This window comes from Meles meles, chromosome 3, assembly GCF_922984935.1.
Source record: "Meles meles chromosome 3, mMelMel3.1 paternal haplotype, whole genome shotgun sequence".
NCBI classification, from domain to species: Eukaryota; Metazoa; Chordata; class Mammalia; order Carnivora; family Mustelidae; genus Meles; species Meles meles.
Window position 1 is genome coordinate 133,728,477 of NC_060068.1, and position 126,414 is coordinate 133,854,890.

The following is a 126,414-nucleotide window of genomic DNA, read 5'->3' on the forward strand; positions in this document are numbered from 1 at the left end:
TCCTAACATTCATGCCTTGTGACTCCACAACCCTTACCTAACGAAGCAGGTAAGTAGCAAATATGATCGGGGGCTTCGGGAAGGTGACTGGAGGCAGAGAATTAAGATGTTCTCTGTCCCCAGCCCCTGCCCTGGGGGCAGGACTGCCATGGCAGTCACCCATTTGCCCAGCCAATATCAACGCAGGAGCTGTGTCACCAACTCTACCCGGGAGCTGAGAACTGTGTGGTGTTGATGCTGCTGGTACTGGCAACTGATTCCGCACAGGTGGGCCAAACGATGGCAAAGACCCATCACTCCGAACAAGCCAAGAGCTTTCTAACGGTATCTTTCCTCTGCTTTATTCTTTGGGAGAACACTATACCCCACAGCCGATTCTTGGCTTCTGGGTTGGTTCACCGTTGGCCCATGGACTCCAATCCAGTCAACCATCTCACCAACCTAGCTGAATGGGGGCAAATTAATTATTGGAAGTCATGGAAATCCATCATCTAAGGGCAGCACGCCGTGTAGTCTCATGAGCTGGGTGCCCAAAAAGACTGTCCAGCTCCAGTTATCTGGTCTACCTGTGAGATTCCCTGTGAACTGGGCCAGGCTTCTGTGCTGATCTGCAATACTGAACATCAACCCAGTTTTAAATGACTAAGCAATCTGACTGAAATCTTGGCATTTCTGTCACTAGTAAGCAGTGACCTTACATCGGAGCCCCTCTCTTCTTTCACTCTCTCCTCACGGTATTATTTCTCTGGATTTTCCATGGAGTTTCCTTTCTTAGCAGCTGCTTCCTTGGGTTTTTATCATTTTACACTAATTTCCTCTTTATCACTAGCCTAAGTCTTATTCTTCCCTCTGCCTCCTCCACGTTACTTTCTTCCTCCTGTCCTCCTCCTCCCTGTCTCCTTTCTGTAAACATTCCTTCAAATGTTTTTGCTCTTGATGGGAAGTGAAGAAATCAGTCCAACCGAGAGGGGAGAGAAAGTAAAATTTATTGGTTAAAAGCAGAAGCTTTGGTGTCAGCTCTGAGTCTGAAGCCAAGATTTGCCACTTAGTAACCAAGTGACTTTGGGCACATGATCTAGCCGCTCTGAGCCTTAATTTCCTCATCTTAACAACAGATGAACCAATACTCATTCCATGGATCAAGAGTAATGCTGTATATGTAAATGAGTTTGTTTGCAAAGTGGCTAGTGTATGATATACTCTAAATCAAATTCAACTTGGGGCGGGGGGGGCGGTGCTTTTAGAGAACAATCTTTGTTCTCTAGCATGGTTTAAATCAACAGGGTTCCAACTGGGTTTCTTGAAGGACTAAGTCTCCAAGGCTTGACAGGGATGGGAAGGCATGGGGTAGGTGGCAATAGGCTGAGCTTACTTATCCTTCCACCCTGAGAAAAGATTCTATTTTCTCTTTTTTGTATATTGAGTCTCTGAGTAACATTCTGAAATAACGATCTCATGGAAAAATCTTTCTGGAACTGGTTCAAACTGATTTTTCATCTGTCCTTTTGCCAGAATCCTCCTATCTTTGTTCACTTCAAATGAGTAGGTCCTTGCCACGTAGAACCTACTAGATTGTTGCTGCACTCCCTATTGCTTCCTTGCAATTTGAAGCCTCTCTCTGTCCATTAAAAAGTGTACCCGAGGGGCGCCTGGGTGGCTCAGTGGGTTAAAGCCTCTGCCTTCGGCTCATGTCATGATCCTGGGGTCCTGGGATCGAGCCCCACATTGGGGCTCTCTGCTCCACGGGGAGCCTGCTTCCTCCTCTCTCTCTGCCTGCCTAGTTGTGATTTCTCTCTGTCAAATAAATAAAATATTTTAAAAAAAAAAAGTGTACCCGACATTTCATAGTCTATGAAGAAGACGTAGAGGAGTTTCACCCACCCAGCAGACTTTGCTGGGAGTTGGTTTCATAGGCTTTGACCATTATGTAGTGAAAGATGGTGTCTTAGATCCTTGGCTGCATTTGCAGAAAGCTGACTGCCCACTTTCTTTACCATTTGAGAAATGTGGTTACACCCAGAATTCCACACAAGACCCTGTGGTTACAAACTGAATCTGAGAAAGTGTTGTCCCTACTAAACAATATTGTTTCACTACCTTAAAATTTTTTATCTTAAAAAATTAAAAAAGCCTGACCTTTTTGAAAACAGACCACAAACAAAGATCATTTTTATAACCTATAATTCCTTCAATGATCCCCAGGAGGGAAAGACTTCTAGAACCTGATGCTCACAAACACGTGTATAGTCTTCAGTCAGGTTCGAGGCTAGGGGCAGGTAAATTCAAATGCCCCCCCCCCCCGCCCCCAGTTGGCATTCCCACATTTACATCCCTGTATTCTGCTGAAGGGCATAGGAAGTTGCAGAGAAGGTGCCTAGAAAGGAGAATCCTACATGGTTAGCTGTCCCCGTGGTGACCCGGCATGAAAGTGCTGGCGGTTCAGGTGAGCCCCTGTAGGACTGATGTTCGTGAAAGACCATGTGTACAGCCACCACTGCTTGAGGACTCAGGAAACCGAGAGGGACGTTTGACTGAAAGCTCGGTGGTAGCATAGCTCATGACAATAAATCAGCATAGATCCCGTACTACGTAGTGCTGACGCACAACGGGTCCTCAAGAAAGAGCCACTGAATGAATGAGCAAATCAAGAGTTGGGGAAAGAGCCATTCTCCCTGCCTCCCCTACCTATTCCACGGTAATCCATAGTGGGGTAATGACCTTTCTGCTTCCCCTCCTATTTCCCTCCAATCCATGCTCCATGCTGCCCCAAGAGTGATCCATGTGAAACATAAATCAGGTCTTGCCCCTCCCTTTATTTAAACCCTCCACTGAGGACTTAATATAACGAAAATCTTTGTCTTGGTCTCCCGAGTGTCTGTGGTGTCATCCCTGGCTAACTTTAGTGACCTCATTGCTTCCTCTTATTCCCTTATTCTCCATACTCCACCCACTCTGATCATTTGCCTGGTTCCTGGATAAGCCGAACTTAGCCCTGTTTCAGGGCCTTTGCATTTGCTGTTCCATTAGCTTGAAACAATCTTCATCCAGATTTTTTTCAAAGATTTTTTATTTATGTATTTGAGAGAGAGAGAGAGAGAGAGCAGAGTGGGGGAGTGGGGGGGAGGAGGTGCAGAGGGAGAGGGAGAAGTAGGCTCAGGGCAGAGCAGGGAGCCCAGCATCGGGCTTGATTCCAGGACTCTGGGATCATGAACTAAGCCAAAGGCCTAGGCTTAACTGACTGAGCCACCCGGGTGTCCCTTCCTCCAGATTTTTTAAAAAATATTTTATTTATCTCTTAGAGCAAGAAAGCGAGCATAAGCGGGGTGAGGGGCAGAAGGAGAAGCAGACTCTCTGCTGAGCAGGGAGAGTGATGCAGGGCTCTATCCTGGGACTCCAGGATCATGACCTGAGCTGAAGGCAGACGCTTACTGGACTGAGGCACCCAGGTGCTCCCCTCCAGATTTTTAAATAAAAAATTACTTTTTTTGTCATTCAAACCTCGGGTCAAATGACACCTTCTCAGAGTGGCCTTTCTTGCACAGCCAACCTTAAGTACCCAACTACTCGTCCTCTACTACCACATCACCATTCTCTTCTTCACCATCATAAGCATTTGGGAATGTTTTGTTCATTTAATTTTTTTCACAGTTGTCAGGCTTGTGCACTACAATGCAAACTCTCTCTCTGTTGTGTTCACAATTGATAATTCTCCAATGCCTGCAACAGAACTTGGCACATAGAGGATCCTCCATAAGTATTTTTTTGAATTAATGAATAAATGCAGCCTTGACATCCTGAGGGCTCTCAGCAATAGGAAGTGAATTCTTCCAGGGGCCAGTGCATTAGAAGCAGCACACAGATGCCCCAAATGAAAGGGCCGGGAAGAAAGAAATATGAATGACAATAGCAACTGAATGACATCAAGAAAATCCTCAAATATTTGGATAATAAACAACACACATGTGAATAACCCACAGGTCAAAGAAGAAATAACAAGGGGAATTAGACAATATTTTGATTATTGAATTAAATTAAATTAAAATGATAACAAACCTTAGAAACTTGTAGGATCCAGTTAAAGCAGTGTTTAAAGGGAAATTAATAGCATTAAATGTTCATATTAGAAAAGAAAGGTCTAAAATCAATTATTTAAGTTTCCATTTTATGGAACTAGAAAATCAAGAGCAAATTAAACCCAAAGTAAATAAAAGGAAGGAAATAAAAAGATAAGGGCAAAAAAAATTGAAAGAGAAAATAAATATAGTAAGCAAAGTCAAGGAAACCAACAGCTGGTGCTTTGGAAAGAACAATGAAACTGGTAAATCTCTTGGGATACTGACGAAGAGAAAGGCTAAAGACCCAAATTACCAATTTTGTGAAAAAAAGAGGGATTATCATCCTGAATAAAGGACAGGTGGAGCTAGGTAGGGAGAGAGAGGGGGCTCTGTTATGGGGCTCACAGAAATCCCAAAAATGTGGAGGTGTGGGGAAACCAGAGGTAAGGGAACAAACCAGATCACTGTGCTCTAAGCTTGTGGGGTGGGTGTCTTTTTTATGATAATGATCAACGAAGAATAAGGAGACTCTGAAAAGGAAGTAAGCCATTGAAGGTGTTATCACTAGTCCTTGCTCAATAGTGATACCTGTTAAAAGGATTTCGGTTCCCCGGGTTAGCTTTCTACAAGAGACCAACCCAAAAGCCCTCATTAGTGAACTCTGTCAAGACCCCTCTCATTATTGAGGGCTTCTTCTGTATCTTCAGTTAATCAATTTCTATCACTTTACTCATTCTCCTTTGTCTGCGAGATTCTTTCTTCGACTCCGGGAGACCAGAACCTAGCTCTCCCGCTTCAACTGCAGATCTGTTACTCATTAAAAAGGATAACGTAATATTAAGAACAAGTTTCTGGCAATATATTTGACAACTTAGATGAAATAGACAAATTTCTTGCTAACACTGAAGAGAAAAAGGAAAACTTGGTCTTTCATCTACTAGAGAGATAGTATTCATTGTTAAAATCCTTCCCATAAAGAAACTCAGGCCCAGATGACTTTCCTAGGGGATTATACCAAACATTTAAAGAAGATACGGAAGGGGTTCAGGACAGCCCCTCCTCGCTCCCCCAACATGCCACTTTGGTATGTAGATTATTTTGAGCTGAAGGTGTTTTAGACCTTGCAGGCTCAAGAGAAACTTTTACTCCTCCCATAATTACATTAGAAGAATCTCAATTAGGGGGCAGCTGGCTGACTCAGTTGGTGGAGCATGTAACTCGTGATCTTGCAGTCATGAGTTCAAGCCATGTGTTGGCCATAGAGATTACTTAAAAATAAAGTCAGAAGGAGGGAGGTGGAGAAGGACGGGGAGGGGGAAGAGAACCACAAGCTGCTCAAAATCACCTACAGGAGTTCCTATAATGGCTAATACCCTTCAGGGGAGAGGTCCATATGCAGATGTAGGACAACCTCCTACGGGTCCTCAAGTCTTAGAACAATGCTCTCTTTGTGCAAAATGAACTTGGGAACAGATTCCTGATCAGGGCACTCCTCAAGGCTCTTTTGCCTGTATTAAGCAGGATTCTTGCCTGTATTAAGTAGGGCCTCCAAGAACCCTTTATCGAATTCATCAATAAATTACAGCAAGCTCTTTGGAGGCTAAATCAGTCATAACTGAGAGAGCACATTTTACCCTTAAACACATGATACAAAACAAAACAAAACAAAAACCAAAATCCATATGGATGTCAATAGATGGGGTGGTGGATTTGATTAAAGTAAATATTCACGCATGATAAAATTTGCAACTGATTAGGATTGTAAAGGAACTTTCCCAATCTGATAAAGGGCATCTACAAGAGTCCTACAGCTAACATCATTCTCAATGATAAAGGACTAAACACTTTTCTGCTAAGGTTGGTAATGAGGCTATGGTGTCTGCTTTCACCACTTCTATTCTATACCATATTACAGGTCTTAGCCTGTGTGTTAAGGGAAATAAAAGAAACAAAAAGGCATCAAAATTCCAAGAAGAACTACCTTTATTTGCTGATGATATGATGATCTACAAACAAAATCTAAGGAATCTACCAAAGGGGGAAAAAAAAATCAGAACTCATAAATTAGCTTAGCATGACTGCAAGATACAGAGCCAATATACAAATTAATAAATATTACAAAATATGTGCAAGATTTTTATACTGAAAGCTACAAGATACAGCTTAGAAAAATAGCTAAATAAAGAAATTAAACCATGTTCATGGTTCAGAATATTCAATATTATTAAGAAGTCAAAAAAAAAGAAGTCATTTCTCCCCAAATTAATCTATAGACTTAATACAATCTCAATCAAAATCCCACCAAGCTTATTTTTTGTAGAAATTGACATAACCGCTTTAAATTTTATATTAAAATCATAAATCTAATGAAAAACTTATATCTAGAAAATATTAAAAAATTCTTTCAAGTCATTAACTTGAAGACAAGTGACTCATCAGAAAATAGCCAAAAGATTCAAAGACACATCTACCAAAGTAGATATACAAATGGGAAAGAAAAAAAAGTGCATTAATAAGATACCGCTAGAATGACTAAATTTTCCAAATAACTGACAATACCAGGTGTTGACCAGGATGTAGAGGAAATGAAGTTCTTATCTATTGCTGATGGAAATGCAAAACTGTACCAACCACTTTGGAAAATATTTGGTGGTTTCTTATTAAGTTAAACATACTTTTACCGTAAAACCTAGCAATCCTACTCTAAGGAGTTTACACAAGAGAAATGAAAACAGATGTCCACCCAAAGATTTATACAAGAATGTTTATAACATCTTTATTTCTAGTAGCCAGAAGCTGTAAATGATGCAAATTTTCATCAATTTGTGAATGAATTAGCAAGTTGTGGCATATAAAGGAATACTACTCAGCAATAAAAAGGGACAAACTAGTCATTCATGGATGAATCTCAAAAGCATTATGCTAAATGAAAAGACTACATACTGTGGGGCGCCTATGACTCAGTTGGTTAAGCTTCTATTCTTGATTTCAGCTCATTTCATGATCTCAGGGTCATGAGATTGAGCCCTACATCGGGCTCTGAGCTCATGGGGAGTCTCCTTGACTCTCCCTCTCCTTCTGCGCCTCCCTGCCCCTGCTTGCATTCATGTGTGCTCTAAAATGAATAAATAAATCTTAAAAAAAAAAAAAAGACTACATACCGTATGATTCCATTTAAAGATAGTCCAGGAAAGACAAAAATATAGGGACAGAGAAGAGATGAGTGGCTTCTCGGGGAATGGGGAGAGGTGATTAACTACAAAGGGGCATGAAGGAACTTTTGGGGATGATGGAGATGTTCTGTATTTTGTGATAGCAATTACACAGCTGTATATATTAGTGAAAGCTCATGAAATTGTGTATTTTATTACACGTGCTGCCAAAGTGAGCACTGAAATTGTATATTTTAAAAGAGTGAGTTTTATTATATACGAAATTGTATCTCAGTAATTCTAAAATTTCTTTTAGAATATTATCATTAGGAAAAACTGGGTAAAAGGTACACAGGATTTTTCCATAGCATTTTGTAAAAATGCATATGAATCTACAATTATCTCAAAATAAAAAGGCTTTAAATAATAATTTAACGATGAGACTTAAAAATCTATTTTAGAGAAAGATGCAGACATGAACATTACTTGTATTCATAAAAGAAGTAGTAAGAGGAGGAGGAGAAAAAGCCTCACATTGCAAATCAGAGCTAGTGGGAGTATATCACACCCACGGGTCCAGAGTTCAAAGTGATTTACCCAAAGTCATATTCCCGTGAGAGATAGAGATGGCTTTTCCTCTGAGCTTGCTGGAGTTGTCATCAAAAAGCTGCTGCCAGTTATGACTCAAAATGTCCCCCGAGATTAGGAGGCATCCTGCAATCCTCAACAACAAAATTTAGTTCAAGGTCTCACCAAAAAACTTCAGAGTGACAGTGAGCTGCCAAGAGTCAAAGTCAAACTGTAACCATTCCAAATCTCCCAGCTGTACTTTCCACCAGCGGATAAGGTCAACCCAGGACAATGGCCCTGCCTAGTGAGAGACTGGTAAACCACAAAAATACTTCCCAAAAAATCCATGGGGGCATGAGGTGGTAGAGCTGTTGATAGCAGTGGATGGAGGTCCTCTTTTGGATTTCACATTTGCCTGGCAGACTTCCTTTCTTTGGTCCAGCAGACTGGGTTCCAATAACCACAGGTAGGTATTACCGCAGACCACGCTACGGGTGAGGCGTTCTGGCAGGAAGCAAAAGGGCCAACAGTCAAAAAGGGCTTGAACTTCTGTTTGGGAAAAGGCCCTCCACGCATTCAGCTAGAAGCTAGAATCTGACTTTGCTCAGAAAACTTGAGTTTCATCCCAGCGTGGTTTTTGTGGAACCTTGCACAAGTCCTAACCTCGGTTTACTCATCTCTGATGGTGCTCATAATGCTTCATGAGAGAAGATGCAATGAGGTCATAGTTCTTCAAATGTGGGGGTTTTTCTTTTTCCCTGAGCCAGGGTTTCTCAAAATGTGGCCCACATATCACTAGGGATATATAAGAAAATTTTAGGTCATAATAGACTTTTTTAATTTTAATACTTATAAACTTAATTTGAGGAGTCTGAAAAAAATGGAACTAGCCCATCTATCTTGCTAAAACGAAATTAAGTTTAAAATTGAGTCCAAGTAAAAACTACATTAAAAATATATTTAGGTTAATAATTTTTTAAATGTAGTAAGGAGATACAGTATAAATCATAAAGATGATTAAAATTTGAGAAATAATACTCCCAGCCATGAGAACCAGGGTTGTGACTCTCATCCCTCTCATCCCTGGGTCTCCGGGAATGGGCCCCTGAGACCGTTTATATTTTCTAGCACAGCTCTCTCTTTGTAAGAACCCAGGGCGCATTATTTTTGTCATAGGATTTATATTTCTCCTAAGTTCCTAAGTTCCTCTTGTCTTCCTTTTTTTTTTTTGGAAGACAACATAAGCAAAATTTGTCCTTAAACTCAAGAGATTGTTCTTTCTGCATCTTTCTATATCTTATTATAGGTTAATAAGAATTTCAACATCCTCCGGTAAGAGTGAGACAATCAGTCATTTCATATCATTTTGAAATCAGTCCTTGTCAAAAGCCATTCTTACGGTGTTACATCACTACAGTACAAACAGATGGCTATGACTGATTTCAGGCCTGGCTAACCCCATGGGCCTAAAGTAAAATGGAAAGTGGGTGCTGTGGTGGAACCAGGCTTTCTTTGTTTCCTCAAAAGCCAAAGCTTGCTGACACGGGGGGGGTGGGGGGGAGAGCTAAAATGATACAAAAATTTGGTGTCAGATCATTCAGAAGTCCCACAGCAATGGGAAACTATCCTAGTCATGGTTAATATACTGAGTCTCCTAAGCCAGAAGACTTTTCCTGTCCTTATCTCCTTGTACTTATCAATGTTTTCTCCAGGGAGAGAAGACTGGACTCTTGTTTTAGATCAGCTCTTCATCTTTTTTAGCATCTTGGTTCCATTCTTTTTTTCTGAGCCTCATTTTTTTCTCTGTAAAATAAAGATAATCCCTATTCTACCTAAAGTCACAATGAGATAATCATGAGAGCTCTTAGATGTATGTGACAGAATAAAGTCACAATGAGAAAATCATGAGAGCTCTTAGATGTATGTGACAGAAATTCACCTCAGACTATGTACAGGCAAAAAATAGGGCAAACTAGCTAAGGGCAAAAAATAGTGGTGGCTGTGGAGATTATGAGAAGCTAACATATATGAAGACTGATCAACCAAAGCAAGGTGTAAATGTGGATCTCAGAAGCCCCGGGAATCAGATAATTAAATGCCACCAAGAAACTCTTTGTGCCCTCATTTCTGTTTCATTCTGCAGGTCAACCTCATTCTTTCTTAAAATAGAACAGCTAGGAAGATGCTCACTGTAGCTCCATATCTCAGAACTCAACAAAGCACAAACCATAGAAGAACCGAGATTCATTCTCTCTAGTACCAAACTCAAAATTCCAACAAACAGAACTAATTAGCTAATTTTGGGTCAGGTAAACATCACTGAACTCATCGACTGGGGCCACAAATTTGGGTATTATGATTGGCCCAAATTAGATGAAGTGATTATTTCAAGCCAGTTAATGCTGTCTGGGAGAGAGACTTTTTAAAAGATGGCCGCTCCCACCCAAGTCACATGGAGGAGAGGAAGAAGCATTTCCCTGAAACTTCCCTGAAAGAAGATGGAGAAAGGTAACAGCTATGGGCAGAAGAAAACACTAGAGAATATTATAAAAGATTTTGGGAAACCTGGATTGTTAGACAAATAAATGTTTTTCAAACCAGTCACAACTTCTAGACTTGTATCAAGTACTACTCCAGGAAGACTTCATTGATAGTTGTTCCCAGTTATGAAACCCTTCCCTCACTGACCTACCAACTATGTTCATGTGAAATATACCTTCCACTCAATTGTATTTAATTTCTCATTTGAGTATGTGCTACATTAAATTACTTCCTAGCAAAATATTTTAAATTTTGTCTTCTCCACTTGATTGTTTCCCTGATGTTAGAAATTGGCTGATGTTGCCATAATGATTGGTGTTAATTGCTCCCAGGAAAGAATTTGCATTTTAACTGGGGTCTACCACCAGCGAAGTCTTAGCCCAAAGGAATGATGATAATGTTGGGAATGTAAAACATATACAACAGGACATTTTTGGCAGCCCAAACCAGGGCCCAAATGCTATGAAATCAAATACAGCCCTCACCTTGTTACTATTCTTGTTATCATCATCATTGTCATCATCAATTCTGGTCTGGTGACAGGCTGGTGAGAGTTATTCATTTGGGATGTATTACTTGGAGGTAGGGAAGGGTGGGCAGCATTCCATTCATAAGACCATGAACTCTAGAGCCAAGCAGACCTGAATTTTGTCTAAGTTCTGCCACTTAGTTATATGACTGAAGTCAAATTACTTCATACCTCTGAAAATGTTTCCTCACTATAAAGTGCATAGAATAATAATACCTACCTAAGGGAGTTGTTTTGAGGATTAAGTGAGATAGAATGTCTGAAACCCTTAGCTTTGTACCTGTTACACAGGAAGTGCTCAATAAATAGCAACATTTTGTTGAAGTTGTAAGTCAAATAATATGTCCCATTCCCCCATAAACACATAGATTCGTAAAGCCACATGACAACTTTCAGTTGCAGAATGCATCAATTATGTGTAAACTCTGTGTGGAAAGGGCTATAAAGTCACACGAGACTATTGAAGCATATTCCCACATAAACTCTCTGAAATCTTCTGTTAACACATAGGACTGTAATACTCATACAAAAATGTTACTAAATTTATTATTAAATTATTAAAGTTCTTTAATCAAGACTTCCTACAAAATCCCACACATAAACACATATCAAAAGGTACCCCTGGTAGGTAGCATGAACCCATGGCAGATTCTATATGGACAAAAAACTAACCTTTCCTTGGTTGCACTACTGAAAATTTGAGGTGGTTTTCTACTGCAGCATAACATAGTCTAACCTGAGCAATAAAGGACTTCTTAATTTTTTCCCCAGTGCCTTGAAACTGCCCTTCCAGAACTTCCTCTCCCTCATGCTCTAGACCTTTACTGCTGCTTTATCCATCAAAACATGCCTCTCCTATATCCTGTACCTTTTGTGACGAAGAATCCTATACCCATTCATACTGACTTGCTAGTGGCTACAGAAGTGTGAAAATGTTGTCCTTTCCAGTAAACATACCTATGTATCTATGTAGAGTCAAATATAACAAAATGCCTTATCCCAAAGGAGTGAATTTTTTAACGCTATGAAAATCCAAAGAAAAAGAAACTGGGACATGTAAGACATTTTCTGACCATAATAGTAAAAATGTCTTAATATAATTTTTTATACTTCATAAAGAACTTTTCAGTTCAGTATCTGAATGGGCAACAATTGTTATTATATAAACAAAGAAACTGGGGATTAGAAAGTTAAATTTGCTCAAGGTCATGGGGCTGATAGATGACAGATTCAGAAATATTTAATCCAGATCTCCTTACTCCAAGCACAGAGTCCATTCATTCAATTAATATTTGCAGATTCCTGGGGCACCTGGGTGGCTCAGTGGGTTAAAGCCTCTGCTTTCAGCTCAGGTCATGATCCCAGAGTCCTGGAATCGAGCCCCACATCAGGTTCTCTGCTAAGCAAGGAGCCTGCTTCCCACCCCCCCTTTCTGCCTGCCTTTCTGACTATTTGTGATCTCTGTCTGTCAAATAAATAAATAAATAAAAATCTTTAAAAAAAATTTGCAGATTACTTACTATATGCCAGACGCTATTCTAGGCTTTGGAGATATAGTAGTAAATGAAACAGAAAAGAAAAAAAATTCTTGCTTTCATGGAGCTTACATTCTAGAGAGGCAAAAAGGGAGGAACCAATAAATTTAAATTTATTTTGGGTCAGTTGGCCAGAGGCATAATAAAAAAGAAAAATAAATCACGGCAAAGGGGACAGAGTGTGCTAAGTGGTGTTATTTTATATTGGGTGGTCATAAAAGGCCTTTAAGGAAAGGTACATCCTAAGAGAGACTTGAATAGAGAAAGGTATCAAGTCATGTGTTTTTCTGAAGTATAAAGTTTCTAGAGAGGGGTGGCAGCAAGTGCAAAGGCCCTGAGACAGGAATATGTCTGATGCTTCTAAGGAACATCAGGGGGGCCAATGTGGCTGGAGCAAGCTGGATACGGGAGTGAGCAGTAGCAGATGAAACCAGTGAGGAAGCTGGGGCAAATCATGGTGGGACAAGTGTGCCAGTGTAAGCATCTGGGCTTTATCCTACATGAAGTAAGAAGCCTTTAGGACACTTTGAGCATAGGAGGGACTGAGCACTCTGATCAGAGCTGGTGATGTAACAGCCGGTAACCAAAATAACAAATTAATTTGGAAGCTCTAAGATCATACATATAGAAAAATTTACAATCTTAAAACTCATATATTAAAAAGAAAGACAGCATGAAAAAACAATGATATATGCTTCTATCTCAAGAAGCCAAGCATGAAATCACAAAGTAAACCTAAAGAAAGTAGAAGAAAGAAAATAAGAACAGAAAATAATTAAATAGAAAATTAACCTCTACTGAGGTAAGTCAAGATCAAAAAGAAGGAACAACCAATACCAGAAATGGAAAGGGGCATTATTATAGCATTTTAAACATTGGAAAGATCATAAGGTATAATTTTGTACTTCAAAATTTCAAATTTTAGAGGAAATAGACAAAGTCCTAGAACAATATAACTTAACAGAAATGACACAAGAAGAAATAGAAAATTGAAACAATACTATAAATATTAAATAAATGGAATACATAATTAAAAATCTTTCCCTAAAGAAAACCACAGATATAGCATTACTGGTGAGTTTTATCAATTATTTAAAGAAGAAATAATGTCAGCTTCTACAATAAATGAAATGGAGCACTCACTAACTGGTTTTAAGGCCACCATGGTCTTGATGTCAAAAATTGACAAGGGTATTCTGAGGAAGGAAAATTACAGACTAATTTCACTCATGAACATTGATGCATTAAAGCCAGCAGTATATAAAGGACAATGTATTACAACTAAGTAGTAGTTTATTATAGAAATGTAAGTCTGAGTTAATATTTAGAAAACGATACCTACAATTTACCACATTGAATGAATAAAGAGAAATATCATATCATTGTCTAGAAATGAAGAAAAAACAAATTGAGACTTTGAAGCGTAGATAATTGTTCATTCATCACATTTTTCATGTGTTATCAGTTGTAATGTCTCCTCTTTCATTTCTAATTTTATTTATTTGAGACCTCTCATTGTTTTTCTTGGTAAATCTAGCTAATGGTTTGTCTATTTTTATCTTCTCAAAAAAAAAAGTTCACTGACCTTTTTCTATTGTCTCTTTACTCTGTATTTCATTTATTTCCACTGAGATCTTTTTTATTTCCTTCTTTCTGTTAACTTTAGACTTCCGTTGTTCTTCCTCTTCTAGTTTCTTGGGGTATAAAGTAAGGTTCTGTATTTGAGATCCTTCTTTTTTTTTAACTTAATGTAGGCATTTATTGCTATAAACTTTTCTCTTCGGACTGCTTTTGCTTCATGAGCAACAAAAGAAAAAAATACATAAATGAGATCTCAAAATTTAAAACTTGCTTACTTCAAAGGACACCATCAAGAAAGTGAAATGACAACCCACAGAATGAGAAAAATATTGGCAAATTATATACCTGATAAGGGACTTATATCTAGAATATATAAGGAACTCTTACAGCTCAATAATAGAAAGACAAATAACCTAATTAAAAACGGGCAAAGGATCTGAATAGATATTTCTCCAAGAAAGATATTAAATGGCCAATAAATACATGAAAAGACACTCTATACCATTAGTTATCAGGGAAATGCAAATCAAAACCACAATGAGATATCACCTTCTACCCACTCAGATGGTTAGAATCAAAAAGGTGACAATAGATGTTGGTAAGAATATAGAGAAATATAGAGAAATCGGAACCCTCATGCACTACTGATGGGAATGTAAAATGTGGAGCCACTTTGGAAAACAGTCTTGCAGTTCCTTGAATGATTAAGCATAGATTTACAATATGACCCAGCAATTCCAATCCTAGGTAACTACTCAAGAAAAATGAAAACGTGTGTCCACACAGGAGCTTGAACATGAATGTCATAGTAGGATTATTCATAGCAGTCAAAAGCTGGAAACAATCCAAAAGTCCATCAAAGGACAAATGGGTAAACAAAATGTGACACATCCATACAACGTAATGTTATCTGTCCATGAGAAGGAATGAAGCACTGATGCATGCTTCAACATAGATGAAGCTTGAAATCACGCTCAGTAAAACAAACCAGTCATAAGAGACTATATATTGCATGATTCCATTTATATGAAATATAAATATATATTAATATATTTTAATATATATTATATTTATAATATATTTATATATATTTAATAAATATATATTTTATATATTTATAATAAATATAAATATAAATCTATTTCCAGAATATGGAAATCTATAGAGACAGAAAGTGGATGAATGATTGCCTAGGACAGGGAGGGTGGCTGGGGTGGTAGCAGAGTGATAAGGCAAGGGTTTGGGGCTTCATCCCAAGATGATGAAAGGTTCTAAAACTGTGGAAACAGTTGCACATACGCGAATGTACTAAAAAACACTGAATTGTACATTTTAAATGGGAGAATTATTTGGTTTATGAATTATAGATTACTAAAGCTATTTTTTATAAAGAGGAAAAAATCAGATTTCAGACTGAGAACAGAAAAAGAATATAAGGCATCTCACTAATTAATTTATGCACTGATTACAGCTGGAGATGATAATATTTTGGAAGATGCTGACTGAGAGGGTGGGAATACAGGATGTCCAGCTTCCATTCCAACATGCAACCCTGGGTGGCTCAGTCGGTTAAGCGTCTGCCTTCAGCTCATGTTGTGATTCCAGGGTCCCGGGAGGAAGCCCTGCATCAGGCTTCCCACTCAGTGGGGGAGCTGCTTCCCCCTCTCTGTCTGCTGCTCCCCCTGCTCTCTCTCTGTCAAATAAATAAATAAAATCTTTTAAAAAACAAACAAAAAGCAATTATGCAACCATTGGAGACCTTAGTGGGACTTTGAGCTGTTCTTTAGTTTACCACCACTGAAATAAATCACTCACTGGAGGTGATGAGACATTTCATGGAGACCAGTGGGTCATCTTGGCAGGAAGAAAGAGAAGTTCCAAATAGCCTGGTCTAAGACACCCCAGATCCAGCTCACTAGAAATCTGCTATCAGCCCCTCCCTGTAGCATGGGTCATCTCCTGCCTCACATTTGTCTAGCAAGTCAAACTTGAAGGTCAGTAATTGGATTCCTGCAGTAAACGCACTGAGAAAAAAGGTGACCTGGGATCATTGTTTCCATTTTGTCATTGAGAGGAAGACTGGACCCACAGGAGGTCAGAAATGGTAGAGCTGAGCAAAGATCCAAGGCAGAGCTTTGCAAAGTTCACTCAATGTGTATTTTGTTTTTGCCACAGCTAAATACCACTGGCACAATTCTGTAGTGGTTTGTTTTAATTTTTCCTTAACGGGTACTTGCTATTTTAACGTAAGTCATTGATATTGAAAGGAAATTTTACTTCATTACCTAAATAGAAAAGCAGTATAACTTGCCATGACTAGATGCATAAATATAATATAAAATGATTTTTAATTTGAAACCATTGCCTGGAGAGCTTTTGAAAGTCCCAACTCGCAGGCCTTCCCCCAGATCTATTAAACTACAACTCCTCAAGGGACAGAGAAGAGCAGCCCTAAGTAATTTTCTAAAGTTCTCCTGAGAAAATAGGAGGGTGAACCAAGGCTGGACTGGTGGGATCGCCTGCTACAGCCTCTGTCCCTGAGGCCTGCGCCCTGTTCAAAGGACATCCACAAGTGATGGGAAGGTCTTGAAGACACCCTAGACCCAAACTGACGCTTCCTCCCTGATGGCATCTGAGGAACTGGAAAGTGACTCTGAAATGGGGGAAGTTCTCCTTTGGGATTTGTAGCTATTTTATTTTATTTTTTTTAAGATTTTATTTATTTATTTGTCAGAGAGAGAGAAAGGTAGCACAAGCAGGAGGAATGGCAGGCAGAGGGAGAAGCAGTCTCCTCACAGAGCAGGGAGCCCGTTGTGAGACTCGATCCCAGGACCCTAAGATCATGACCTGAGCTGAAGCCAGACGCTTAACCAACTGAGCCACCCAGGTATCCCAATTTGTGACTTTTTAATAAGTTGCTCATTTGCAATCTAAAATCACCTCGCAGGACACTTGCCCTTCAGAAAACACTGAACCAGAAGACCCCGAGTGGTCTGGTTTCTGTTTCTGTGTCCTTTCCACTTCAACAGCCTGCTTCCCAGCCGAAGACTCCACCCCAAGATGATTCTGGAGAATTCCTCCCCTCTGTGTGTCTCCAGCAGGAGCTCCAAACACCTGCGTTTGAGTCACGCTTTCGGACCCATCTTTCTATTTCAACATGAATCTGTCCAGGGGATCACAGCAGAAAACTCTTAAGGTCACTACATTTCTGTCTTCTTTCATTTCCTCTCAAGAAGCCCCTCATTTTCACCCAGGAATGTTTGGCCCTGGAGATGGTTTAAGTCAGCTTTTGCTTTTTTGGATCTTAAAAGGAAGTGTCACCAGGGGAGGGAGAAACAGGAGAGATGGTGCAGAAAGCCACATGACTCACGGGGGCGCTTCTCCTCTTGAGTTTCTCTTTCCCCTCCACACACACAAGTACCCGGAGATGGCCTGTCCCCACTGAGGGAGGAGTCTTGAGTGAAAGCTGGACTCCTGAATGGAGATTCCTATTGCTGTTGTTTCCTCTTCTGGCCCGGGGCATCACCCCCAGAAGTGGGCACTTCCCAGCCAGGACTCAGGGTTGGAGAGCTGCCCTGGAGGGCAGCAGGGCCTCAGGCACAGGCAGTTTAGCTCACAAAACAGAAAGTTAAGCAAAGCTCTGATCTCTTCACTTCCTATATTTAAAACCTCGAATGCTGACACACTGTCTACCGCTAGACAGTCAGGCCATTGCATTGCCTTGTCAGCTGAACCCTTCTCTCCTGCTTCCCTTGGAACCTTGCATCCAGTCTCAGGGGATCCTGTCCCCACTCTCTGTGGCAAGGCTACTCAGCTCCTACTGTGCCCATGCTCTAGAATGCCCTTCTCAAGGCTGATTGCAAATATCACCCCCTCCACGAAACCTAAGGTGATTCTTCCGGTCAAGTAACAATGGTAATAGAATGAATAACGATAAGTATCATGTACTGAGTGAGTGCTATGGACAGGTGCCAAGAGCTCCCGTGCACGATCTCGACCAAATCATACATTATATAGGCTCTCATGATCCCTGCCCTGCCATTCCCTAGCTCTGTGACACACGTTGAGTTACTTTTCCTCTCTGTGCTTCACTTTCCTCAGACGTCACTGGGGATTATAAAGTACTTCTTCATAAGGTGGTTATGAGGATAAAATCAGTGAAAGCCTATAACGCATATGGCATAGAATCAGACCCATGGCTTTTGCTCAATAAGTAGTAGTATTTCTTGTAAGAACTTTACAAAGTCATTAATAATGTGCTGATATTATCCTCATTTTACAGAAGAAGTAACCAAAGCATAGGGAGTTTGGGGAAAAGAGCCCACGTTCAGTGAAGAGCTCTAATCTCTCTCTAATCTTAACTGGGCTTTGCTCATAAGGCTCAACCCAGGAGCGATTGTTTGTGCATCTGTTTGCCGTCACCTTCCCAGCTTCCTTGTCTACTTTTTCTTCAGTGGACGCTAAACTCAAGGGAAGAACTATTTGGCATCTCTTCAACATTCGGGCCCTGCATATTCTTACCTCATTGCCCCCTCCCCCTCCCTCTTCTCCTTATCACAAGGTAGCCCCTTCCTTCCAGTCTACCATGATAGTCTCCTGCTTCATGTCATCTGCCCTCACCCTCTCCATTGGGCACGCTCTCTCTGTCCCTTAAGTTCCCCTTGCACTTTCTGCAGTCTCAGAGCACGTCTCTCATCCTGTCCTGTTTAACAGCCAGCCGAGCACTTGATTTACTGCCCCTGCTAAACTGTAAACTCCTTAGGAAAACGGATCCTCTCTCAACCAAACGATATGTTACGCATTCAATGAAAGTGTCATGGATGAATGAATGAATGAATGAAGGCACTTGTTTCAGTGCTTCCTGGGAGGGGATCTCTGTCTTCCTGGATGTGTTTGGTGCCTGCACTACACTGAAAGCACTTTTGTCCTGAGCAGTTTGAAGAGGAGATTATTGTTCATTCATCCCATTTTTCACATAGACCAAGGAGATATCAAAAGAAGTCATATTCACTAGGAGTCTTAGTGCAGAATTCTGAGCTCTGTTATATCTGGGCGAGTTTTATGCACCCTTTCCAAAGCTGCAATCCGTCAGTACAGTCTAATTCAACCCACAGACATGTTTGTTGTAGTGATTTAAAAAATTTTGTTTGTTTGTAGTGACAAAAAAAAATATTGTTTTTTAGAAATGAATTGGAGTCATAGCCACTTTGGAAGGGGCTTGACGGATTTTTACAAGACTACACGTACTTTGACCATACAATCTAGCAATCACACTCCTTGGTATTTACCCAAAGGAGGTGAAAACTGTGTGCACACAAGAACCTACACATGGAAATTGACGGCAGCTTTACTGAGAACTGCCAAAACCTGGAAACAACAAAGATGTCTTACATGAATGAATGAATGAATAACCTGCAGGACATCCAGACAATGGGTATTAAGTCATGAAAAGACATAAAGGAAACTTAAATGCATATTACCAAGTGAAAGAAGCCAATCTGAAAAGACTACATACTGTATGATTTTAACACTATGACATGCTGGACAAGGGAAAATGATGAAGACAATAAAAAGATCAGAGGTTGCCAGGAACTGGCGAGAAGAGGGATAGAAAGGCAGACAGAGGATTTTTAAGACAGGGAAAATAATCTGCAAAATATCATAATGGTGGACACATGTCACCATACATTTGTCCAAACCCATACAGTAGACAACACCAAGAGTGAACCGCAATGCAAGCTGTGGACTTTGGGTGACAATGATATGTCAGTGTACGTTCATCCACTGTCACCAAAGTACCATTCTGGTGATAATGGGGAGGCTGTGCATGGGGGGGCGGGGCAGATGGTACATGGGAATTCTCTGTACCTTCCCCTCAATTTTGCTGGGAAACTTAAACCGCTCTAAAAAGTAAAGGTCTTAATGAATGCATTTAGATAGGGTGTGAGCGGGCACCCTGGTATTTTGATGTCTCCAGTGACATCCTGAATCACACACGTGGCACCCTTCACTTGTTTACTTTTCCTACCTGGCTCCTACAAGCCTCAGATTTTGTCAGAATAGGGGGCCTTGACTTCAAGCCTTAGATCCAAAAATTTCCAATAGAACAATGAGAGAATCTGAATAAAGATATATTCCATTCAAATTCAATAATTTTGAGTAGATATAGGAGAAAAGGAGATAGGAGCCTCTGGAACTGTAATTGTGGACTATCTCGTTGCACTGGTTTCATGACCAAGGGCCCTGTGAGTTCTCGTAGCCTTCAGCAGTGCCTGAGTATCCACTGGGGAATATTTCTTTTTTATTTTATTTTATTTTATTTTTTCAGTGTTCCAAGATTCATTGCTTATGCACCACACCCAGTGCTCCATGTAATACGTGCCCTCCATAATGCCCACCACCAGGCTCACCCATCCAAAACCCTCCCTCCAAAACCCTCAGTTTGTTTCTCAGAGTCCACAGTATCTCATGCTTCATCTCCCCCTCCAATTTCCCCCAACTCACTTCTCCTCTTCATCTCCTCATGTTCTCTGTGTTATTCCTATGCTCCACAAGTAAGTGAAACCATATGATTGATAATTGACTCTCTCTGCTTGACTTATTTCACTCAGCACAATCTCCTCCAGTCCCGTCTATGTTGATACAAAAGTTGGGTATTCATCCTTTCTGATGGAGGAGTAATATTCCATTGAATATATGGACCATATCTTCTTTATACATTCGTCCATTGAAGGGCATCTTGGCTCTTTCCACAGTTTGGCATTTGTGGCCATTGCTGCTGTGAACATTGGGGTACAGATGGCCCTTCTGTTCATTACATCTGTATCTTTGGGGTAAATACCCAGTAGTATAATTGCAGGGTCATAGGGTAGCTCTATTTTTAATTTTTTGAGGAATCTCCACACTGTTTTCCAAAGTGGCTGCACCAACTTGCATTCCCACCAACAGTGTAAGAGTGTTCACTGGGGAATATTTCTATAATCTGTTCATCAACAACATCAATTCTGTGCCCAATTTTATTCTAAAGACTCAAAGACATAGAAGAGAATGAGGCATCTTGACTCGAAGAACTTCATAATCTATGTCTTTATCCCCGGAGGAAAGCAGTCTTAAAATAATAAAAATAACTTCTTAATAGGTACCGAGTTTCTGATAGAAGCCAGGTTCTGTTACGAACTCATATGAGTCCTCATATGCAGTGCATACTTCCATCTTCACGTGATGGTCCTCTGTGATGAGTACTAGAAAAGGAACCCACATTTTAACATGAGGAAGGTACAGCACAGAAAAACTGAGTACCTCTCTCTCTCTCTCTCTCTGTGTCAAATGAATAAATAAAATTAAAAAAAAAAATTTAGGGTGGCTCAATAGGTTAAGCCTCTGCCTTCAGCTCAGGTCATGATCCCAGGGATCTAGCCCTGCATCGGGCTCTTTGCTCAGTGGAGAGCCTGCTTCTTCCTCTCCCTCTCCCCCTGTTTGTGAGCTCTCTCTCTCTCTCTCTGTCAAGTGAATAAATAAAATCTTTTTAAAAATTTTTTAATAAAAAAATAAAAACATATGGACATTGGGGGAGGGTATGTGCTGGTGCGTTCTGTGAAGTGTGCAAACCTGGTGATTCACAGACCTGTACCCCTGGGGCTAATAATACATTATATGTTAATAAAAAATTTAAAAAATGATAAAATAAAATAAAACAAACAGAAAAACTGAGTACCTTCCCCAGTGCCATATAAACAATAAATCTGAGTTTAAGCATCTGGGCTCTTGGAGACCATTACATTTAACTATGCCCTATACTCCACCTCAAAAGGTAGCATGAGTTTATTTAAATGAAACATGTAGAGAGAAAAGGTGGCTTCAGATCAGGTCATCCAAGCTTAAAAGGATATATCACTGTCTCCCACCCCCGCCCCCAAGGAAGTCATGCTTTTTCTGCATAAATTTACTGCTGGACCCACTCTCCCAGTGGCATGCCATGACCAAAGTCAGCGGACCCAGAAGGAAACTCTGATGGCTACACCATGCAAATAGGACTTGGACCATTCAACAGGATGACACGGCTAGGATTCCCCCCGCCCCCCCAGGAAGTGTCTCTCTGGGCAACTGCCAGGTAGAATGGAATGGCCTAAAGCCAACTGAAGAGCACTTCTTCATTACACGCATGATGTCACATGCAACGAGAGAGTTAAGCTGCCTTAAAGTCAACCGGTTCTCCTGACTCCTGTTCTTTGAGATAGCCTGGTATTGATATTGCAGCCAGGTTCTGGAGCATTCCTAAGACAAGTGTGCTCATAGGCTCACTCACTAATCCTCACACTTCCTCTCACTCACCAAGAATGGCATCCAGCTTAGATGACAGCAACCCAAGAAATACGCTGGTGGTGCCAGGTGTTGACTTCTCCTCATGTTCTACAGTGGCCTTCTGGAAGGATGTTCCTGATTACAAAGGGCAAAGCCCCAAGTTTTAGCCAGCTTAACTGCAGGTTCTGACAACAATCAACCCTTCAGAATCTGAGCATTTATTTCTTCATAAGGGCTATTGTATCGTATACTATTATTACTATTGTATATCGCACACCGATGTCCTCTTTATTCCACGGCGCACGCTTTCACGCTATTGCCCTCTTTCCCTCCTCTCTCCTCTATCCAAAGTAGTCAGACTAGGTTAGCACTCTGGGGCATCCCTATGGACTTAAGGGCAAATAAGAGAGTTTTCAGAAAGACTGGCACCATTGTTTCCTGGAATCCTCGCACAGAATGCTACTATGTACTCAAATGTGGCTTTGGATTTAGCACCAAAGGATGATCTCGGTTCCATAATCAGAAACTAATATGTCTAGTTCTGCGATCCCCACACTGTCCACCAATCACCCCCAGGGTACCAGGTAAATTCACAGAAGCGCTGTGAGATATTGAAATTCTGCAAAGAAAACCCAGAGTGTTCAGCACCTGTTGGACACTGTCCGACTCAGGGCTGTTCCCCATGTCAATGTTAGACACTCCTCGCCACCTTCCTTTCAATGCCAGCCTATCTTGGCCAAGCCGTGTCTCCCGCAGTCACTATACAGTGACATAAGGAAATCAGTGTGGAATAGGACGAAGGCAGCAGCATCCAGTCTGATCCCCCACACAGCCCATTAGTAATTGGGCAACTTGAGAAGCAACAGAAATACCATTTTCTTCTTTCCATTTGTGTTACCACTTGTTTCAAACAACTACTAAAAAGTTGTTAGGACATACAGATTTAGGAAGTTGTCTGGACCCAACTATTTCATAAATGAAACCATTAGCTATCTCTTTCAGCCTTAGGGTGCCTTGAAAAAGCATCACTGAGGCCCTCAGGGCTCTGTCAGCTGAGAAGGTTCGGAAACCTCCGGTCCAGTCAGTGATGTTTCACAGCTGGCAGGGACCTCCTCTGCCCTGCTCTTGCTACAAAGCATACCTGCCTGTTGGTGTGGGTGTTGTGGCTGCTTCAGCTCAGTGACTTTTCCACCTGTCAGTGCTAGAGGCGCCCACTCCACAGGCCATCCCAACTGCAGCACGCAGGCTGGGGCCTGGCGAGCCTTGCTGGGCATCTCCCACAGTCCTTTGCTCTACCCACACCGCCTGCCTTAGCCCCTCAGACATACCCAGCGCTCTAATCATGGGGACTTCTTGCTTGCTCTTATCCTGCTTCACTTTCAGGTCCCATCTTAAATGCTACTTCCTCAGACAGACCTCCCCCGACCTACCACAGCACGGCCGCCATGTTCTTCCACCCTGTCCACCGTTCATTTCCTTCAGAGTGTTTCTGTCCTCTGCACGTACATATTTACCGCCACGGGGCAGAGTCTGTCTATTTGCTTCCAGCTGTGTCCACAGCACTTAGCACAGTGCCTCGTACCTAACTGTCATTCGAGAAATAACTGTGAGGTAAACAAATGCCAGAATTTTAACTGTGGCCCCGTGAAGCCCAAAGCATTCAAAAGGCTTTTCTGGAAAATAGCCCGTTCACACAGAAACATGGGCCAGCTGTATCAGCAGGCCTGGCCAGAGGTCTCTGGTCCAAGGTGGTCGTTGAGATCATGAATCCCAGACACTCAATCCGTCTCCACCTCCCGTGTCTTTGCCTAAAAAAGGGTTGTTATGAAGACCAGTGGGTCCAAATGACTCTTGCTCATTTTGGAATACACGGATCACTGCAAAAAAGTCATACATGGGCAATTAAGTCCCAGACCCATCAGTATCCCTTGCTCAACTCATGACTGGAACCATAGGTAATCTGTATAGAACTTGGACTATCCAGTTGGATAACAAAAATGGAGAGTATTAGCTGGATGGCTGCTAATTTGTCTATATATAGTCTGCGCTATGGCCCCAAATACCAAGTGTGTCTGCTTGGTCCTCTCAGTCCTTTGCTTTCTTCCTCTTAACCAGCCCTTTTCATCTGCCAGGCTTACATGAAAGGGCAGTGCACCCTGATATCTGTCCAGTAGTACCTGGGGAGCTCATACTCACAGAGCAGAAGGCCGTGTGGCTCACCCCAGCCTGCCCTTTGCAGTGGGAGGACACATGAGGGCCATCTCCGTCCATTCATACTGGATTGCTGTTGCACTCTCCTTTCTGAGCCTTCTGTTCCCACTCCCTCCGAACCCAGCCTCATATCTGGACACATCATTCTCGAAAACCACTGGAATCACACCTTCACCTCCTCTCCTATTTCCCACATATCAGAAAACCATTTATTCCTTTGGCCTCCTATATAGCCATATATAGGGAAAGCTTTTCCTGCTAACCTGAGTTGCCCTCACTTTATAAGCACAACATGCAGGCTGGCCTCACATGGCAGATGGACTCGAACACGTGCCATGTCTCAGTCTCAGCTCCTCTACTTACTAGCTAGATTTTTTTTTTTTAGCAAGTTAACTTCACATCTATGAGCCTCAGTTTTCTCATCTGTAAAGGGAGCAGGACAGTACCTACCTCATAGTTTCATTGTGAGTCCTAGATGGGAAAACACATGTGAAACACAGCATGGTACCTGGCAGACAGAAGCATGGTAGCTCTTTATTATTTCTCATACAAACTCCTTGTTCTTCAGGTCTCAGCTTAGACATCACCTCTGCCGGGAAGCCTTCCGTGACTACCACCCCCAAAGACAACTATACTTCTAAAGCATCCTGCGATGATCATCATTGTGAGATGTGCCACACTGCAGCGTCATGGCCTCTGGGCTCTTTGGGATCCCCAGGATACATGAGGGCGTCAAGGCAGGGGAACATGTTCCTACTACGCCACTATGGCATCTGGCATGGAGGGCGTTCCGTAACATGTGGTCAAAGGAAAAGTAATTAGACAAACAAATAAATGAAGACAAAATCATTAAACCTTTGCTGTTATGTGACCTGATAATTGCTCCATTGTAAGACCAGAAACTCGCTTGGCAACCAACCACATTCCTTTTTCATATTATTTAATTTAATAAGAGTTGCCATCTAGTGATCCAACTTCTATGCAAAACGTAATCTAATCCTTCTATCTGCTCTCTGAGGTGGGTACTACCACTGGTCCCCCTTCCTCAGATGAGGACACTGGGGTTCAGAAAGTTGAAGGAATTTGCCTAAGATCATCCATCTGGCAGAACAGAACGGAGATGGAAACGAACACCAGTCAACGACCGGGTCTGTTTGCGGTGCTGCTTCTTGCTTGCCAGGACCGAGGATGCTGCTTTTCCCTTTGGCTGAATTTCTCTGGCCTCCCAGAGACTACAGGGTGGCATTTCATCACCACTGGTGCTTACGCCACAAACATGACAATGCCTTAGGCATAAATCAGCTTGATGACTAACCACTCAGGACCTCGCCTCGCTTTTACCTTGGCATTATTTAACTTTATGCCTCTCTCCTCAAAATGAGTGGAGCCTGTTGGAGGCCGTGCCGAAGTCATACAGTTCTATCTCCCACGGTCTCTTACGGTCTAAAGGAACATTTCTCACCTGTTCAAAAACATAAATAAAATTGTTTCTATTTGGTTGTTACATATTCAGGTAAAAAGACTGAAAGATCATCACCAAATGTGATGGGTAAGTTTGGACAGTCCGCCTGGGATCCGTGGTATAAACAATTTTCACACTGGGGAGTCCTGAAGGCACCTAAAGAAGACGGACTTAATAACACTCAATGACCTTTGTCCTATTTGATTTCTTTTTACAAGGGGCATGAGTTATTTTTTAAAGCACCATCAAAAATAAATAAAGGTAGATCGATAAGTAGATAGGATTTTTAAAGTCAAAACTTGGAGAGAGAATGACAGGACATCAGACCAGGGTCAATAAATACCTTCCAGGGCAGATTTCCAGAGCAAGAAACAATAAAAGCCCAGATGAATGTAAGTTCCTAATGAAAGGAGGAATGAACATAGACTCACATGAGTCCCAAATCAACAGCCACAGTGGACCCTGATTTTTGGTCAATCGACTTCCTGTCTAGAGAATTCCATGCTGCAAGGAATTCCAGCAGCAGAAACATGCTTTACTGAATGATGATTTAACAATTTACCCTACATATGGGGCGGGGGGGGGAGGTAATACATAATAATCATCTTTTGGTTTGAGCTGGTGTGGAAGGGGGCCATGAGTCAGTAGATGATAGTACTTTACTCCAGAAGCTTGCTCTCTCTACCTTGGACCCCGCCCTCCTGGTTCTTCTTGTCTCAATTGACAGCAACACCAGACCAACGGTTCCCACCTCTTTCTAACAGAAGCATTTAAACAGGTCAGCAATCCTACAGCCCAGGACACACCCACTTCCTTCGGGTTGTCTGCACACCCATTCCTTTCACTGGGATTAACATAAAATTGCACTTAAAAAGGAAGAGAAAAGATTTGCATATGCAAATGAAAACACCAGTGACAAAGGGGAGTGGCGTGGAGTTAGTCCCGTCTAGCAGGCAAAGAAGCCCAAGGGGGTGAAGAACTTCCGCCGTGATGACATCTGACCCACTGCCTTCAGAGCAGGCCCAGATGGAAGCATGACTTTCTAGAAATGTGACCAGACTCACTGTTGAAGGGGGAGAGGGTGGCGAAAACATCTCAGCTCCTCTAAAAAAAGAAGCTGACAATAGGGGTCTTTTACAAAGCATTAAAATGAAAACGTATATTTGAAGGACACTTGAGAAATTCAATGAGATTACTTCAGGCTCTTTTTCCCTGCCTCCAGGAAACACCTCACAAGACTGAGGTCCCTCCGTCACCCCTCGGAAAAGTCTAGCCCTTTGGAAGTGATGCAGCAACTTTCATCCCAGGAACACCTTCAATTATATGAAATAAATGTGGATCAGGAGCTAACCTAGGGCTGTCTGGTTCTAGAATGCAAATTCCAAACCACTGCATATTCGCCTGTTTCATGTGCTTCATTTGTGTCTTTTCTCAATGACATTTTTCCTGAATAGAAAAGTAATCCAAGTTCATGATAGGCATTTTGGAAAATTTAGGAAATCATAAGAAAGAAAATAAAAATCACCTACAATCATGCCACTCAGTAAAGTCACTTTTAAAATTTTGACCATAGAACCCGAGTCTTTTCTCTTTTTGTCTCTTTCTTCCCCTCCCCAAACCCCCTACCAGTCTTTTTTCTTAAAAGCGCACGTCTTCCACACAAGTGGGAGCTACTTCCCATGCCCCTGAACTAGAAGTGTCCCTTTAAAAACAAGTAATCATTTGGGAGAAGAAAGTTTGGACTTGAGTGAAAGCTCCATAACTGTATTTCTTCACTTTGAAGACAGCCCTAACTACTTGGGCTCACCTAACAGATATATTTGACTATCTGGTTTCTGATGTAGGAAAGACGTTAGGGTTTGAAGCCGACAGCTGAGAAAGAATCCTTGAGACAACTTTGGTGCAAAAAAGTGGTTTTATTAAAGCATGAGGACAAGTCACTCAGGCAGAGAGAGCTGCACTGGGCTCATGACTCGAGTGGCCCATTATGTACTTTCGAGTGGGGGGGGGTGGTTAGGGAGAGTCTAAGCTTCTAAGGAATTTTGGAAGCAAGTTTTCTAGGACCTTGAGGGAGCTAGCTATTGTTGGGAAAATATCATTTATTACTGTCTAATAAAGCCTTAGTCATGAGACCCTTCAGAAGTATATCACTGGGTCATATGCTTGGGGTGATTGCCAACATGTATCTTAGGTGGGGAGAGGGTAGAGATAAAAGAAGTTTCCAAAGGAATTTTTGTATTTTTTTTAAACATTTTTAAAGATTTTATTTATTTGAGAGAGAGCAAGAGATTGAGAGAGCACAAACAGAGGGAGTGGCAGGCAGAGGGAGAGGGAGAAGCAGGCTCCCTGCTGAACAAGGAGACCCAATGCAGGGCTTGATCCCAGGACCCCAGGATCATACATTAAAGTATACTTACAGGATCCTGGGGGTTGGGCTAAGATTGCGTCTTGCCCTTAGTGAAGTCGTTAACATCGAGGCAGCTGAGTTCCTTGAGGTATGTCATTCTGCCCATTTCAAGGATTTCTCAATGGGCTATAGGTAGTAAGGAAACTCAGTAATTTTTCTTCTGCCTTTGTTTCCCACATCAGTTTCCACCTAGTTCAATATCCATTCCTCAGGGATACTGATCCTCTCCACAGCTCAGGGCAAACTCAACTTATCTAAAACCTGACTTTCATTGTAAGCCCACTCTCCTTCTCAATGATCAGTTTATAGGTGACCAGGGAGATGAGAAGAATATGGGTCTTCTGGGACAAATTCTTTACTCCTAAGAGAGACACACAAGACAAAAATGGTCTCTTATCTATCATCTTAAATGCTATTCTATGTGGATTAATGCCTGGAATTGCAAAGCTATTTTAGGAGATTGAGAGAAGCTAGCTGGATAGTAAAGTCCAAATCACCTTCACTGATCCAGACAGAATATTCTAGAAGACCTCTAGCAAGACACAAGAAACCAAGAGACATAAAATACACTGTTGTAAGAGCAATTTAAAGAAAAATATGTATCGTATGATCCCATTTCTATAGTCAGATAGATATATATACATAGAAAAGGGTCAGGAGTAGACTCTAGAAGGATATACACCAAAATATTGGCAATGGTGACCTCTGACAGCCATGTGAACGAGGGTTTCAACATTTTATTCTATATATATTTGTACTGCTTGAAGTTTTTATAGTAGTGCATATATGTCTTGCTTATGTAATTTTTTTAACATTTTAATTTTAAGAAGCATATGTGGCTTCCCTTTATTTGAAACTTGCATTAGAAGCTTAGAGCTTTCTTCTTTAAAAAAAAAAATTGTGGTCAAAAATTCTTCAAGTTATTTTCGGTTTCTAGGGGGATCCTCTTCATCTTAGAGCTCAGCGTGCCTGCTATTAGTCAGTGGACCTTACTTTCCCACAGGAAGAACCACAGGGAGATCATAGCTGTGATCTCTGGGTTCCCTTTGCTTGGGACCAGGGTGTGGATTGTAAAGCAGGACAAGGTGACAAACCCCTTCTGTGAAATCAGAAATCAGGACAAACCAAGTCTGGCTGATTACAAGGGTGTTACAAGGGTGCTGGCGGGCCTTGGGAGTATCCGGAGATAGAACAGCCAACACTGTGTCTGGAGTTGGGCAGAGTGTCTCAAAGTGCGGGCCACAGTCCCCACGTCAGAATCACCTGCAAGCTTGCTAAAGGGCTGGTTCCTGAGCCCCACCCCTGATCTACTGATAATCTCTGAAGGTAGGGCCTGAGAACCTGAATTCTTTATTGCCTGAAAGAACGACTTTCTCCGTAGATAAACTGGAATCATCAAAATCCTCCTATGGGGCCCTATGTGGGGCTCTGTGCTCGGCAGGGAGTCTGCTTCTCCCCCTCTCTCTGCCTGCCGCTCCCGGGGCTTGTGCTCTCTCTCTCTGTATCAAATAAATAAATAAAATCTTAAATTAAAAAATTGGTCCTGTGGGGCAAGTGTGGGTTCTTGTTTCTCCTCCTGGCTATCTGGATGGTCAGAGCCAAATGAGGGGCTCAGCTGGAGCCTCCGGGTTTCCCGGCTCGAGGACCATCAGGAGCTCTATTTCTGGCTCCTCGCATTAATTCTGTCACTCAACTTTTATGTCCCCTAGCAAGCTACCAGAAGTCTTCCTGGGACAGGCAGGATAAATAAATCAGTCGCTAAAGCAGCCATTTATCAAGCACTTAGCCAGGATGCTGTGTTAAGCGCATCATATCTTACCTCATTTAATCTCACAACAAACCGAAGATCAGGTACTATGATTAAACCCATTTTACAGGTGTGGGGACCGAGACTTAGAGAAGGAAGGTGCATCGTAGGGGCTGGAATTCAGGTCTCTAACACCAGAGTCCATGCTCTTAAACACCTGCCACTACTTGTCCATGGTGTAGGTGAAGCGTAGTGGCCCTACACTTTCCACACAGGACCGGTCCTGCAAACTGAGTGGAAAGGGGGGGCGCTTACTTTGAAGTTTCTTTTCCATAACTAGCACATTATTTTTACTTTCATTTTTATGTCCAAACCAGTTTTTTCTTACATTTGGAGATGTTTTTATGAACACATTGGTAAAATGTTTTTGTCTTCTTTGTCTGATTTATATATGTGTGCGTGTATGTGTGTGTATGTACTTATGGAAGGTCACAGAAGGGCTCGCCTACAGTGCAGCCACTAGAAATGAGTTACTGAAACTATCTCAGACGAATTTTATAAGAAGTTTTCCATTCAGTAATCTCTGATGATTTGTTGGGGGTAATACATACGTTTTTACAGAAAGAACTCTCACAAGTTGATACATATTTTAATCTACGTATGTGTGCGAGTGTGTATGTGTATCGTGTAACAACGAAAATCGATCTGCGGAAAGGCCCCTTTCCCATCATGGTCTAGCTATATTCCTCAGAGGTGCCCATCGTAAAAATCAAAAGTGCACTTGGACACACACACACACGGCATCATACAACTAATATACAGTGCAACTTACTTTGTTCTTATCTACATATGTCTTGTCTTGGATACAGGAAGCCCTGCTTTCTTAAGCTGAGAAGACCCTCTGTTTCACTTGAAGCCTACAGGGCAGCGAGATGGGAGAGGGCGCTCTGAGCTGTCCCAGCCGTCTCCGCCCAGCCAGAGCACCAGGTGGGATAACCAGCGGGACTGCCAAGTCAGCAGCACCCGCCCTCTCCGGATGGGACAAGCGGAGGAAGTGTGCGGTTGGGAAGCTCCGCTGCTCTCGCCCGGGTTTCCAGTTCTCCCGCCCGCAGAAACTACAGAGAAAGTTAGCATGGGAATCTGCGCCCTCCTGAAACTCTGCGGGACCCCAGGAACTTCCCACACCGCCGGGACGAGGGGCTGCGCGCGGTAACGGAGATGTCAGCGGTGGGAATGCACGGCTGGGTCCCAGGCTCCGGTCCAGCACCACCTCCCAGGAGCGCCCTCTGTCGGCGGCTCTGGGTACGGCCCGCATCTGCGGGCTCGTTCTTGGTGTAGGTGTTCTTGGTATAGGTGCTTATTCCCTCTTCGTGCACAGTCAGGGTGAGGGTGTCTAACACTGTGTTCATCTCTCACCCCTCCTAACGTTAAATTCCGCTAGAAATTTCTAATTCTGCTAGTTCTGTGCGTTGGTATAGAGCTCCTAGGGCTGTAGTTATGTGTGCAAGAGTGTGAGGGTATAGTCTAGGTGCCCAAGGCGGTGTGCCTTGAGTGTGGCATCGTTGTCTATATGGCTGATTGTGGATATTTCACTTTCTGCCCCCACCTGTCCGTGAGCAAGCACCTATGAGCATGGGCTGTACCCCTCCATATTGGTGTTTTATTAGTAATACACACACTTTTATCATCTTCCCAGAGTTGTGCCAGTATGAATGAGCAGGGCTGTGTGTGGTACATGAAGCCACAGTAGGTAATAATGGTATGTTTCTAAAATCCAGATGTTAAAGGAATAATGTAGTGGAGGGGGACGTCAACTATACTAAATCATTTGCCCTTCGTCTCATGTTCTTTGACTTTAGGAGAACCGTAGGTTTGCTTTTGGACCCTCTGGCGGACAATTGCTTGATCTTGACCTGAACCTGACCTCCTGTGTGATCTCTCCTTGGCCTTCCTTCTTCAGTCTGTGGAGCCCAGGGTGGCTGCCTGCTTCAGGCTCTAAGTATATTGTCCATGATGTCAGTCCAAAGAAGTGAGCATTCCATCTTCTTCCTTTTTCCCCACCCAAAATTCATTTCCTCGTAGTTGATTACCTGGGATTTTGATGCCTGTGTTCCCTCAGCATTATTGATACACATGGGGAAAAAAAAAAAGGAACTTCTTGAAATTCCCCTAGAAGGTTTTGAGAGTTGTTTTCAGTGTTGCAACTTGAACAAGTCAGTTTCTAGTTTAAGTTACCATTGGAAAGCTTGGTAGGAGTCAGATATATAAGCTCCAGTAACAGTAGCAGCAGCAGAAGAAGAAACAACAGTTTCAGACCCAGCGAACCCTGCTGCCTGGCCAGAAGCAAGGTAAGAATTTCCTTAGCCCTGACACCCCTCCGCAGACCCGCAGACTCGCAGGCTGGCCAGGGATAGCGCCTTCTGAGTGCTCCCCTTGCGCCTGGCATCGTGGAGTGGGGAGATTTCTGGAGGCAGTCCTGGTGACTTACCTGTGGGGACATGAGCGCAAAGTCAGTACTTTGCGGACTAATGTAGAAAGTATTCATTTTAGAAGTCAACTAATAATAATTGTACACCAAGTTCTGTGAATGAATGTGCATTTTATAGAAAGGTTTGTTTTGTCTTATTTTAAAGTGGTATGTACATAAAAGAATGTTTCTCAATATTAATGCCCATCAGTTAAATTGTATAATGTGAGTGGTGCTTTCCTTAGTACTGTAAACTTTTTTAAAAGCTGTTCATTCATTAAGTCAGAATGAATTCAGTAAACAATTGAATTCGTACTTACACCTCATAACTGGAAGGTGTCGAGCATCCTTGCTCCCTATTTGTGTTGGGTTCAATAGTCAGTTGGGACAGTCAACCAGAGTAACAGCTGGGTTATGCAGATTTTTTTGGATTAACTAAATTTGGTGCTACTTTAAAAATAAAAAGGAACTGCGTTGTTTAAAAGTACTTTCTGAAGGGTTTTTAAACCTGTGAAGAGGGGGGGAAAGAAAAGATTATACTGTATTAGTGCTTTACAGTCGCCCAGGTACATTCTGTGCAACAATTCTCAGGTTTAACAAAAGATAACGATCAAGCTAAAATATTTTAACCAAGAGCTTACCAAACCCCAGCTGATGGTCCACTTTTTTGAAATAAGGAATTTCAAGATATTTGAAAGAATGTGGACTACCTCTTAGTGTTCTTTTTATTGGGGTCTGAGATTTTATGGTTTCTTTACTTACATTCATTCATTCTTCTAATAATTAATGAAATCCCTCTAGGCTAGAATACTGATGATAAACTCTGGGGGTGGGTATGTTATGGAATAAGAAAGACATTAACCCTCCCATCAGAGAGCTCAGTGTGGCAGGGAAGACAAGCATAAAGAACGATATTACATTGTTACATATGTGTGTATGTATTGCAGTTGTAGTAAGTGCTATGGATGGGAGTAAGTGCTATGGATGGGACTCGGGGAGAGCATATAACCAAGCAAGCAGGAGTCCTGACTTCCTCTGGGCATCTTGCCGGATACCTTACCTGATTTCTTTCATTAAGTCCTCACCACAACAGGATGCCCACTTTACAGGTGGAGTGCGAGGCTTAGAGAAGTCAAGAGACTTGCCTCGAGTCCCACAACTCAACAGTGGCAGAGCTGGGCTGCCAGTGCAGGTCTGCCTGGTTCTGGAACTGGGGTCCTTTGAATGTGCTACCCATGCCTGGTGTGACTATGCCTTTTTTATTTTTAAATCATAATTCTTTTTAAATTAAAAAGTAACAAACGAGATAAAACTTGGAAAAGAAATGCCCACCCAAATGTCGTGGGGATGCTCATGCTGGCACCAGCATTAGGGAGTGTAACCGTATCAGAGGACCTGGGATCCCTGTGTTCCGTACACAGGATTTCAAGCATTTAGAAAACCTACAAGATTACATGGAAAAATATTTAATCCTCAAGACTCTCAAATTTAGCGTGCCAATGAAATGTGGGCTGCGGAGTATAGCTCTCTGGTATCGGGTATCCACTGATCTGGAGAGTGACAGGGTAACTATGCTGCCCCCTTTTTGGATTCCCCGGGTTCCATGGCTTAAAATGTGGGTGATACTAAAATGCAGGTTGTTTCTTAAAATCATCACCAGGGCTCCCTAGACCCTGAGGTGCAGTTGACCTGAAATTCTCAAACACATCTAAGGCCCTAGGAGGAAGTGCTGGATGCAGAGGCAAAGGGAAAACCCCAGCCTTAAGATAGAGCAAAAGAATCACCAGCAGATGCCAGGAATCTCTTATTTCCCTTCCTAGGGTGCCGGCATCTGGGCTTTACAAGCCTGTGTAATTGCAATACCTTCAGGGCACTTCCCTACCTTTGTATACAAAACAGACATACCAAATTTTTCCTTTGTCTCTTCCCCTTGGTGCAAGCTGACATGTTATTGGTCACCTTCTATAATATGTCATCTCATTGCATTGTCTCAACAACCCTCTGAGATGGGTATCATGTCCATTTTATAGATGAGGAGACTGAGGCTCCGAGATCATTTGAGCAACATCACACAACTAGCGAGAGGAGGAACCAGATTCAAGGCCACGTCGGCTTGTCTCCAAGCCTGTGAATGCCCTAACTGATGCCCTGTGGCAACCAGTGTGTTGGCACAGTCATAACCTGGACTAAATTATTAGACGTGACTGTGAAAGCTGCGGGGACATGGCGTGAACTCGACAGGAAGGCTGGACCTAGTCCCGTCTCTGCCACTCACAGCTTTTGTAATCTAAGGGAATAAAGTGCATGGCAAGGTTCCCCTAGGTTAGCAGCGGTCCTAACAAAGCCGTGATTTGTCAATATTCAGTCACCCCAGCCAAGGGATGTTCATTTTTAAGGTATTTGACCAAAATTTTTGAGTCTTATTCTTCTTATGATTTACTCAGTGGTCTCTGAGCCTGTGTCCAGCTCAGAGAACACTGGTGTTTTCTGAGACAGATGGCAGTGTTTCAGAATGAAATTAAATAATAATCCTCTCTACCTAATTCAGAAGTAGGGCATAATTTTCACATTCGAATTATTGGCACAAATCCTGGATACTGTTCTAGACTGAGATTTGCTACAAGATGATGGCTGATGGGGCACAAAGTGATGCATTTCACTTCTCATAGTGGGTATATCCGTATTTTATGGGCTTCTCCCAAAGAACATCTTGATTTTCAGAGCAGCGGACCCTGAACACAGGTGAAACCAGGAGTTCTCAAAGTGTGGTCCTTGGGCCAGCAACATCAGGCTCACCTGGAAAACTCTTAAGAAACGCAGATTCTGAGGCCCCACCTCCCCCCACCCCCTAGCTGGTCTCCCTGACCAGAGATCATAAATATTTGTTGAATGAAAGTGTTTGCTCCTAGAAGGCGGGATCCAGCCCCCAAATTTACTCCTAATGAATCTAACCCAACAGTACTTGCTTAGCCATACTTACTAGGTAAAGGGCTATTTTACCTGGTAAGTACCAAGTATATCTCGGCTGAATGTTGACCCAGACAAGTCGTGTTTCTTCTCTGAGCCCTGGTTTCTCAGCTTCAAAACAAGAAGACTCTATCAGAGGGTTGGTCTCCTTCATCTCCAGACAGTCTGTGGTTCTCTCTTTGGAGATGTCCTTACCCAGAGACTGGCACAGGGCTCCTGTGATTCACGTCATATCAGTCTGACAGTGCAGACAAGAAAGAGAAAAGTCAAGACTAAAAACAATGTACAGGGGCACCTGGGGGCTCAGTGGGTTAAGCCCCTGCCTTCGGCTCAGGTCATAATCCCAGGGTCCTGGGATCGAGCCCCACATCAGGCTCCCTGCTCAGCGGGGAGCCTGCTTGTCCCTCTCCCACTCCCCCTGCTTGTGTTCCCTCTCTCGCTGTGTCTCTCTCTGTCAAGTAAATAAATAAAATCTTTAAAAAATAATAAAATAAAAACAATGTGCATAGAATGGATATGGTTTGCAAAGCAACTGAATAGCTACTGACATCATCTCTTCTATCTTCCCTCCTCTTCTTTCTCTTTCCCTCCTTCTTCTTCTGTTTCTCTCCCTCCTACAGATGCACCCTTGGCAGCTGGTCATCTCCTGGATTTCCCTGGGTTTGCTGGCATCTCCCCTCATGGCCATTTGGGAACTGGAGAAAAATGGTAACCAGGCTCTCCTTCTCTGTGGTGGCCCCGAAACCTAAGCCAGGACTTATCAGGCAGGCCCTGGGGGGAAATCAGACGGAAAGGGGCAATCAGGCCTTGGGGCCTCCTAGTGAGTGCCGTCACTGGGAAAAGGCAGGCCATCTGTTGTTCCTTCACCTTTGAGGGCATCCATATCATTTGGCTTTCATATTAGATTCCAGAATAGGGGCTTTTTATAGACTATGTTGGGAAAGGCTATATGGACTTCACGAGTATACTAAAACCCAACTATATCATACAGTGAAAATTTCAAAGTGAAGGATTTGGAAAGATTAAGAACTATGTTCCATCATCCGCCCTCCGCCTCACAATATCACTCCCTCTGTAGCACGGAGAGGACTCACTTCTGACCACGCACTTTGGGGGAAGCATAGGATTTAGACTCACATTGACTTGGGCTCAAAGGCTGACTCTGCCACTTCTCAGTTAGGTGACCTTGAGCTGGGTCACCTCTAAGGCGAAGTTTCCCCAACTGTGAACTAGGGATTATTAAGTGACCTCCCAATACATGGATGATTGAAGGTGAATGAATGCAGGGGACAACTCAACACCTGTGAAGGGAGGGTAATGTTAGCCAGGACTGTTTTGGCTGTTTAAAATGATGTCTCTGGTGATTCAAGAGAACCTGTTTATAAGCCCAATGATCAAAAAATTACTAGTAGAATAATAGAATGGTAAGCATTAGTGAAAGGGATTCCTCTATCCTTCTATTACCTCTCATACAGTAAATAATGTATTAATTGTTGTTAGCTGTTCCTGAAAGATCTTCAAATGTTTCTAATGGAAGCCAACATAATGTTGGCAATTCCCATCTATAATTGTATAATGGTAATGAAAGTTAATATTAATTGAGCACAGTATCTCATTTAATTCTCACAACTATGTGAAATAGGGACTGTTCATTTCCCATTTTACTGATGTTGTAAATAGAGGCTACTGAGATTAAGTTAACTTTCCCAGTTTAACAGACCTGGGAAGGATAGAACAGGGACTTGATCCCAATTCTGTCTCACTTCAAAGCCTGTGCATTTAAGTATTTGAAGAAGGTTTTATAAGAGAGATGTGAAGCAATGTTTCCTACGTGCTTGGAGCACAGAAGGAAATAGGCATAAGTTAGAAGTGAAGACATTCCAGCTGATGACCAGAAATAATCTGTGGGTAGTCAGGAGAGTACCACCCTAGAAAATGGATACCTGAAAAAAAATGTTGGCCTATCCCTCCATTCCTAATCTTTTTGGGAAGGCAACAATCCAGCCATGTCCCCTCTGCCTGAGGAGGCTTAGAGAGTTTTAGACCCTCCCTTGAGTAAAGGCAAAAGCCTGAACCAGATGATTATGCCAAATCCCTTCGAACCTGGGATTTTTAGTGAGCTCAGGAAGCTTGCCTCTTGCATAGTAAACCCCGAAGTTACTTCTAATTTGGTAAACCACAGAAATTCCAGGAAGTGATTGTGAGGAACAGAGGGCAGACAACTTTGGAGGCAAGATAAGGTGATAAGGCCAGGCACTAGGTTCTAGATGCCCTTCCTCAGGCTCCCTCTTGCAGTTGCTGTCCCCTCCCCCTGGGTAAGGGTCTTCTAGGCCTTCTGAGTCTTAGTTTTGACAGGAAAATAGCCTTGCTGTTCAGTTACTGGTAGAACTAGAGAAAGCCAAAGGTGCCACGTGGTTTTATGTCAGCAAAGCTAATCATTTCCAGAGACTTGCTTTTTACCTCATGTCTTTGTTACCCATTCGCTAGCTATAAATCCCTCTGAGGTAAAATGAGAATTTTATATCCCATAGTGCTTTACATCTGGATGCCAACAATAAGAGTCACCATTTATAGAGCATTTAAGGCACTATATTAAGCTGTTGTATGAATTTGGTTGTATCATCCATGTCTCAACCTGCTGAAGCAAGCACTAATAATTTTGGTCATTTTGAAAATGATGACACCAAAGCTTAGAGGAATTGAATGTCTTGCCTGAGGCCATGGGCAAGTATAAGATATGGAGCTGAATCTAAACTCAGACACACGTAACTCCAAAATCCAGGCTCTTAACCAGTGTGGCTGACTCTGCAATTTGAGAGGGCATCAAAATCGTCTGGAAAAGACAGACCCTCGGACCCATCCCAAAGTTCCTGATTCGACAACCCAGATTTGGTATTTCCTGCAGTTTCCTAGTGCTGCTGCTGATCAGTGATCAGGCTCGGGGAACTACGGCATTAAATGACTCTAGTTCATTAGTAAGTGATGCACACCGGAATGAAGCTGGAATGTGACGCACTCGTTGAAATACTCTACTGGGCCATTCCTCAAGTGCCAGTTTAGATACTCAGGTTAGAGAGCCAATGCCAAGCCAACAAGGCAAAAGGCCTGAGATTTTGCTCTTGTGCTTCTAACTTGATGTAAGCTTATATAGCTTCTTGATTTTGGCAGGCTCCTCTATGACATGGGAAGACCAGTATCTACTGAACCACTTCATAAGAGAGTAGAATTGCTTAAAAAAATAGAACACATATCTCCATTGCTGAGTTTTATGTGGTAGGAACTAAATCCTCAAATGCCCATGGAAAGCAGTTTCTCTGTACAGTCATCTGACCAAACATTGTTGTGTGAATAACAAGAATCAACACTGAGTTTACAGTGGTAAGCGCCATGCTAAGTGATTTATATGTTTTTTTTTTTATTCAATCCTCATAGCCAAACCTATGACATAGATGCTATTATTGTCGTTTCACAGATGAGGAAACTGAGGCTCATGGTGATTTATTACCTTGTTCCAAATCCCCTAGCCAGTTAGTGGGGACAGGATCTCAGTGCTGGTCAGTTTTCTTGACATGGCTGTGCCCTGCCATATTCTCCACGAAACTGAAATTGTGCTGGAAGGTTCTTCTCTTTGGTAAAGAGTTTTGTGCTGTTCACATTTTTCGATTGCATCAAGGCTTCCCCATCTTGCCGGGGAATCAGAGGTTAATTATTAAAGACAGGTTGCCAGTTAATGACTCCATAAAACTCTTTGCTTATCTCTTCATGACCTTAAACCCAAGTAGGGCCCAGTGACCTGAGATTAGTCATCTCAGCAAGCATTTGCTGTCATAGGCAAGGTCATGCTCTGCAGTACAAATGCACAGGGGTTCCTAAGACCCAGTCCCGGGGTTAATGGAGCGTACAGTCCAGTTCTCCACTCCCTGTGCTCTCCAGTTTATGTTGTAGAGTTGGATTGGCACCCGGACGCCCCTGGAGAAATGGTGGTCCTCACCTGCCATACCCCTGAAGAAGATGACATCACCTGGACCTCGGACCAAAGCAGTGAAGTCTTAGGCTCCGGTAAAACTCTGACCATCCAAGTCAAAGAATTTGGAGATGCTGGCCGGTATACCTGTCATAAAGGAGGCAAGGTTCTGAGCCATTCGCTCCTGCTGATTCACAAAAAGGAAGATGGAATTTGGTCCACCGATATCTTAAAGGAACAGAAAGGTAATTCCATTCGCTCAGAGGATGCCAGTTTTCTCTTGTGCTCCATAAGGAATAAATAAAAAAATGTAAAAGGTTAAGACGTGACTAGTGTAGCGAAAGAACTAATATCAAATCCCTTACGGAAACCACCTATGTTCTTCTTTGCTTTCTTAGACACTTTGGGTAATCAACCCTCCCAATCTCATGTTGAGAGATTTTCATGGTGAAGCTGGGTGGTTTTCCTGAAGTTCTTTTTAAATGGCTAATGGAAATTAACCAATGTGTATATCAGCCCTGGGATGGCAGCCTTGAAAAACTGAATACCTCCCTCTGATGTATTGGGCACATAGTACACTCTGCAGCATCAGCAACAGATTGAGACATTCTTAGTCCTTGCTAAACTGCCTGACAGGGAGCAGCAGCATTTTCCAAGGGAATAAATGGAAGGTCTTCATTCCTGAACCCCTCGGTGGCCTGTCCTTCACCACAACTAAAATCAATTTGAAAGAAAACCTCCAAATATTGAATTTTTTGTTCTTTTCAAATCCAGAATCCAAAAATAAGATCTTTCTAAAATGCGAGGCAAAGAATTATTCTGGACGTTTCACCTGCTGGTGGTTGACAGCAATCAGTACTGACTTGAAATTCAGTGTCAAAAGCAGCAGAGGGTAAGTGAAACCATGTCGATTTCTCAGTATTTTGCTGGAACTATTTCATTAGAAAGTAAGGGCGACCCCTCCATGGGCTATCAGTTAATGATAAGGGAGAAAACAAAGTCAAACCTGTATTTTTTCAACACCTCCTCCTGCCTAAATTGGGGAAAGAACATGGAGATTTAAGCTAATCGCCTGAACAAATGTGTGGGTTAGAACAGGATATTCTTGGGGCCTGAGAATAGCCTCTGCTATGTTTGAACCCACTCATGCAGATTGCCTGGCAAAGCTTCATTAAGGCTCATAGCACCATGGGGAGGGATAAAAGGAGATATCGAAGCTACGAATAACTTGCCAAAATTGCACCTTGAGATGAAAATAGAAACAAGAGCTCCAGGGCATAGATCTTGAAAGCCCTGAAGCCAGCTCCAAAACCCTGAGGCTTCTAGAAATTTTCCCAGAGCTATCTCAACTCCTTTCCTTCTGCCAACACCATTAATCCAAAGTTCATTGTCCGATGCACTTGGACTTCCCCTAAGAAACCAGTTTCCATGGATACTGAACCTATGTTAAGCAGTCTGTGTGTCTTCCCTCACTCACTATCTAGGTTCCTGAACAAGATGGGGTGACAGAGCAAACCCCAGGTGATCAGCCTGGTCTGACCACCATTTAACTGAGCACATTAACCTCTAGGGTCTCCCTTTTCCATCTTGAAAATGAAAATGCTTACTAAAGGAACGCTTATACAAACGCGCAGAGACACAGATGCCAGTGCTCGTTGTGATGTTTTTGGTAATCAGCAGGGGAAAAGATAAAGTGCGGTGCCTTATCCTCTAGCTTAATGTGACACCATCAAAATGGATATCCCAGTCTACCTTGGAGTGCTCCCCATGTGTTCAAAGGGGGAAGAGATGGTTATAAGCCACATATACATATACGTATTTGGATCCTATTTAATGAAAAATAAAATTGTTCTGAGTATGTATAGACCAAATATACGTGTATCCGTATATACATGTGGATATATGATTGCTTTGAATGTTCAGAGACAAAGGTCTGGAGGGATAAAACAAGCTATGAATAGTGTTTCTATCTGGGGAGTGAGATTAGGGTTAAAAGAGGCACACACATTTCATTCACACGCATTTGTATCTTTTTAACTGTTTTATAATTAGCACATGTGGATTTTTGTCATTACAATGGGAAAGATGCATTTAAAATTGTAATAAGGAAATTTGACCACGCGCTCTGGATCTAAACACTTCTGGATTCATTTACGCCAGAGGCATGGACATGCAAAGCTATCTCTAAATATTTGTACCGCCTCTTGTGGTAAAGCTTGTTCTCCCAGGGAGAGCAGTTTCTTACCCCCTGAGGAGAAATCAAACCCATCGGAGAAATCATGTCCTCCAACGGCTGTCTGACTCCAGCCGCTGGGAACTGACCACAGATGGGTGACACGGGTAATGACTGTCTTTGATTTCAGCCTCTCTGACCCCCAAAGGGTGACGTGTGGAGCGGCGACACTCTCAGCAGAGAGGGTCCGAGTGGACAACAGGGATTATAAGAAGTACGCGGTGGAGTGTCAGGAGGGCATTGCCTGCCCCGCCGCCGAGGAGAGCCTGCCCATCGAGGTCGTGGTGGGTGCTATTCACAAGCTCAAGTATGAAAACTACACCAGCAGCTTCTTCATCAGGGACATCAGTGAGTTTGCTGAATTATATGTGCTTCATAAGGATAAATGCCATTTGTCACATGTCCCCAATGCCCCATGCACCGAGGTGAGGGGTTTACATTGCATTGTCTCCTTTATTCTGTACCCCCCCAAAAGTACAATGTAGATACTATTCTCTGCATTTTCAGAAAGAGAAAATTGAGTCTCAGACAGGTTAAATAATTTGCCCCAGATCTCACAGCTAGCCACTCGGACCCAGCTCTGCCCCACTGGAAAGAGCTCTTGGCTACCCTCGGTCTGCTGCCCAGGCAGCTTCCATGGTGAATCCGGGAGGACCCCCTCAAGCACAATATTTATTTCAGAATGAAGACTTCCCTGCTAATTGTAGTTATTTCCAGCCAGTCTTTCTCTAGCATTTGGGGGGGGGGGGGAAATCTTCATTATTGGAATATAAGCCCCTCCAAAATGGACATCTATTTTTTTAATCAGCAGATGGAGACTTTGCCATTTGTCCTTCCTTTGCCATTTAGCCATCGGGCATTCCTCATGAAATAAAATTCACAGAACCACAGAGCTTGCTCGAGCATTTGTGGAGAAATTACTCTTGGCAGGTAGGGGGAGGTTTGGGTTCACAGAGGATGGCCAGGGAAGGTCTCTCAGAGGTGATATTTGGCTGAGTTCTGAAGAAAAGATGTCAGTTGTGTTAAGAACAGAGAGAAGAGTATCTGAAAAGCATCGACTAGGAGCCATGGTCCTTGGGCTTTGGACATTCCATAGACTGTCTCCCCTGCCCTCATCTAGACAAAAGTATGCTACTTGAGGACAGAGTCTTTCCTAGTACTCGCCGCTGTATCTTCCACACATAGTCCAGTAGCTGACACAGAGCTGGTGCTCACTCCTCATTTACTGAATGAATGAATAAATGAATGAGCATAGAGACAACATGAGTTTAACTGCCACAAGGCAAGTCAGCGCCAGATGTCGTGAAAAGACAACAGAAAGAGCACGAGAAAATCTCTCATCTCATCCCTAGTGAGAGGCTCAGCTCAGGTCCAAGTTTGGTGCCAAGAGGGGTACTGAGCGCAGGGAGGGTGGTTCTTCCCTACCTCGCCCAGATGTGAGACTCTTGCTGTTTCTACGGAATTTCTTCTGAGCATGACGCCAAGATAGTTCCACTGCCGGGGCTCCTCGGCTTGTGCAGGGATGGGAAGGATTCTGAGCCTCTCTCAGGTTCAGCCAGAGAGGAGGGGACACCAGGTGAGAACACCAGTGTGAGCACCAGCAGCTGGGGTGCCTCATGTCTGCCAGCTGGGTGCCCAGAGAAGTTAAGTAACCGTCCTACAGACTCACGGCTGGTCAAAGGTGAAAGTGGGATCAGAAACCAGAGCTACCTTACACCAAAGTCCCTCAGGAAAATAAAGGGTGTGGCTTTATCTTCTTCCACAGTCAAACCGGACCCGCCCATGAACCTGCAGCTGAAGCCATTACAAAATTCTCGGCATGTGGAGGTCAGCTGGGATTACCCCGACACCTGGAGCACCCCGCATTCCTACTTCTCCTTGACGTTCTGCGTACAGGGCCAGGGCAAGAACAATAGGGATAAGGTAAGCTGTGACTCCAGGGCCACACAGTCAGGTTTATGGAGGTTTACGGAGGCCCACTTAGCACTTTCTCCAGGCCTGAGACGGCTTCAAGGGTTTCACATGGATATCTCACTTAATCCTTCATGTAACCCTACAAAGGCAGATGGTCTTATTACCAACACTTCACGGGAAGACAATGAAGCTCAGGCAGGTTAAATGACATGCCCAGAGTTAAACCTGCTGGGAAGGTCAGAACCAGGAAACCAGTCTGGTGGGCACAGATCCTATGCACCTAACCACGTTACCTCCTCCAGTATGGGTGGTCATTAATTCTTATGCTCAGACTTGGTCCTCATGTAGAAAATCTGAGCTCCAGGAACCTCAAATCAGCATTGTTTCAATTCAGTGAGTATAATGAATGCTAGAATATGCATGCTATGTCTCACCCCAAATGGATAACTCCCAACCTATCGTGAAGTGATTTTGAGCAGAATGTTAGTGCTTACATAGGCTAAGACAGTGGCTTTCAAACTTTTCTGTCTTGGCATCCTAATCCCAAGGTCCAGAAGACACTTTTATAAAGTCCAACCCTCCTGGGACCCTGGTTTTAGAAACCACTGGTCAGATAGTGTTCACATTTGGTAGAAATTCAGTCACTTAGTCACTCCCTGAGAATTATTTTTTCTATGGGGAGGGGCTATTCTGGAGTAGATTTTACCTAAATATTATTTAAAATCTTGATATAAAAAAATAAAATAAAAATAAAACCTTGATATGTATCTTCCCTAAATAAGATTTATATCATTAATAGATAATATTGACTGAACACTTTCTACTGATTAAAGACTTCGCTGAAGGTTACCTTTAACTTTTACACATCTGTGAGATAGGAATAATTCCTATCCCTCTTTTATAAAGGATGAAACTGAGACACAGAGCCCAAAGCATCTTCCTGTGGTCACAGAGCTAAAAGTTAGCAAGGCCTGGATTTCAGCACGTTTTCTGATAAAAGGATCAGGATATAGTATTTCAGAATATCCAGGGGACAGCTAGAGCATATATGCCTCTGTCCCACCATCGGCCTAGTAGAGGGGTCAGTGTGCACAGGGCCTTCAGGCAAGGCAGCTGTTATAGAAAGATGAAACCTGGACCAAACCATCGCTCCCTCTGGGCTGAAGTAGAAAAGCTGCACCTGTATTTAGAGTTTCTACCGGTAGGTGGCGCAAGTTCCACACACTCCACTGTTCATTGTACCTGTGGTGCCCCAAAACCAAGGTGTGCCTGTTTGGGGAGATCAAGCTTTGCAGAAATACACCCCAGCCCATCTTGTGACTGCGTTGCCAAAGACTTCTCTCTTCTTTGCAGAAAGAGAGACTCTGCGTGGACAAGACCTCAGCCAAGGTCACGTGCCATAAGGATGCCAAGATCCGCGTGCAAGCCCGAGACCGCTACTATAGCTCATCCTGGAGCAACTGGGCATCTGTGTCCTGCAGTTAGGTGAGCAGGCCCACAAAGTCCAGCCCACACCTGCACACTCAGTGTCCCCGGGGGCAGGGCAATGGTGGGGGGCACAGGGTGGGAGAAGAAAGGGGAGCTAGGGGGCCTGGCACACAGTCACCAGAGTCAGAAAGATATATTTGTTCATTAAACAGATATTATTTGATGCCCAGAGTGTTCTGGGCACTATGCTGGGTACAGAGATACTGCGGCAAAGAAAACGGATGTGGGGGTCCTGCCTTCCTGGAGAAGGCAAACGAGAGAGAGGGAGGAAAGGTGGTTAAGTGTCAGAGCAAGAATAGCTTGCAAGCTGTCTTCAGGAGTTAGACCCTTATCCTGGGCACCTTTGGTGGGGGGACACCAAAGGCAACCGAATCCTAGACCACATAAGGACAGGCTGGGCCCTTCCAACTTGGAGTCCCTAAACCCAATTGCCCCAGTCGTGTGTTGTGTGAAATAAGACTTTGCTGCCACATTTCTAACTCACAGAAACTGTTGGTGTTCTTTTTCAGGTTCCAATCCCAGGATGAAACCTTAAAGGGAAAGTGGAAGTTATTATGCAAAATTTTCTAAAGACTCAATAGAATAGGCCCCCAAAAGTTATTTTCTACCTAATTTGATTTTTGTAAAGGATCATGATCATGTCTTTGCAGTATTTTTATATTTACATGCCAAATGGCCGTTGAAATAATCAGCTCCTTTATTTATGGGTTTTCCAACGACCAGGTTGCTACTGACCTTAATGCTATTTAAATATTTAAGTAATTTATGTATTTATTAATTTATTATTTTATTGAACACTTGTGTGCCAAGATGTATTGTATGTTTTCTACTCTCAGGACCTGATCTGTAAGGAAGAGGCCCTGTTATGCAAAATGTGAAACTATGTGTTATTTTATACTGGCAGCTTCTCAAGCGAGACTAAAAGGGCTTCTGTTTTATGACAACCAGTGAGAGCACAATGTCCTGATGCCAGCACCATGATCTATTTGTGACGGATGAGAACACAGAAGTAGTTAAATAGAGGCATAGAGACACGGATTCATTTGAGCAGGTTCTGGAGATGGAGATGTTCGTTTCTGTATCCATGAAGACTTCTTGGAGGTGGTGTTGATAAAGCAGTGCAAGGCCACCTGCCCTTCTAAGCAGGTTTAGTTATTGGATGCCTGAATTTAGAAAGGGCTAAAAAAAATAGCAGAAGTTGAAATTCAGCTTCTGCCACAGGGGCAGTCCTTAGCCCCATCCATCTGTAAGACTTAGAAGAGGGACCCAGCGACATTTCAAGTGTCTGGAAAGTAAAAAGTTCTTAGGATTCAGGAAGGAGAGCCAGTAGGGCCAACCACATAAAATTGTCAGATTCACCAGCTGCTCCTTAATAGCCATGCAGGAAAGCACACAGCTGCAAAGAAAATGACCACGAATTGCTTACTTGTCAGAGTGAGAGAAGCTGACCAGTGGATGTGACCAGAAAGTGCCTAGCACTAAGGTGCTACTTTTAGTAATTTAAGTAATGAATGTGCCTGTAAAATGATTTCATTTGTTTTCTGTTTACTTGTGTTTACATTCTGACGATGAACCAATAAAAATAGAACCCTTCTTTGCAATGATATTTTGGGCTTTCTCAGCTGACTTGAGGATCCTGTTCCCACATTGACGGGGACTGCATTATTTTCCCCCTGCCATTTCAGAACTGCCCTCCTTTGAAGCAATTTCACTTCCAGTTCTGCAGAGCTGCCCTTTCCCTTTATAGGATTCCCAAAGTCAGAGTCTTGCTGAGCTCAGGGGAATGTCCCTGTGGTCTGCACGGGCACCGAACTGCATTACGTTCTCTTTAGAGGTTGGATGCTCTCGCTTCATTCCCCTTCTAGCCTGGAATTGACTCTATTAGTTCCAAAGCATCATGAAATAAAACTCCAACCTGGTAGAGTCATGAGCATCCCAGCCCAGAGGGCCAGATCCAGTGTTCATGAAGGGTTTGTCATGTCTCTGGACATGTGCCAGCCCTGGAGGTTGAGGAGTTCCAGAAAACCTCGCATTGCCTTCCCCCAAACAGTGCCCACTCCCGGCACAGCTTAGAAGATAGGGATGAGAAGTTAACTTTAGTACCACAAAATGCTAAAATGTTCAGTTTATGGTACCCCGGGTAAGAACAAAAGAGAAGAATCAGTGTAACCTGGAGTTGCCCAGGAGGGCTCAATGGAGAAGGGGGGGTGGGGCAAAGAAAGGGCAGAGCTTACCAACTCCTCTCCGGTGCCTCCCATGGACAGAGCAAGTGGGGGGATCCAAGAGAATGGCGTCCATTCTCTACGATCTTCGATGGCGAAGTGGACATACCTGGGCTATTCCTAAGGGAATTATAATAGGGAGGTTGTAAGTGTCCTTATTTGAAGTGTTTCCTGGAGCCCTTATTCTACTCTGCTTCCGACCTGGAGGAATGGTGGAAAGGTTGTCATCCTAATACGACTTTTGAAACCCATCATCTCGTATTATGAGCCCACACTTGAGAGCCCATGGTTGGTTAATAACAACTCTTTGTCCTCCTACAGGGCCTTTCATCTAGAGATACCCAAACACTTAATGGGCAGTTAATGAACAACGCTAACCGAGAAAAAATAATGAATCACATATATAAGTACAGAGATCAGGGGACCTTTCCCAAAACTTCCGGCCAGTGTGGGGCAGAGCTCAGATGTCTGGCTCCCACCTGACATGACCTCTTAGCATTCAAGTAATTTTAATTTCAGCACATGCACTGAAGAGTTTTTGTCTTTGAAAGATATTCTTCAGGACAGTCCTATTTTATGGGGTGTCTATTCCCTACAAATGTATCAAATGTTCTAGCAAAAAGCTCAGGACTGGGAACCAGGAGACTGGGCCTGGGCGTGTCCAGCCCTGCTACATGTCCGTGTCACCTTCGACAGGACACTGGGCACAACTTTCTGGCTGTCCCATCACTGCTCACTCTCAGCTTCTTTCTCATCCAGTGGCCCTCCCAAGCTCTAGGTTTAGGAAGCTAAGTAAGCACTTTTCTAGCCACACTGGCTTCTCAGCAAGGCCACGAGACCTAGTTCCAGCCCATGACACGTAAGAAAATTTGGCTGGCGTTCTCCTGAGAAAAGACAGAGCCAGGGCGAGCATTACCCATTCCCTTCCTCTCTTGAGCTGATGAAATTTAAGAAGTCTCAGAGGAAACCCCTGCAATCAGAATGGAAACCAGCAGGCTGAGACTATAAAGATAAAAAGACTCTGGGACCCTAGCAACATCAAGAAGCTGAAACGACCCCTGTAACTACCTACCCCAAACTTCTTGTGTTAGAAAGAGAGACCTATGTGTGTGGTTTTTAAAATTCCGGTAGAACACACATAAGAGAAAATGTACCGTTTTGGCCATCTTCAGGTGTCACATTCAGTGGCATCTGCTATAGTCAAATTGTTCTGCAACCCGTCACCATCAGCTATCTCCAGAATGTTCTCTTCTTCCCAAGCAAACTCTGTACCCATTAAGCAATCACTCCTCCCATGTTCGTTTCCAAATCAGAAAATGAATAAACTGAAAATTAAATAAAGATATTCTCTTCAACTTCTAGCTCCCCACTTAGGAGAGGCACCTGACCATGTCTGAAAAAGAAGTCAGGCCAGCCCTCGTGGGAACTGGCGTTAGAACACCTGGGTCTACCCCTTACGGAGCATCTGATCTACCCCTCGGGACACCCTGGAGCCATATCCAGTGATGCCAAGTGGGGTCCCGGTGATACCCTGCCTGCCTGAAGAGAGGTAACCATGGTCAGGAAGCTTGTGCCAAGGGCAGCTTAAGCCTGAGCAGGACTAACTAAGCGGGGGGTGGGGGTGTTCGGGCAAGCAGTTCCCACGGGAAAGACACCTCTGTTTTTCCTTCATGCACTCAACAATGTTTTTCTGAGTCACCCGCTTCCCTGCCACCATCCTCAACTTTCTGGATGCAAGGCTAAACAAGACCCTGCTCTCTCACGGCTTCCAATCTCCGAGGGATTAAATGCTTAAAATTCTAGACACTGAAGGTCACTTCTTGAGAGTTACGAGCTCTATAAAATGAGATAATCCGTTTAATGGGGTTAGCACAGTACCTGGCCCATAGTAAGCACTCCGTAAGTGGTGGCTATTTCCATGGACTAGCTCTGTGATCTTGAGCAAGTTACTGAACCTCTTCAAGCCCCAGTTTTCTCATCTGTAAAATGGGGTAATAACAGCAACCAATTCACAGAATGGTTAGGAGGATTAATGGAATAACCCTTAGAAAGCGCTTATAAAAAATCCCTAATCCATAATAAGTACTCAATAAAAGCCAATTGCTAATATTCTTATTATATTACCTACAACCCGAAGAAAGAGTAATTCAGGACCCTCAGCTTTTGTGGGGGTAGGGACATGGAAGGACCATAGTTAGGAGGTGGTGACGTGTTTCAGAAGGTGGACTGGGATGGAGGAAGCATTAGTCGGTCAATGAAGAGATCAGTCAAGCTCTTCAGTGTAAAATCCCTTTCTTATAAATAAAATTGCAGAAACATCCCCGCACGGGGAATACCAAGATGCAATGAGCCCAATTCCTGCCTTCAGGGATTTTTGGGTCTAAAAGGGGCCAACATGGTGAATACATATTTTAAAATATAGCTTGGCTGGGATAAGGGTATCTGCATCCTAAATATTTCTTTTTACAAAGGTTTTCAGCTCCCAGGAAGAGCTTTTTCATTTAGCCTCTTTCCTTTAGCCTTCCTGGATGCAATAATTTGACATAAACCTACCAATTCACCTTACCCATAAATCAGATTTTAATCATCTCTTTTCATTTCATTGCAGTATGGCCCCTCTTCTAGGACAGCATTTGTGAGCAAAATGCATGTGGACAAGACTTTCTCCATAGGGCCATATTATAACCAAGGAAATGAATTCTGTCTCTCAAGCTCATAAAATGCAAAAATAAAATCAGCATTTGGGCTGAGGGTAGAGGAAACCAGGCTCGCATACTGAAAACCCTCCTTCTGCAGGAAGCGCGCTTGGCAGAGCTAATTTGCATTTACCTTCATGCAGGTCTGGGTTCCGCAGGCGCGTGGGGTATCCTGGCAGCTGGCCACCAGGGTCCTGTGCAACCCCTCCGCCCAGGGGCCGGTGTGTGGCCCGCTGCAGGACTCTGCAGCTGCTCATTAATCTCCCGGCCTCTTTCATAAGGAACATAAACCATCTCTCCCCTGTCCTTGGCCCCAGCTCACCATGAGGCTTCCCTGGTTCTTTGCAAAAAGGGCCATCGCTAACCCCAGCATGGGGGGGTTCCAGAGAGCAGAATATTCTGCCAGTGACCCTGGGGTTTGGAGGAGAGGGTAAATTGGGGAGCAAATCTTGGACAAACCATGATGTCCAGTCCACTTCCTCCTTCCCACACCCACCACCCAACAAGCACACAATGAACACTGACGGAATGGGGGCTACAGTGCCTGGAAGGATCCAGAATGCAGGGGGTGTTTGAGTGCACCTGGCCCTGGGCAAGAAGACCTCGGCTCAAATCCCTGCTGTCCACTTACCAGCTCTGCGCCCTTAGGTTATTCCTGAATCTCTCCATGCCTCAGTCCCCCCACCCCCAAAACAAGTATGTTAGCTGTGCTGCCACCTCCCCGGGGATGGTGTGAGAATGTAAGGAAACCAGGCTCCCAGCACCCGGCACCTGGCAAGACCTCAAAAGTCAGTTGCAGTTTCTGTGTTTATAAAGTCAGGCCACTTCCTCCCTCTGTGTAGAGATGAGGGCTGGTTCAGGACATGTACTGACAGGAACAGGACATGTTCCTGACTTGAAACCTCTGTCCTCCCACCCAGCAGCCATCTCCTGGGCCAGCATCCAGCACCCAGCAGCGACATCCCCCCCAAATCACAGCATGCACGACTCTGCTCTGTTTCAGCAACCACTGCACGGGCTCCTGCTCGACCTTATTAAAACATTCTCCATCCATGGCTGACCTCTTTCTTTGAAAGTCCCTCCTGTTGCCCTTTTGGGGTCCCTAGAGGCTCACCAGACCCATGGTCTCCCGGCTTGTTCAAGCTGGACTCCCTGTGTCCAAGTGGAAATCTTAAATGAAGTCCCACCCTACACAGGCACTGGGGAGAATGGTGGCCAAAGGGACTTCAGTTTTATCAGCAATGTTCTAATTCTTTGCAAGAAGAATATATTAGCATAGCCCCTGAATAATTAAAAATGAATTTTTTATAAAGTCCTTTGTAGGAAAGCAGACAAAAGCTGAGTCGCTCTGGCTGAAGCTTCCCATCCATTCGGTCCCCTTCCCCCACTCACCAGTGAGCGCCCTGGGACCCCACCTCAACACCCCTAAACTCTTCAGAGCCCAGTTTGAAAACCTCTACTTTTATAAAGGAAGAAATTGAAGGCGAGAGAAGTTTGGGGTCTTGCCCAAGCACCCAGAGCCTGATTAGGGCCAGGACTCGAACTTGAATCTGGGTCCCCTGACTCCCATTTTGGCTGTTCCTGACATATTGAGTCAAAATCCCCAGAAGATTGCTTTTAAAAAGACCAACTTATCACCAGCGAGGGGCGGCACATGAAAATCTAGGGATTCCCACAGACACGTTCATACTAATCAGCTTCTCAAAATAGCTGCCGGGCTCCTTGGAACATGGTGCAGGGAAGCTGAAGGGCTTCCTCTGCTCCACTCCATGGGAAAGTGGAAGAGAAGCAGCAAGAACATGTACCCTCTAAGCCAAGAAAAGTCAGGATTTGGGCTGCCACAGCATTGCTACTAGCCCTAGAGCACCTTAAGGCTAATAAGAAAAAAGATGTCCCTTCCTCCGGGCGGACAGAGCCCCATACCAGGGTACCTGGCTTCCTGAGCAGAGAGCAGGCTCGATTTCTGCTCTCTCTCCACCTCTCAACCAGGGCCCTTTGTGCAGGTCACAACCTGCCCAAACACACCTGGCAACCCTGGTCATGGAGACAATGATAAGTGCTCCATGAAGGAGCATTTCTCCTTGAAGGAGAAGGAGGGCTTTCCCTCATTTGTTCATTCATTCATTCATTCATTCATTCATTCATTCAGCAAATAATTACTCATGTTTACTGTGCCAGGCACAGAGGCGCAGGGGAGAAGCCATGAGCAAGGTGGGCAGGTCTGCTGCCTCCAAGATCTTAACAGCCTCAACAGGGCTGAAGTCAGCAGCAAGGACAGTGAGAGGACAGTGTGGTGTTAGCGTAGGTTAGGAAAACTCTGTGTAGGAGTTATCTGTGGAGATTGCCTTCACAGGTGCTTGAGGCTGCAAATAAGGCAGACCCCTCAAGTCACTAAAAAGTGACTTGAGCAATAAGCAGCTATAAGGGCACTGAACAAGAAGCCTGGAGGTAAGGGGGTGGCGGGATGCAATTCAGCAATTTGATGACATCATTGAGAGCTCAGACTCTTCTCAGCTTTCTTCTTCACTAGCTTTGGTATGCAGGCTTTTGTCCTCATCTGTGCCCCTTGAGATGGCTTCTGCGGCTCCCTGTGTCATTCCTCATATCATCGTGCCCGAAGGCCGGAAAGGCAGTTCCTCCTCGAATACTTGTTTTTAATCAGAGAAGGCAGTCTTTCCAGAGTCCTTGGGCAGACATGCCCATGCCCGACCTACCAGGAGGCTGGGAAAGCAAAAATCTGGCAATCGCTCCCTCTGAAGTCAGAGGCAGGCCCTGACAGCAGGAAGGAGCTGAGTGGGAAATGGCTCTTGGTTAGGCAACCAACAGTGCCACCCATGGGACAGCAAAGGAGGGACCCAGAACCTCGGTTTGAAGGTAGGCTCGGTGGCAGAAAAAATAATGTCCCCCTCTCCCACAAGATGTCCATGCCTCGTCCTTAGAACCTGTGAATGGGATGAGATCATCCCAGATAATCCAGGTAGAATGAAGGTAATCCCATGAGCCCTTAGAAGTCCGAAGCAGTAGAGGGAGAAGGGACCAATGCCTGAAGCATGAGAAGGATTTGACCTTCAAGTTGTTGCTGGCTTGAACATGAAGGGGCCACATTTCAGAGAAATGGGGACCTCACTCCCATAACCACAAAGAACTGGATTCTGCCAAGCACCTGAGTGAGTTTAGCACCAGGTTGTCCCCCAAGAGTTTCCAGAAAGGAGCACAGCCCTGCCTTGTGAAACACTAAGCAGAGAACCCAGCCAAGCCACCTGGACCTCTGACCTTCGTGTCTGCGAGACAGTAAATGGGTATGGTTGTTAAGCAGCTAAATACACGGTAATTTGTTGGAGCAGCAATAGAAACTGAAACAGATTCCCAAATGAGAACGTATCCATGTTGTGACTGCAAGAGTTAAGAGGAATTGCCAGGTAAAGGGAATAGCATGAGTGCAAGTCTGGAGGAAAGACATGTTTGGAAACCAGCGAAAGCTCTTCTGAACTGAAGCGAGGTGTGAAGGACAAGAAGGGAAGGAGAAAAATAAAAAAACAAGGAAGGGGAGCAAGTAGGAACTAAATCCTCCTAAATAAACTAAAGGAGGTGTGTCCTCAAGTGTCAAGCTTGGGCTTCGCCACGTGGCAACAGAACGCCGCTGAAAGGTTTTAAGCAGAAAAGCAATGGGTAAAATGAAAATCTGAGCCCATCACCTCACTGTTTAAAACCTTGAACCCATAGATGGGTTCAGAGCCCATGTGTGAAATGTGGTCTAGAGAGAGGGAGCTGAGGATCACCGTTACATGCAAGAAAATCCCCTTCAGCCACTCAGAAGACAACGCCTAGGAGGAGAGGGGTTAGGAACTGGGAAATGGGAATGTGCCTTCAAAAGCTTTCACCTCCACTTTTTGCCTTGGGAGCAACTTTGAGTAAGAGACGAACTAAAACTGGGCCTGTCTTCTTCAAATCCCGACAGCTGAGCCTGGTGCCAAGAAGCCCAGGGATGCTCAATAAAGGTTAATTGAATGGAAGAATGACTCAAGAAGGCAAACAAGATGGACCCCAGTGGGCAATTCTCTCTGATCATTTGCTATCAAACGGAGGCAACGTTTACTCTCCACTTTCCTTAAGCAGCGTCACTGCCCCAGGATGCAGTCCCGCAAGGTTTGAATCACTGAATTTAACCCCGATATTCACTTAAATTATTTGCTCACTTTCAAAATGGAACCTCTCCTTGGATGACGAATGCTCCTTTCTTGGGAGGACTAAGACGTCGGATGTCAAGTGTTTCCAAATAAGCAGGCGTTTGATTTCACCATGCTGGGGTGACTGCAGAGAAACGGAGGGTGGGTGAACAGGATTTGGCATCTGCATGTGTACTGTACTATTTTTCATCCCTGGAATTTGTATATAAGGTATAAAGAGTAACTCATCAAAGGCGACCATTTGACAGCTTGTAAGAGGCTGTTGGGAATGAAAGCCAGGAGTTAAAAAGATCCTGCTGTCCTTGGGAATACGCGGGTGTCACTGTAGAGGTTTTAACCCACTTGGCCACTTATTAGCTATATGTAGTTCCCTACCATTCTTAGCATCAACTCTCTTGGCTATCATTTGGAAGCAGTAAGAGCACTTTCTGCAGAGGGCGGAGTGGAGATGAAATGAGATAATGCATGTGAAGAGCTCAAAACAGAGCCTTCCGTATTGCACGTTTTCAATGCACGTTAACTCGTGTGTTCGTGTGCAGCGGCCCATTCCCAAGGTACCACAAACCACGTGGTGTAAACAACAGGTGCTTACGTCTCACTGTCCTAGAGGCTGGACCTACAAGATCAAGCCATTGGCAAGGTTGTTTTCTTCTGGGGACTGCAGGGGACATTGTGTTCCACGTCTCTCTCCGAGCTCCTGGAGGTTTGTAAGGCATCTCTGGTGACCCTCGGCATCTGCTGCATTACCCGGGTCTCTGCCCGAGTCTTCACCTGGCATTCTCCCTGTGCCTGCCTGTGTCCAAACTTCCTCTCTTCTGTAAGGACACTGCCTAAAAGACTATCCCACTTCAGGATGCTCTCATCTTAATTGCATCTACAATAACCCTATTGCCAAGTAAGGTGATATTCTGAGGATGTTAGAATGTCAACATGTGAACTAGGGGAGGGACACAGTCCAAGTTACAATAGTATTATTAGTAGTAATAATACTAGCTATTACTAGTATTAGTATAATAATACTAATTATTACTAGTAATAATTACTCCTATGCTTTGTTTACATTTGCTGAATCAATATACCTATCTCTGTATTTAACTTTTTTTATTTTGAATTCATTTCAGACAGAAAAGATTGCAAAATAGTACGAGAGCTCCCTTTAACTATTACCGAGCTTCCCCTAGTATTAACATCATCCATAATCTTAGTACAAGTATCTGGAGCAGGAATTTGATGTTAAAACAATACGATTAACTAATCCCTAGACCTGATTCGAATTTTGTCGATTGTCCCACCAGTCCTTTTTCGGCCCCAGGATCCAAGACAGGATGAACACTGCGTTGAATTTCATGCCCCCATAATCACCTCAAATCACAGAGTTTCTAGGTCTTCCCTAATCATTTGTTACCTTGACATTTTTGAGAAGCAGTGATCAGTTATTTTGTAAAATGTCTCTCCACTTGGATTTGCCTGATGTTCCCTCAGGATTAAATGTGGGTTCTGCATTTTTGTCAAGAATCCCACACCAGGGGCGCCTGGGTGGCTCAGTGGGTTAAAGCCTCTGCCTTGGGCTCTGGTCGTGATCCCAGGACCGTGGGATCTTGAGCCCCGCATAGGGCTCTCTGCTTCGCACCCCACATCCCCCCTCCGCCCACATCCCACCCCCGCCTGCCTCTCTGCCTACATGTGATCTCTGTCTGTCAAATAAATAAATAAGATCTTAAAAAAAAAAAAGAAAGAACCCACACCAGTGCCATTTCCCCCTTCTCAGCAAATCCTAGCAGGAGGTACCCTGAGCTAGGTTATCTCAGGACCGGTAATGCTGACTTTGATTACTTGGTTTAGATGGTGTCCACCATTTTTCCCCCACAAGAGAGCTTCTATTTTTTCCTTTAGAATTAACATGTCTAGTAGAGAGATACTCTGAGAGTATGTTAGTATGCTCTCTCTTGTCATACTTTTAGCCACAAATTTTAGCATACACTGACACTTGCTACAATAGCTTTCCTGATGGTGATCTTCTATTTTCATTGTTCTTTCTACATTTATTAACTCGCATTCTACCATAAGGAGGGCTTTCCCTTCTTCCCATATTCTTTTTAATACAACATCCCCAAATCTGAGGTTATATCAGAATAGGCCATTGTGTTGACTTTCCCAGGGTCCTTGAGTTCTGATTCTTGGGTCTGCACAGTTCTGAGCTATTCACTTACATGCCTGCATAATTGGAAAAAAAAAAAATCTTCCTTATTCTGCGTTTCAATCTCATGGTTTTAGTTCCCATTAATAGAATCTTTGAGGGAACCATGTGCTAAACGCTTTGCGAGGTAAAGACGGTGTTTAAATTATTCAAGAGAATTGCTTTTATACAATTTGGATGTGCCCATTTACACATAAAAATTAATGCTAATTAGATATAATTTCCATTTATTCATTAAAAACAAATCCCAGAGCATTCCAGAAATCCTTAGTTAGCCTCACGTTATTCTAGGCACAACTATTTTTCCTAAAACAGAAAAAAGCCTGACTTTGTCTTTTAGGAAAACCCTGTCACACTAACAGTAGGGCCTTCCTCCTTCTCTTTTGTGGCCACCTCCCCCTGTCCTCCTCCTCATCAGGCAGGCACTCGGTCAAACCTGCTGTGCGCCAGCCTCCTCCCCAAGTGCTGGGCCAACGCCCCGAACAAAACAGCCCCAAACCCCTGGCCTATGGAGCTTCCAGAGTCAGGGCGGGAGATGAACTGCAAACACAGTAAGGAATCCCGGAAACGGTAGTAGCTTCATGAAGGAACATGAAGCAGTGGAAGAGAAGAGAGTAAGGGGCAAGGGGCAAGGGGCAAGCGAAGCTCTATTTTCTCGGATGAGGGTAGGGGGTCAGATGTGACGGAGAGCTTAAGGATGTGAGAGAGGAGCACTGCAGTTGGGGGCTGGGCAGAGAACATTCCGGAAAAAGGATCAGCAGTTGCCGAGTTCTGCTTCAGGGGCAATGATTGGGCCATATTTGCTAGTGGGAGGAGTTGTATGTCCTTCCCTAAACTGGTGCACTTTTCCTATACATACACAGTCTTGTTTTACTAAGTCTTAAGTTTTTAGTGTCTTATGATTTACTTACTCTCCCCCCACAATCCCGCATTGAATTTTTTTAATGTGTAATACTGAGTGTGTTTCACATGTGGAAGAGTACAGTATATATGGTAGATACAGAGATGATAGATAGATATTAATAAAGATACATATACAGAGAGAATCCAACTGGGTTTTTTTGATGATTGCAGTCGATGGCTTTTAATCCTCACCCCTCCTTCTTAACTCCTGCCCCACACCCACATTTGGGCAAGCTCATAAGAAAGCCTGGGTCCAAAAAAAAAAAAAAAGAAAGCAAGCCTGGGTTCAATGTTCATAGCAGCAATGGCCACAGCTGCCAAACTGTGGAAAAAACCAAGATGCCCTTCAAGGGACGAATGGATAAGGAAGATGTGGTCCACATACACGATGGAGTATTATGCCTCCATCAGAAAGGATGAATACCCAACTTTTGTAGCAACATTCATGGGACTGGAAGAGATTATGCTGAGTGAAATAAGTCAAGCAGAGAGAGTCAATTATCATATGGTTTCACTTATTTGTGGAGCATAAGAAATAACACGGAGGACTTGAGGAGATGGAGAGGAGAAGGGAGTTGGGGGAAATTGAAAGGGGAGATGAAGCATGAAAGACTACGGACTCTGAAAAACAATCTGAGGGTTTTGAAGGGGCGGGGAGTGGGAGGTTGGGTGAGCCTGGTGGTGGGTATTATGAAGGGCACGTATTGCATGGAGCACTGGGTGTGGTGCATAAACAATGAATTCTGTTACACTGAAAAGAAATTAAAAAATAAAAAATTTAAACTAAAAAAAAAGAGAGAGAAAGAAAGCCTGGTTGCTCCTCCTTTGCTGTAGAATTGGAACCAAATTTTGAGTTCGCTACACACACAAACACACACACACACCTGCTCTGTTCAGTACTAGCACCAGCCACATGGGGCTACTGAGTATTTGAAACATGGTGAGATGTACAATATGTGTAAAACACACTGGGTTTCAAAGATACTATGAAGGAATGTAAAATACCCCATTAATAATTTTATGTTGATTACATGTTGCAATGATATTTTATACACATTAAGCTAAAATACTCTTAAAATTCATTTCACCTGTTTCTTTTAACCTAAAATGTGGGTACCAGAAATTTCTAAATCACATGCAGAGTTCATATTCGTGGTTCACTTTCTCTTCCTATTGGAAAGTACTAATACACCAAGGAATTAACAATGGGTATGTCTTAGGGTTTTAAAAAAAAAATATCCTTCTTTCCATCTTCTCAGTATTTTTTTGGAAAATGTATTTCAAAGTAAAAAAAGATACTTTCCTTTCAAACAGTTGTCAGTGGAGGTAGGGGAGCTGTTTTGGGGCTCAGAAGAGGAGAGATTGCCCTGCTCAAGAATTCCAGACAGTGAAAATATGTTCCAGTCAGTCATGATTCTAAAACTGAAGTCCAGCCCCTGTTTGCACACGCTCTTTGTGGGGCAGGCAGCCTCCTGGAAGCTTTGGAGGAGATGACTTTCCAAGGGTGATTCTAGAGTTTGCAACTGCATTGATGAGTCGCAGGCTGTCAGGCCCTGGGTCGTTAGCTAGAGGACCTGCGAATCCGGTGTGCTATCATCCTAAACAAGGCGTGGCTGGCTCCACTTTTTTGTGTACCTCCCTGGGGTGGTCATTTGCACTTAACCCAAACCATGGTCTTTACAAGCCTTCAGTGGTTAGATCCTTGTTGACAAACCCCAAGTCAGGATGGGCATCCAGGCACAGACCAGCCTGCTCTCCTTGGCGATGCTTTGGAACAAACTGTGCATACTTAATCATGCAAAAATGCTATTGTTTGGAACAGGTCTGACTTCAGAACATACTTGGCTAGTCCAGCAACTGCGGTCTTTATTGCCATTGACTCTCGACACAGCCCTTTCTACCAGAAGAAGAATGGATAGTAAGAGAAGAGGAGCAGAAGAAAAAAAAACCCAAATGGATTTAACTGGATCATCCCATAAAAACCACAAATGTCATATCACTTTTCAGAAAAATTCACCATCTGCTTTCAAATGATTTTGCAATTTGTCTCTTTACACAAATAAATTTAGAAAACTCAATCTGAGTAATTTCAATTCTGTAAATTTTAAAACTTGACTGGGTAAGAAAAATACTGAGTACTGACTCTCAAAAGGCAAGTCTATACAAATAAGCAATTTGTGAGTTTACATTTGGCCGTAGATCCAAAAAAGGGAAGAACTGCACTTTGAAATAATGACAAAGTTATTCAAATATATACAAACAAATGCTCATTTTTGGCTTTATTCTTTCAACTCTATAGACTGAAGCCATCATTAGCTACTAGAATTTGAATGCCAAGTTTTTAAAATAGCTCTAATGAGTATAATTCATACACAATTGACTGTTCAAAGCATACAACTCAATGGCTTTTGGTATATTCACAAAGCTGTGCATTTGTGAATATAACCTATTTTAGAATGTTTTCAATACTCCAAAAAGAAACCCAGCCGTCCTTAGCCATCAGGCTTCAATCCCAGCACCCCTCTCCTCTCTGGGATCCTGAGGCAACCACTATCTACCCTCCATGTCTGTGGTTTTGCTTGCTCTATACATTTCATGTACATAGAATTACACAATATGCAGTCCTCTGTGACTTCCTTCACAGCATAATGTTTTCAAGGTTCAAACATGTGATAGCATGTATCAGGACTTCATTATTTTTTTTTAAGATTTTATTTATTTATTAGAGAGATTGAGAGAGAGCACAAGTAGGCAGAGCAGCAGGCAGGGGCAGAGGGAGAAACAGACTCCCTGCTGAGCAGGGAGCCTGATGTGGGGCTCAATCCCAGGACCCTGGAATCATGACCAGAGCCTAAGGCAGACACTCAACTGACTGAGCCACCCAGGTGCCCCAGGACTTCATTCTTTTATTGCTGAACAACATTCCATGGCATTGATAGGCCATGTTTTATTTATCCATTTATTAGCTGATGGACATTTGGGTTGTTTCCGGGTTTGGGCTATTATGAATAGTGCCCCTATGAATATTCATGTACCTAAGAATAATTTTAAACTTAAGTAGTTCTTGCTTTATGGCGAGCATGCATCCAAAGAAAGTGGGTACAAAGCAAACTTCGGCAAAGCAAACTTTGCTTGTCAAAGATTGCCAACCATAAATTGTGTTTTCCCAGGGAAACGTCTCACAGCCTGATTTGGAAACAGAAAGAAAGCCTCTCCTAAAACCATTTAGTCCTTTAACAGATTCAAACACACACACTACTGCATGCCTACTAAATGTACCATGCTGTTTGTGGTGGATTAATAGTTTTGAAATATTAAACAATATTTTTCTGTGTATTTCTTTGTACCCCCTTCTTCTCTCCCCAGTCAGCTATTCCCTGTCTCAGGTAATGGATAACTGAGAAGAGGAGGAGAAGGGAGGGGAGGAGAAAGGGAGGGAAGGGGAAGGGGAGGGGTAGGGAAGGGAAGAGGAGAGTAAGGAGAGAGCAGAACAAAGTAATTGGGTTTTGGCCTTTGAATCTCAAAAGCCTGGTAATAAATTTGGGAACTTAAGTGATGAGTCAGATCAAAGCTTCCTGTCCCTCTGCCCCCCAACTAGATTAAGTTCTTCCAGAATTGAAGAAAAAGGAGTGCAGGAGGAAAAATGAGCCCAGGAGGGGAATATGAAAGAACTCTATGAAGGTTTGTGAGATCAGAGAGCACAGTAAAGGCACGCCTCTCTTTTCAGGTGGAGCCCATGAGAGGTTCCAAGATCTCAGAGTAGAAACGGTTGCCTGGTGTGCCTGGGGAGGGAGCCTAGACAGCTTCATAGTCTTCCTTTGGCTCCGTTTCACCTTCTGAGAAGGCAGAAGAGTGACCTGCTGCCGCCAAGAGCGGCTCTGAGATAAGCACAGGGTTTTAGCTCCACTGAGTGTCTCAAGACTGAGGGAAGCACAGGTTTTTTGTACATTCAGCACAGACACAAGGGGTGTTCTTTAGACCTGACTCGGAACAAGGGATGATGCAGCATAGACCTATGTGGACCAGTGACTAGGTCTGGCCCAGATTGGGAGACCTTATATTAGCATGGCTAAATACCAACCAAAGAGACCAGACACCTCCCCATCTCAACCCCATGTCCCCAGTGTCTTGCCATACATTAAGACCGCAGACTTTAAAAAAAAAAAAGACCACAGACATAGACTCAACAGTGGGGAAAAGAAAGGCAACTATAGCTGACCAACATTAATTGGTCAATTGGCAAATTGACCAATTGTCAGATAGGCAAAATTTTTAAAAAATAGGTAAAACTATAATTTACCAAGATTAGGTTTCTACTACTCAGAAAAATAGGGGCTCTTAAGTGACATGTAAGAAAAGTATATTTCTGAGTTAGTGGTCTAAGATTTGTACATGTGGGGTTTTTAAAAGAGTACTACTTCAATGATACCAGGAACATAGCTCCGACATTGTCAAAGTTCTTCTTATTCCCTGGATCATAAGATTTTATCTCTTTTCTAGAGGTGACCTACCTATTCTCCTTGGCCCCCAGAACTTTGATACCTTCCTGTCCTTGGATATGACCTCACCTCACTCTCCTCATTATATCAGGCCTGTCTTCCACACCCAGGACTTAATATAATGTTTGATACCTAATCGACTCTCAATAGATGGTTGAGTGAATTTTTCCTACAGAAACCCACAAGTGCCTAGATGTAGGTTTTTATTGCAGGATTGCTGGTAATAATACTAAATGACTCAAACTAAATGACCATCAACAGGGAAAGAGTTAAGTGATTTAGACTACTCTGTAATATGGAATAACGTGCCTAAGCAAAACAATCAGAAAGAAAATAAATCTTACCATTTATTTCAAAGTCAAGTTAGGTATTATTCTGAAATATATCCTGCCTTAGATAATCAATGCCTTTCTTTGCCTTCCTCTCCATATCACAGATAACTGGTTTGATGCTATCCTTTGAAAGACTCAAGTTCAAAACTCAAAATTCTCTACAGTCTAAGGCGTTCTTACAAGGGCCATGATTTAGAAAGATTGAAAGTAATTATCAGGATATTCATTGATTATCACCAATGATTCTGACCATGATCATCACTGACATTTACTGCATGCTCACGATGTCCCATGCCAACACTTCATAAGTGTTATTCATTTTGAATCTAATCACCTTGTGAAGTATTTTGATACCAACTTTACAGATTAGCATCAGGAACTGTGGCAGAGAAACCATAAAATAAACCTCAATGATTCTACCTCTTGGTGTTCACACCTTTGTGTAATTCCCTCCCCTAAGGGTGGGAGGGATTTGTCACTTGATTCTAACAGAATAAGGCAAATGTGGTAAGATATTGCTCCCAGGATTACTTCATCTTATGTAAGACAACTCTGTTCTGGCAGATTGGAGTCAGAGACTCTCCTTGAAGGTTGGATGAGGTAAGTAGCCATATTGGAGAAGCTCATGTGGGAAGGAATTTGGGAAGTCTCTAGAAACTGAGAGCTCACAGCCACCAAAAAGTAGGGGGACATCAGTCATACATCTAGCCATATAGCTTCAAGGAAATGAATTCTGCCAACAACCCGAAGGAGCAGATTCTTGGGAAGCAGATTCTCCCCCAGGCGAGCATCCACATAAAATCCAGCCTGGCTGACACCTGATGCAGCCTTGTGAGACCCTGAACAGATGATCCAGCTAAACTGTGCTAATCATGGAAATCGATGAGATAATCAGTGCATGCTGTTTTAAGTCACCAAGCTTGTGGTAATTTGTTATGCAGCAATAGAAAACAAACATAGGGAGGTTAAGTTTTTAATCCTAGATTTCCCCAGAGATTATGGGACAGGCTGTCTAATCCAGACCTGTTGACTCCCAAGTCCATGCTTATGGGCACCATACCCTCACCTGCTATCCCCAAGTGCTGCCTTCAAGACTGCGTGAGATCCCAACCTGCACTCCAAAACATGACTTAGCTGAGTTCCTCCAGTCACTCAAACCACAGGATCATCCGTGACCCAGATACCCCAGAGGATCCATCTTTTCACATATGCCAAATCTGCCTGATGCAGCAGCAATCATATGGGTCCATTTCGGGCCCTATTTGAGAAGTGTCAGAGCTCAGTGGCCCTGGAAGGACTTCCTCAACACGTGGGCTCCCATGCACATTCACTGCCCTCACGGTGCGGCTGGATGTGTGGACGCTTAGTTAGTTACTCAGTGAACTGGATGGCGGCAGGCAAATTGCAGCACTTTGCTTTCAATGATTTGCTGTTCAGTGGCATCAGTATAATACCTACCCGTGTCCTATTAATCAGATCATCTAGTCTTGAGCTCCCAGAATTCCCTGAGAATATCAGTGCATGAGAAATAATTATGACATTAGATATGGTGCTCTGCACTTCTATTACTGTCTGGTGAAGGCATTTGTAAACCACATGAATCAATTTACTACTACACTAAAGGCAAAATGTTATCTAAGAGATGGATGAAAATATCTCTCGTATATCATGGAGACCTAAGACTATAGTAGTTCACCCACCCAACATCACTGTATCAGTAACCACAACTTACAAATTTCTTCTTTACAGTAAGCTTTCATGAAAATATTTTCCTTATATCCTCCTATTAAGGTAGATGGAAAAAATCAATACAGAGATTGATTCTTTTGCAGGGATACAAAACGAAAAGGGAAATAAACACACGTATTCTACTCCGTCATGAGTCGTGTTGTAGTTGGAAGCATTTAAAGAAGCAAGTGTTAAAAATGATGACATTAAATAAGTGCATATTTTATGGTTTGTTTATTTACACATCTGTTAACTTATTTGTCACAGGTCTGCCAAGTTCAGAAATTTACTATGTACCTGGAAGGAATACAAAAGCAATAGAAATGCGATCTCTGTTTCCAGAGCCTTTTGATTATATGTATCTAAAAATAACCATACAAGTTAATTCACGGAGAGCCACTGAGACATGTCTAGCCATTCTTATACAAATATTTCATCAGTACACATGGACACAGAGAAAAGCCTGGAAGGAAGTGCATCACAATGTTAACTGGGTCACCCCAAGATGGTGAGATTATATATAATTTTTAAAAATTATTTGTATTTCTCAAATAAATATAGTCCTTAAAAATGAAAACAAAAAGTCTTTTAATTAGGTCTAACATTGACTAAACAGATTCACCAAATCCACCAAAACAATGATGCACACTCATCCTTCTTTGAGCCAAGAATCAATTAGGAGGAAATAAAGAACATTCACAATACCATATTCTTTCTTTTTGTCTTCTTAAAACAGTAATATCAGCAATGGCACTTAAGTATTCATTGTTTCCCCCTCAGCAGAAGCTCTGGCTTAGTTTTTTTTATTTTGTTTATGCTTTGACTAAAATTTCAAAGATTTTACAGCAGTGCATGCTCTGAAAGAATGGATTGTAACGCAGCGCCTTTGAACCTGAGTGTTGGAGGAAGGGTGTCTGGGACTGTGAGTTGAGGAAACATCTGGCAGCAGAATTCAGCCACCGACTGAGGGCACCCATTTGTAGCCCCATTAAATGCTGGGGAGGAAGTGGCCATGTTGAGCATAAATACAAAGTCCTCCATAAATGACTTTCTCTGCTGCCCATGTACCAAACAGCTAGAAGGATGTTCTGTACTCCCTGCAATACTCCCTAGAGAAATGGAAAGGGGTCTTTGACCTTTCCGCCTGCCTGCTCCCCTCCACACCGTCCCAAGCCATGCATGCTCACGCTGCCCGTGTTACCACGGGGCTAGCCTCTGGGAAGCAGGGTTGGCTGAAGCCCAGAGGGCTTTTTCACTGTGGGTGTAGGTGGAGTAAGAAAGGTTCTTTATGTTGACTTTCAGTAGGCTGAGCTCTCCATTCTTCAGATGACATACCATAGCAGGTGGTGAAGCCCCCAGAGGGATGAGTTTGCCACGCACAGTCCCACAGCTACACGCTCCATCGGGCAGGGATCATGTCTGCCTCATTCACTACTGGAGACCTGGCAGCTCAAACAGGACCTTGCATGCCACGGGGCCTCCACAGGTAGTAAGGAAGTGATGCACGGAAGGAGTGAAGGAATTCAAACTTTCCTTTGGCACTTTGGAAACCTCTCACCTGGATAAGAGTAACCTCCTAACTGATCTTGTCCTTCCTACTTTTGCCCCTCCACGGTCCATTCTCCACACAAGAGCCAGAATGATCTTTTTAGAAACAAATAAGGTTCTAAAATTAGATCATGGTGATGGCTGCACAACTCTGTAAATATACTAAAAATCACTGAATCGCATACTTCAGATGCATGAATTTTAGGTTGTGTAAATTTGATCTCAATAAGGTAATTAAAAAATTATCATTCCCCTACTTAAAACCCTCCACTGGTTCCCCCTATTTCACTTAGAATTCACCAGGTTTCTTATGTTGATCTGCAAAATCCTATCCCATGGGCTCTGGCTACCTCTCCTACCCTCTTCTCACACCAGCCATCACTTACCTCTCACTTGTCTCTGAACCTGCCTACCTTGCTCCTGCCTTAAGGCCTTGCCCATGCTCCTGGCTCTACCCACACTACTCTTCTCCATAATATTCTGAGTGGTGCCTCTTTGCATTCAGGTCTTCCCACTCTGGCCCATGCTATTGCCAATCACCAACCTTCAACTCTACTTTCTATCATATTGTTTTTATAGCACTTCTCACTCTCTGATAATTATCGTTATCATATTGTTCCTTTACTCAAAGACAAATTCTGTGAGGGAAGAAAATCTTTTTGTGGTTACCTCTGAAGGACGGCACCGACACGCAGTAGGTACTAACAAATGTCCGTTAAATGTGGACTACCTGGTTCCTGCACAGTTTATTCTGCCAAGCCTGTCCAGAAAAAACTAGTATCTACCTTAGTACAGCTTTACAAGAAAAATAATGTTTAAAAAAATTCTTATTGCTTTGGAATGATTATTTTTTATATGCATGGCAAAATTAGTTAGCTTCTGTCTGCAAACAGCTGTTCCCCAAATTTTCCACTATCACAAAGAAGTGTGAAGTGTGCAATTTTATAAATATAGTGTTAATATTCCACTATACAAGCTGTAATTATAATGCCCCTAAAGTTTCAAACATACCTACTTTGGGGGGCTTAGGAGCAGGGCTGGCAGTTCTTCTAGTCCAGACAATTACTAAAAGCAGCTGAATACTTAGAAAAACATGTAGACGTAAGAAGTTGTCCTCATTCTACTTTCCTTGTTTGAACTCTCGGAAAGCCATGATGATATTTGTAAAATATACACATTTACAAAAACATATACATATTTACAAAAAGTTTTCCTTTTACTACTACACTCTTGGTAGTTATCATTTCAGGAATGATGTAACTCAATCATAGTAACACCCTCTGAACCACTTCTAGTAACATCTAAGATTCACATAAGCTCGATCTCCTTCAGAGTACTTCCCCATGAATTCTCATTTGACCTTTGCAATAGCCTACGGCAAAGAAAAGTGTTATTACTAGTACTTTTTTGAGGAAACAAAAGTTCAAAGAATTAGAGAGACTTATGCAAGATCCCACTGTTAGGAGGGATTCTAGCCAAGGGTTTTTCTGACAAATCACTTGCCTTTTCTTCTTAAGGCCTCATCTGGGAAACTATAGCTGTTGCTACATATTATGTAATAAGAAGTATTAGCAATCAAAAGTGCTCCAGGGAATTAAGACATGGTAATATGAAGAGGGATTTATATTCAATTAAAACTGTTTACTTCATTTTAATAATCTGTATGTTCCTAAAAAGTCCTCAGCTTGGCCTTTACTGTCACAAATTACACACATACAATGTAACTCTTTGTTGTAGCCATACTGACTTATGGAAATAGCACTAATGTTTAAGCAATCTGTTTTGGATATTTTTTATTTTTGATATTTTTAATGACTGTGTTCCCACTGTTTACAAATGGTTTTATAAAGAATAGGTTGAACTTTCAAAGATTTTTCAGAAGGAAATAAGGTTTTAATAAGTAACACATTATATCAGAAAGTTATCTTTATACCAACATTTAAGAAGTGCTTGCTTACTTCCAAAGAGTTTTAAAAAATCATCAGTGTCAGAGATTTTGTAAGATTTTACATTCTACATGGAAACTCATGGATATTAAGTAATTGAGTCTTTTTTAAACCCACAGGATGTTTGCCATTTCTTTTCTAGTTCTTATTATGCATTAATTTCTCATAAGTCTTTGATATATCTGTCAAACTAATCTTTAAGGATTTCTCCTTAAGCTCTAAACACTTAGCATTCCCATCAAGACCGACACAGCTTCTCCAAAGCAATTCCAAAAACTAGTGTATCCTTACATAAATTTCTAAGTGTTTATCTTCTATAGATAACTCTTGGGCTGTTATTCCAGTTAGTTAAGAGTAAATTCTGATGTAAAAAATACTTTAGGGGAAACTGCAGCAATTTCTTCCTTGAGAGTTCTGTTGATTACTTGGGATGAGAAAATCCCTCAATCCGTTTAGTCACTATTCGCATGTTTTATTGCTATTCTTGGCAACCAACTGTCATTTTAAAACCAAGCAATAACCTAAGTAATTTCCATTTTCCTTTTTGCATATCCTTCTTTCCCAGTCCCCCTCTGTCCACACAGCTCCACCTCCTCCACCACTGAGAGACATTTCACTTTTTGTGAATTAAGAACGTTTCAGTTGCTCACTGCAATAATCCGTGTATCTATTCTTTGCCCTTAAAACGGAGTAACCCCTATGGGTATCATTAGTCCAATAACTTATTTTCATAAAGGACTTGAGGAGCTATTAGATCTCAAAGTGCCCGCTGAATCAAAGGTTTAATGGTGTTCTGCAATTTTTAGATTAAATATACTTTACTAAGAGCCAACTGCTTAAAAGTTTGGAACGTAATATATCATAGAGCTAATCTGCTGTTTCATCAGCCTATGAATCTGAATTAAGTCATCTCCTGGTTCTGTGGTATGAGCCACATAGACAGAGATAGACTGATTGATCTGCTCAGTAAATCATGAGATGCAGAAAACAAAATAAAACTCCAATACTCTGTTAGAAAACACATGTGATCTCAGTAAGTGACAACGTTCCCCCAGAACTGCTAAATTGTGCATATCAGCTAATAAACTTTAGTTTGAGCACCACCTAATGGCAGAGGATTTTTTTTTTAAAATCCTACTTTGCTTTCTGAGGCTTGCTCACCTTTGTATTTTATATTCATTTAGAAAATGTTCTGCTCTTTATTGAACTAAAGAGTTCTAAGTGTTCAGTTTTCTCAACAAGATTAAAGCCCTTTCCATGCCTACCTTGGAATGATAAACTGCCTTTTATAATGGGAAAATGCCCCAGTGAAATGAATATTCCAAAAAATTCTACTCCATCTTTAAATATTTAAATTTAGCCTCATAATTTAGTAATATGTTTTTAATTGAATCATTTTAATTATTTAAGTGTTCTCGAACTCTTCTGCACCGTATATCTTTATAATGACTTGTCACAAAGAAAACAGCTTATCTTCCTGAAAACATGGTACTTACTGGAACTAAGTAATTTAACATATCTAAATAGCTACTAAAACCAATTCTGAATGAGTAACGATAGGCACACTTTTAAACCATACACGTTCAGTTTTTTTTCAAGAGGTCCCTGCTTCAGCCTAAAGTTTGTTTCACTGTGTGATTCAACAAATAGGCAAAATATTTGGGACAGTAGAGAGCAAAACCAATGTTTTTAAAAAAAGTATTTATTATTTACACCACTGAAATAGTCCCGTAAGAACAATATACACCAAGTTTATTTGAAAGGTCAGATTCCTTTCAAATACAAGAACTGTATAAAGCAATACTGTCAAGACAAAACAGTGGTCACATTACATATCTGCAGGCGTAAGCATTGCGAATAATTTTTTTTTAATGTTATGGCTAAATATTTTCACTGAGACACAGTGTTTGCACTCAGACAAGATATAGGTGGAACAGAACAAAAACTTTTTGTTCATGCTTTCTAGGGCTAAACCAGTGAGATGTCCCCTTAAAAATGTATTCCTTTAATTGCTTTTATGACAATGGTTTTAGGCAGAAGTGCTTCTACTTAGCCACCAAAAAAATAACTTTTGTTCCTTAGTTTTTATTCTTCAGTCTTATGTTTTCTATTTCTCATACTATGAGACACACTTGTATCACAGCTGACATTTTCCAGTTTTACTCAAAGAACACAGACACACATATAGGCCAAGCTGAGACAGCTCAAAATTTAGAGATGTAAATAGTGCACAGTAAGAAGAGAAACTGTGTCTATGACAAAAGAATAAAAAATTCTTGGTGATTTTAAGCATACCAAACTAGATTCCTTACACACAAAATTTTTTTTGGTTTTAAAGGAAAAAGCAGTAGTTTCAAGACGGATCTGGTCTTAGATTTAGTCAGACAGTAACACAAGGAGACAAAAACACAAGACATAACTTGTTTCCAAAGCCACAAAATGACATTGCTGAGTATACATTTTTGTCGACTTGTGTGTGTGTGTGTGTGTGTGTGTGTGTGTGTGTGTGTGGAGGGCGTGGGGGACTCAGTATTCAATGCTGGAGAAAATATTTTTTAAGAGTAACAGTATATTCATATAGGGGAAAAAAGGATTTTTTAGCATATTGCTATGATCTTCAAAAAATATAAAATTAAATTTACAAAAAACTGGAAGACCAAGGATAAGCAGTCTGATATTCACTGCAGTGTCCAGCACTATCATAATGATTTCTAGCATAAAAGCAAGAAGTTCGTGATCTCAAGTATCCTCAATAACTGCCAGTACAACTTGTAACTACTGTCCTTGCTTCTTTGATAGATACCTGCAAGAAACAAAGATGTCTTAGCTGTATCATGATATATTCACAATAACAATCTAACTCTCCTCCCAAAAGCAATGGTTTATTTTAATAATAAAACTTCTCCAGATGAGTAATAATGGTTAGTAATCACTCATATCTGCTGATTGTTTTTATGTGCCAATCACTATTTTAAGTACAGGTATTAATTCATTCATCCTCACAACAGCTCTATGAAGAGCTTTCTTTTAGAACTTATTCCTATTTTACAAGCATGAAGAGGCTAAGCAATTTGCCCAAGTTCAACCAACTAGACAGTGGCAGAGCTGAGATTCAAAACAAGGCTCTGGAAACTGCACTCCCCTCCCTTTGTACTGCCTGACTTCCTAACGTGAAAGTGATCTATTAACAGTGTAATATCTTAAAAGAACCTCAAACTCATTTAAAGATCTTATTTTTCTTGACTAAAGATTTTCTTGACTAAAGGACTCTGATCTAGAGTGTAAAAATAAAAAGACATTTATTTACTAAGTAAACATTTTTTCCTTCATATTATTTTACAGGAATCTACCAATAAATTCAAATTTTTACATTTCTATTTCTCACATTTACAAATTACTATACTCAGTAGTATGGAGGGTGGGGAATGAGGTCTTAAAATCAGAAGACCTGGACATATTTTAATGGTGCAAAACTTGCTTACTTTGTGGCATTTATTAACTTCATGCCTTTGTTACATCATCAATAATCTGGAGATAAGGATAAAAATGCCTGCCTTACCTTCCTAATAGGATTATGAGAATCATCTAATAAGAAGCTATCTATCAGAGTGATCTGAAAAGCTAAACTGTTGTTATTACATGAATAGTTTCTTTTGTTGCTGTATTAATGCAAGCAGATCTTTAAAAATCAAATTCCAAAAACTGACTTGCAGTATACTATAATCCTGTCCACTTCCCCAGAGTTCCCTGCTTCAGAATCTTGATGTTCATATGCATGCTATAAGTAAATGTGTGCATATGTTTGTGCTTAGAAAAAAGACTAGAAGACCATACATCAAGACGGAAATGGTGCTTCTCTTTAGAAAGGAAAATCATTAAATAATTGTTTCAATACTGGATTAAAGTTTTGTAATTTTTCTGCTATATAAAAAGGTTACCTGTAGAGTGGTTTTAACAGGAAACTTTTTAGTGTGTTTTATTGTGACTTTATTTTATAGTATGAGAACAGGGACTACCTTCCCATATGATTCATAAAACAGTGACCTATCCTTGGGGCGCCTGGGTGGCTCAGTGGGTTAAAGCCTCTGCCTTCGGCTCAGGTCAAGATCCCAGGATCCTGGGATCGAGCCCCACATTGGGCTCTCTGCTCCACAGGGAGCCTGCCTCCTCCTCTCTCTCTGCCTGCCTCTCTGCCTAGTTGTGATTTCTCTCTGTCAAATAAATAAAATATTTAAAAACAAACAAAAAAACAAACAAAAAAACCAGTGACCTATCCAGTGTCAGAAAATAATTTATAAGTAGCAACACAAATGTATACCAGTCTCAAATTCTCTCCTTGAAGTATTAAAAGTCTTAAGAGATGCAGGTTTATGAACAAGGTAGAGATTAAGATGAAAGGGAAACAAACTTTTGGGAGAACAGTCACTGCATTAGAAAATAGTTTTATGGGGCGCCTGGGTGGCTCAGCGGGTTAAAGCCTCTGCCTTCAGCTCAGGTCATGATCCCAGGGTCCTGTGATCGAGCCCCGCGTCGGGCTCTCTGCTTAGCTGGGAGCCTGCTTCCTCCTCTCTCTCTCTCTGCCTGCCTCTCTGCCTACTTGTGATCTCTATCTGTCAAATAAATAAATCTTTAAAAAAAAAAAGGAAAATAGTTTTATAATTCACCCATCTTAAATAAAAGTCCAGAATTATGTGTATACCAGGGTCACCAGACAATGTTTTCATTCACTCCTGTGAAAAGAAAATGAATAAGCATTTAGCACTTACCTTTCCCAATATTTGTGATTTAGGTCCAAAAAGTCATCTAATTTTGCTATCTCCTTGAGGTACTGAGTTAACTTTAAAAGTTCTTTGTCTTTATCTCGATTTAGGTGCGCTTTCATAAAAGGCCTTATCTGTTAGAAAACAAACAGTCAACACTTCACATTGCAGTAAGGAAACTAGCACAAATCTACATTATTCTCTCATTCAAATTCAGTTAACAAGATGAAAATATTACTAAGGATGTCAGTACTAAAAATGACTTCTGCACTATCTCAGTGTAATAAACTAATAGTCCATGTACAATGTTTACAGTGCCCAGTTAAGAGCCCTTCTACTTCATGTACCTTATTGTTATCTTTGCAGTCTGAACCTGACAACACCAACTTTCTTCTAGCATTTGAGCCCTACGTGGCTTCTTACTTTACAAAACTGCTAGATTTTTTCCTCTTCTATCAACTCAGCTGCTTCTTACTAAATAAATACCTTAATTTATGTCACCCAGTTTATAAAAAGTTAACCCAAATAGAAGCGTGATCCAACAGGGGAGTGAGATAAATTTTAACAATAATGATCATCATTTCAGTATTTTTCTATAAAATTTTATATAGCTAATATGTCATACATTTATATAACATGTCCTCTCACATTTATCACATTATCATTAAAGTCTCCATAAAAATATTTTTTAATTATACAAGAGTTCTCCCATAAAAAGAAGTCTATTTTCCAAATTTTAAAGACTGATATATTTTATGATTAAAAGTATTCATTTCAAAAGCATGAAGGTCAGGATGGTAGAGCAGAGAATTGCAATTAGTAAGGGATATTAATACCTTGACTTGGGTGGTAATTACATGTATTATCTTCATAATGATTTGTTATAGACTTTTTTTCAAGATTTTATTTATTTTTCTGACAGAGAGAGAGAGATCACAAGTAGGCAGAGAAGCAGGCAGAGAGAGAAATGGGGAAGAAGGCTCTCTGCCAAGCAGAGAGCCCGATGGAGGGCTCAATCCCAGGACCTTGGGATCACAACCTGAGCCAAAGGCAGAGGCTTTAACCCACTGAGGTTAATTTAAGGTGCCCCTTAAATTATAAATTTTAAGCACTTTTCTTTATGTCACAGTTCAAATAGTTTTGCTTTTTCAGATATCAGCTCAAATATCTTTATAAAACTCAAGACAGCCTTCCAAAAGTTTTTAATTAATTTCAGATAAAATGATATTCTGGGATTTGCTTCAAAATATTAGAGAGGGAAGTAGGTAGCAAACTGAGCAAACATAATCATCTATGAATTAATAAGTTGTTTGAGCTGAATGATGCATAGGTAGGAGCTCCTTGCATAATTCCTATACAGTTCTATTTATAATTGATTTTTTTCATTTTATAAAAATTAATTTTTTATAATCACGCTCCTAAAACACACAAATAAGGACTGAATAAATCATACTTAGTGAGGTATTAATATATCCTTATTGTGATTTAGAGAAAATATAAACTGCCTATTAGTTATTAATTTACACAGTAACACTGAAAAACAGATGACATTTAATTCTGTCTCTGGTTGAGAACAATGAACCTAAAGAAGTCCATACCCTATCAAGAACAAGAAAAGTTTTAAGTATTTCTTATATACTTTTCTATTATTGGAAAAACACACCACTATTCTTCCACATGTTCTACTCCCATCAGAACAGCTTGGTGCCAGGGACCTCCACAGCTGTCAGTCAGCCAGGCTCCCATAACTTTAAGGGCACCAGAGTGAGTCTGTGCAGAAGCAAGCACTTGGACGAGATCCTGCTTCCAAACAGGGAGAGTGGGCAGTGCTGTTTCACAGCAGCAGCAATGAATGTGGGAGATCAAGAGAAGGTTCTCTTGAAGAATCAGAACCTGCTTAAGTCCTGGGGCTGGAAGTAAAGAGGCATGATATCATGATTTGTGAAATGAGTTTCTACATAATCTTGGGTAATATTATAATATTTCAAAGTATTCCTTCATTCAAATAAAAACTGTAAAGACAACAGGCTAACTTTTAAACTATTAAGATACAATGTACAATGTGATCCCTAGTTTACCAAGGCCCTGCTAAGTTACTTTTACTTTCTATACATTTGGTTGTAAGCACTATTAAATTGCAAAACTAAAATATTCCTATGACTCTGGATCCAAAAGTTAGTTAAGTGAAAAAAAGTCTACTATTCACTTAAGTTCACTTGTTCCAGCATAATCACTTATTACTGTATCATTCTTTAAAAATGATCTCACTAGCAGAGCAGAATATATATGACCACTGTAGTCCCATATCAAAGAAACATTTTTAGGAACTTAAGATAGTCTAGATTATCTGCATTCTCTTATATCATCATTTCCGTCTATAAATAAAAACGAAATTTTCAGAGTACTGATTTATCCACGACCAAAACTGAAGTTTTTTTTTAGTTCAGTACTGTACTCATAATTCACGATGCCTTCTACATTCTGTGTCAAACTTTAAGATTACAAGTTTACTGTTCTAAAAATAAGCAGTCATCTTTAAGATCTCTGTGAAATCTCTTTTGAGACTTCTATCAAGAACATTATGAAACCATGACAACAAAACACAGAATAGTTCTCAATTTCAAAACTGCTTCTATGTCAATGTGGGCAAATCATTAATAACTACCTTGTTAAAAGAGGTTTTCAAAAAGAGACATGTGAGGGATTATCAGTGGAATGTTTAAAAATACCTCCCCTGAATTAAAATTTGGGGGGATTGTAGACATGTATTTTTAGAAATTCCTTCAATGATTCTATGGAATACCTAATTTAAAAAAAAAAAAAATCCTGGGGCACCTGGGTGGCTCAGTGGGTTAAAGCCTCCGCCTTTCGCTCAGGTCATGATCCCAGGGTCCTGGGATTGAGCCCCGCATCGGGCTCTCTGCTTGGCAGGGAGCCTGCTTCCTCCTCTCTCTCTCTCTGCCTGCCTCTCTCCCTACTTGTGATCTCTATCTGTCAAAAAATAAAATAAAAATCTAAAAAAAAAAAAAAAAAAAATCCTGCTCTAAAGTAATATGAAAAACTAGACATTTATATCACCTCTACCTCCAGAGATAAGTAGGGCCTAAATGTGGGCTGGGAAAATAAAGTTTGTTCTAAACACATATGAAACTAATTACTATATATATATATATATATTTTTTTTTTAAGATAAAGCTTTCTTCAAAAATCATCCTTGAAGATCATGACTTCATCTCTTTTCCTGAACAGGTATTAAACATTAGTTTCATAGAGAATTTGGTTTCGAGCAATTGAAACTTTTCTCAAGAATTTACTCCTATACCTCACACCTGGTAAACTACAGACAAGAAAAACACTTCTTCCAAAGCCTCAAACAGAAACCATTTTTAGAGAGCAATGTAATCACCAATCCACCTCAAGTACTCTTCTTCCAAGTCAACAGCTTTTATAATGGTGGCAATTCACTACCAAGATCAGCATTGTCTCTAATCTTTCCTCACACACTAAAGACCACATTCAGAAATGTCAAGTTTCAAATGTTTATCTTACCAATTTTACGATGCTACCAGGATTAAATGTTAGTATCATGCCTAGACAAGATTGCATATGACTTCATGCTAAGATCACCATTGGCCTTAGGAATCAAGTCACTTAGATTCTAACTCAGATTCTGTCATTAACCAGTTACATACATGATTTTGGGCAAGTTACAAATTTTCTGATCCTCAGATTGTTTATATAAAGTTAAGAAGGGAGACAAGGTGACTGAACTTCCTAGCTCTGGCATTTTATAACTCTAAGATATCTAACTGCCCTGTATGAATTTTCAAAAACCTTAGTTTCAGTTTAAAAAAGAAAAAATAAACCCTTACTGCCAGCTTTCCAGCTAACCAGAACATCAGAAATCCTAAGATTTGTATCCCTAATAAATTGTCTGCAGCTTTCACTTGAGATGCTGAAAGTCAATGTGAGTAAGCCTATGTTGTTCCACAGAGGTAACTAAACAGAAGACACCTGGGTGAGTTGGCAAACCTAGAAGATACCAATGTGGGAGAGAGAATGTTCAACTGTATATGAATTTTCTAAATACATAAGCTTTCTTGCTTGTGACCATAATACAATAACTTCTGAAAATTTATGAAACTCAACAGCGCTCAAGTTCTAGTATAAATTCCAGATTACATAAGCATAGCAAGCAAAATTATGTTCTTACCTTTAATCCATTCTGTGGGTTCATTAGAAAATTTCTTCCTATGTCATCAAACATTATGGTGTTTTTTTTGCTGTAAAACTCTGAAAATTTCCCCCATATAACACCAAGAGGCTTTACCTTAGAACAAAAGTTTAGATTTAACTCAAATTTTATCAATAGTTCATCCTTTCTCAAAAGCAGATATACTTCAAAATGCCCAAACTACATCAGAGCACTGCCTTCCTCCTGTAGGACAGTGAGCACTCGCTGTGTGAACAGACCACAGCTAAGACGCAACACACTGGAAAGCACAATGCATCTCACAATGTTAACTTCTGAAAGGCCTGTTCATGTCTACCTAACTAAACCCACTACAAGACTTCCCATAATTTTAACATTAAGATTTGGGGTCAAAGGAGGAGTAATTATTTAAAATATAAGAATTTAAAGTAATTGTTTAATTATCTGCTGAGCAGTTACATGACTTCCTAGACTAATACATGCCCCTCAGAGCTTGAGTGTCACATGGGGGTGTGTTTTCAAAACTAGAAAACCTTTAATAACAAACAATATGCCCGGTTCTATTAATACAGAACTTAATTATTTTGTAGAGGAAAACTGATTGGCTTAAATTCAGTGACACAGGTGCACAATTTCCACAGGGCTACTGGTTAACTTCAAAAGCACTATAACTTGTAAATTATTACTTTTATTTCTCAGTTGTTAAAATGAACCTTCAAAAAGATAACTCCTTACATATTCTTACCTGTTGGTACTTGCATAAAATTTCTGTAAGACCACACAAGAACAGTAGGAAGAGAAGACTAAGCGGTTAGGACCAGGGGGAGGAAGACTTCATTACATACTTTATTTTTATTTTTGAATCATATGAGTTTATTTTACACAATCAGAAAATTTTTTTAATAAATTAATTTTTAGAAAGTACTTTTTGCTGAAGACAACTCTTTTATGGTAATATGAAGTTATATGTGAATAATAATTATAGGAGATTAAATGGCAGTAAATAAATGGTTAAAAGGTTGTCATTTAAAAACGTTTTTCTTTTTCTTTCTAGAACTTATTTTAATATAGACATTTTTTTCTTAGTGTCCTAGCTACTGCAAAAAATGTTTTTAAAATTATTTTATTATTCTAAAATAGTTTTATTTGCCTTAGTTTTTACTCTTTGTTTACTACTAAAACAAACCCCCCAAATACATCAAGATAAATATGGAACTGACACAGTAAACCAGAGTCTTCATTTTCTTAGCTAACAAAAGCTTCAAGAAATAGGACAAGAACTTTAGTTTATGACACCCAGGGTTAAAATTCTACATCCTCTTAAATAGTGCTGTCATTTTCTAATTATGTCAAGTGCCATTTGTTCCCTAAAACGTGGACTACTTTGTTCTCAATTAAAGAAATAATACCGCTGACTTTAAAAAAAAAACAAAACAGAACAAAAAACTGAAAACACGGAAAAGCACACAGGAAAATTTTTAATTACCTATAATCCAGTCATTACCAAGGATATATTTACCTCTGGTCTTTTTTTTTCTTTTAAAGATTTTATTTATTTTAGAGAGAGATAGGGAGAGTGCAGGAGCAGGGAAACGGGTAGAGGGAGAGGAAGAGAGAGAATCTCAAGCAAACTCCAGGCCTACCATACCCCTTGTGGGGCTGGAGCTCAGAACTCTGAGATCATGACCTGAGCCAAAACCAAGAGTCCAAGTTTAACTGACTGAGCCATCCAGGTGCCCCTCCTCCACTCTTTTTTATAAACATCAAAAGCTTAGAATTCATAGGTCTTTTGTTAAGGGGAAACCTGTACCGAATAAGGGTTAAAAACTACTTCTAGGGGCACCTGGGTGTCAGTAAGAGTGTGCCTTCAGCTCAGGTCATGATCCCAGGATCCTGCAACAGAGCCCCGCGTTGGAGTAACTGCTCAGCGGGAAGCCTGTTTCTCCCTCTCCCACTACCCCTGATTGTGTGCCCTCTCTCACTGTCACTTTCTCTGTCAAATAAATAAAATCTTTAAAAAACAAAACAATTTCTAACAGCCTGCAAATATTGCTAAGTACTTCTTTATGAAGAATCATAAAAAAATTTTAATCACTAAATATTCTGTTACATCAAATGGCTTCATTCCATTTTATGGATGAACAAAATTTTTAAACCCAATTCCCTACTATTAGATATTGAGGATTTATTCATTTTTTTCTTTAAGTATAATTATCATACAGTGTTATATCAGTTTCAAGTGTACAACATAGTGACTGGACAATTCTATACTTTACTCAGTGCTCACCATGGTAAGTATAGTCACCATCTGTCATCATACAACGTTATCACATCATTGACTACATACATTATTCTGTACTTTTATCTCCATTATTTATTTCATAACTGGAAATTTGTCTTTCTTTATACCCTTCATCTTTTTCATCCATCCTCTCACCTATCTGCTCTTCGGCAACCACCAGATTTATTTTTATTTTTCTAATTTCTCACATTATATACACACACTTTTTTATTATAAACACAACTACATTTAACATTCTCCCAAAAAACAGTGACTATCACAACACCTTCGAGTAAGAACTCAATAATAGGACTGGTTACTTGATGAGTAAACAAAGTAAAGAACCCTCATCTTTCTAGCTCAACCCTTTTCTCTGATGGTTATTGTTTGCTCTTCTCCAGGGTTACACATACACCACACCAAATTACATGCTTTCTGCTTTTACTTATCAGTTTTATATAGGGCAGGGTGAGTATGTTTTGGTTTGCTTCTAGTATCTTCCTTGATGGTATTTCAGTATTTTTTCTCACCTACTCTGTTTTGAGCAATCTGTGCTCCCATCATCAAGGGACAATTATCCATGATCATTCTTGACAGTCTTGCTCAAGATCCTTAATTCTATCATTAACATTCCAATTTATTAACCTTACATACATCTTCCCATGTCCAACTCAACTGATACTTTACTAACCACTGATAGCTAACTGATATTTTACTAGTATCCAGATGTACTTCTCAACTTTTTCTGTACTTAATTGCATCAACATAAATACAAAAAGTATACTAGAAAATAAACAAGTCTTTAAACAGAAGTAAAATGATTTCTTACATCTATTAATCCTCTCCTTGGAGTATGCACTGTTATCATAGCAGCACTGTCCAACATGAAGGTAATCTTATAATTTGCATTTGTGCTCACTCCCAGCTCCTATAAATCCAAATATCCATGTGGTTAAAATATAGTATGAAAAATTCCAGGTTTTCTGAATATTCCAGCTATAATTTCCCATAATGGCAACTTCCTACCCAACTGGCCACCACACCTTGCTCAACAACTACCAAGTTTTTTAGTTTTGTTTAAGCCAACAAATCATAGTCCAAAGAAAACAGACTAGAAATAGATGACATCCCATTATATATTTCAAAAGAACATCACTTCTTCATTACACACCACAGCAAAAGAGGGGGGAAAAAAGGCATTATTGTAAAATGGGGGTAAGAAGGAGTGGAGCTCTGCTGTACTTTTTCTTGAAAAAGACTTAATTACACAAGACATTCCACCATTAATCAGACTTTAAACACACCTCTACACCTGATAATGGCAATTGTTTATCTATTAAATGCCCTCCAATGAGAATGATATTAATTCAACTTGGAACTTCTAAAAAGACATATGCAATTCCAAAACATTCTTAAATGGATTGTCTAACACTTACTTTCATTTTAGCTTCAATCCACTTCATATTTGTTGCGGCTAAAATATGAAGAATGATAATACGATACAAATGAAAAGCTTGAATATCGTTTAAAAACTTTTTCTTCTGTATAAATAAGTTTTCTAAGCAAGATTGAAAGTTCAAATGCATCACAAATAATAATTCCTAATATATTTAGGATATAATTAAATTTTATTTAGGATAAAATATATTTATATATAATTCCTAATATATTTATGGTAATTTTAAGTTTTTATAAACTTACTTTTAGTGCATCAATGCAGAATAGAATGTTAACAACTTTCAACTAAAAGATACAGGTAACCATGTTCAAATGACTTTTGAATCTAGGAAATTTATAAATCAAGACCTAAATTCCTGTTTTAAAAACAGCCCTCACACTATTCTCTACCAATCCACATATATAGGGTGCCTGGATCTTCAATTTACTTCCATGTTGCCATGGCCACACAATGCAGTGGCATATGTCAATATAAGCAGATTAATGTTATATGCCAAAAGTTGATGTTAAAGATCACTAGGTCCAGCGGCACCTGGGTGGCTTAGTGGGTTAAAGCCTCTGCCTTTGGCTCAGGTCATGATCCCAGGGTCCTGGGATTGAGCCCCACATCAGGCTCTCTGCTCGGCAGGGAGCCTGCTTCCCCCTCTCTCTCTGCCTATTTGTGATCTCTCTCTGTCAAAGAAATAGATAAAATCTTAAAAAAAAAAAAAAAATCACTAGGTCCAGTAAAAATCAACATTTTGCCAGGCTCAGGAAACTTACTGAGTCAGGAGCTTTTAACAATGAGACTGAGACAACTAAATTCATAAATTCTGTTACATACATATCTGCTCACTGTCAGACACCACTGAGTTTTGAGATCACTGATATTAAAATTCAACCCTCAGTTTTATATACCCTTCTGGTCCCAAGTTACTGGACTAAACTACATAGCTATTGCCAAGTAAAATGTTTAAAAAGGGAAAAGGAGTTAAAATGTTTACAGGATATTTATGTGTATCTATTTTTTTAAGGAGAGAGGTACCTGAGTTTTCAAAATAAAAATCTTTAGCACACAAACACAAACTGAAAGAATCACATTACACATGAAACTGGTCAGTTGAACTAAAATTTTAGAGACTAATATATCTACGATGACAACAGTCATGAGATAGCGAAAAACAATTTTTTAAATTCACTATCTATTTTAGGTCTACAATTTCCAGATGAAAAACAAAAATATTCATAGCTAATAAAAAGGGTTTCCAATTAAGTAATTATTATATGTCAGACATAGTACTAGTTGCTATACTGACACTTATTTTTAAAACTACCCTGTAATACAAACTTACTTATCTTTATTTCTAATGAGGAACTTACGGCTCAGAGATAATAACTGACCTGTCCAGTATCGCAAAGTCAGGACAAAGTCAGAATTAAAACTTTAATTTATTTAGCTCCAAAGTGAAGTGCCCCTTTTCAACATACTACCATAAGATATCATAATTTACACAAATAACTTATTTTAAATATAAGATTGTAAAAAATTTTCTAAATTTCTAAGTCTACTTTAATAGTATTTAGAAGAAAACTTTTTTCTCAAATGTTATCTCAGGTGTCAGCTGAAGAAAAATTTGTTCCCAAGAAGCTTTCCTCCCTGTAATTAACTTTTCTCCCTTAAATTAAAAATCAGAAAACCGGTATTTAATCTAAATGGCTGTGAACTCATATTCATACTGAACAATGGAGATATTCTGATTAAAAGGAAAAGTACAAAGGAAATTTAAAGACTGAAGTATTATCTTTGTGGTCACTCATCTAAAACCTAGTACAATTAAATGTAGCATTTCTCATGATGAGATTTTATTTAATTCACAATCAGGATAGCTCTTTTCTGCCTATGGCTTGCCAAGAAGCAACTTTAAATGTCTGTGGGTAGGTAAGATATAAATTAATGCACTGTTTCCCTTCTCAGTAAACGCTTGCCACAACAAAATGTCCATTGTACTAAACAGTGTGCTCAGCAATGTAGTAAATTTAGTTTCTGGAGCAAACTCATGATCTTATCACAGACCTGTAAGTTCCTGGAATGCTCCACAGACCATAATTTGAGTAATACTGCTTTAGTCCGTTTAATTTTCCTTAAGTTAATTCATATTCCTTTATTTCTGAAGAACATCATTGTGATTTTTTTAATACGTCTTTCTCCAAGTGTTTTGAAACTAGAGTAATAAAGAAAGGATAAAGCAACAAAATCCTGAAGCATCAAAGATTCTACAGTAAAGATAATAAAGAAAAGGTCCTAATCAAGGTGGGGTTTATGAAAATAAGATCATTTTTATTCTGACACCACAATCTACTCTTTTCCCATATTTATCTACTTCAGTGGTACTGGCAAATACATGTATAAGTTTATATTGTGATGCAAGAAAGTCAAATATGTTTCATCAGCAATTTGCTGAGACAAATGAAAAATTTATCATATTTAACAAGTCACTTTAAGTCTTATTTTACAAAGCAGAATAATTTATAGAACAAGTTTATCTGCTTGGAAATCTAAACAAAAACTATAGCTTACACCAAATAACAATGTCATAATCCTCATATGCAGATGTTAGGAACTCGTGAAGATATGGCCGCATTAATTCTACTCCAGTCTCTGCACAAGACCTATGGTCTAAAAGAAAATCAGTTATAGATGATTACTAGTTTGTTATCCCGGACAAGTACCTGATATATGAAAATTATGAAATGTAATATAAACATTCAAATGCAAACTAGAGACTGAATTATATTGGTTGACAAACAGACGTCTTTGAAAACATACAATTTAATATCACTGTGATTCAATTTTAAGTAATCAATTTTGTTTTGGAAAGAGCAACACCCAGAATTCAGGCTTATATAGTAAATTGCAAATTTCGTTTTCATATAGTCTATAAAATATAGATGTTATTTTGTGACATGAAAAACTACTTGTGTTCTGTCAAATAAATAAATAAAATCTTAAGAAAAAAGGATCTGAACATAATTAAATGAAAAACCAGGGGAAAAATATAAAAAATGATTTTTAAATAATCCTAAAAAAATTTAAATGTTAATCAACAGAGAATGATATGGCTAAATTAAGATACATCCATAAACTATAGTAGTGGTAACCAAAAAATATGTAACTTTAATTCATAATGAGTAATATTAAATGACTAAGATACTCAAAATATCATGAAGCAAAAGTAAAAAGGATATACATACAAACACACCCTAGAAGATACACTTCAAAATACAAGAATAGTTATTTTGGGGGTTTGGGATTACAGATGACTTCAGTATCTTCTACTTCTACTTCTATATTTTTATAATAATGTATTAATATAAAATATAAGATATTTTATATTGGAAGAAAAAAACGAACAAAATATACTTCAAAATATAATATACATATACATATAATATATACTTCAAAATATAAGAATAGTTATTTTGGGGGTTTGGGATTACAGATGACTTCAGTATCTTCTACTTCTACATTTTTATAATAATATATTAATATAAAATGTAAGATATTTTATATTGGAAGAAAAAAACAAACAAAAGGAAAAAAGAGAATTATGGGTAATTCTGTTATAGGTAACAGAAGATGAAGCACAATTTTAGCTGACTTACCAAATAATGTATAATCAACATCTAGTACTAAAAGCTTTTTTCCTTCCCTGGGAGGATTCAAAATTTCCACTTTATACTCTTTTACTCTGCGAGAAATTTTCAGTAGGTTTTCTTCCCTAATGGAAAAATAAAATCAGGTGAAACATTCACTTTTTTATCATATTACAACCCATTTCCTTTTATAGTATAAAGCACTTACCTATTTTCTACTTCAACTACTTCATCTTCAATATCAAAGTCGTTAACAACATCATCATTGTCAGGAGGTGGACCTAAGACATCTTCCTATTAAGATGAAAAATAGTTTCGTTTTACTAGATTGTCTTCAATGTAACAAATACATGCACAACATAAAAGGCAAATAAAAGATACAGTCTGAGTTCAAGAATTTTTCAAACACACACTATGAGAAAATTTCCACATTTTGTAATTCACTATATACATTTACTGGGCAGATTTACCATGTTAAATTTGACCATTTGCACTACTACTATGCTTATGGCTAACTATATACTAACAAGTTCCCTAGTATTTGTTTTCCACTGAATTAATACCACATACCCTGAAGTTTTTATTTTTCACTGACTGCCAAACTGACAATTTCACCACAATTAAAACCATGATACAACAATGTAATATAAATCATATCTTCAAAGGGACAAATGGTAACAAAAGTAAACATTTACCAAACTCTCCTCACGAGTTCCCATCATCATGATTTTAGTATTTGGTTTCAGTTTGAGAGCTCCAAGCTTAACATCATTTTCTGCAGGTTTGCCTACAATACAAGCAAATGACTGTTTTCTCACTAAAGTTCAGGTGCTAGTTTCACTATTCCATTATACAAAACCCTAACATTAAAAGTTTTGGTACAGATTTCACAGCAGTTTTTTTTTTTTTCCTTAAATTAACAAACGGTCACTGCTGAATTAGCAATGCCTAACACACTAAGAAGTAGCAACTAATACAGGATTTGTTTTTTCCCCAACTCTATCTCAGAGAAACACCTTTATTCAACCAGCTAAAGAAAAGATATTCATGTTTTATTTTGTTGTTCATGATGAAGACGTTCTCCAGAAAGTCTTGAACATTGAGCACAAGATAAAACTAGAATTTATTGCTATTCAAGATTCACCTTTCAGTGGTATGACAACACAAACACCATGAAAGTCCCTTTCAGACTGGATATGAACACTACTTATAATTTTTAAATCATCATTTTAAATCATCATTACTTTTGAAGCAAAAAAGATAATTTAGGGAGAGTACAAGAACTAAGCTGTAATGAAAAATCTGTGCTGGAACAGAGATGTCAGAAATTACACTGTTTTACCTGAGACTTCTTGGGCCAAAGATTTAACCAGAAAACACCAACTGTCACAGGAATCAAAAGTAGTCTTAATAGTGGTGGTATTTTTAAGTAATTTTTAATATTCTTATTTTTATCATAAAACAATTTTAGGAATATCCCTAACAAAGAAATCTCCAAGGGGAAAACTTAATAAAGAGAAAAAATAACTAACCTAAAAATTCATAAATATATCAATGCAAAAAGTTTAAAGTGAGGAGAGAATTACCTTTAACTTTAAGTCCAAGTAACTTTTGGCGTTCTGGTAGCACTCCTGTAAGGGTCTTCAGAAACTGTTTGAGATCTAGCACGGTATCATCTTCTGAAAGTGTGGTCACTGAATATTCCTGTCCACCCCATTTTACGATGATAGGGAGGGCCATCCTTGAAACATATGATCAAGCAGCTTTCGCTCAGAAAAAGATACCTAAAAAGAAAGGGACATAGAAGTAAATAAGTTAAAATAGATATAGCAAAGGTGTAGCTAAACTTGTAACTAAGTTTTAGGAGCAATGCAGTTGGAGTCCCACTTTACAATTTGATGGTGGAAAAATAACATTTTCTCCTTACAGAAATGCTACCAGAACACCAAAAGTACTTAGGGCTCAAAGTTAAAATTACTCTACCCTCCCAATTTTTGGCTTAAAGTTACTACTTCGTAAAAATCTGTCCAATTCTCCCTGTTCGACTGTTAAGCTACAAATGATCAGCTACCGATCCCTCCCTCTCTGTTTGACCAGGTTTATGCTATAGGTAAGTTCCTCCATGATGGAACATTCATATTCATTTAACACTTGAGAAGTGGCACAGTGAGTTGTTAAAACTCTAGAGCCAGAGTACCTAGGTTCAGATCCCAACTATCCCACTTATTAGCTATTTGACTTTGGGAAGTTGTCTAGGTTTCCTTATCTGTAAACTAAAGATGAGAATACTATCTACTTTGGAGTTCTTACGAGAATTAAATTAGCTAATATTTATAAGTCACATAGACCTGGCACATAGTAAGCACTATGTAAATAAGTACTGGCTAGATAAATTTTCTTAACAACTTGAGATGAAGTGTTCCAGGCACTGTGCTAAATGAAAAGTACAGCCATTATGTGTTTCATATTTAACAAACTGGAGAGTTTTTATGCAATGTCATTTAACAAGGTTGATAAGAATTGTCTCTCTTTTATAATTAAGGAAATGGGACTTCAGAGAGGTTAAGTAATCTGATCATGGGCACACAGCTGGTAACAGAACAGGTCTTCTGACTAAATCTCATGTTTCTCCCCCTACATCACAACTGCTTCTCTTAAATTGGGACCTACAGGAAGCAAGGTGTCAAAGATCAGTAAATACAAAACCCAAAGGCACAGATACAAGCACAGATAGGTCAAGTACTGGGTGTTATACTCATCAACAATAGCATGTAGGTCTCTTCCTCCTTGAAACTTTCTATCAATTTTCCTAAATCCATCCCCCCACCTCCAGTTCAGAGAACTGAATTTCCTAATCTCCATTTCCAAATGTTATTGCTTGTTTAATGAAATATTTGATTGCACTTTCCCTGGATTATGACCAGCTGCAAGAAGGCAAATTGTGAATCATAATATGCAAAAGTAATTTAGAAACTTAAGATATCTTCAACATGTCCATTGGAAGAGAACACCAGAAAAAACACTTATACTTATGCTCTTACGTTTTATCTGCTCTACTGAAATTTACATAAAGGGTTAATTTAGGGCAATGTATTCTGTTAGAGATAACTTTCCCTAACAAATGTTATGATTCTCAATAAAGAGCCAAAGAAGCCTTTGAGCCTAACTAAAATATGGTTTAAATATTCTCTGTGAAAGTGGAAATAAAAATGAAAATCTGTAAGAGCTGAAAGTGCAAACAGCACTTACACAGTTTAGGGGGGGGGGGGGCGGAGTTTGGAGATCACTTGAGCTCCAGATGAGCCTTGACAAGTCATTTCACCTCTAGACCAGTATCCTCAAAGTGTGGCCTCAGATCAATCAACAGCATGACCCTACATGGTAACTTGTTAAAATTACAGTTGGATTTGGAGAGAAAGGACCTAGCAATTTGTGTTTTAACAATCCCTGCCCCAGTCTCCCCCTCACCCACATCTCGAGACATACTAAAAGTTTGAGAGCCAGTGCTCGAGACTTCAATTTTCTCAGCAAAAAAAGAAAATATACCAGATGGCGTGGGCTCTGCATGCTTAGTAAAGTAGTATACAAATGTTATACATTGTACACCTACACGGCTAGTGGGAATTCCAAGTTGGCAACTGCTCTACAGGACCAAGCATAAAAAAACAACCACCACCAAAATTTTAAATGCATAGTCCTTAGAACTGCTTTTGAACCTCATTTCTTCAATATTCAGATCATTCACAACAAAACACACAAAGCAAATCCCTGAGTCCTTTTATGTTTTCACATTTAACCTTCCTTCTCACACAATTCGAATATTTTGTATCATTCTAGACCCTATCAGATTTATAAACCGAAAACTGACTGGGGGGTGGGAGTGGTTGGCAATTAAACCCACACAAGTAAGGATCGCCTCTTTACGGTTAACCTCGAGTCAAGAGCAGCTGCTTGGATTAGTTCTTCTGTCTACCATACTGTACTGACTTGTCTAGTCCATTCCAGAACTCCTACCTCAAAATGAGGCGACTGACATTTACTTAACAAGAAGAGTTGTTAACGCGTGAGGTAACGCCCGTGACAGCACTTCGCAAACTCTAAAGACGAATGGTGGCGGGGACGGAATAACGACAACATGCTAACCAATGTATCTCCCTTGGTTTTTGCAATCCTCATCTCATGACTGCTGTCTGCATTCGACATATTAGAAAACTGAGAAAGAAAACAACTTGTCCCAGACCACACGACTAAAACGGAGAGCAAAGGCGAAAATTCGAAACTAACAGCAGCAAAAGTTAACAGCTGAGGAACTGAGAGGTTAACTTTTCAACTAGCCTACAGCACACCAGCGGCCAACCGCGAGGTAGCGCAGAGACGACAGCTATGGGAAGTGAACGGTCTCGGACAGCATACAAGCCTGAGAGAGGCTCAAAACCCCCCGAGACCGGATGCTTTCAACAGGGAGGGTGAGGAGGACGGATGCACAAACCCCAGAAGAGGGAGGAATGAAGTTAGGGGACGCAAAACCCACTGGGGATCGAGAAGCCCACGACAGAAGCGAGAAGGCCGGATGGGCGGGCGGAGGCCCCTGCGACGAGCTGGCCGGGGCCGGAGGCCTGGGCCGCAGACTGGGTCGGATGCGGCCCAGGGCGCCCACGAGCAGCCTCCAGCCCACCGCGGCCCGCCGCAGTGGTGGCCGCGTCGCGCGAACAGCGGTACTGCGCTGCGGTCCCCCGGCCCCAACGGCCTCTCCATGGGCAGCGCCCCGGGGTGTCCTGCGTCCCCTCACCTGGAGCGCGGCGGAACCGGCAGCAGTGGACGCAGGAACCCGCCGCAGCGGAACCGAGGGCGACCGGAAGTGAAAAACGGGGACCGGAACCGGCTAACGAACCGGAAGTTCAGGTTTGAAACGGAAACGCGCTGGAAACCGCGCGGCTCTTTCCCGCGTTGGTCTTTGGTGGGGGTAATCCTAGATAGCCACTGCCAGGGATCTCCTCACCGCGCGAGGGAGCCAGGCCTTTCCGAGACTTTAACCACTGTGCAGATAGCTAGGGCCCCGGCCGGCAGCCGGTCCTCCCCTGTTTTGCGCATGCGCCGGGTAAGGGGCGTCGAGCTGGGTGGGTGCTTCAGGTGTGTGACGTCTCTGGTATTGTTTCGCCGAAGTCGGAGCTGGGTAGGCGGCGTTACCCTGGCTTCTCAGGTGTGCTGAGACCTTCGTAGGACTCCTGTGGCTTTGTCCTGTTCCGGATGAGGGATGAAAGGTGACTTTTAAGACTGAAGACTTCACACACACACCCACCCACCGCCACCCTCCTCCCCGCCCCCGCGCCCCGGCCGGCACCAGGGGCCACCAACATTAGTAATTTTAGGAGGTTAGACTTCCACCCATTTTACCCAAAGCAAGGGTAAACTGAGGCCCTGCGGGAAAGGGAAGGGGCCCCCCTAAGTCACTTAGAAAACCAAAGAGGCAAATCTCAATACAGCGGCTGCCATCGAGATCACTGAAGTATCGAATTTTATCTCCACTTTCCCAGCCCCGCCCCACCTCTGAATTTGAGGAAGCCAATTACAAATCCTGACAAAAGAATTGTAGACTCTAGTGGGAATTCAGAGCAGTCCCTGTCTGATTCGTACAACGAGCTTTCAACGTGTATCACTTTGCCTTTAGGCAGAAGAAGAAAAAAATCATTGCAGCTAGATTGTTCTATATGGCACCAAACAAGACTTAGATTTTGAAAAGGAAGGGAAAATGCGACCATAGTATTGACTTCAGATATGCACCAGTCTTTGAGTTACGTATATTTTTCCTTCTCCTGACTGTGATGTAACTGATTCATGTTTCCCTTTTGGCTGTGATGGAAGGGAAGCAAAGAGTCAAGTTTTGTGTCTTAACAATTTTTTAGTTAAGACAAACACTATTTTATGTTCTCCTTACCTCTGTCTTTTGGTAACTTTTATTGCATGAGTAGTGCATGAGAAGCTGCCCATTTTTTAAAATGAAACATTTTAAGTGAAAATAAAAATGCACCTTCTCCTTAAAAGGGAGTGGGGTGGTATGCCTGAGTGGTTCAGTTGATTAAACATCCCGAAAGATTTCAGTTTAGGTCATGATCTCAGGGTGGTGAGATAGAGCCCCCACCCCACCCAACCCTCTTGGCTCTATGCTGGTCTTGGAGCATGCTTAAGATTCTATCCTTCTGCTCCCCCTCCACCTTGGCTCCCAAGTAATCCACACACATACAGACACACACACACACACACACAACACACACACACTCTAAAAAAAAAAAAAAGGAAAAACCCCAAATTAAAATAATTTGTAGAAAAACCACACATTAACAGCCCAGTCAAAGAGATTGTCAAAAAACAAGGGACTGAACTCCAGAGTGAGTGTAGATTTCTTTCAACCCAGTCTATTCCTTGTTCATGTGCTAACCACCTGCTTGGCCACATTATATTTTTTAATGTTACTAGAGAACCTTGATTTTGTTAATCATAAATGTCAACTAAGACCATTTAAATTTTAAATCTAAACAAAAGGATGCATAAAAAATTCTTTTTAATGATAAAATAGCCATTGTGCAAAGAATCTGATAAGTTTGATCTTACTCGAGTGTAGATAATTTAATGATTGCAAGTGTTAAACAATGATATTTCTTAGAGAATAATGGTAGCAGCCTATTTTGGACAAATCGTCCATTTAACAGATGGTTTGCCCCATCTCTGTTTTTCCAAGTCAATTTCTATTTATCTAAACATTCATGAAATAAAAAATTATCTTAAGAATAAAGGAGCTGGAAAATTAAGAAAAAAGAAAACAAATGTTTGTGCAGATGGGGAGAAAGGGGAGCCCTCTTACACTGTTGGTGGGAATGCAAGCTGGTGTAGCCACTGTGGAAAACAGTATGGAGGTTCCTCAAGAAGTTGAAAATAGAGCTACCCTATCACCCAGTGATTGTACTACTAGGTATTTACCCCAAAGATCCAAATGTAATGATCCAAAGGGGCATGTGTGCCCCAATGTTTATAGCAGCAATGTCCACAATAGCAAAACTATGTAAAGACCCCAGATGTCCATCGACAGATGAATGGATAAAGAAGATGTGTTATACACACACACACACACACACACACACACACACACACACACAATGAAATATTCAGCCATCAGAAAGGATGGATACTTAAAATTTACATTGATGTGGATGGAACTGGAGGGTCGTATGCTGAGGGAAATAAGTCAATCAGAGAAAGACAATTACATGGTTTCACTCATATGTGGAATGTAAGAAACAGCACAGAGGATCATAGGGGAAAGGAGGGAAAAATGGGAAGTCATCAGAGAGGGAGAAAAACCACAGAGCCTTAACTATAGGAAACAAACTGAGGGCTGCTGGAGTGGAGGTGGAGGGGGGTTGGGTAATTGGGTGATGGGCATTAAGGAGGGCATGTGATGTGATGAGCACTGAGTGTTACATGCAACTGATGAATTATTGAACTCTACATCTGAAACTAGTGATGTACTATATGTTGGCTAGTTGAATTAAAAAAAAGGAGCTGGACGCCCGGTAACTAGTAATAAATACAAAATGAACTGGGTGGCTCAGTCAGTTAAGTGTCTGACTCTTGATTTCAGTTCAGGTCATGATCTCAGGGTCATGGGATTGAGCCCCACATCAGACTCTGCACTCAGCAGGGAGTCTGCTTGAGGTTCTCTCCTTCTCCTCCTTCCCCTCCCCGCTCAAAAAAAAAGAAAGAGAGAGAAAGAAAATAGAAGATCTCAAAAAGGAATTGCCTCAGACCTCTGAATCTATGAACTAAGTTACATCTGTACCTGTCTTTGCTTATTTTGCTTCTGTTTTTGTATGGCAATTTCCTTCTACCTGAAGCCTGCCATTATATTGTGCTCTGGCTCCTTACTTGTCAGCCTTCTTTAAATCTAGTATCCATTCTGGCATCTATATTTTTAATCTTTCTCTCTACTGGTTCATTTCCATCAATGATAAGCATGTGATGGTATCTTGCCATCAAGATATCTTCCCTTTCACAGTTGGACATTTCAAACATTGTTTACATTTGTTTAAACTTGACACAGTCTATAATTCTGTATTTATTTCAGAAGATTATTTTTAGTGACAGTCTCTCACTGTACTGTAAGCTTTGTGAGGAACCAGACCATGTCTGATTAATTCACCATTATATTCCCAGAATCTAGCATGATGTGGGTTAAAGCAATGGATGAATATTCATGAATAGAATGTCAAGTAATGAGAGCTTGTTATATATGATGCATATAATGACTATCCATTAGAATGATTATAATATGTATATGGCTCTGGATGTACAGGAAAGTTCTGAAATATACACCAAAATATGGCACCATAGGATACGTTCATGGCACCATAGGATACATTCAGTATTCATTAGTGAGTGAATTGAAATTATCTCTGGATGGCATCAGAACAAGTATTTTTTTCATCTTGTTTATGTTTTTCTATATTTGGATTTTTTACAATAATTGTGCATTTTTCTTTTTAATATAAAAAAATTCATGAAGGCATTTTTTTAAAAAAATTCAAATAATACAGATACATCCTTACCACATAATTTTTATGCCTATCCTTGCAAGTCTTTTTTATACTTTAGATGTATATACACTTGTATATACAGTTTATATATACTTTTAAAAAATAATTATAGATTTATAGGAGGTTACAAAAAGAGAGATCATGTGCACCCTTCACCGTTTTTTTCTAATTATTATGTCTCTCATAGACTTAGTGTCAAAACTTGGACATTGGAAAAATAGTATATGCATATAATTCTATACCATATGTTATCAGACATAGATTCACATAACCACTACAATCAACATACAGAACTCTTCCATCACTACAAAGATGCCCTTGTGCTACCCATTTATACCCACCCCCACCCCCATTCCTCTTACCATTTCTAACCCTTGGTCATTAATCTGTTTCCCATCTTTATGTTTTTGTCATTTTCAGAATATTATGTAATCCTACATTATGTATCCTACATATATGCCTTTTGAGATTATTTTTTTCACTCAGTATAAGACACCTGAGATCTATTCAAACTATTTTCTGTAGCAAAAGTCCATTCCCTTTTATGGCTGAGTAGCATTTCCTGATATGGATTTACCACAATTTGTCTAATTATTTACCTGTTTGGATTTTTTTTTTTTTCAGTTTTTGACTTTTACAAACAACATAGACCATTTGTATGTAATATAATTGATATGTTAAGGCTTCCAGTTCATTGTTTAAATCTGCCAATTCATTGTTTTCTATTTGTTCCTTCTGTTTTTGGTTTTTCTGTTTTCTTTTTCATGTCTTTCTGTTGGTTATTTGCATATGATTTTGCAATTCCACTTGATTTGTCTGTAGTGTTTTTGAGTATATCTCTTTGTATGACTTTTTCAGTGGTTGCTCTAGGTATTCCATTACATATACCTAACTTACCACAGTTTACTGGTGATGGTGTTTTACTAGTTTGAGTCAAGTATAAAAACCTTAACTTCAGGGTGCCTGGATGGCTCAGTTGGTTAAGCATCTGCCTTTGACTCAGGTCATGATCTCAGAGTCCTGGGATGGGACCTGCATTGTGCTTTCTTCTCAGTGAGGAGCCTGCTTCTCCCTCTCCCTCTGTCACTCCCCCTGCTATGCTCTCTCACTCCTCCTCTCCTTTTCTCTTTAAAATAAATATATAAAATCTCAAAAAAAGAACAAAAACCTTAACTCCATTTATGTTTCTTTGCTCTCCACAGTTTATAATTGTCTTAAACTTTTCTTCTACATACATTGAAAGCCATATCAAACAATATTATAACGTTGGCTTCAATCATCGATGATAATTTAGAAAATTCGAGAAGAAAAGTCTATTGTATTTACCCATATTTTCACTCCTTCCATTGTTCTTTCTGCCTAATGTCTCAAGTTCCTTCTATCATTCCCTTGTTGTTTAGAGAACTTCTTTTAGCCATTCTATTAGGTAAGGTCTGCTGGTGACAAAATGCCTTGAGACATCCTTCATTTGAGAATGCCTCGACTTCCCCTTTATTACTACAGGATAATTTCACTGGATACAGAATCTGGGTTGATATTTCTTTTGGCACTTGAAAAATGTGCTACTCTCTTTTGGCCTCCATAGTTCCAGAAGAGAAATCTCATGTGAACTGTTCTTTCCTAGTCTTTGTAAGCTGTTGTTTCTTTCTTACTGCTTCAGGGTTATTATTGCTATTATTATTTTTGTCTTTAGTTTTCAGAAGTTTGACTAAGATGTGTCTTGGTGGAGATGTATTTAGATTTATTGTTTGAAGTTCACTTAGCTTCTTTATTCTTGGCTTATGTCTTTTTCTAAATTTGGGGAGTTTTTCCAAAATTATTTAAATACTTTTTCAGGCCCACCCTCTTTCTCCTCTCCTTCTAGGACTCTACTGGAACAAATATTAGATCTTTTAGAGTAGCCCACAGGGGCCCGGAACTGTTAATTTTTAAAAAATATATTTTCTTTATTGTTCAGATTGGGTCATTTCTATTCTCTGTGTTCAGGTTCACTGATTTTTCTATAATCTGCCATTCTTCTGTTGAGCCCATCCACTAATTTTTTTAAAATTTCATTTTAGCATATTGTAATTTTTCAGTTCTAAAATTTCCATTTGCCTCCTCTTTATATCTTCCATTTCTTTGCTGAAACTTTTGTGTTTGTTTCAAGCATGTTCCTAATTATTTATTGAAACATTTTTATGCTGGCTGGTTTTTTTTTTTTTTTAAGATTTTATTTATTTGACAGACAAAGATCACAAGTAAACAGAGAGGCTGGCAGAGACAGAGAGAGGAGGAAGCAGGCTCTTCGCTGAGCAGAGAGCCCCATGCGGGGCTTGATCCCAGGACTCTGGAATCATGATCTGAGCGGAAGGCAGAGGCTTTAACCCACTGAGCCACCCAGGCACCCCGTATGCTGGCTGTTTTAAAATCCTTTTCAGATAATTCCAACATCTCTCTTATCTCAGTGCTGACATCTGTTGATTGTCTTTCTCATTCAAATTGAGATTTTCCTGGTTGTTAGTATGACAAGAATGTTCTGCTGTAGACTGAATATTTTGGATATTATATTATGATACTCTGGATCTTCTTTAAATCTTCTGTTTAAATAGGCCTTTTCTGATATCACAGAGTGAAGTTAGAGAGATGCCACTTTATAACTTCCTGTTTGGGGTACAAGCTCATATCCCTGTTAGGCCTTCTTTGTTACCCCCATTGAGTAGGAGGAAAGGGCACTTCATTACTGTTGTGTAGTGGGAGTTCAGGTTCCCACCAGGCTTCCACCTGCCTAGTTGGGAGATTGAACGATGCCTCATCACTACTCCCTACATGGCCTCCACTGATATTGTGGGTAATGTGGGGGAGGACCTCATTACCACTGGAAGATGGTAAAAGTTCTGGCTTCCCACTCAGCTTTCTCTGACACTATCCTCATAGAGGGGTTGGGATAACTCATTATAGTATGACATGAGTGAAAGTCTCTGTTCCCCCATGAGCTATTGCTGACAGAGGTGGGGGTGGGACCATGACTTTTTCTGTGATACTTGGTATGGCACTGTGTTGGGGGTCTCCACGAACACTCTTGTATACTCACTGGACTCAATGTACCATTGTATTCACTGATGATATTTTCAGCAAAAGGTTATAAAGCACAGTCAACAAAGGGAAAAGTTTTATAGAGTGAAGTCTAGCAAAAACGAGGCACAAAATTCTAAGAGTTCTCTCCCAATAGAATTGCCCAGGATGCACTTAATTTTTCCATCAGTGAATTGTGGCAACAGGTATTAAGTATTGTATTCCAGGGAGGTTTTTATTTTTAATTTTTTGGGGGGAAGTTTTTATTTTTTAAGATTTCATTTGTTTATTTTACAGAGACCACAAGCAGGCAGAATGGGCAGGCTCAGGGAAAGGGAGAAGCAGGCTCCCAGGGAGCCTGATACAGAGCTCCTTCCCAGTGATGCCCTGAGCCGAAGGCAGATGCTTAATCAACTGAGCCACCCAGGCACCCCAGGTCTTCCAGGAAATTATTAGAGACTCAGTACCAAAGGTTTTTTTTTTTTTTTTTTTGCATTGTCATATATATACCCACTGCCTACCACCAATTCCAGACCCCCAGAAGGAAAGCAGGTGTACAGCATAAACCATTATCACTTGCATGAATAGTCTAGGCACAGTGAGACATCCATATCATTTGGAGAGAGTTTAGTATCAATGTAGGGAACGGTTTAATCAGTGATGCTTCTAGACTGTCTAAAGGCCAACCTTCAAGCAAGATTTCCTATGCATCAGACTTCCCCCGTTAATTTCTTTCGGCACGAGTGGTTATTAACCAAATGTTTTTTGTTTTTGTTTTTCCTTGCTAGGCTGTGCCTTTCCTGGTCCTTTGTCTAGAGAGAGCAGGCTTTTGGGAGCATTTTTTGTCTGAGCCTGCTGACATTTCTAGGTTGCCTGCATCTGTAGCACCCAGTCTGAGGAATATGAAGCAAAAGGGAAACCCAGGGAACTCACTGCCACGTCTTTTGAAGTAAGTAGCCGGTCTGCTTTGTCTCTATCTTTCAGAGTCTTCTTGTATTTGTTTCGTAATACCATCCAGAGTTTTTAGTTGTATTTAATAGAAGGAATGAGGAGAAGAGCAACAACTCCGTCTTGTCTGTGACCTGCAAGTCTCTGTATTACTTTTATAATTAAGAAAAAAGAGATTTTAAAAATTTTCATTGAAAACAAAATGTGTATATGACATAGATTTAATTTTTTTATTGAATTAAGAATACAACATGAGATCTCTCCTCAAAAAAATTTCGAGTGTACTTTATAGTACTGTTACCTATAGGCATAAAGTTGTATGGTTGATCTCTAGAACTTAATTTTAAGCCTAAAATTGGTAGGCTTAATTTAATATGGGGGTCTAAAAATTACCAGTTGTAGGAAAAAAAGTCATGATTTGATTCTACTTATGCTAATAGTAAAGTTTATTTTTCCTAGTTATGAAAATCATACATATTCATCAAAAAAAGTTGATTTTGTTTTTCTTTATGTAGTAAATGGAATGAGACTTTTAAAGTCAATAAAGGTTACAGGGTGACAGATGATCCAGATTCATTTAACTTTGCCATCATCTTATAGGGAAAATATTAGGAGGAGAAGTTTTCCTATAGTTGAAGTATAAAACTTAAATACAGCCCCATAGTTGACTCTGCAGACAGTTTCCTATACCCAGTGTTAATAGCACTTCTTGTTTATATCCAAAGTTCATGCATAGGAGATAATACCTTTTCAATCATGGGAGAAATAATTACAAATGTCCCTAGCCACCAATTCTAGACTAATGAACTATTTCTGAAATGAAAATTTTAGTGTAATATATTGCTAACTAATCAGCATTCAATTTGAAATCTTAAACAAGAACATCAAATTGTCATTATGTTGCAGCATTTCGCATTATGAGGGCAATTTCATTTATTTGTTTTTTATATCCATGATGACTCATAAGTGGATAAATTAATATCTCCCATTTTTCAAGATATATTAATGAAATGTCTAGACTCTTACAGTCTAAACATTTACAGCATGACAAAGCAAGCTTTGATCACCAATAAGCTATCTGTAATGAATAGGCTACCATTATTTTATTCATTATACTTCTAATTGTCAGGAAACATTTCTTTAACAATGTGTTTATGTCCAAAGAGCATTAGACAGTGTTCTAGAAGCACCCTTGCCTAAAATTATCCTCCAGACCTTGAGGTAGTCAATTTCCCCTGACCTCAATCCCTGTTTATATAAATGAGCTTATTGAATAACCAAAAGATTTTTTTAAATTCTGTATTTCAGAATCTCTAGGGTTTAATTCAATAGTTCCCAAACAACAAGTTATAGACCTCTACTAGATTGTAACATGGTTTCCATCAGTCTTCCACTTAAAAATGAGAAAAAAAAGATCATGTAGTGCATTGGTCATAAAGCCAAATGGAAAAACCATGTTCTTTCTTTTTACTGATAACTATTATTACCTCTCTCCTGTCCACATTTATCTTTCCTGGAATTTCCAGAACTTCATTATTCATTTTGAAATAAACTTCATAGAGAATCTATATTTACTATTTAGAATTTCATTGGTAATGTAAAAGTGGTACATTTTTTGGTATATGTGCTGCCGAAGCGAGCACAAGGTACATTTTTTGATGCTGTATAAATATTACTTCAAATGATTTGTTTTGAAATATTTTTTTCTGATTTTAAGTAATAGGAACTTAATCAGATAGTTTGGGCTAAAAAGATGGGGCTGGAGAGGGAAGGGAGGTGTCAGGAGGGCACAGTACCTGGCATAGGGAATTAGTTGAATGTTTTTGAACCAAGAGCCAGGGCAAGTTTAAGGCCCTTAACAATAAATCTATAGACCTGATTTATCCCTAGAGTACCACTACTAATATCACTCTGATTCCCAGTCTCTCTGTCACTCAGCTCCAAATCCCCAAATCCTGAGATAAGATCTTAGTAGCCTAACTTAGATCACACTGTCTCTGAACTTATCACCTCCTCAAAGTGCATCAGGTTCTGCCTGAGCCTGCCCCTGTTCACTGGGGAGGGTGCTTGGGGAAGAGGCCTCTCTGCAGGCCAAACAGCCATTCCTGAAGTGGCCTCTACACTGACAGTTAATGCGGTCAGTTCTCTTCCTGACCACTCTCAATATTATTCTTTTTCTCTTCTTAGCATTCTAGCTAAGTCAGTATTCATTTTTCCATTCTCTAGTTTAATGATAGTCACATTTTAACGATAAGCAAATCATTCATTTTCTTTCTCTCCACCCATATCGCAGCTTTTTGGATTTACATTAATTTTAAATTTTGCCACCTGCAATTTTATGCTGTCACTTACTAGCATTTATAAGAATTATTGAACCATTCCAAATTAATTCATGGTTCCCAAATATTGAAATGTTTCATATTTTAAATTAACATGAGTCTCTCCATTAACTTTTTCTTAGAATTGTGCCCTCTGAATTTGATTACATTTTAATAACTTCAATTTTGACATGAGTCACGATTACTCTTCTCTTTTTGGTATAGTGAATCTAACCTGTAGCTTTTTTCTCTTTATTACTTTCCCATAATAACATTTCTAACAATGATAGATCTAATAATGATATTCCTGCAAGCACCATATTTGTGTTACTTCATTTAATTCTCACAACAGCATTATGGATTCAGATTAAAATTTTTTTGTCCCAAAACAAAAAAAGGAGGCGAACTATGTTCTGCATTTGGCTATGGTTTGAGAAAATCATTGGCAGCAGTCTGTTTAAAACTAGAATCAGTTGTTTCGTGCTCTGCTTCTGACTTTGGTTCAATTCAGTTTCTACTGGCAAATGCAATCTGAGGACTCCAGTTAACATCCACAGATATCTCATTGGCATTGCTTTTTACATGTATTGATTTTTATTTACAATCAGCAGTTAGCACATCTGATGTTTGGATACCATTCCTTCCAGATTTCTTTCATAAACAACTAATATGGACATGGTACTTTTATGACCATGTTACTGGGAAGTTTTAGTTAAACAATTGAAATACTATCTTCAGACTATCTAGAGACAGAAAAATGACATTCACTTTTAAATAAAATTATAAACACTATCTTAAAAATTACAGTTCTATTGAGCTTCCATTTGCGCAGTTGTGTAATCACATAATGACAGCAGAAAGACTAAAGAAGAGAAAATTGAAAAATAGGAGACAAAATTATATTTTTCTGGATCAGTAGAAGAAGCTTGTTGAGTAACAACATCAAAAATACTGTACTTTATGTAGAAATTGAATAAAATGCAAGCAATTTACTAATGAAATTCCCATTTATGTATTGTATATTTGTGAAACACTGTCCTGAGAATTGTAAGTCTATCATGTTTCCATTTGAGCACTTGTGTATCAGTTAACTAATGGTAATAAAGCTAAAAGAGAAAATACTCAAAATTATTGTATAAGGGAAAATTCTTGCTGTGTTCCTGGATTATTTTAGTGGACTTGTCAACAACAACAACAACAATACTGTAATAACCATACCTACAAATAGAATAAAATGGAAGCAATTTCCTTTTAAGATTCATGTTTACATAATCTACAATGGTAAAACAGTATCTTAAGATTGACAATTCTCTCCATCTTCCACTTGAAAGCTGGAATGATCACTTAATAGCAGTGAAACTAAGAGAAAATATCAAAATTAGGAGAAAGCAAAAGTGCATTTTTCCTATGATTCTGATTTTCAGAAATATTAGAAAGCTAGGTCAATTATGAATGTGCCTCACTTCTGTTTTCATGTAGTGTTGGCAACAACAACAACAAAAAAACCACCCAAACCCAGCACTTGTTTAGAGATGTTTCTTGTTGCCAGTGGAAAATGTACTAGGCTATGACTATCCCTCTGTGGAAAGGATTCTTAGGGAGGCCCAAACTGGATTTCCAGAAAAAAAGACCATGAACAGGAGGTCTCTTGTTAGGAACTGTTTTCTGGGACCCACCTGTGATACCTGACCTCTGATAGGCGGATGACTTAGAAACTGGGTCAGCTGCCTTCCATTCAGGTGAGAGGATTAAATTTGGCATATTTAAATGGCCAAGATTGTATGTGGCATCTTTCTGTTGGCCTGTATTTCTGAAAATTTTATATTTCTTAGAGTTGTCCAAGGAAGGTCTTGAGCATGAGGCCAGCATGAGGTGCACCAGGACAAGTTTCCTGTCTTGGTGTTGTGGAGGAAATGTGTCAGGTTGGAGCTAGCCTGATTTGAGGAATGTGGTCCACACAGGCAAAAGATTCTGGATCTTTGAGCCATCCTAATTTAAGGGACGTCCTTCCTCATACCAGGGAATTCTAGCACCTCTTTGCACCTCTGCCGAAGTCCTCTTTTGGAACCTCAGGGACATAAAGGTACTTTTTGCAAAGTTGAGATTTAAATTCTTCCTAAATCATTATTTCTCTGATGTATAGATTTTATTTTCTTATTGAATTTTTTTTTTTAGCCAACAGGTATCTCACCAAATATCATGAGCCTTTTTTCTCATGATAATTGATAGTCAAAGACTCAATGATTCCTTCTGATTTTCTAAAAGGATTTGGCTTATATTCTGTAGGTGTCTACCTCTTCACACGCATAAAGGATCTTTTCCTCTGCTTTGCACAGATTCTTTTCTTCCTTTCCAAAGTAAATCACTTTAGGTGGAGTGCTCCATAGTCATTTTACTTTATTGATGCAGTTTAGAAATGACTAAGTTTCTGCTGAAGCTCTGGAATCTCATTTTAAAACTGGATTTTTCTTTTTTTTTTTTTTTTTAAAGATTTTATGTATTAATTTGTTAGAGAGAGAGAGGCAGGTAGAGGGAAAAACAGGCTCCATGCTGAGCAGGGAGCCTGACACAGGACTTGATCCTAGGACCCTTGGGACCATGACCCAGGCAGATGCTTAACCAACTGAGCTACCCAGGTGCCCCCAAAACTGGATTTTCTGACTGCAATGAAGCTTGTAAGTTTTTGTTGACTACTGAATATGATCTTTAAGTACACTTACTATTTTTACTTCTTCAGATAATTTAATGTATATTTTGTTGCTTTTTTTTCTTTAACAGTCTTAAAAGACACATTTACTGGGGCGCCTAGGTGGCTCAGTGGGTTAAGCCTCTGCCTTCGGCTCAGGTCATGATCTCAGGGTCCTGGGATCAAACCCCACATGGGTCTCTCTGCTCAGCGGGGAGCCTGCTTCCCCCTCTCTCTCTACTTGCCTCTCTATCTACTTGTGATCTCTCTATATATACCAAATAAATAAAATCTTTAAAAAAAAAAGACACATTTACTTTAACCACATAAATCCAGTTTATTCAAAACTCCAGTTGGCCAACATAAATAAATCTTCATGACCTTAGATTAGGCAGTGGTTTCTTAAATATGATACCAAAAGTGCAACCAACTAAAGGAAATATTGATAAGTTGCATTTCACCAAAAGTAAAAACCTTAATTAAGGACACTATCAAGAAAGTGAAAAGACAGTCCACAAAATAGGAGAAAGTATTTGCAAATCCTTTAAATCCTATATCTCATAACAGTCTAGTATCCAGAATATACAAGGAGCTCTTAAAACTCAACAGCATAAAGACAAACAACTCAGTTACACATGGGCAAAGGAGCTAAATATTTCTCCAAAGAAGATATATAGATTACCAATAAACTTATAAAAAGATGCTCAACATCATTAGTTGTTAGGGAAATGCAAATCATACCTGTAATGAAACTTCACACCCATTATGATGGCTATTAAAAAAAAAAAAAGATAAATGTTGGCAAGGATGTGGAGGAAATGGACCCTTGTAAACTATTGGTCAGAATGAAAAATGGTGCAGCTAGGGAAACAATTTGGCACTTCCTGAAAATGCTAAACATAGAGTTACCGTATGATCCAGTGATTACACTCTTAAGACGTTTACCCAAGAGAATTAAAAACATATTTTGAAACAAAAATGTATATGTGAATGTTCATAGCATTATTTATCATAGCCAAAAAGTGGAAAGAACCTAAATGTCCATCAGTGGATGAACGAGTAAACTGTAGTAGATCCATGCAATGGAATAGTATTTGGTCATAAAAAGAAATGGGACTGATACATAGATAAACCTTGAATGCATTAGGTTAACTAAAAGAGGGCAGATACAAAAGGCCACATATTGTATGATTCCGTTTATATGAAATGTCCAGAGTAGGCAAATCCAGAGAGATAGAAAGCAGATTAGTGGCTGCCAGATGGTGGGGGGGGGCAAGGTTGGGGAAGCAGTCGAGTACTTATTGAGCATGGGGTTTCTTTTTGAGGTGATGAAAGTGTTCTGAAATTAGAGAGTTGGGATGATTACACACATTGTGAGTGTAGTAAAACATTGTAAATTGTAGTGTTGTAAATTGTAAATGTTAAATTGGTGAATTTTGTGTGAATTTTACCTCAATTAAAAACTTTTGTTAATATCCTATGAACTCTCCATTGTCTGATGCATTCGTTATATCCAGTTCCAAGATCTTTTTTTTTTTTTTAAGATTTTATTTATTTATTTGACAGAGAGACCACAAGTAGGCAGAGAGGCAGGCAGAGAGAGGAGGAAGCAGGCTCCCTGCGGAGCAGAGAGCCCGATGCGGGGCTCGATCCCAAGACCCTGAGATCATGACCCGAGCCGAAGGCAGCGGCCTAATCCACTGAGCCACCCAGGCGCCCCCAGTTCCAAGATCTTATTCATGTTCTTTTTTCTAAGAACAGCAACCCAGTCTCCCATCTTCTGCAAGTTTTTTTTTTTTTTAAGTTCATTCACTCTTTCTTTCCATCCTTCAGCTTCTTAGGGAAGCAGATTTATGCTTTCCTGCAGGTATAATGCATACCTGCATTATATATATATATAATTTCATCCAAATCATTCCTTATTGCCACCTTGAGTTGTTCATTAGCTGTTGTATTTTTAATATTGTTTTGGTTGCAGCTACTTGAAACTGGATTCGTTCTGATGCATTTTTTTTTCAAAGTTGGCTCCATGCCCAGCGTGGAGCTCAACAGGGGGAGCAGGGGGAGTGGGGGTGATGGGGAGGGCATTGAGCTCACCACCCTGGGATCAAGATCTGAGCTGAGATCAAGAGTCAGATTCTTAAACCAACTGAGCCTTCCAGGTACCTTGTTCTGATGCATTTTTAAAAGATTAAGTCTCTCTTATAATATCAGCCATCTGCTTAACTTGTTCCAAATGCTTCGATAATCTCTTCGAAGTCTCTCTTTTAGCCCCAAGTAAAGAGTTGGATATTTCCAGGTATTAATTAGTGGCCACCAGTTTTTGTATTGATGATCTTGTTGTCAAGCCGGGTTTACACTAAAAAAGATTGAAAAACCCCCAAATTCTCTCTAAATAAGGCTAAACTTCTGAAACTATTGATATCTTTTCTCCATAAGGGCGGGAACTCTGATGGGCAGTCTTTTGTTTTTATTTGCATAAAACTGTATTTTTAATAAAAATCTGACTATGACTAGAAATACCATTATAGCTCACAGTTACTGGTGGAGATCTGTGAGAAGCATTGTTCTAGTTGACTTTCGTTCTTCAGCTCTTAGCTCAAATCCCTGTTCCTCATGTAGGCTTTTGTGAACTCAGAGACTAGGTGATTATGAGCTCCAGAGAAACACAATCCTTTCCTTCAGAAACTTAGCATAATTCATTATCACATGCCCCATCTCCACTGAGAGATAGCCATCCTCCTGAATTTGGGGTTAAGCATGCCCTTCTTTGCTTTAGAGCATGCCACGTATGTATGTACTTCTAAACTATTATCCAGTTTTGTCTATTCAGCTACATCAGTTAAATCATATATAGCATTCTCTGACTACTTTTACTCTTTCAGGGTTCAGCCATTTTCTGGGTGTGCTTGTATTAATTTTCACAGCTGTATAAAAAATCCATGACATTGATAGATCACAATTTTATTGTTTATTTTATTGTCCATAGAAATTTGAATCTTTCCAAAGTCTTTGCATATTGGGAACTATTATGGGCTATTATACATTGGAGTTTCTTATGGTGTCTTTTGCTTTACATGTAGACAGATATTTTAAATTTATGCTTAGGCAAAGAATTGCTTGGTATATGATCCATGCTTGTTTGGCTTTACTGGGTGATGCCACATTGCTTTCCAAAGTTGTACCAACCTTTATTTCCATGGAGAGAATATGAGTTCACCCTGTCCTAAAAACCTTGGTAGTGTCCCATTTGTGCCAGTCTAGTGAGTTGAGTGGTTTCTCGTTATGGTTTTAATCTGCACTTCCCTGATTACAGATGGGATTAAGCTTCCCCCCCCCCATTATTGGCATTTTGATTTCTGCTTCTGTGAAGAATCATTTTGCCTATTTTCTATATGGTTGTTTGTCTTTTCCTTATTGGTTTATCAGAGTTGTAGATTATGGATACTAATATGTTGTGCATTATATGTGTTGTGAACTCTCTTCTTCCAGTTATGCTTTTCCTTTTCATTCACTTTATCATGTCTTGTTGAACAGGAGTTCTTAATTCTGAGCATGTTGTGTTTTACCTTTTCCATTATGGGTTGCTCTCTTTGTATCTTGTATAAGAAATTTTTCTTTAGCACAGGTCATAAAGATATTCCCTATTTTCTTTTAAAGCTTTCAAATTTACCTTTTATATTTGATCCATGGAAATTAAATTTTGACTATGGTATTAAGTACGAATCCATTTTTACATGGTCTTGTTTCTCTCTTGTGTGAAACAAGTCTGAAGGTAGGCAATCTAGCAATGCTACTCCAAGGTATATGCCCTGGAGAGAGACTACTAGACAGATGGACCAGGAGACATGAACAAGTTCATTGTAATATTATTCATAAGAGAAAAAAAAAACCCTGGAAGCAACAGAAAGAATTTAATGTTTAATATGGAGAACTAGTTTAGAGCACAGGCAGAGCTGAAAATGAGGTGAGGCATCTCCAAAATCAACAACTGCAGGGAGCTGTAGCCATCCCTAGGGAAGAAGACTAAAGGAGAGAGTGTGTCATTAGAGCCTATGAACCAGGGTATATGGCAGGATCTGGAGGTTAGAGGAAGAGCCTCCAGCACCACTGGAGCCTGACTATGCAGTCAGAGTTGCCCAAAAGTGCTGGAGCCATGGTAGGGTTATGAGCAGCAAGAGCTGGATTGTGGTCACTGCCAGAGCTGCTGCCCAAAGCAGAGAGTTAAGGAGAAATACTCTGCCTTCTCCCCCTCGTTCTGCCCTCTAGTCTACCATCTGTACCTCTATTGGCCAAACCTAACCAGAAGTTGGTGGGTAAGGCAACCCGAGAAATGTGGGCTATGAAAGTCAGCACCCTGTGATACAGAGGTAAGCAGAGGGACGGGGAATGGATCTGAGCACTAACAGGCCCATAACAGGCACAAGAGACCTCTCACTTCTGGCCCTAATGTATCTTCCTTCTCATTTCTATCGCTCCCTGTCCCCTTGTACTATTGTCTCAGTCACATCAGGTTATTCAATATTTCTAGGCTATGCTGTGCACATTCCCGTTCTCTTTGTTCAAACCTTTTGTTCAAACCATCCCCTCAGCTTGGAATGCTTTCTTGTCTCCCTTGAAGTCTTACCCATCCTTCAAATATTAGTTTATGTCCTCATCCTTGAAACCTTTCTTCCCAATCACATTTATAAGTTTCTCACCTTTCAAACATCCTTTAAGTATTGGGGTTCCCAGGATTCTGTCTTTGGTCCTCTTTTTGTCTCATGTTACTGGGTGACTTTAGTGAGTGATTTCATCCATCCCCATGACTTTCAACTTCCACTGAAATAGTGATGATTCACATATTGTGTCTTTCCTAAACACCAGACCCACATATATAGCTACTGATTAGACATTTCCACTTGCCTTTTTAAATAATGCCTCAGACTCAGTATGTCTAAAACTTAACTACCAAATTTCTTCTCCTTGTATACTTCTACTATATTTTATTTAGTAGCCCATGGCCAATATTTAGAAATCTCCCAGTGCTATTCCTTTCCTCTGATCCTTTCCCCAATTATAATCAATCATACCAGGTTCCATCATTGCTACCTCATTTACATTTCTCATAAGATGTGCTCTAAAAATTTGGCAATGTATATTAAAGGTCTTAAATATATGTCATGGGTTGAATTATGTCTTCCCAAAATTCATATGTTGGAGTCCTAACATTTAACACTTAAGAATATCATTTTATTTAAAGATAGGGTTATTGTAAATGAGGTCATACTGGAGTAGGGTGACCCCCTAATACAATATGGCTGGTGTCCTTATAAAAAGGGAAATTTTGGACACAGACGGGCAAATAGGGAGAATGTCATATGAAGATAAAGACAGATGGGGACAAAGCAACAGAAGCCAAGGATGGCCAAAGATTACCAGTAAACCACCAGAAACCAGGATAGAGCCATGGAACAGATTCTTACAGCCTGCAGAAGAAATCAACCTTCTGACAGCTTGTTCTTCAATTTCTAGCCTCCAGAACTATGAAACAATAAAATTCTATTGTTTAAGCCTCTTGGCTTGTGACACTCTGTTCCAGCAGCCTAGAAAATGATTATAAATATGTGTACTCTTTGACTAGAATTATCACACCTAGTAATTAATCCTTTGAAAATAATTGCACAAATGAACAAAGGACAGCAATAGTGTTCACAATTGTATAATGGGAAATAACTTAAGTGTCTTAACAGTGGGACACCAAGTTCATCAATTATGGTATATTCAAACAGTGGGATGCCATGTAGTTTTTAATAGTAAAGGACGTATAATGGTTGAGAGAAGAAAATATTCACAATATAATTAAGTTAAAGGGGGCTACAGGAGCTATTATGAGGCTGTGTTTTTGTGTAGCTTAAGTGTGTTATAAATGCATAGGAAAAATTCAAAGTATAGTAGACATTTGCATCATTTAGTATAGACATTATTTAGAGTAGTAGAATTTCAGGTAATTCACATTTTCATCTTTTTGTTTATCCACCTTCTCTTAAGAGATGTGGTTTAAAAATTACCCAGTGTTGGGGCACCTGGGTGGCTCAGTGGATTAAGCCGCTGCCTTCGGCTCAGGTCATGATCTCAGGGTCCTGGGATTGAGCCCCGCATCGGGCTCTCTGCTCCGCGAGGAGCCTGCTTCCTCCTCTCTCTCTGCCTGCCTCTCTGCCTACTTGTGATCTCTCTCTCTGTCAAATGAATAAATAAAATCTTTAAAAAAAATTACCCAGTGTTTCTAGTTTTCTTTCCCCATTAGTCTTTTATAAAAAGGATATGGTCTTTGCCTGGTTAAAGTCATAATCTCTCCCTATCTTGGGAAGGAGGAAGGAAGAAAGGGTAGGAGGGAGAGGAGAAGGGGAAGAAGGAAAAGGAACTTAAATTGATTAAAGAATTAGGATACAAAGATTAGGGAATTTAGAAAGCAGACTTGTCAGTGTAAACTGTAGGAGAAAAAGTTTTGGGGAGGTAGAGTTATGAATGAGAGGATCCAAAGCAATCCAGGTTGTGGGAGAAATGTGGAAGAAAGAAAAAGGACATAGGAAGAATGCACACGGGGGTCAGAAATGAGATCCTCTGAGGATGCCTGGGTGGCTCAGTTGATACAGCACATGACTCTTGATTTTGGGGTCATCATGAGTTCAAGACATTGGGCCTAGAGCTTATTTAAAAATGAAAACTCTAGAAGAATAATAACAAAACATCAAAAGGGGGGGCGATCCTCTGTAAAGATTTCTGAGCAATGGCAATTAAAGCTCAGAATTTCATTTCATTTTTTTAATCATTCTTAGCTGTTTATACTATAATTTTTCGAATGCAATGTCCATCGAGAGAAAAGACCCAATGAGTCTAGGATTTATAGTTTATTATCTTCTGTAATAAACACAGACTCCAGTTCACAAGCTGAAGTATGCAGGAAATGTGACTTTATTTTTATCTGAGCTTAATTTTTATTTTTTTGTAATTATGCTACCAGTGGCAGATGTTGCAAGTTTTCTGAGGTAACATTTAAGTGGAGGTAGTGGGTAATCACAGGCTTAGTTAGTGTGATCATATAGGAGGCCCACCTGGGCCTCAGTTCTTAGGACAGTGGCATCTTTGAGATGGGCATCATCCTATCTTGTCTTTGGTCATCTGTCCACCCATGTCTTTTCTGGTCTGGTGAATCTCTTTGCTAGGGACATGCTGTTTTTGAGGCAAAGAGGACACTCACTGGCTCTGCTTTATTCCCTGAACCACAGTGGGCCATATTTACTTTACTCCTTACCACATTCGGCTGTGGGTAAACTCTGGGGTCTTGTCACATTCAGAGCTTAATATGGGACTGGGGTAGAGGCCCAAAAATCCACTTAAGTTACCAAATGAGAGTCTGTCACTCTCAATTCTTTCTAGGGTTTCTGCCATTGCATCTTATACTCCCTAGCAACCTCCCAGCACATGCCATGAGTCCTTCTGACTTCTTTCTCCAGGACACTTAACAGTATTTATTTCTTTGGCATTATCTCTAATTCTCCCCTGCCCCTTGGCCCTGGGAAGTCTTGTCACAATTTTGTGCTTTCTAGATTTGTCTAGATTTTCTAGATGTCTGAGCATCCCTTCAGTGTCTCTTTCTTAGACTTTCATTCTGTCTTCTGTCCATGAAATATTCAGCTACCTAGCATTCCATCATTGGCCCACCATCTCTCTGTTTTTCCAGGTTCCTCTTCCACTCCCAGAGATTTAACTTCCACTTTTATGCTGACTCCTGAACACACAGTTCCGGCCCCAAATCAATGTCTAGTTGTTATATATCTCTTCTTGATCTCCCACAAGCCAATAAAAACTCAACTTCTTTCTGTCTTTGTCCTGCATATTCTCTCTCTCTCTCCCCCCTCTCTCACTTGGATATGATTTTAAATGCTGAGGTTATTAAGGAAAAGTGCTTAGTGCTCTGAGGGTGTTCAATGGAACTATTTGTTTGAGATAGGGAATGGGGATGCAAAGAAAGGATTTCTTACTTAGATATAACTGCAGCTGGCATTTCTGTATCTGCACAGCTCAGGAATCTGACCATGTAATTTCTTTGCTCTATAACTTGAGGAAGAACATGCGGTGGTCTACCCAGGGGAGTGGCCACTTGATGGGCTATTTTATCATTGTTTAGAATTGTTGGCAATGTAGTCATTCTTATTATTGTTTTCAAATATTCCATAGACAAATCACCCCATTTTTGTCTTTTGGTCCACCCAGAATGGACCATTCTAGTTGCCTTCTCTTTGGTATGCCATCGAGAACCTGGAGGTCTCCAGCCTCTTCTTATTCCCTTCTGCCTTTCCGGTAAGGATCCGAAGATTGCTTTGCTATTTCTCATTTCTGTGGTTTTTATCATGCTGTCTCCTCTGCCTGAAATTCCCCCATTCCATATACATACTTCATCTGGTTTCCCCCTCCTCTTTAAGATTAAGTTCAGTGTCACCTTCTCCAGGAGGCTGCCTCTGCTCACTCAAATCTGAGTCCTGTGCCCATTCTCGGGCTTCCATAATATCTTCTAAATACTGAACTCCTGTGTTGTCCACATTGTACTCTAATCTGTTCATGACTCTGTCTTCCTTGGTTATTATGCACAAAACCAAGACAGTCTTACTCATTTATATCTCCAAGATCTAAGGAAATACTTGTCACTTAGTATGCCTTCAACAGAGGCTTACTGAAAGAATGAGAAGATGAAACCATTTTTTATGTTTCACTTTTTTATATTGATTAAGGGTTAACACATTTAGTGTTTCTGAACTATTAGATGTACAAGCTGACAATAAAGGATGTTTAGTATTATTCTTAGGACCTAAGTTATAAATTCTACAGAACACTTATTTTCATGGAAAAAAATGTTCAGAGCAATCTCTTAGTATCTTAGTATCTTCTTCCACTTCCTTTCTTGATGCCTTTTAAAAACTCTTATATGAACTTTCCACATATCTTTTTAAGGGCTGGGTCAGTCTCCACACAGGCTGCCTTGATTCTGCAACATTCACAAACTGGAAGACATTTTTGAGTTTTAAAGAATGTTCTCTAGATCTCTACAAGCTTTTGTTTTACAAGACAGTTATGCTCAATGACTGAAAGTTTGGGATTTAATTATTATTCCATTCATTTAAATATACCAGTAAATGGTGATAGAATTCAGAATTCTGAGCTACGATAAGGTGGAATTTTAAAGAGACACTTGAAATCCTTGACACCTGAAGCAGGGACATTTAAAATACACATGTCAGGGAACCAAATTTTGAAATATTCTCTTTGCAGTCTTCTCCAAAGAGATGTGCTTGGAAATGACTCCTTTCTCCAGGGGAGAAAATACAATCTGCTTCTCTTTCCCTATTTGCTACCATTAAGAAACCACCAAGTCTTAGAGATTTTTTTCTCCCAGTGTCTCTCATAACTATCCCATGTATTTTAACTACAACAGCCTCATGAATGTTCCACCACTTCTTACCATATTTTATGTTGTGATTCTTTAGTGTTGAAATATTTTTAAAAAGCTGGAAGCAATAAAAAATAAATAAAAATTAAATAAAAAAAAAGCTGGAAGCAGTGGTGTTCTAGTAAATATATCACAACTGGCTCTTTGGGGAAAGAAGCTCTGTTTGTAGCACTTGCCAATTTCCATGGTGTAAACACTCCCACCAAGGCAGATTTCAAGGTACCAATTTGATGTCATTGAATGAAGAGTTGGAGAGAGGTGCAAACATTCAGCTTTCACAAGCCAGTGCAAGCTGCTACAGGTCCATTCCAGCATACCACTGTCTGGAGATTAATTTTTCTCAAGCACCATTTAAATCAGGCTACTCTCAAATTCAGGAATCAGCCTGGACATCTAATGCTGATTGTAGAAACTGCAAATATGGCCTGTTCACTTTTCTCTATCACAAGTCCTATGCAGGCCACTTGATTGAAGACTGCATTAGCCATTTAGATGACCCCTTCCCCCACTCTGGCCATAAAATTCTTCTCCAGACAGCACCCAGAGTGATCTTTTAAAATGCCTTATTTGATTATGTCACCTACAGGGAGGCAGTGTTGTGCCAAACCAGGGACTCTGCCTTCTGTGTTCCGTGAAGTTCTGTAGTTCCCAGGCTGTACACTCAGCTTTACTTAGCACCTCTGGCCTCTGCTTAAAATCCTTGGTGGTTTTTCTTATCTTCTGGGATTGTGTAATACTTGTATTTGTAATAGACGGTGTAGCCTCTGAGGGACTATATGATCTGACCTAAGGCCCCTCTCAATCCAGTTCTGTCTATTCTGTTATAGCACATCAGACCTTTCCCAGGGCCCCACCTGGAACTCTCCTCGATCTTCCCATGGCAATTCCTTTTTCTAAAGTCTCTGCTCTCAAGACACTTTCTCAGAGAAGCCTTCCTTGAAGCCCTAATCTAAATTAAGTCCCTTCAATTAGTCTCCTTTTTCTTCTAGACAAAGACTATTTATTAAAAATATGAATAATTTTATTTTCACAAAATAAGGCTTTGTAGTTTACTGTTGTCTGTTCTTACATTTAACTTAAAATGAATGTAGGGCTGCCTGGCTGGTTCAGTCAGTGGAGCCTGTGACTGTTGATCTCGGGGTTGTGAGTTGAAGCCCGATGTTGGGTGTAGAGATTTCTTGAAAATAAAATCTTTGAAAATAAAATAAAATACAATCTAGGATTTTTTTTTTCTATTAGTCTCTTCCGTGACACCAACCATATTCTTTCTCTTTCAAGACATCAGAGTGGGTACTGTCGGTATGAGTTTTTTGGTGTCAGTGGCAGTTTTATGTCCTGGGAAGGTTATATATGATTAGTTTTTTTTTTTAAGATTTTATTTATTTGACAGACAGAGATCACAAGTAGGCAGAGAGCCACGCAGAGAGAGAGGAGGAAGCAGGCTCCCTGCCGAGCAGAGAGCCTGATGCGGGGCTCGATCCCAGGACCCTGGGATCATGACCTGAGCCAAAGGCAGAGGCTCTAACCCACTGAGCCACCCAGGCGCCCTGAGTAGTTTGGTTTTAAAAATTAATATTCTCCTTAAGGTTATAAGATCAAAATCTATTCATCTATAAGGTTCTAAATTCCAAATTAAAATGACATCATTCTATTTATAAGTAAATAAGACTTTTAACATTCCCCTTTATTAAAAAAAAATTTTAATAGCCAATACACAGTGAGTATTACGTTAGTTTCAGGTGTACAACTTAGTGATTTGACAAGGTTATACATTAATAACGTTTGCTTTTAAGAGGGACTTGATTAATGTGTAAGCCCAGTTACAAACTTAAGTTTCTCAAACATCTAAATTACATTTATAAATTTAATGTAATTGTTTTTACTTGAAGACATTCAGTGCCTAACAAAAATACCTTAAGTAACTGTAATTATATTAAACACATAGATATGGTGAATATTAGGTTCTCTTAAACATTCCAGTGCCGTCTTTAATAAAATTTTCTTATTAACTGAACTTAAAAATCACAAATCTAATCAACTGTTCAATTACATAGTATAAATTGAAACCACAATTGTTTGATTCGTTAATATACTAAATTCTCTAAAACATAACAAGTATCCCAAATAGTAAGCATACCCCTATTATTCCTCTACTTACCACAGATATATAAATACAATAGGTGTGAATTAATCAGTTATCATCATTTATCCCATTTTCTTTAATCTCAATTCTAAATCTTGCTGGAATTAAAATGGACATATTAAGCAGACAGTTATACTATACCACACAATTTAGGGTTATCTTTTGAGGAGGAGGGCACTGGAGATACTTTGACCCATGATTTGGCTGGGACTCAGGACTTTGTGTTCTCCCAACACAAGGCCTATCTGAGTTCACAGTAACAGGGATTCCATAGCCAGTAAGCATCCCATGTGCACTTCTCTAATTCTTGTCAAATTTGAATCTATAGCCTTTCACCTAGGTTGTTTCACTTAATGATTAGATTCATTTAATCTCTTAAATTGTTTTCTAAATTAAATTATTTCTAAATTCTTATTCTTCCTAGCATGCCAGACTCCGCTTTTTTTGGTATTTAAATAGATAGATTTCACCTATCTCCTGTAGTTTTGTTTTTTGTTGTTGTTGTTGTTGTTGTTGTTGTTGTTTATTTATTCATTTGACAGACAGAGATCACCAGGGGGCAGAGAGGCAGGCAGAGAGAGGAGGAAGCAGGCTCCCTGCCGAGCAGAGAGCCTGATGCGAGGCTCCATCCCAGGACCCTGCCATCATGACCTGAGCCGAAGGCAGAGTCTTAAGCCACTGTGCCACCCAGGTGCCCCTCTCCTGTAGTTTTGTTCACTTCTATTTAGTCACAGGGTTGGATCCCTGTCTACAAACTCAGGTATGCAAAAACTCTTACTTTTTATATATAGATAACTCACCTTAATCAATAATTTGACTCTTCATTCAACCAGGAATTGAAAACAATATTTGAGTCAGTACTCACCCCTCCTTTTCTTCCTGGGGTTTTATCTAGGTTCCTGGGAGCTTATTGAGTGCCATGACATTAGGGAAGAGGAATCTAGTCTCTGACAGCCATCCCATTCAAGCTAATCTCTGCTGTGAAGTCCCTCCTCCCCTCAGTTTCACAGGAACAGCTCTGCCTTGCTCCTTCCAAACACCGCATAGACCTGAGATGATCCATTCTGCTGCTCCTGCACCTTGCTGAGCTATGGAAAATTCTTTGAAAATCCTTCTAACAACCAATGTGTGCCATGATAAATAAAAATATATATATTTGACCTTTGTTTCTGGTTCCTGGCACAGTGCTCCTAAAACTTTAGAAATTTCCCGATAGTATTTAGTGTCTTTTGTCATTCATAACAAGCCCCCTTCCACCACACCTGAATTTATTCTAATGAGATGATTCTTGGCTTTTAGATAGCTCCAGGATGGGGGCTGTTTACCAGAGGAATCAACTACATGATTAGAAGGTTGGAACTTTCTGCTGCAGCCCCAACCCTGGTCAGAGGAGAGGGGCTGGAGATTTGAGTTCAATCGGGCTTCCACTGGGGGTCTTGAAAAGTATCCCCCATGGATAAGGGGGACTACTGTAGCACTTTCCTGAGTTCCTTGAGTCATTCATTCCAGTGAATTACCAAACCTGGGTGGAGAGGGTTCATGGGAACTCCCAAATGGGCAGTCCCCTGGGCAGGTGCAAGTAGCTTGGGGACCCCATTTGTGGCAGGCATGTGAAGTAGGGACATTTTTGTGGGACTGAGCTCTCAACTTGTGAGTCTGGCTAACTCTAGGTAGTTCATATCAAACTTGAAATGGATTGTTGGATGCCCAGTGAGTATCAGAGAATTAGAGAATTAGTCATCAGAAAATAACAGAGTTGCTGTCAAAAAAACAATGCAATGCTTCTTTGGAATATTACTTCTTTTTCGATCACTTTGGGTTTCTACAACCAGTGAGAAGCACAGGTGATTCTGTGGGCCTCCAAAGGTCAGGTGCTTAGACCTATCACAAAGCCATTTCTTCTCTGAGGGTCAACTTTCTGAGAAGGGGAGCACTGTTCTTCTCCACTCTCATGTGCCAGAAACCTATCTTGGATTTCTGTCTCTCAGTGATGTATGACATGGGCAAGGAGATAGGATTGAGGCTCCCTTTTCCTGAGATCCAACAGCACCTAAGCTCTAATTCAGACTTCCCTTCTGACCTACCTCTCCCCCAGTCTTTGGAAATATTTCTAGTCTGCAGACCCAGAAGCCTTTCTGACTCATCAAGTATTTTCCCATATTGCTGTTCATCCCATGTTCTGTGCCTTCTGAGACCTAGATTTTGAAACTCAAGAGCTAGGACAAGATTCCTGTTAGTTATGTATTGTATTCCACTGTGTCATACCTTTTTTGAGTCATTACATACAGAATACTGGGCTGAATGAATGGGTAAGGGCCAAAGGGAAACAGGTAGTACTAGGGATAAAACACACATTGATTAATGTTACAAAAATATTAACCTAGCACACACTTTGGCAGTTTGTTTGGCAATTCCAAAAGTTCACGGAATACTAATATTTGATGTCAGGCTTATCCTAGATTATAAACACTGTGAGGGCAGAGATCATGTCTCTTGTTTATTATTGTATTTAAAATACCTAGAATAGACCTAACACAGTAGAAATTCAATATTTGTTGAAGTCATAAATAAACTTAAACCCCTTAGGTTGGTATTCAGTATGTTTAACCAAATGATGATAAATCCTTGCTTCAATAAGCTAATTTTAATTCTGTATTGACCAACTTCCCATGTCATAGTCTAGTTATAGCCTCTGTTTGTCACTTATTCAAGACTACCATCACTATTTTGTTTTCCTTGCTAAATTATCTCTCCTCTTTAATAGTTAATCAGCTTTTCGCCTTTCAAACTATGCCTTAAAACTCACCTTCAAAAAACTTTCTGTGATTGACCTTACTTGTCTACTAACTCAGTTTCATGCATTTTTCCTTTAAAAATATATATATTAAACAGTTACTATGTATTAGACAATTTGTGGTGTTAGAGACAAATATAAGATAGGGAAAGTCTTTGTTCAAATAACCAAATACATAATTAAGGTATTTCCAAATAGTAGTAAATACTTTTAAAACAGAAACATAGCGTGTTAGAAAGTGACTGGGCATAACATTAGGTTAGGATTTAGGTTGAGAACTTCTTGAGTGATGTTTGAGGTGGTGTTTGAGCTCATAGGAAGACGTGACGGCGGAGCATTTTCAACAGCATTTTGGCATGAAGGCGAACAGGTACAAAGTGCCTGGTACAGGCCTAAAGTACTCCTGGGAATGCAGGGGTGAGATCATGCCTGGAGCTGCGTAAGCAAGAAAGGGAGTGGTAGGAGTCAGGGTAGAGATGCAGACAGTGCTGGATCAAGCAGGGACCTGTAGGCTAAGAACAGGAGTGTGCATTTTGTTCTCAATATAAGCTGGCATTTTGGACTCTTTGAAACTTGGGCATGTCACGTTCTGATTTATGTTTCAAAAAACTCATTTGGCTGTTGGGTTGGTTATACAGACTGCAAAAGTGGAAGCAGAAAGACCAGGTAGAAGATACTTGCAGTCACTCGAGAGATGGAACTAGGGTGTTAGCGAAAATGGAGTAGACAGATTGGGGATCTATTCTAGAGGTAAAGCAAATAGGCTTCCTTGGATTTGTTGGGGGGGGGTGGGAATGGAGGCTGGGATGGATGTGGAAAGAGTAAAATCAAATTTGATTTCTAGATTTTTTTTAATTTGAGCAACTGGGGGTTGGTGCCATATACTAAGATGTGGAAGCAGGGAAAGAAAGATTGAGATGGGAATGGTGAGGGGGGGTGTCAAGCATTCTATTTAGTTCATGCCTACGATGCATATTAGACATATAGGAGCAGATGTCAAGTTTGAAGTTGAATGTATGAGCCTGGAGCTCAGTGGAAAGCCAGAGTATGCAGCGGTCAAGAGAAGCAGCTATGGATCCTGCCTACCAAGTTTTAAATCCTGGCTCCTTTTATGTGGGCTTGAACAATTTACTTAACCTCCTTATGCTTCACTTTCTTCATGGGGGATAAAATAATATGCCATAAATTTGTTGTAAGGATTAATTAATATACGATTAGCTACAAGCTTACAAGTAGGTCTGGCACATAGTAAGTATTCAATAAGTGTTAACTACTATTATCAGTATGGGTACAGGTAAGGGCCAGAACATAAATTTGGGAGCCATCAATGGAATTTTAAAACTGTGGGATTGTTTGATGATATCCCTCCAGGAGAGAATGTATTTAGAGAAGGCAAGGGGCCCTGAGCCAAGCCTTATTAGGTCCCTACAACATTGCTGAGATAGAGGAAGCAAACTAGCCCCAGAAGGAGAATGGGGAGGAGCAGCCAGGAGGAAGGAGGAAAACCAGCGGTGTGTAGTTACAGAAGTTATATTGAGTTGAATAGTGCCTGCCCCACGTCATGTCCATCTGAAATCTCATAATGTGACCATATTGGGAAATATAGTAGTTAATTCAGATAAGGTCATATTGGATAATGGGATAATGGTGACCCCTGAATCAATGACTAATATGAGAAGGCCATTTGTGACAGACAGAGATTGGAGTAATGTGTTGTCTCTAAGTCGAGGAATGCCAAGGATTTCTGGGAGCCACCAGAAGCTGCAACAGGTGATGAGTGGTTCTTTCTTGGAGCCTTCAGACAGAACGTAGCCCGGCTGATACCCTGATTTTGGACTCCCAAGTCTCCAGAACTGTGAGAGAATAAATTCCTATGGTTTTTAGCCTCCTGACTTGTGGTACTTTGTTACAGCAGTCCTAGGAATCCATTGCAGAAATCAAGAACTGGAAGTTTTTTCGAAAGAAGATGACAGACTCTCTGGAATGCTACTGATAGTAGAAGTCAGTAAGATGAGGGCTGGCCAGGGACCCCTGGGACTGCTGATGAGGAAATCTTTAATGACCATGCTGGGAATGGCTTCAGTGAGGTATTTTAGGGTGGACTTCCAAGTGAAGTAGGTTGAGAGGCAAATGGAAGGTGAGGAAGTCGAGACATCGCCCGTAGACAACTTCTCAGACGATCTTTGTACTGATATGGGGGTGGTGGTTGTAGGACATGAAATTAAGGGAGGAATTTTTTTTAAAGCTTGCCATCCTAAGCATGTTTGTATGCTGGTGGCAGTAATCCACGAGAGATGAAGAGAAGTTCATGGTACAGGGAAGAGGGGAATTATTGCAGGTTCTAAGTCCTTGAGACAGCAAGAGAGATTGTGATTCAGAAGAAAGCAGAGTGAGCTACTCTGAAGAGTAGAGAATAGTCTTACCAAGGCAATACAGTGGGTTTGTGGAGCAGTGCTGAAGGCTAAGCCTTGAGATTCATGGTTGCTTTTGTGGTTTATCCAGCAATAGTAGCCTCTCAGGTGCAGCTGCCCAGCAGATGGTGGGGAAGAAAGTTAAGGACATTTATAAGTGAGAAATTTAAAGGATACACTGTAGAGTCTATGCTGGATAAAGAGAGATGTAAGGACATAAATGTATGTAAAGAGTTGGTAGGTCAATGGATTAGAAGCTTGAGGCTGAGAAGAAAACATGAGTATATATAGAAAAGAATCACAAGGGCGCCTGGGTGGCTCAGAGGGTTAAAGCCTCTGCCTTCGGCTCGGGTCATGATTCCAGGGTCCTGGGCTCCGAGCCCCGCATCAGGCTCTCTGCTCAGCAGGGAGCTTGCTTCCTCCTCTCTCTCTCTCTGCCTGCCTCTCTGCCTACTTGTGATCTCAGTCTGTCAAATAAATAAATAAAATCTTTAAAAAAAAAAAAGAAAAGAATCACAATATTTGTAGGAATGATCAGAGAAAAAGATGCTCAAAATTGAGGGTTTGGAAATTGATGTTAATGGCATTTTAAGACATAACTATGAGAGAAAATGGAAGGGAGGAAAAGATCATTTTTTTTTAAATATTTTTTATTTATTTGACAGAGAGAAATCACAACTAGGCAGAGAGGCAGGCAGAGAGAGAGGAGGAAGCAGGCTCCCTGCAGAGCAGAGAGCCTGATGTGGGGCTCGATCCCAGGACTCTGGGATCATGACCTGAGCCGAAGGCAGAGGCTTTAACGCACTGAGCCACCCAGGTGCCCCGGAAAAGATCATTTAACTGAGAGGGTTAAAGGAAGAGATTAAGAAGGGGAGAATGAGAAACAGCTGCTTAATAGGCATGGGGTTCCTTTTGGGGGCAATGAAAATGTTTTAGAAATAGGTAGAGGTGGTGTTTGCACAACATTGGGAATATATTAAATCTACTCAATTGTTCACTTTAAAATGGCTAATTTGACGTTAGGTGAATTTCACCACAATCACAACCACAACCCTTTAAAAAAAAAAAAAAGAAGAAGAAGGAAAAGAAAAAATCCTATATGGATTATCTATGTTGAAGTCACCAAGAATAAGAACACATTTAATCCTATAAAAACTCAATGAAGTGAATAGGATAATTATCTTCATCCTAAAAATGAAGGAATAATAGAAGTCAAGTAACTTGCCTAGTGTCACACAACTAGTCAAGAGTAAAGCTTAGATTTAACTGGAGTTAGGGTTCTAGACTCCAAGATGTGGAGGAGCCTGGGTGGCTCAGTCAGAAGCATCAGACTCTTGTTTTGGCTCAGGTCATGATCTCAGGGGTCCTGGGATTGAGCCTCCTGCATTCGACTTCCTGCTGAGGGCAGAGTCTGCTTGTCCCTCTCCCTCTGCTTCTCCACCTACTCGTGCTCTCTTCTCTCTTTCAAATAAATAAAAATCTTTTAAAAAATTTAAAAATAGACTCAGATGTGACTCTGTGAATAAACTAGTTACTTCTTCTGGTATGGTTAGTCAGATAGGAAGTAGGGTACAGTGTGGTAATTCATATGAACCACCTAGTACAGAGCCAAGAACACAGAAAATCCCCAATAACTATTAAACTCTCTGGCACAAACTCCTCAGTATTGCTTCATTTCCAGTTAAAGGCAGACTCCATAGCATGGCATTGGAAGTCTTTCCCCAGGTCCTAAATAGACACCAGTTTACGTCATCTCTCCTTACACTCCCTCTGTATACAAAATCTTAGATCTGGTCATAATTGTATTGCTTTCATTTCTTGCATGTACTTTACACTCTGCGGGGTATCTGATTTTGTTACCTGCTAACCCTTAACATTTTTATTCAGAACATTTATTTTATTTTCCCTGCCCTCCAGTGCAAACTTGGACAGATTCCACGACTTCTTAATAGGCAGTCCTACTCACTTTAAGTTACAAACCACAGTCTTGATTTGGTAATTAGAATGTGTCCAGTCAAGAGATTAATTAAATTCTTCAATCTCCCTTCAAACAGTGAGGGTTCTCTCCAGATGTGAAGTGGTGGACTTCTGCTCTGTCCCCACTTCCTTCCTTCCTTTGTACCAGCAGCCACATCAGACCCCACCTGGGTGGAAGCTGCCCCAAGCAGGGCAGGTCAGGGATGGGGAAGTTCACACTTGTTGGTGACCTTCAACTTCTCTGGATCTGGCAGGTAGCTAAACTTCAGTCTTTCTCTCCTGGTGCCTGGTACACATTCTTCTTCCTTTTTTTTCTTTTTCCACTAGAAGTTGATTGAGGTATATGGATAGTACACCAGGAAGTGACATAATTGATGAGAGAGGACCCACAATATCTCTGATTTGTTAATGGCTCCAGGATGCTAGCCCATGCAGTGACTTAGAAGGGGGATCTGGTTATAAGTGTACTTAGGCTGCTTCCAGAGTGGTTACTAGTTATTTTGTAGAGTCGGAACAATCAGTGACGCTACTGATATATCAACTAGGAGAAGCTAGCTCGTGTTTTATAACTGATCAACTAAGCCAAGAAGCTGGTGACCCTTCATGGGTTGTTTGAAGATTCCTAATTATAGTATCAATGACCTCAGTGGAAGCATCTCCATTCTAGGTGGTCACATGTGACCCTTGGAATTGTTTTTTTATCTCTCTCCAACTTCTTACTGTCAGGCCCCTCTTCTTTTTAGTTCTGTTGTACAGGACCCCAGACAACTGGGGCCAGACCTGTTTCCCATGTGGTGCACATTTGCCCCATGGGAAACACCCACATACCTCTTGCTTCCTTTGACAAACTCTAACAATGATCATCTACTCCAAGACAGCCACAGGTGGCTTTCTCTCTCTCAGATGTGCAGCAGGCACCAGCCCTTTGCAGGAGACACATTTCGAACTCTGTGAACGGTCCCATTGAAGATCTCAGCACCATTAGACCAGAGGAGGAGGCAGTGTCCCCCATGATGTCTCCTCTGCTTGGCAGTACTGAAAGCAGTAGCTCTCTCCAAAGAAACCTTTCCCAAATCCTCTTTCTGCTCATACTTTTACACCATTTAATAACCTTGTCTGGCTAAATCAGTCCAGGAATCTTGAGACTAGCTTGCTCACATTCCTTTTATAAATTCTGCTTACAGGTGAATTTGCTTCACACCCATGCTGACATCTAATTCTATTGTTTTGGCACCTCACTTGACACTGAGGCAGGAAGTGTCCCATGCTAACATCCTGAAATGTGTATGTGAAATGTGTGCTCTTCCCCTCCTTGCCTCACTCTTTACTCACCAGCTGATTCCTATCTATTTTCAACACTTAGAATGCCTTTCCCTTCCTTCCCCCCAGGACCCCACAGAATGGGCAAACCCATCCCATTTGTATTTCCATGGTCACTTTTGCCCACCTTAGTATAACCAATCCATTTCACTTTATAGTAAAACCATTTATGTATCTGTCCCCAAGCCTAAGAGATTGGAAGTTCTTGGGGACAGAGACTCTTGAGATTTACTGTTACATATTTGAAGACTAACATTAAATGTAAATTACCATTAGCAGTAGCATCAAAAACATAAAATTCCTAGGAATTAATGTAATAAAAGGTAATATAAGACCTCCATGTTGAAAACTAAAAATCTCAACTAGATCTCAGGAAACTTGACAAACTTGACAAGCCAAAATTCTAAACTTGATTCTAAAATTGACAAGAAAATGCAAAGAACCCCTTCGTTCTCTTGAAGAAAACAAAATAAAACAAAGAAACTCAAGGGAGAGAACTTGCTTTACCACCTCTCAAGAATTCTTGTTTAGCTACAGTAATAGAAACAGTTTGGTATCCACACAAAGATAGACAGAAAAACCTGTGGGATGGAATATTAAGCTTAGAAACAGACCTACTGAAATATACACACCCAACTTGGGATGGCACTGTGGAGCCGGGTTGGAGTCGGGGTGGGGGTGGGGGGAACAGACTTAAAAGAAGCATTCAACATAAAAAATACATTAAATTAAGAATTTATGTTCATTAAAAACACCATGTAAGGAAAGAAAAGGAAGTTATGGAACAAGAGATTTTTGCAGTGTATATATTTGACAAAGGGCTTGCATTCAGCATATAAAGGATTATAAAACAAAAAGCAAAAGACAACCTAGGAGAAAATTGGGCAAGAGACCTGAACAGTTCACAAAAGAGGAAGTCCAAAAGGCCAGTAAACATATGAAAAGGTACTCAACCTCATCAGCAATTGAGGAAATGCAAGTTTAAAACCCCACTAGAGTGTTTAAAATTTGGAAGACTGGGGCGCCTGGGTGGCTCAGTGGGTTAAGGCCTCTGCCTTTGGCTCAGGTCATAATCCCAGGATCCTGGGATCGAGTCCTGCGTTGGGCTCTCTGCTCAGCAGGGAGCCTGCTTCCCTCTCTCTCTCTGCCTGCCTCTCTGCCTACTTGTGATCTGTCTGTCAAATAAATAAATAAAATCTTTAGAAAAAAAAAATTTGGAAGACTGACAATACCAATTGTAGGATAGAATATAGAGCAATAGGAACTCTGAGGGATTGCTGTTGGGAGTGTAAATTGGTGTAAGCACCTCAGAAGACAATTTGGAGTCATGTAAGAAAGCCGAATACCTGCAGACTATGGCCCAACAATGGTCTTCTAAAGAAATGTGTGCCCATGTGCACCGGAAGACAAGTGCAAAAATGTTGATAGGAGTGTAATTTGCAGTAGCCCCAAACTGGAATTTGGGTGTTCTTGAACCCAAATGTTCATATACAGCAGAATGATCAATACATAATGTTCTCTCTGTGTGAGAGAATTGTATGCTGCAATGAAAATGACTGAACTACAGTTTCACACAAAAATATAATTGACTCTGTGATGCCAAAACAATGAACACTGTTATGCTGTAAATAAACAAATAAACAAAAAAAAATATAATTGACTCTCAAACACAACGTTAAGCTGGTCACCAATCATACATAGTGTATGATTACATGTATATAAAGTTTATATACAAAGTATATAAAACTCAAGTTTTTATATACATGTATATAAAACTCAAGTACACGCAAAACTAAACAACATTGAGAGGTTCACACTTAGGTGGTTAAACAAAGAAAAGGAAGTGACTATATTGAAGTCAGAAAATGGTTACCTTTGTGGTGAGATATTGTTATGGGAAAGAGTATGTGGGGGATTTTCCAGAGTATTAGTAAGCTTCTATTTCTGGAGAGTGGTTAAATAGTTGTGTTTTATAATAAATTTGTTAAGTGGTACAACTGTGTTTCTACTTATCATAATTTTTTAAAGTTAAATCCTATGTCTATAAGAGCGTATTACTCTAACAAATTAAAAGGATTGAATGCCTTAGGATTCTTTTAACTGCAAATAACAGAAAACACAACCCAAACTGACTAAACAAAAAAAGGTAATTTATCAGCTATTATAGTTAACAAACAGGAGGGGGACATGCTGGCTTCAGATGAGTCTTAGAACAGGACTCAAGACACTATGACCAGGTCTTGGTTTCTTTTTATGTTCTTTTACCTGCATTGAGACATTTTCAGATTCTTATCTTTTGGATCCAAGATGACTGCCTGTAGTCCCTGAAATTATAGGATTCCTTTTTTAGATCTAGCAGGAAAAAGAAACTTTGTTCTCTCAATGGTTCAGTCACAAGTTCTGGTGTTAAGTCTTGCCCTGAATGACTCAGTTCATGGGTCCTTCCCTGGACTAATCACAGATGGGATAAACTGATTAATCCACCAATAGATATGGCTAGAATCTTCAAGGTGGTATTAAAAGAGAATAATAGATGTTGGGGAGGCAACTAACAAATGTCTATGACAATCAGTATCCGGTTTATTTAACTGAATATCATCATGCTTGAAAAGCAACACACAGTTTTGTATTACTACCCATCTCAGTCTCCATCAGAATCAATACAGAGAATGTGTCTGGGTTAGGATAGATTACAGCAGCAGGGCTCAAATCTGAAAATAACAACAACGTACATTTTCTGCCCTGCTGATGTTAGTGATTCAAAACAGTGACAAGCACTCAGGTTGACTAAAAGGAAAGCTGGTTTGTGTAAGGCGTGACAACTTGGAATGAGTGAAACTTAATTGGATCTTGGTTAGGACAAAAGTTAACCTTTAACAGGTATTTCAGGGAGAGCTGTGTTAGTTAAGTAGTTAAAAGTAGTAGGGAATTAGTAAAAGATTCATTTTTTTAGGTGTGGTAAGGTCATTTGGTAATATTGGAGAAAGCTGTTATTTTTAGAAGAGGCAGGCTGGAGTATTAAGGGGTACGGTGTGATGTCTGCAACTTACTCTCAAATAGCTTAACACAACACAAACATACAGATAAAGCAAATATTCAAAACTAACAATTGTAGCATCTAGATGGTGAGTATATGAGTCATGATTGTAATTTTAAATTTGCAATTTGAAACTCTTCAAGATAAAAAGTTGTGGCAATAAAAAAATGGGAGAAAATCTGAAAAATCCAAACTAAACAAAAATAGGACCTGTTTCTGTATATTTTTTTCTTCCTGTAGTCTCGGGCTTTAGGTCTACAGGAGGTAGAAAAAGATAAATTTATTTTGTTACTAAGACAGCGTAGGGGGGCGCCTGGGTGGCTCAGTGGGTTAAAGCCTCTGCCTTCGGCTCAGGTCATGATCCCAGGGTCCTGGATCCAGCCCCAAATGGGGCTCTCTGCTCGGCAGGGAGCCTGCTGCCTGCCCCCCCCTCCCCCCCCCCCCCCCCCCCCGTCTCTCTGCCTACTTGTGATCTCTGTCTGTCAAATAAATAAAATCTTAAAAAAAAAAAAGTGTAAGTTCTATTGCTTTTCCAGTTGTCCATGGAAAATATTTAGCATCAACTGTGTATATGCATTTCTTACTGTTAGTAGGGAGTTATAATTTTATCTCTATCTGATTTTATTACAGAATAAATGTTGCCAACCAGATGCCAAAGACAGAGGGAGCCACTAATAACATATATTGAGGGCTTATTTTGTGCTAGGAATATTAGCATACATTGTTTTATTTTTTATTGTAATCCTGTGAAATAGTCATTATCCCTGTTTTACAGATGACACATGGAAATGTTTGTAAATTATGAACACTTGGCACAGGGTCCCATATCTAACAGGTAGGGGTATATGAATCTAAGAGTAAATCTCTCTTCATACACTGCTGGTGGGAGTGTCAAATGGAGCAGCCGCTTTGGAGTCTAAACAATTCCTTAAAAAGTGAAACATAGAGTTACCATATGACCAGGTAATGCAATTCTACTTCTAAGTATATATCTAAGACAAATGAAAACAAGTGTCTGCACAGAAACTAGTACATAAATGTTTATAGCAGCACTATTCGTAAGAGCCAAAATGTGGAACCACCCAAATGTCCATCAACTGATGAATGGCTAGACAAAATGTGACATAGTCATACAAAGGAATGTTACTTGGCAATAAAAAGAAATCGAATAATTATACAGGCTACAACATGGATGGACCTTGAAAACATGTTGCTAAGGGAAATAAGGCAGACACTAAAGACTACCTCTTGTATGACTTAATTTATATGAAATGTCTAATAGAAGGATTAGTAGGTGCCTAAGGCTGGAGAGAAAGGAGGTTACTGTTAAGGGTACAGGGGTTTTGGGAGTTTTTTGTTTTTGTTTTTGTTTTTGGAAGAGGGGTAATGATCTGAAATTGATTGTGATGGTCGCACAGCTCTGTGAATCTACTAAAAACCATTAAGGTGCACACTTTAAAAGTATTGTATGGCATGTGAATTATATCTCAATTATATGGCAAAAAGAGTTAATTTCCGCTTTACTGAACCATGCTGCTGAAGAAAATACAGTTTTCCTCTTAGAACTGACTTTCAAAATCAAACCATGAGGGTAGTCAGGTTGAATGAAATTTTTATATTATCATTTAGACTCTTCTATTCAAGAAAGTTAACTAATTTTGGAATTACATAGAGAAAACCTCAAAGTGCCTATAGGAATAAAGTGTGGAATAAATGAATAAATAAGTCTCATTTCCCCCATATTTCCAGTGTTGGCTGTCTGAGTTTTTTGGATTTGGGCCCCATTATATGAAGTCTGTTACATGAGCTCTTATTTTTGGATCTAGAAGGCGTAGTGAATTGGCTTTCAATTATCTGCAGATTTTCAACAGAGGACAAATTTCCATGGTGATTATTAGCAATAGTTGGTTTTATAAGGCATTGA

At 40.3% G+C, this 126,414-nt stretch overlaps 2 protein-coding genes and 1 long non-coding RNA gene across 8 annotated transcripts; 2 read left to right on the plus strand and 1 right to left on the minus strand.

Annotated features, from left to right (window-relative positions):
- Positions 1–21,142: 21,142 nt before the first annotated feature.
- UBLCP1 (ubiquitin like domain containing CTD phosphatase 1) lies at positions 21,143–88,655 on the minus strand. 3 transcript variants are annotated; one of them, XM_045998882.1, is made up of 12 exons: positions 88,517–88,655; positions 85,314–85,511; positions 84,423–84,514; positions 83,936–84,021; positions 83,737–83,852; positions 82,652–82,750; positions 80,073–80,110; positions 79,466–79,564; positions 76,356–76,472; positions 72,149–72,276; positions 47,359–47,466; positions 21,143–21,204 (listed from the first exon to the last, which is right to left on the minus strand). In XM_045998882.1, exons 2-12 carry the CDS (start codon positions 85,465–85,467, stop codon positions 21,153–21,155), a joined length of 1,089 nt encoding a protein of 362 aa, XP_045854838.1. In that variant the 5' UTR covers positions 85,468–85,511; positions 88,517–88,655; the 3' UTR covers positions 21,143–21,152. The 3 variants fall into 3 exon arrangements, with proteins under 3 accessions (XP_045854838.1, XP_045854839.1, XP_045854840.1); XM_045998883.1 differs by lacking the exon at positions 21,143–21,204 and adding an exon at positions 39,514–39,636; XM_045998884.1 differs by lacking the exons at positions 21,143–21,204; positions 47,359–47,466 and adding an exon at positions 69,118–70,185 and having other exon boundaries at positions 88,517–88,652.
- On the plus strand, positions 36,146–59,270 carry IL12B (interleukin 12B). 4 transcript variants are annotated; one of them, XM_045998888.1, is made up of 7 exons: positions 36,146–36,233; positions 39,459–39,734; positions 40,264–40,381; positions 41,853–42,070; positions 43,488–43,645; positions 44,990–45,121; positions 45,634–46,853. In XM_045998888.1, exons 1-6 carry the CDS (start codon positions 36,146–36,148, stop codon positions 45,119–45,121), a joined length of 990 nt encoding a protein of 329 aa, XP_045854844.1. In that variant the 3' UTR covers positions 45,634–46,853. The 4 variants fall into 4 exon arrangements, with proteins under 4 accessions (XP_045854844.1, XP_045854842.1, XP_045854841.1 ...); XM_045998886.1 differs by lacking the exons at positions 36,146–36,233; positions 45,634–46,853 and adding an exon at positions 59,152–59,270 and having other exon boundaries at positions 39,008–39,734; XM_045998885.1 differs by lacking the exon at positions 36,146–36,233 and having other exon boundaries at positions 39,008–39,734.
- A 157-nt stretch (positions 88,656–88,812) lies between the features above and the next one.
- Positions 88,813–114,058, plus strand: LOC123937989. The gene is made up of 3 exons (XR_006817647.1): positions 88,813–88,988; positions 96,158–96,318; positions 113,847–114,058. It is a non-coding gene; the product is annotated as an uncharacterized LOC123937989 (long non-coding RNA).
- The last annotated feature ends 12,356 nt before the right edge of the window (positions 114,059–126,414 follow it).

Bases quoted from the DNA above. Each gene is read 5' to 3' on its own strand.
- IL12B (XM_045998886.1), top strand. From the start codon at position 39,365: ATGCTCTGCAGTACAAATGCACAGGGGTTCCTAAGACCCAGTCCCGGG. The intron at 39,735-40,263 runs GTAATTCCATTC...TTTCAAATCCAG, and splicing joins TATCTTAAAGGAACAGAAAG to AATCCAAAAATAAGATCTTT. The intron at 43,646-44,989 runs GTAAGCTGTGAC...TCTTCTTTGCAG, and splicing joins GCAAGAACAATAGGGATAAG to AAAGAGAGACTCTGCGTGGA.
- UBLCP1 (XM_045998882.1), bottom strand. From the start codon at position 85,467: ATGGCCCTCCCTATCATCGTAAAATGGGGTGGACAGGAATATTCAGTG. The intron at 79,565-80,072 runs GTAAGTGTTAGA...TTGGATTTATAG, and splicing joins GGATTGAAGCTAAAATGAAA to GAGCTGGGAGTGAGCACAAA. The intron at 21,205-47,358 runs GTAAGCTCTGCC...TTCCTTTTCTAG, and splicing joins GAGGCACCGGAGAGGAGTTG to TACTCATCACAGAGGACCAT.